This window comes from Colletotrichum jinshuiense, chromosome 10, assembly GCF_051148585.1.
Source record: "Colletotrichum jinshuiense chromosome 10, complete sequence".
In the NCBI taxonomy this organism is placed as follows: domain Eukaryota; kingdom Fungi; phylum Ascomycota; class Sordariomycetes; order Glomerellales; family Glomerellaceae; genus Colletotrichum; species Colletotrichum jinshuiense.
The window spans coordinates 1-139,273 of record NC_139303.1 but is presented as its reverse complement, the minus strand read 5'-3'; the positions used below and the strand labels follow the sequence as shown (position 1 = coordinate 139,273).

At 49.6% G+C, this 139,273-nt stretch overlaps 29 protein-coding genes across 29 annotated transcripts; 12 read left to right on the top strand and 17 right to left on the bottom strand.

Annotated features, from left to right (window-relative positions):
* Positions 1-6,710: 6,710 nt before the first annotated feature.
* EsH8_X_000029 (uncharacterized protein) lies at positions 6,711-8,870 on the top strand (the record flags this gene model as incomplete). Its single annotated transcript, XM_083274117.1, has 1 exon — positions 6,711-8,870. One exon carries the CDS (start codon positions 6,711-6,713, stop codon positions 8,868-8,870), a length of 2,160 nt encoding a protein of 719 aa, XP_083119509.1.
* Positions 8,871-19,094: 10,224 nt separating this feature from the next.
* On the top strand, positions 19,095-20,133 carry EsH8_X_000028 (uncharacterized protein; the record flags this gene model as incomplete). Its single annotated transcript, XM_083274116.1, has 2 exons — positions 19,095-19,513; positions 19,824-20,133. The coding sequence occupies 2 exons, from the start codon at positions 19,095-19,097 to the stop codon at positions 20,131-20,133; spliced, it is 729 nt and encodes a 242-aa protein (XP_083119508.1).
* A 3,152-nt stretch (positions 20,134-23,285) lies between these two features.
* Positions 23,286-24,712, bottom strand: EsH8_X_000027 (RTA1 domain-containing protein; the record flags this gene model as incomplete). Its single annotated transcript, XM_083274115.1, has 2 exons — positions 23,286-23,953; positions 24,679-24,712. 2 exons carry the CDS (start codon positions 24,710-24,712, stop codon positions 23,286-23,288), a joined length of 702 nt encoding a protein of 233 aa, XP_083119507.1.
* Positions 24,713-25,872: 1,160 nt separating this feature from the next.
* EsH8_X_000026 (glycoside hydrolase family 3 protein) lies at positions 25,873-26,514 on the bottom strand (the record flags this gene model as incomplete). Its single annotated transcript, XM_083274114.1, has 2 exons — positions 25,873-25,983; positions 26,026-26,514. 2 exons carry the CDS (start codon positions 26,512-26,514, stop codon positions 25,873-25,875), a joined length of 600 nt encoding a protein of 199 aa, XP_083119506.1.
* A 60-nt stretch (positions 26,515-26,574) lies between these two features.
* Positions 26,575-27,153, bottom strand: EsH8_X_000025 (uncharacterized protein; the record flags this gene model as incomplete). Its single annotated transcript, XM_083274113.1, has 1 exon — positions 26,575-27,153. One exon carries the CDS (start codon positions 27,151-27,153, stop codon positions 26,575-26,577), a length of 579 nt encoding a protein of 192 aa, XP_083119505.1.
* Positions 27,154-29,258: 2,105 nt separating this feature from the next.
* On the top strand, positions 29,259-32,103 carry EsH8_X_000024 (glycosyl hydrolase family 3 N terminal domain-containing protein; the record flags this gene model as incomplete). Its single annotated transcript, XM_083274112.1, has 6 exons — positions 29,259-29,517; positions 29,610-29,924; positions 29,989-30,053; positions 30,119-30,615; positions 30,682-31,300; positions 31,360-32,103. 6 exons carry the CDS (start codon positions 29,259-29,261, stop codon positions 32,101-32,103), a joined length of 2,499 nt encoding a protein of 832 aa, XP_083119504.1.
* An 886-nt stretch (positions 32,104-32,989) lies between these two features.
* EsH8_X_000023 (uncharacterized protein) lies at positions 32,990-40,102 on the bottom strand (the record flags this gene model as incomplete). Its single annotated transcript, XM_083274111.1, has 14 exons — positions 32,990-33,171; positions 33,225-33,363; positions 33,517-33,943; positions 34,044-34,424; positions 34,479-34,587; positions 34,646-34,903; positions 34,967-35,127; positions 35,183-35,541; positions 35,608-35,759; positions 35,828-36,040; positions 38,666-38,988; positions 39,041-39,157; positions 39,217-39,331; positions 39,409-40,102. The coding sequence occupies 14 exons, from the start codon at positions 40,100-40,102 to the stop codon at positions 32,990-32,992; spliced, it is 3,630 nt and encodes a 1,209-aa protein (XP_083119503.1).
* Positions 40,103-42,090: 1,988 nt separating this feature from the next.
* On the bottom strand, positions 42,091-43,632 carry EsH8_X_000022 (Zn(II)2Cys6 transcription factor domain-containing protein; the record flags this gene model as incomplete). Its single annotated transcript, XM_083274110.1, has 2 exons — positions 42,091-43,395; positions 43,483-43,632. 2 exons carry the CDS (start codon positions 43,630-43,632, stop codon positions 42,091-42,093), a joined length of 1,455 nt encoding a protein of 484 aa, XP_083119502.1.
* Positions 43,633-60,370: 16,738 nt separating this feature from the next.
* On the bottom strand, positions 60,371-61,276 carry EsH8_X_000021 (uncharacterized protein; the record flags this gene model as incomplete). Its single annotated transcript, XM_083274109.1, has 1 exon — positions 60,371-61,276. One exon carries the CDS (start codon positions 61,274-61,276, stop codon positions 60,371-60,373), a length of 906 nt encoding a protein of 301 aa, XP_083119501.1.
* A 1,021-nt stretch (positions 61,277-62,297) lies between these two features.
* EsH8_X_000020 (uncharacterized protein) lies at positions 62,298-63,076 on the bottom strand (the record flags this gene model as incomplete). The annotated part of the gene is made up of 3 exons (XM_083274108.1): positions 62,298-62,600; positions 62,660-62,983; positions 63,038-63,076. 3 exons carry the CDS (start codon positions 63,074-63,076, stop codon positions 62,298-62,300), a joined length of 666 nt encoding a protein of 221 aa, XP_083119500.1.
* Positions 63,077-65,858: 2,782 nt separating this feature from the next.
* EsH8_X_000019 (DUF3433 domain-containing protein) lies at positions 65,859-69,068 on the top strand (the record flags this gene model as incomplete). The annotated part of the gene is made up of 1 exon (XM_083274107.1): positions 65,859-69,068. One exon carries the CDS (start codon positions 65,859-65,861, stop codon positions 69,066-69,068), a length of 3,210 nt encoding a protein of 1,069 aa, XP_083119499.1.
* A 2,686-nt stretch (positions 69,069-71,754) lies between these two features.
* Positions 71,755-72,613, bottom strand: EsH8_X_000018 (uncharacterized protein; the record flags this gene model as incomplete). Its single annotated transcript, XM_083274106.1, has 2 exons — positions 71,755-72,091; positions 72,156-72,613. The coding sequence occupies 2 exons, from the start codon at positions 72,611-72,613 to the stop codon at positions 71,755-71,757; spliced, it is 795 nt and encodes a 264-aa protein (XP_083119498.1).
* A 2,835-nt stretch (positions 72,614-75,448) lies between these two features.
* Positions 75,449-80,426, bottom strand: EsH8_X_000017 (uncharacterized protein; the record flags this gene model as incomplete). The annotated part of the gene is made up of 4 exons (XM_083274105.1): positions 75,449-75,468; positions 75,520-78,884; positions 78,940-80,263; positions 80,312-80,426. The coding sequence occupies 4 exons, from the start codon at positions 80,424-80,426 to the stop codon at positions 75,449-75,451; spliced, it is 4,824 nt and encodes a 1,607-aa protein (XP_083119497.1).
* Positions 80,427-86,078: 5,652 nt separating this feature from the next.
* EsH8_X_000016 (uncharacterized protein) lies at positions 86,079-87,350 on the bottom strand (the record flags this gene model as incomplete). Its single annotated transcript, XM_083274104.1, has 1 exon — positions 86,079-87,350. One exon carries the CDS (start codon positions 87,348-87,350, stop codon positions 86,079-86,081), a length of 1,272 nt encoding a protein of 423 aa, XP_083119496.1.
* Positions 87,351-88,575: 1,225 nt separating this feature from the next.
* Positions 88,576-95,965, bottom strand: EsH8_X_000015 (uncharacterized protein; the record flags this gene model as incomplete). The annotated part of the gene is made up of 6 exons (XM_083274103.1): positions 88,576-89,067; positions 89,143-89,225; positions 89,292-89,660; positions 89,723-95,831; positions 95,887-95,897; positions 95,956-95,965. 6 exons carry the CDS (start codon positions 95,963-95,965, stop codon positions 88,576-88,578), a joined length of 7,074 nt encoding a protein of 2,357 aa, XP_083119495.1.
* A 2,289-nt stretch (positions 95,966-98,254) lies between these two features.
* EsH8_X_000014 (uncharacterized protein) lies at positions 98,255-99,816 on the top strand (the record flags this gene model as incomplete). Its single annotated transcript, XM_083274102.1, has 3 exons — positions 98,255-98,614; positions 98,674-98,952; positions 99,019-99,816. The coding sequence occupies 3 exons, from the start codon at positions 98,255-98,257 to the stop codon at positions 99,814-99,816; spliced, it is 1,437 nt and encodes a 478-aa protein (XP_083119494.1).
* Positions 99,817-103,227: 3,411 nt separating this feature from the next.
* On the top strand, positions 103,228-104,649 carry EsH8_X_000013 (uncharacterized protein; the record flags this gene model as incomplete). The annotated part of the gene is made up of 3 exons (XM_083274101.1): positions 103,228-103,625; positions 103,894-104,470; positions 104,530-104,649. The coding sequence occupies 3 exons, from the start codon at positions 103,228-103,230 to the stop codon at positions 104,647-104,649; spliced, it is 1,095 nt and encodes a 364-aa protein (XP_083119493.1).
* A 333-nt stretch (positions 104,650-104,982) lies between these two features.
* On the bottom strand, positions 104,983-105,987 carry EsH8_X_000012 (uncharacterized protein; the record flags this gene model as incomplete). Its single annotated transcript, XM_083274100.1, has 1 exon — positions 104,983-105,987. The coding sequence occupies one exon, from the start codon at positions 105,985-105,987 to the stop codon at positions 104,983-104,985; it is 1,005 nt and encodes a 334-aa protein (XP_083119492.1).
* Positions 105,988-107,424: 1,437 nt separating this feature from the next.
* EsH8_X_000011 (uncharacterized protein) lies at positions 107,425-109,100 on the top strand (the record flags this gene model as incomplete). Its single annotated transcript, XM_083274099.1, has 4 exons — positions 107,425-107,469; positions 107,525-107,930; positions 108,007-108,715; positions 109,094-109,100. The coding sequence occupies 4 exons, from the start codon at positions 107,425-107,427 to the stop codon at positions 109,098-109,100; spliced, it is 1,167 nt and encodes a 388-aa protein (XP_083119491.1).
* Positions 109,101-109,967: 867 nt separating this feature from the next.
* EsH8_X_000010 (uncharacterized protein) lies at positions 109,968-110,829 on the bottom strand (the record flags this gene model as incomplete). Its single annotated transcript, XM_083274098.1, has 2 exons — positions 109,968-110,611; positions 110,676-110,829. 2 exons carry the CDS (start codon positions 110,827-110,829, stop codon positions 109,968-109,970), a joined length of 798 nt encoding a protein of 265 aa, XP_083119490.1.
* Positions 110,830-111,753: 924 nt separating this feature from the next.
* On the top strand, positions 111,754-112,296 carry EsH8_X_000009 (uncharacterized protein; the record flags this gene model as incomplete). The annotated part of the gene is made up of 4 exons (XM_083274097.1): positions 111,754-111,797; positions 111,860-112,064; positions 112,131-112,178; positions 112,243-112,296. 4 exons carry the CDS (start codon positions 111,754-111,756, stop codon positions 112,294-112,296), a joined length of 351 nt encoding a protein of 116 aa, XP_083119489.1.
* A 2,809-nt stretch (positions 112,297-115,105) lies between these two features.
* On the bottom strand, positions 115,106-119,546 carry EsH8_X_000008 (uncharacterized protein; the record flags this gene model as incomplete). The annotated part of the gene is made up of 8 exons (XM_083274096.1): positions 115,106-116,459; positions 116,511-116,625; positions 116,677-118,028; positions 118,079-118,152; positions 118,209-118,444; positions 118,502-119,158; positions 119,210-119,431; positions 119,489-119,546. The coding sequence occupies 8 exons, from the start codon at positions 119,544-119,546 to the stop codon at positions 115,106-115,108; spliced, it is 4,068 nt and encodes a 1,355-aa protein (XP_083119488.1).
* A 766-nt stretch (positions 119,547-120,312) lies between these two features.
* Positions 120,313-122,088, top strand: EsH8_X_000007 (uncharacterized protein; the record flags this gene model as incomplete). Its single annotated transcript, XM_083274095.1, has 5 exons — positions 120,313-120,534; positions 120,595-120,726; positions 120,782-121,022; positions 121,078-121,689; positions 121,742-122,088. The coding sequence occupies 5 exons, from the start codon at positions 120,313-120,315 to the stop codon at positions 122,086-122,088; spliced, it is 1,554 nt and encodes a 517-aa protein (XP_083119487.1).
* Positions 122,089-122,232: 144 nt separating this feature from the next.
* Positions 122,233-123,674, bottom strand: EsH8_X_000006 (fungal specific transcription factor domain-containing protein; the record flags this gene model as incomplete). The annotated part of the gene is made up of 2 exons (XM_083274094.1): positions 122,233-123,093; positions 123,168-123,674. 2 exons carry the CDS (start codon positions 123,672-123,674, stop codon positions 122,233-122,235), a joined length of 1,368 nt encoding a protein of 455 aa, XP_083119486.1.
* A 927-nt stretch (positions 123,675-124,601) lies between these two features.
* On the top strand, positions 124,602-125,855 carry EsH8_X_000005 (NAD(P)/FAD-dependent oxidoreductase; the record flags this gene model as incomplete). The annotated part of the gene is made up of 1 exon (XM_083274093.1): positions 124,602-125,855. One exon carries the CDS (start codon positions 124,602-124,604, stop codon positions 125,853-125,855), a length of 1,254 nt encoding a protein of 417 aa, XP_083119485.1.
* A 561-nt stretch (positions 125,856-126,416) lies between these two features.
* EsH8_X_000004 (BTB/POZ protein) lies at positions 126,417-127,638 on the top strand (the record flags this gene model as incomplete). The annotated part of the gene is made up of 2 exons (XM_083274092.1): positions 126,417-126,713; positions 126,763-127,638. 2 exons carry the CDS (start codon positions 126,417-126,419, stop codon positions 127,636-127,638), a joined length of 1,173 nt encoding a protein of 390 aa, XP_083119484.1.
* Positions 127,639-130,677: 3,039 nt separating this feature from the next.
* On the bottom strand, positions 130,678-132,398 carry EsH8_X_000003 (uncharacterized protein; the record flags this gene model as incomplete). Its single annotated transcript, XM_083274091.1, has 3 exons — positions 130,678-130,688; positions 130,752-132,078; positions 132,159-132,398. The coding sequence occupies 3 exons, from the start codon at positions 132,396-132,398 to the stop codon at positions 130,678-130,680; spliced, it is 1,578 nt and encodes a 525-aa protein (XP_083119483.1).
* A 2,272-nt stretch (positions 132,399-134,670) lies between these two features.
* EsH8_X_000002 (uncharacterized protein) lies at positions 134,671-135,612 on the top strand (the record flags this gene model as incomplete). Its single annotated transcript, XM_083274090.1, has 1 exon — positions 134,671-135,612. The coding sequence occupies one exon, from the start codon at positions 134,671-134,673 to the stop codon at positions 135,610-135,612; it is 942 nt and encodes a 313-aa protein (XP_083119482.1).
* Positions 135,613-135,615: 3 nt separating this feature from the next.
* EsH8_X_000001 (uncharacterized protein) lies at positions 135,616-135,819 on the bottom strand (the record flags this gene model as incomplete). Its single annotated transcript, XM_083274089.1, has 1 exon — positions 135,616-135,819. The coding sequence occupies one exon, from the start codon at positions 135,817-135,819 to the stop codon at positions 135,616-135,618; it is 204 nt and encodes a 67-aa protein (XP_083119481.1).
* Between the last annotated feature and the right edge of the window lie 3,454 nt (positions 135,820-139,273).

Sequence of the window (139,273 nt, the reverse complement as noted above, 5' to 3'; positions counted from 1 at the left end):
ATCATGTGGCTTCCGCTGCCTGGCCCTGAACCAACACCGTTCTTCCTCGCCATGTCTCGCCTACCCCCATCTGCCACGAGAATAGGTATCCGTCGCGCCCGGCGCCAATCTGTCACTCCCCAGCTGAACACGTCACATCTGGCTCAATCAGTTCCGGAAAGAAATGTACATTCTGCCCTTCGACATAGATGTTATTCCCCTGTTTGTTGGCCTTCCGGGGGTTCTTAGTCGGCTGCTTTAGGCTAAAGTTGGAAATATGAACGTTTCGCTATCGGAGAGAGCATCAGAGACATGGGAGTTGCATCATTGACTTGGATGGGATCCATGGTCACTAAAGCATTGGGATTACTGACGTGGGCTTTCCTCATAAGTTCGATTTTGCCACCTTCTGCCACATTCTGTTACACCAAGGAGCAACACTCTATACCTTCTACACAAATCCCCGGTCTTCTGTAAGCTTACTATCACCTTAAGAAGGCCACATGTTCATTGTCGCTGCCTGACAGGTGGAATCCATCAAATCGCATCAATATCTTGCATCTGCTGTATCCTTTCTGAATGGTGCATCAAGGTAGCCTCCACTATGAGCATCAACTTTGGCTCGGGCCACCCTTTTCACTGCGCATAGAGAACTGCAGGTTTGGTCACAGAAGCACATTTGAAAAATTTGACTGAAGTATGGCGAATACAATCACTTGGCCGAAACCAACATCAAGCCCCACAGATGAATGAGTAGGGGAATAATACGCAGCCAAGTAGACGTAAGCAAGTGGTATAAAATCCAGGCTGTAATTATCGCCGCCGTTTGTGGATCTTGGATTACCGGTATATGAACACAGTGTAGAAGTGGCATCGGCTTTGATGTTGGTTCATGAATTTCTTAGTTAGGCTTGGTGGGATGTGGCTGCGTTCATGTCTGTGGCTATAGATGTAGATATACCGATAGTTGTGGCGGGTGGTCCGATCAGACCTCTTGCTAGCAGAGATGCGATGCGGTAGAGATGCAGGGAGGTAAATTGCAAGACAGTAACAATTCCCCTGTCCTCCTCATTATAGCAGCGATTTTTGCTTAACCAAAAATTTGACATGGACTGCATGCGGCACGTTTCTCCTCCAGTGGGTTTCAGTTTTGGTCCATGTTCTCGTCCTCGTCCTTCAGCCCCAACAGGCCATGGCTGCCCGCCGTTTGGAGATGATGCACTGTCTGTTGAAATGAAATGAACGACGCGACAACACTAATGTGGGCAATGCATTGTTGCGATAGATGCACGGCGCATTTAGCAATCAAGCAAATGACATGGCGCCCGCCTCCAGCCGCATCGCGCGGACGAGTGGTGGGTGTGGTGAATAGTGAGTCGCGCCCATGTCCGCAGCAACCCACCATAGTGGGTTGTTGCTGACATGTGGGTCGTCGTGTCTTACATAGTAGTGCCTTGTGGGCTGTCGCGGCCCACTGGTTTGTTGCCGAAATCTGTGCTAATGAATCAGAATTGTTGTGGGACCTACCAGTAATTAGTGTAGGTGCTGAATCCGCAGGGGCAGCGGGGCGGTAACCTTAACTCAACCCTCCCAAGTCTCTCCCAATGGGTGTGGCCCTTCCCGATTCACGCAGCCACGCCACGCGAGGTAGGAACCAGCTTCAACGGCCATTGTCATTCTTGCCCCGACTATAGTATTCAACATAATTACGTCAACCGCAGCTTACACTGCCCAACCCACCCATCCCCGTCTGTGTCCCCCGTCCTTTGAAGCTCCGCCAAATGTGCAAGTAACTGCCTCTTCTTATCTCCCCGTCCTCCATCCCCCTCCATCTTTGTAAACATCTTCAATCGTTTCCAACCTCGATCGCCTCCTGCGTACCGAATGGAGGAAAGCAATCGGGCACACGGACTGTATCCTCAGTTGGCATCGCGAGGTTTCCGAGTTCGTTAAGCACCGGGCAAGGGAGAGGGCCCCCGCGTGGGGCGAAACGCTACGTCACGTCGTGCGCACCCGCAAGCTTTTTGCCACACTGAAAGACCCTTCCGCTATAGCACCGGTACGCCTAGCTGCTGAGCACCAGCAACTTAAGTCCGAGGTCGGCAGGTATGCTTGTGCCGCCGAGGCCGGGGACGACTGTGTGTGCAACGATGAGGCTTAGGCGAGCGGACGACTCCGCCAGGTCAAGGAACAAGAGCACAGGCTACAGTCCGCAATGGTGGCTTAGGATCTACTGGTAGATGTGCTGGACGAGGCCGAGCAGACTCTGAGGGAGCGCCTTACGGTAGCCTCGGGAAATAGAGTAGGCAGCGAGCTTTCTCAGCCCCATAAGAAGAGGTGAGAAAGGGGCCAAGAGAGGATGCAAGGATTCACCGAGATGCTGGCATGATTAGTTGTGGCATCAGGAGAAAGTCTTGGGGAGATTTTGGCCCACGGGGCTTCGGATCGGGGAAAGCAGTTGGAGAAATGATTAGAGGATACAACAACTTTCAACGCAGTACTAAATACTCAAAAACAAAGTTCGACAGAGGCATGTGGACAGCACCGCGAGATGCACCAGGCTCTGATCGGCATGTGTGACCTATGACTGTCGCCCTCTAGTGTAATTCAATCATGGGCCCAAAGTCGACGCTCTTGGGGCTTCCTGGGTCGGTTGCTCGGGACATGTTGGAGCTAGGTGTCGCTAGGGATATCGACGTTGGAGCCATCATGAGAGATCTCGTCAAGAATCCTCACGAGCGATCATGCTGCTGGCACTACACCGCTTAGTGAGGTGGGCACGGATGGATACCTGGTCGGCTTGGAGGAGCGGTGGAGAGCCGTAACCTTGACAGCTGCAACGCGCAGCCCACCCTCACTTTACGCGCCTTGTCTGGCGCGTGTGAGTCTAGATATTAGGGTGGATTTTAAAGTGATGCCGATAGAGCCCCTCCAATGGCGCAGAGCAATCGCGTTGTAGGCGAGCTAGCAAGATGATGTGGTGTGATGTAGGCAGAGCCTGGGTCTGTTGGCCTCATCGTGTCCCTACACGTCTCTCCCCTGTGGTCTCGTGTATTAGGGGCGGCATGAAGTGGGCTTGCACGCTAGCGGTACGGCCCGACCCCTGGCGGGTACACTAGTTTAGGGCAGGCAGCGCACCGGGCTACGACGTTAAATATTCCACCTAGTACCATTTAACTCCATTCTCATCAAGGGAGGAGTGGTCTAATTAAACCCGTATCCTGGAACACATTAACTCAATTAAAAATTCAGGGAAAAAAAATTACATGCTTTGTAGACCAAGAATGGGTATTGGAATGGGCAAAGTTGGCTCATGCCAGAAATGGGGTGGTATTGGGACTCGATGGCTCAAAGCTGTACCGGAGCGATCCGCCGCATCCGCTCACACTGCATCTGCTGGGCGGCTCGCCATCACATGTGGTGTCCACGCAGGTATACCAGATGGAACGGTTAAGGCTGATCAGTAGTCGCCGACGGGTGGTCGACGACCTATCCGTTCTCGGGAGCTTAACCATGACGACTGCATGGGTGGGTACATCACCTTACCGTGTCTGCGATCCAGAGTCTCGTCCCCTACAGAGCCTTTCTCCTTAGAGCTGCTTTTCAGATTCTGAAACTTGCAATGGCCTGCGTCAATCGTCGTCATGGTGTGCTTCCGGGGTTTTCAGGTCCGTGTTACCTATGCACGGGTGACATTGGCCTGGTTTTCTTGTTTCTAGGAACGAGACCGGCTCCAAGTGTCAGTTAGCAGGGTGTTTGGTGGAATGCAGTCTTGGGAACACACGCAGACAATGTACACAAGACTAGAGATGGAGCCAGTCAGCACTCGTTGGGATAGTTCCTCGACAATTGGTAAATCCCCGTCACTAGTGGCACCAGCGTAGGCTGGCGGACCGGGAAGACGGCATTTTATTACCAGGGACGGGGTAAAGCCAATTGGCTTTATCTTAGAAGAATGCCTAGGGCAGGAGTATTTGCCTAATTAAATGTGTATATGTCTGCGTCTTTGGAGCAAAAATGGGGAATTCGGGCGTTGATGAAAATGGCGTCTTCCCACATTCAATAGGGTCATGATCGGTGTCTTGTGTTTCAAGGCGTGAGAGTATGCACGATATACCAAAGGCAGTATTAAATTGCTGCAATTCATGAATCAGACTCGGTGAGATTTGGTTTCGATCAAAGAGTGTGGTTTGTTTCCCGCATCAAGCCGCAATGCACCGTGGTGGTAGGGCCTGAGCGTTTTCAAACACATGGTTCTGGTCTTATTTTGATTCCCGTACTTCACCATCGCTTACCATGTTTCTTTTGGCCCAGAGTCATGTCGCTCAGCATCTGCTGTAGGTGATGACCGATGGGATTGGGGGTTTGTTGAGCGGAATTCCAACCAAGTCGGAGCCAAACAAAGTTACCCTCTGGCTTCCATTTTTGCCAGCTTCAGTCACAGACTGAGTACCAACAACAAATCCTCAGTCACCGGAACCGAAACGGCCCTGGAAGTAGAAGGAGGCACGCTCGGTGATACCGTTATCCACCACTTCCAAGTTGACGAAGCCGATCTGACAACATTGGGGTCATTCGCGAGAGCTGCGAGAGTACGTGTAGTTCTAGGGCTAAAGTTGGGACGGAAAGTGACACTGTCATGGGGACCAAGAATCTAATTACGGTAGAAATACACTAGACTGGAAGTTAAGTGTGATTAACAACTTTAGACTGAAACGAGCTGACTTACGCAGGCCTTCGATTCTCAGTTTTGCAACATTAACACCATGAGGGATTAGCTAGCTTTTGAGAAAGAATAAAGGCAGCGTTAAGAAACACAGTCTCTCTTGCTCGTTACAGAGGCACCTGCAGTCCTCGGAGTAATGGGTAGAGCAGATAGTTGAAAACTACTGTGGTCCTCGAAGATAGGCTTTGATCAAAAGGGCGGCAGAGGAGGCAGCCTAAAGAACAGTCGGGGCCTATTTGGAAATGAGTCTGCAAATGGAGCTTGTGACTTCCGGTCTGCCGTCGGGCTAAAACAGAGACACGCCCTCGGTCCCTCGTAGACGACACGACATGGGGCTAGCTGCGGCACGCGGACGAGCCTTTCCGAGCAGTTCCAGGGAAATCCAAGCGCGCTGAAGGCTGAGGGATTGCTGCCCTGCAATGTCCTCAATGCTTCGGGGACAAAGGTGGGATGGTGGGAAGTGCCGACTGCACGCTTGCATCGAGGGCGCCTCTTGGTTTAGACATGGCTGGCGAGCGATATTGAGCGACTTCAAGTTTTGGGGGGGTGGGGGAGGGGGGGTGTATCGGATCGTCTCCGCGGCGTTATTATTACGTAGATGACACCAGTACCCGATTGAATCCAACATATTTATTTTTACGATTCTGCCCTGGCTGCCTTTGGTTGACGACCATGCAAAAGCGAATACCATCCCGGCATATAATAGTCCCAGGCCACGACGGCGCGCGCCGTCTCCTGATTCATAGTGGTACAAGTTCTATTCGACAGCAAGCGACCAATTCCCTTGCAGACCTTCAAATGTGCTTGAGAGGTCGAGATGGGGAGGCACTTTTCCGCAGACGATATCAAGGTTCAAACGACTCATCTCCCGACCTCTTAAGTCCATATTCAAGTCGGTTTCATCACCGGAAAGGAAACGACCATGGCTGACGCAACAACACCAACAATGCCCTGGACCGCACCTTCGCTGTGATGCAGGTCGCAAGGACAAACTGGGGGCGCAGTGTTGGTGTTACCATCCACCCAGGTTGCCTCGTCTTCTCCACTATTCAATTAGGCAAATATTTTGAGGCACTGTTAGTAAATGAATCCAATTGGCTTTACCCCGCCCTTGGCAAAGATGCTGTTTACCCGCGCCTGATTTGGAGGCTTCAGCGAAAGTAATTTACAGGCTTTCGACTTTCCCATTTTCTCACCTCACAACGCCTCTGGCTACCTAATCTTGCTTGAAGAAGAAAAATGGCTTCTCCCAGATCGTGGTGTTCAAGTCAGGCATAGATATCTTAGTCTATTACTGCGCCACATCACAAAGGCACATGTCAAATATCAAATAGGATGAAATTCCATAATACTATTGGTGCCCGAACCCACCTTGGTGGGTGGGAGTTTTGCCAGTGCCAGTTAAAGTGGTTTCAAGTATAAGTACCGTCTCTTTGCTCCAGTTACTACACACTCGTTTACCCGCCACGAACGATGGCGACTCTCGGTGCAGCTCCAGCCTCCTTACATGATTGCTTGACGCTCTACGAGTGGGGGACACAAGCGTCGCCTATTACAGTGGCTGCATTAGATCGGAATGTTTGAGCGGTGGACGCCGAGGCAGAATACAATTTGAGCACAAAACGTCCCCCCTCCCAGCGTCTCTATAAGGCTGTGGCAGGGAACACTGACGGTGTGGCCTTCGCTCCTCATGCCAAGAACACGCGTAATTCTGTCTGTCTATATGATGCGACACACATGCATTTCAGATAGGCCGATCATCCTTATTGGCCATTACTAGCACAGCCTCGGCGTCCGTCAGACCACTTGTGCATCTTAGGCCGTATTATTTATTGTAGTGGGTTTTCTCTGACGCAATCATACATGTCTAACTACGTAAAGATGCCTTGTCGCTAATAAAAATTGTAAAAAAATGTCTAGACTTATCTGCCTTGCTCATAGCACCCTGCAGCTCAACTCTTACGTTGCCTAGGATCATACATTTCATTTCTATTCTATCGCTATTATGGATGTTGCAGGTCTTGCAGTCGGTATTGTAGGCCTCTACACAACATGTCGAGACTGTTACAACTTCTTTACCGCTGTGAGAGCAGCAGAGGCGGAATCTTCAGCTCACCGGCGCGAATTGGAGATTCAGCAGTCAATTCTGAAAGCCTGGGGGTTCCATTGGAAGATTCAAAATGAGAACGGCAACGAGCCAGAACATTCCGATCCCACTAGACGAAAGCGGACCAAACTTTACGAGTACCTCTTAAGCAACCGATTCAAGGCCGAAGGCGTCTTCAACACTCTTTCAGCCCTTGCCGATACACTTTCAAATCAGGAGAAACTCATCAAGCGCTATGGTATCCAGCTCCATCCGGCCCAGGGCATCCAGGATGTATCGCAGTCGGTCAATAACGTCCAATTGGCCATCCCAGGAACTACAATTGAGGATGTCAATCCGGTGATCAGTGAAGTCAGGCACCGTCTCTCAGGGCTTAACAAATTCAAATGGGCTTTGAAAGACAAGGAAAACTTTAAGAAACTTATCGTCGACTTGAGATCTCACAGCGAATCGCTCTATCGCCTTTGCCCTGAAAACGCATTCGAGTCAATGAACATCTACCTCACTATGGAATGCTTGGCAAGGCAGGAGTCGCCGACAGGTCTGAAGTGGACTTCAAGGCTCGCAACTCAGCATGCAGAAGTTGATGAACAGTCTTCAGTGCGAGAAGGCTACGAATTGCTCGCTTCGACGGCCAATTTGAAAGCATCGGTTAATGAACACAAAGACAGAGAGCACGCGGACGACAGCACTCTCACCAGCATCAATGAAGAGCAACACAAGATGCGGTATCTGGGAAAAGGCCTTGCCCTATTTGAAGATCAGGTAGTTTACGTGGAAATGCGAGACTACCGCGGACCGCCGCTAGAACTCACTCCGGACCAGAAGCAGCGATTGAAGCGTCGTCGAAACCGGGCACGATTCTTGGAATCATTGTCAATGCATACTACGATGAAACGTCATTACAGCATGGCTAGCACAGATCAGATCTACGAACAAAATAGCAGCGACGAGTCCGAAGGTGACGAACCCATCGAGGCGGTCAGGCCAGCCAATCCCAAGCTTCATGCTCTAATCAGGAACTTTGCCAACACCTTTCAAGGCGCGAACATGATGAAAAGAGTCTATGGTTTGGATATCGCCGGTATGATAGACCACACAGAAAGCGACCATAAAGGACATTGCAGTATTCTCTACAGGCTGCCCGGCACGATTGGCGTCCAGAGTCGTGAGCGGCCTGCAGAGAACCTGAAACTTCGCGCACCTGTGACGCTGCAGTCACTGCTTGGAACTAGGGAGAAACAAGGCATCCGATCTACACTCGGTGCGCGTTTTGAGTTGGCTAGAAAGCTTGTGCGTGCCGTTTGCCTGCTACACTCTAGCGGCTGGCTGCACAAGAACATACGCGCAGAATCAGTAATTTTCTTTCCTGAACATGTGAATGCACTCCAGGAGGATCGATACGAGATCAAAATCGAGATCGACGTCTCAAAACCTATTCTGATGGGTTACATCTTCTCACGGCCGGACGATATCATCATCCGAACGAATCCGTCAACGACAGAACAACCCACAGAAGATACAGAAAGCAGAACGAGGGCCAGCAATATTACTTATACGTGGGATGACCCGATGGACGAGAAAGCAAAGTGGAAACGTAGAAATGGAGCTCCTCGACCTAGCAGCATATACGGTCATGATATGCTACGAAAGGAAACCGTGAACGAGCAGACGAAAGAGCAAAACATCAGTGGTTTCGTGCTTGACTATTATCAGCATCCTGCGAAGCACGCGGATCCAAAGCGCCTGTATTGCCACGCATATGACGTGTACTCTCTCGGTATTCTTCTACTTGAAGTCGGGCTATGGGAGAAGTTGGAGAGCTACGAGGACACATGGCACAAGAATCCCGATTATGACGAAGAAGATCACTATGATCGAAGACGATGGGTTTGTCGAGAGTATCTTGACCGCCTCAGATGGGCATGTGGAGACACTTATGCGGATGTTGTGCTTAGTTGTCTTATGATTAACAGTAGTGACGACGAAGTAGCCAAGGCAAGTGAGAGGGAGCTTTGTGCTAGGATTGTAGCAGACCTAGAAGGATGCCAAGCTTAGTTTTTACTTGGAGATTATAGAGGTACTGTTCGGTTACCCAGCCAGAGTATGGGCAGGCGGTCAGCAGCAGCCGGCCGCGGCAGTGGAACCTGGAGATTCCACCTCTGGGGCACCATGAGACTACCAAGTGCCTCACAATATCCTTCCCATGGTTCGTGTTTCGTCCGTTTGCTTTGGGAGGCTCTGAGGGGAACCTGTCTGTTCTGTTGTCTTTGCTTCCATTTCTCTACTATTTCATTTCAATAAATGAGTTCAACACATAAGTTGTTATTTTTTCCATTTCGCTGCTCCTAGTTTTGGTTGTTCATGCAGCCGCCTCTGGTCATTTAGGGAAGTCTAGTTTCCCCGGCTTCATGATCGGCTGCTCAAACGCCTTGTCGGCTGTTTCGTTATCATGGTCGGTCGTTGGTGGGTTTCGAATGCCCTCACTCTGCTTTACTAGTCACTATCGCCATCGCTTGTTCCGTTTCAAATAAGGGAATGGAGTACGAGCCATACCAAGGCCTCTGGGATGAAGGTCAAGAAATATCGGAGGAGTCTATAGCATCCAAGGAAGCACTGGGGCGCACAGGGCTCTGATGCGGGCAAATACAGTCATGTGAAGATACATGGGAGTTTCTGGTTGATGTTATCAATGGGGCCCGCCAAACCACGAGGGAACGTTTGAGGATCGTACAATCTTGGTTAAATATTGTAGAGAATCCTACATTGCCTCTTGTGCTAACATGCACATTACTCCCACGGCCGTCACTGTGACTACCATATATAAATTCTTTCCCCCCTGCTCTGAAGGGTTTCAAAAGTCAATCGGAAGGATGAGTATTTTCCAGGCTACGGTTTCTGTCCCCTGGACATTTTCACTTGAGTGCTGGGAATGCAAGTGACAAGAACGCATCTGCGTTATGTCCCTAGCATAGTTCTTCCCTTTTGTCGCAGCTTATTTGGCCGATCATTCTGCTGGCTAGCGTCCACCTTAGAGTACCAGCACCGAGTCTGTGTCCATTCCAGCCGGAAATTCGGGGCCGCCGGTTCCAGGTAGACTCCGCAGTTCTTGTTCCACAAGTATCGATCGGCTCTCACCAGTCTGTAAACCAAGCCCCTCCCAGGTGGTGGACCCCAGCCAAGCCTTCCGTCCTCATTCTCTAATATCCAAAATGCCTTGATTCTTCCCATTTCTGTTGGGCTTTCGGGGTCAGCTCCAGCATCCACCTGTGGTCAGGGGCAAAGTGGAGTCGCCGCGACGGCTTCGGGGCACAAATGACGAATGAGATGCCCCCCGGCGTCGTGAGCACGATCTTGGGCAGGGCAACAGGCCAATTTGTCTCGGTGCTTGAAAGTCCATGGGCTTTCTGAGCATGGGGTGGGTGTCTCTGGGCGTCGACTGCGCATGCTTGCTGCTGCTGGTGTTGCTGGCGCCGCTCCGCCTCGGTCAACAAACGGATCTGGCCCGGGTCCGTTCTGAACAGGGGCTCGGCCGAGATTTTTCGTTTCCTTCCCGCTATCTGTGGAGAGGACGGGGAAGTGGTTGGGCGGGATATGTACAGAGAATTCAAGTGGCTGTGAGGGACTTGAATGGGGAAGCTGCTTGGATTGAGCAACGGCGGGTGAAACGTTGTCGACAACGACGACGACGATGACGACGACGACGATTTGGGTTTGGAGAAATGGCGTTCCACGTCGACGTCGAGTTGGCTGCCGCGGCTGCCTGTGAGAACAATGTCGTGGCTGGGAGCGGGTCTGGTATGTCCGCCGTCGCTGTCAGAGGAGGTCGCCCGAGAGGACGTCAAGCAGTACACAGCTTTTGGGACTGGTTCGCCATGCGAGGGCGCCAGGTGGGTGTTAGATGGCATTTTTGAATCAGAAGTTTCAAAAATGTTTTGGCCTTTCAGCATATCCTTTTTTATCTTGGTTGCCAAAGCTGGAGGGTCTCTTTTGATCTCGGTTGAAAACTGCGCGAAAGAACTTAGGCTGAATGATATACAGTTAGATAATGAACTGTTGCAGCAAGGCGAAGACCAAAGATGTGGCAGCACTTGGGAAGAGAAAGCAGCGTCGTCTTTGATGAAACCAGTAATCGTTTTCTTTCCATCATATTTCAACTAGGCTCTTCTCAAACCACGACGAATCAACCAATCAATGTATTAACGAAAGCACACACCTGCGCGGTGTATGCAATGGGCCGTGATAAATGATACCGTAGATGGACTGCAATCTTGATCTGGCTTATCTCCGTCTGGTCAACCTGCACACCTTCAACAAACGCCCATAAGGTGCTGAGGGAGACTGCATGCTGTGCAGTGCGTGCAGTAATCGCCTCTGAACTGTAGGATTGGGTTGCGCTGCAGGCCATGCGCAGATGATTCATGCTGGAATTAACCCACCAACCAATCTCACGGTCGTCAGATTCGGTGGAATTGATGGTTTGTGTAGTGGGATCGATGGGGGGAGGTTGGGTGGGTGATCAGTCCCACGGTCGGCTTCAATCGTGGCCCCTTGTAAACCGTTTGATCCAGTCGATTCGAGAGATGCGTCGATTGACAGAAATCGCCTGGTTCCTATGATAATGTGGAAGAATTGGTTGTGGGGGCGTTTTGGGTCGGGTCGTCGAATGTTCACAAAGCTGGGGAGGCTTTGGTGCTGAGAGAAGGCTGTCGAAAGAGAACAGAAGATAATCAGCCATTAAACCCATGCATGACAAGCCTGGGGCCTTGGCTTGTCTGCCCTGAATGATTGTTTGCCAAAAAAAAGAGGGAGCCCTCTTCCTGCATGATAATGCGGGTTCTGCCCGGTCCTATTCACGAAAACCCCGCCAACCGGCCGCCGCTTGGCCTGAAGCTGTGTCGTTGTTGGTTGGTTTCTCTCTCACATCCCAGTCAGGTCGAAGGCCGCAGAGTACCAATCGGGGGACCCCTCTCCTATTCTACGCCGACAATAATTGAGTTGGTTGGTCCAAGTTGCGAACTGTGCCCATGCCGGGCGGGTCTGTCGCAATGCAGAGGCGCATTCATCTCGGACGTATTGGTGTTCTCGGCTGTTGCAGCTTTGGGCAGCCTGCCGCCCGGTTCCTTTGCACGAATTCATGAGAAGCCACCTGCCACATGGCGATGAGCAAACACTGCCCTCGAAAGAAAGAAACCGCTGAAGATCAGCGTTGGTTGACGACGGATGCAGGGTTGGCGAAGTCCTAGCTGAGGACACAGAGCTGAACACGAGGACCGATGGCTCGGTGGGTTGCATGACATCACTATCCTTCTCATGCATCCAGCCCCTCCGTTGCTTCCCCTTGGATCATAGACTCCTACGTTGATCCACTTACAGATGTATGCCTTGCAGTGTTCTGGATTTGGCGGCAATGTACAGTCGCCCCAGACTCAGGTCCTTAGGTCACACGAGACATTAGTGACATTGTTTAACATGTCTTTGCAATGAAAAAGGGCAAGATGGGTATCTTATTTCCTCCAGTCTATGAAGCTGAACGCCGCCAATGCTCCCCGTCATTCATGTAAATAGTATCCATCGTTATCATCGTTATAATTAGTGTCCTGCTCTTGTATATTGTCGCCATCGCGAAGCGAAAGCGGAGTTAAATGCAGAGAAGAAGCACTGTCGGCACCGACAGCCGGCATGCAGTATCTAGAAGACGTGGCTTGTTCGTTGGATGATGCTCTCACTAATCGCCGTCAAAATGGCTGTCGGGGCTGATGCATTGGCTGGAGGCCACTGGCCTAGAGCCGGGGTGGTGATCTGACGGTCAACGGTCTGAGAGATGGATCGTCGCCAGGTGTGTTGGTCCTGGACGGGATATCGGCCCCATTGAGTGTGGGCGTTTGGGGTGGTGAAGATGACATGACCACGGATGGTGGTGGTTGACGACAGTTGTTGTTTTACTGAAGAGCGAGCGGTCAAGAAAGGTTACCGAAGCTGAGTGATAAGGCTGTGGCCAGGTGAGTCTAGCGAGTTAACCAGCGCGTCAATGTGCAAATCCTGCTGATGTACCAATAGAGGTAACGTTAAGATGCTGGAGAATATGCAGTTGATAGTGGCAAGGGATGCAAGATCGGCCACCGAGTGAGACCAAGACAACGGAACTCAGCGGTGGACGGGCGTGGAAAAGCGGGTTCTCCTTGCACGATTTCGACCGCACAACCCACTTTTCTCTGCGACATCAGCCACTAGCGTCGTCTCTGGCGCAGGCCACAGGTCCCAGAGTGCAGCAACGCCCATGTCAATTGCAAGCTGTTAACTTACACGCACACAGGCACTAAAACTCCTACATCGATATGAATTACTGCAACACCAAACTCGTCAAGAATCCTTCGTTCTCTCTAGACATTCACCATCCTGATCATAGCCAAGAGCTGAGAGCCTCGCTGTGAGAAAGCATAACAAGCAATTGTAGACCGGTGATCAAAAAGTTGATGAAGGGAGATTAGTTATCGGATGATGAGTATCACTGGCTGGAGAGAGAGTTTTGTTGCTTTCGACGCTTTCGGAGAGAAGCAAGCGAGTTGTGGGGACCGCAGCCGGCACATCTTCAAGCATCGTGTAACTGCCTACAATCCAGTAGGTTGCTGCTTCTTTGAATAAGGATGACGGACGAGGGAGACTGGTTATAAGTCCGATACCTAAATACATAAGTAGGTACGTAGATACGTAGATGCCCGGCAAGATGCTCCCTGGATGCCGGGCAAGTGCCATATGCTGGCAGACATAGGTGGAAAGAACCTACAACCAGGCAAGTACGGGCAACAATGAACAGCAGGCGCGTCTTCGGCAAATTTATGGGCCACACAGTATCTGGAATTAAGAAGAAAAGACGCATTTTGCTTATTGATAGTACGTATCTTATCTGCCTTACCCAGCAGGCGCAAGCCGCAACTGACTGGTCATCGGTTTTCCGTCTTTCACCTACATTTCATTCATTATCCAATGCGCCATCTATCAAATCTAGCCCTACTTCCTCTCCTCCCCTCTCCATCTACAGAAAGTCGACCGCAGCTACCGTTGGGCTAACAACGTCGAACGCAGCCGATTCCACTCCTCCATATCCCACCCCAAGCCGGCTTCACACCAAAGACTGTATTTTGAGCGACCAGGTAACAGCTTCAGATATCGGTCACAGAGCGTTTACATCTGACACCAAGTACGCAGTCGTCAAGAAGTCACCCCCCGCCCATTGTCATTCTACACCATGTAATCATTCTTTCTCTATGCCCCCTTTAGATACCCCTTCTTCAAACGCCCAAGAGAATTGTTCCGCGAGACATTCTTTCGGCATCCAACAGTAGAAAGAATACTTGAACTGACCATAATACTTTGCATCTCTTAAGCTTCAGCCTGAATCCTCCTCGATCTCGACCAATCTAACTCGCTTTAATCCCCCAATCGTTATAAATGTAGCTTTTTTCCTTCCTACAGCAACCCCATAACAAGGACGCGATTCTACATGCCTCCACCTGCCGCTTCATCGACGCCCCTCAGCCCGGATGCGGCTCGGATCGTTTCCCACTGCCGAAACATTGTCCGCGATGGCCAGTTGCGTAAGATAGCCATTTCCCGCAACACGACTTCTGGCAATGTCAACAATACAGACTCTCTCCTGGCCAACTTTGTCACGATGACCGAGACTGTCATCAACCAACTCGAACGAGATCATCCCGAGAGAAACTAGACAGCAATGCATGGCCAAAAAAGGGCCCCCGTTTCATTGGATATACAATGGTCACTGGTATGAATATCCAGAAGGGGAGAACTATAAGGGGAAGGGGGCTAGCTATTTGGCTGATGCCTATCAAGGTCTCTTAATGCAACCAGCGTGATGAATGCATTGCACAATAACATAGATCACCAAATAACGAGACAAATTGATAAAATCACCCAAGACGCCAGCTACTTTTGTTCTTTGGGGGCATTGATGAAGTCTCATGAATGGGGCCGGATGCGAATCTCTTATCCGTAAACGTGTTGTGAGTTATCGCCGGCTAGAACTTTGGAACCTTTTGCACTTCGCCGCGCCCCATCATCTCCATGTTCGCAGGGCCACTTGATGCGATAAATGTCACGTCATCCTCGCCTCAGAATCTTCTTCCCTACACAGGAAAGTACTGGCAACCTCTATCCTATATGGCGGGTTATCGGGAAGTCAGCAAAAGTCTATTGGCACCGGCCTGCCTGAACCCTTTCGACCGTTAGTAGACCCGGAAGCCCTTCACACAAGCTACTGTGAACTCACAGCTGACCACACATGACTCTCGGTTGAGAGCGAAGCCCCTCAAGTCGTACCCTCGTATTTGCCATCACCTCGCCGCGCTCTGATAGGATCCACTGTTCGTTTACCAGCATCATAAACCAGTCATCTTGATTGCCGCTATTCAGCCCTTGGCGCCTCTGGACCCCGCAGCCAGCCTCGGTCTCGGGTGGTGCATAGGCCTCGTCGCTGACGACTTCGACTCGGACATTGCATTCACCTATAATCAGGCCCGATTAAGGAAGCAACGGCATCTCACAACCTCTGATCCACCGGCTGGCTGTCAGAGATTCCTTCGTTCCCTGTCGACGCGGGCACCCCGTAGCTCACCATGTCCCCATGTCTTTCTACAAATTAGTTTCTACACAATGACTAAAAAACAACGACAACTGCATTGCAATTAGAGAACAAAAGTGATGATTGGAATCATGAGTAGAGCTCGTTATCTGGGATCAAAGAAAATTCCATACCGACGTGATCAGCAATGATGCAGCCTCATCTCCACATCGAACTTCACGTTTCCCTGCTTAAACTCATGCCGAGATATACTGATTATTGCCTAGCATCTATCACATACGACCATACCCACTGGAGAACTCGGGATCCCGTCCGCTCTCCCATAGATAAGCCAGTGAGGGCCGGATTAGTAGTTGGGTCGGTGACGACCAGCGAATACCTGGTGTTGTATGTTTTTTGTTTTTTCGGGAGGTTTCGGCTTGTGTAAGTAAGTAAGGGTTGTTATCCCGGTTTGTCCCCTGTGGTCATAGCTATAGCGGTCCTGGTTTCGGCTGTCCAATACAAGCAACGCTATCTCGCAACTCAACCACTTAAGATACCTGAAATCCTGTCCTTGCATCTCAAAGTATAAGGGTTACTAAACGATCTTGAACTAAGTGATGTCACTAAACTGAACGCACTAGCTGTAAATCTTTATACGCTACTTCTTTATATCCTGTTATCTAGAGCTGATTGATAATTCAGGAACATTTTTAATCTAATCACTCAACGAAAGGAGAGCACAGCGTTCAAGAAAAAAAAGGCTCAGCTGGGTAGACAGCCTAAAAAATGTCATTAACGTTGCTAATCTACAGGTGCAAATTCTAATAGGTGGCCATTGGGATTCTAATAATTATACCAAGCAGGTATACTGTGTACTCCATCGAATGGCCTCAATTACATCTGTACCAAAACTGAAAATGTACATTTTTACTCCAAAAACGCCGAAATGTAAGCATTTAATAGGGCAAATATTTCTCGGCATTTCCAAGCAATGGATCTAGATGGCCTTACCCCGCATTTAGCGAAAATGGGGCCCCTGCCGCACTCGATAGGGTACCGGTGGAGCATGACCATGGCTGTTTCACTTTACTCATGCACAACACACTCGCTTCGTTAATGTCGAGGACAGATTCCATTACCTATGATAGGTAAGTCTAGCGTGTGGGCCCGTGCCATTCTGGCAGACGAGTAAATCACAACGTAAGCTACTTCGGTAAGTTCGGATTGCGGGAAGGGCACTAAAGAAACTTCAAAGTTAGGCGCAGGAATGCAACAGACTTGGGCTTGAGCAATTTCTTGATACGTTAAACGTCTCATCGTGTAATCGACATTCGGTACACACAAACTGATATATTAGAGGCGGACAGAAATTTCAATTCACTAGATGAGTACCTCCGTAGACCAAAGCCAACAAATTTTATTTGTCGCAGATCCGCACCTCTCTGCTCTGTATGCTCTTTATTGCTGTCCTTCAATACCGTCTGTCTTGCTTTCAGCGCAGTATTGATTACATAACCCAGAAACTCGGGCTTAAGAACATATAGTACATTTTTAAACCGGAAGCGAAGCAACATGCTTAACACGACGATAGTTTTGACCCATGTCACTCCGGTCCCCGAGCACATGTCTCGTGAGGACGCCTTGTCGCGACTTCATGACGCCGAAAATCACATTAAAAGCGACCCAAATTTGACGCACTGGAACCTCCGAACACCCAAAGTTACCCCTACAGTACCCGAAGATGTAAACCCTATTGCTACAACTGAGTGCTATACAGTCACCGACACTGTGCCGACAAACCTACCGAAGGCGTTACCCAAAGGCATGCTGGAAAAGAAGAGTGTTAGCGAATACGAATTCACCTTTACACCGGATGGATCCTTTGTTCGCATCTACTGCCCACTCAACGTCTTGATGGAGACGCGTTGGAGGGTCCAGAACGCGAGTGGCGGTGGCCTTGAGTTGGAAGAGAAAGTCAACGCCCAGTGTTCTCGTTTCTTGTTGGGCATAGTCAAGGGAGAGTTGGAAAAGAATTGGAAAGAAGTCCATCAAAAAATTCTCACTGGAAAAGTGTAAAGAGGCCAAATGCAACAAGCTAGCCCGATAGATGTGGTATGATTTTATTTCTAGCGGCTTTCTTCTTTATGTGGAAAATGGCAGCCACTTGGCAATCAATAGGTGGACAATACATGCAATATTCACTCATTCTTCATTCTAAAGATCTCTCTGCGAATGATCTCATTCTCAAAATGGGGCTGGGAACGTGGAACAAGTGATCTGATGGATACTGCAACCAGGGACAAGACGAACGTGATGTAGCAAAGTATGTAGCCTGAAATCCATGAACCTATAAAGCGGGGGAGGGCATTACCATCATCATGCATCGTGGGAGATTTGAGCAGACCGAGAATGGGTGGTGAGCCAGCGAATGGGTTGTTGAACAGATTGTTAGTTAGTTCAGCACAATACACAAGACTTGGTAAAATCACAAGTGTACGTGTCACTTTTGTGGTCTAATTACATAATGCACGTTGAGCGATGCGTGCTGTGGTGCGGTCATGGTCAGGCGAGATTCTGGGCGGGCAAGATTGAGATTGAGGGCGGGCAAGATCTACCGTATGCCGGCCGCAGTCTAGGCCGGCCCCGCTCGCACTAACCGTTTGCACCGAAGAAGACCGTACTCTCGGATCGGGGTCGTTCCGCAACCCGGGGAGCCCAACAAGTCCAGCTTACATCAGACATACCTTACTTCTCTTGTCGTCTCTCGACGAACACGCTGACCTTGTGTCTGCAAACATTACGTGATATCCTCCTCTATGCGTACACACGTCTACCTCGGAACAGCCACAACTCTGGGACCATGTGAGCGATAATGCAACACGGACACTGGGGGAATGCTCACATTTAATGATGATGGGCTGTTGGGCCCGCTCCTGGCCTACATTTCTATCTGGGAAGGAGGTGTTAGGAAAATCCTCACACATCTAAATAGGAGGGCATATCTCAGCTCCCAGAGCACCTTGAAGATTCAGAAGGGGAGAGGTAGTCCTCCGGACGGGACATATACACCGGCCTGCGGGTGATACGCACAGAGTGATCTTGCCTCAATCCCATATCTCGCGTCCTAATTGACTTAAACAATCAGCCCTAATATTACGTAATTCCGCTAGACTGACCCTAGCACGTATTACGGTGGCACAAAGGACATTAATTATACCTACATTCCTCTTACTTGCAAAGGCTCAGAAACTTCTATACCCCTATCTATATGAACTCTTCCGTATGGAGAAAATCTGCTATGCATCGGAACGAAGTACCTCGACTTGGCCAATGAGATTTCAATACGTCAATACCAGCCATGAAATTGCCCTTGTTGATGCCTAGCATCTATTTAGGAACCATAGTCATGAGAGGCTTGGTGACAGTGCACAGAATCGCATGGAATGCAACCTCCCTTAACAAATTCCCGGCTACTATCCAGACATGAAAAACAGTCAAATTGCGTTTAGCGCCTATACCTCAAAATGTGTTGTCTCAAATAAGAAGATTTTGTTTACTATTTTACTACCAAGTTGTGTCAGTAAAAGTGGCGAGGATAAACTCTATAATAAGTATTTAAATAGATAGCAGGTACTATAAGCACTTGTGCCGGAAAAAAAAACCGGGACGACTTTTCCAATCAGTACCACCAGCATACGATGGAGGCCCGCATCTTGCGGCTTTACGCCGTGGCATCGGCAGTTCTTTTCGGGTCGACTGCCGGCGTCTCAGTTCTCGGCGGTCAGTCTTCGATGGCATTAGCAAACGCCGCAGTAAAAGACAGCCGGCTGACCATCCTCGGATCAAACTACAACGGAATCCCCCCGATACCTTTAGCAGCCTTTGGGATAATCAGCGATCTCGACGCTGATAAATTCTCAGGCGCAATCTTGACTAGTGGGACGGCAGTCGATGCAACAATTACGGGTTCCCAAAGCACAGGCTATGGCTACCGCATGCAACAGGTTTCATGTCCTGGGGGGCCTAGTCAAGAGTACGGCGCGATTTCAATCACCCTTAGTGTTCCCCCAGACGTGAGCAAACTCGTGATCAGGTACCAGTTTGCGACCGCGGAAGGGTAAGTAACCCTAAGCCACTGAACCAGATTGGCAGAGTAGACAGGCATTTACTGGTTCTTAGGGAACCCCTGCCGTCTCCGGACTCAGCCTTCATCGATGTGAATTTTGCGAATCTCGTCCGCGTTTCCTACAATGCACCGGACGTGATGTATAGACCAGGGTCTGACCTTAAATACCCAAGTGTGGGGTTGCGCCATGAAGTGATGGTAGATGCCCCAGAAGAACTTAATATCCTGGACTTCATCGTTTGCGATGCTATAGATGGCATCTATGACTCTGCACTGATATTTGATATTTCTGGCTTTCCAGCCCCGGTGCCACCTGTATACCCCTTGGCAACCACGACAACCTCCTCGTCTTCATCCACCGAGCCTCCGTCTACTGCATCTTCTACCAGCACGCTCTCGCCTTCTACGACTTCTTCAATAACTTCCACGCGATCATCAGCAACAACTACATCCACTGGAATTGTGCTCCAACTCACTACATCTTCGACCAGCACGCTTTCAAGTACCACTTCTTCGCCTTCTACAACACCTTCAAGAACTCCCCCTACACCCATAAGGGCCACCGAGTCTGTGGAGCAATCTACTGCTTCGTTGTTGTCTTCAGAAACTGAGGGCACCGTTTCGACTTCATCGTTTTCTAGTCCTACGGTTGTCTCTTTGGCGTCTTCTGAGCAAAGTTCACAAGCTCAGAGCTCGTCCTTACTGACTGTATCTCCTTTAGGCCAAGGTTCATCAGCGGCCAGCACTACATTGCCTATAGCCACTTCAACTTCTGTAGCACCATCAAGTGGTACTGATGTACCTACAATTGATGGCTTTGTCTTTTCTGGTTGCTTAGGTTCACAAGCTGGCTTCCCTGGCTTTATTGAGGTTGGGAGAAGTACGAATATGACTCCGCAGCTATGTATAACTTTGGCGGCTCGGGGTTACAAATTCATAGGCGTCTTCTTTGAGTAAACATGGGCTCTATACCTGCGTTAACAGGTGTACCGATACTAACCTTTGGTTTTAGTATCTGCTATGGATCTCAGTCCCTCGAGGCAACAAATTTTGTTCCTAGTGGGAGGTGTAGAGTGCGATGACCTGGAGATGACAAACAGATCTGTGGCGGCAATGTAGCGGCCAATTCACCTGGTCTCCCAAGGCATCTTAGGTCCAAGCGAGCTGTCTCCTCAAGCATCTTGCTTACAGTCTACAGCCTTGCTGTCAGCTTACCCAATACTACTGCAACCGGAGGTTTTATCGTCTCTGGGACAGCGCCTGTGCCCCTTCTAAGCCCATCGAATACCGAGACGAACAATAACGTAACGCGACCTACCAATATTCCTGGCCTGGGGGTTGTCACGGTTACTACCTCTGTTGTGACAACAGTGACTTACACAACTGTCAACCCTGTAGATCCTACAGCTTTCATTGCGGTGGAGCTCTGTACTACACTATTTTTCGAGGACTGTGGCTGCGATACGCAAACCACTCCCGAGGTCAGTCTAGCTACGATTGTCGTCAGCTGCGATAGGTGCGGCTATAATGGAGCAAATGTCGCCACACTTACTGTTTCAGCGTCTGCCAGAGTCATCCATGCGCTCTCGGCCGGAAATAAACCTGGATCCAACGGCTCACCGGATGCCATCAATCCAGAAGCAACCGGGGGTCCGGCCGGCGGCAGCTCTACGGAAGCCGGACCTGCCGCTGCACCTACACAGAGAGGCTCAGCTGGTCCCTCTCACCCCACTGCACCCGCTAGGACACAAGGTGATACCTCATCTTTGGACAACGATTCAACTTCTGCGCGCCCAAGAATTGTCACCGTTGCTTCTGCAAAAGGACTTCAGGATGGCCTGGGAAAGAATTGTCTCATGTCTGTGATAATCTGCCTGACCACTACAGCCTACCTTCTTGGCTTGTAAATATTGGGTTGTGCGTGTCTATTTTCCTTTTCTGGAGGCGCCTGCATCTTGGATGGTAGTGTGGATGCGTCGACTGGATGCGCCCTTCTTCGACACCTCCATGCCCAAGATCTGCACCTCGTATATCGTATTATATTAAGCTGCAGATTACGATTACGCACATGTATCTACATATAGCGTCTGGGGTGGATGCCACTGTTGACATCACAGGGTACCGGTATGGGTGGTACATTAACGTGGGAAAATTAAAGCTGCAATTTGTTCTGTCTTCGTCTGTGTAAAGGAATGACATGACCATGCCTGCCTCGTCCATCGACACTTGCGTCTATCGCTAGGTGTCCCCTCAATTAGGTAACTAATACCTGGTGTCCTCCTGCCTTTGGGTATCTCTTCTTTCCTCGCCTCACCTCGCCACGCTCGCACTGCTTTTACAGTTTGCATCCTTTCCTTCTTCCTATTCTTTTCCTAATCTCCTTCTCCTCTCTTCTTCTGATACAACTGAAGCCCCTCCCCTTTTCTTCCTTATCCCCGTAAGTATCTCAAATAGTGTTTCTCATCTCTTGTCTCTCATATCTTACACATTGTCGCCTCTCGCCTCTCGTCCGCCATGACGCGCCTGCATAAGAACATTTCCGACGCCCTCACCAGTACAGACAGGCTTCTCATCCAAGTGCACGGGAGACAGATGCCTCGGTCTAACAGACTGACTCTATTCGTGCCGACTCACTCCACCATACGCTACGCGGCCAACATTGACGGCGGCGGGGTACCCGTCGTCACGATAGCATCCGTACCATTAGCAGCGTCGGTACCAGCGACTTGACCCTGCCTTTGAGATTGAGCAGCCTGCACACGAACGACTCCGTACACCTCAAGCTACATCGAGACTTTCTTCCTCAATAACAAGGAAATCATAGACGACAACCAAACGCTTGCCAGCCAGCACCAACAACACCAACATTTAGCTGCATCGTCAGTCCCTTTCATCTCAGACCCTCCACAACCCAGCGAATGCCGTCCTCGCCAAACACGCTGGAGGCAGAAGACCAAATCAAACGTTCAAAGATGCGCCGTCGTGTTGCCCGGTATCATCAGTCAATAAATAACGCGGTGCGGCTTGGCGTCACTACCAACCACGACAAATCATTCGTCATGGCATCTTATGACGAGCTAATGAAGCAGTACGACACGGCGCTCGCCCGATATCATGCTCTAGCGCCTATGGCATTGGAGTGCCTCGAGCCGGAGGGACAGTTGCGCCGGTTTGGGTTGGGATGTATCGACTTTATGAGCAACAAGACGACCTGTGAGCGCGCATGTGTTCTACAACTAGACAAGAGACCTATCTAACGATTCAGTGTACATGCATACTATGATAGTATTGACTCCAGGAAGTCCCCGATGTTTCGTCGGGCCTGTTCCTGATTCCATTGCGGCCAAACAGATAACGTCACAGACGAAGAGGTCTGTCTCCAAGGGTTTCTGCCACCGCAATACATGGCTGTCACTAACGGCGTCGACTGCAACTCCCCAGATCACAGGGACCAGTAAGGTACACATCCGCTGAAGAAAAGGACATTGGTTCCGAGTCGGGAAGACCTCAAAACGTGAGCGTGGAAAGCATGTCATTCTTGCATCATCCCCAGTGCTTTAGGGGGGATGTCCTCCTCCCTTAGGCGTCGACAATTACATGTCGCCGCACGTGCGGATTGATGGCAAGCTTCTGCTTCTCTTCCACGGCCACGGCCACGGCGTCGAGTATGACATAAGGGCGAGGTGCGTACCGAGTGGCTGCGTTGACTTTGACACTAGCATCTGACTGACGGCCCGGCCCGCGCCGAAGCTGCAGGCTATCATCACTGCATCTCCATACCCCTAAGTCTCTCCATATCCCCCTTCCGGCCGCCTATGGCGAGGTCATCAACGTATTTCCAAAGAAAAACAGCCATGACAATAATCATTAACACCGCATCAAAGATGTAAAGAAAATACTCGTTCGATATGATGTAGCCCGCGTTCCCTTGAATGTACTCCATCACTCGAAACACACTCCTAACCATGATGATGAGACTGGTGCCGTATAGGACAAGAAGGTGGCGCTCCCAGGGAACGACGTTGGTTATCGATTCCCGGGTAGGTGACGATCGAATTCTCCAGTGGAAGTTGAGTGCCGAGACGATGAAGAAGCCGAAGATGATGATCTGGATGAAGAGACCTACGAGAATGATCTTCTCGCCTAGGTGAAGGAGTTCCAAGGAGCCTGCCGCCTGGATGCCCCCGCCGCCGCTCTGAATGAAGAAGGAGAGGCAGTCTCCGATAACAAAGACCTTCGTCAGCCACTGGATGCGGATAAGGGCAAGATGTGTTGCGCCGAGGACACGAATGATTCGGGCAAGGATCATGTAAATCGTAGCCGCATACAAGGCCGGGGCGATGAGAATGAAGAGGGATTGAATGATGAAGCCGCCAAGAGATTCCTTGTCGAAATGCGACCATACGCGGCCGCTGTAACCGAGAATTTCGACTGCACCAAGAAGCTGTCAGCAATCTGAGCCTTCCTCTTCTCCTCTACTTTCTTACCAAAACCTTTTTGGTGCTTTCTTCCCTCTCATCATCTACCCACCAGGGGAAATGGGTTACTTACATATTCCACCGACGCTGAACGGTACAAAATACCAAGTCCTATTCTGGAATAACTTTTTGAAATGCCATATCGAGAGGACTGCAAATGCTATCGCAACTATGAGAGCCGCAGGCAAAGATGGTGTATATCGGTATAGTTGATAAACGGGCTCGGCCGGCTCGGCAGCCGTAGTATTGGTGGCGTGGTCACTCATGATTCCTCACAGAGTGAATGGTATATGGTACCAGAGAATAAATTGACAGTAAAATCGAAAGGTAAATAAAGAATGCCGTCCCAAGACCGCAAAAACAACAACAAAGAATTGAGGCTGCTGACAGAGCAGAGAAATCAAGATGGGGCTGAGCGATCGAATACAAACAAGCGAATAAGCAGCAAGTGACAACGCAACATCTTCATTGTCTTTCCCTCATTTTGCCTGGACATCTCAGTGAATCTCGTTATGTGTCTCCGATGAGACCAGACAATCCACCAAAGCTAAGCCTCCGCCTAGCCCTCTGTGAAGAGCCCCATACAGGGGGACAGGTGGACCGGGGCTGACTAGTTTTGTCGCAGCCCGGGGCAGCTCGGATTTTCTCGCTCAACTCGGCTCCATAATTCGTATTTACCTCGCGTTGCGTCCGATGGCCGTCCAACAACCATGCAAAAGATTGCTTTCTCTGCATGATTGCTGCTCCCTGCGTACAGGAGGCCGCCAGTCGTTTCTCGGAATACTCGGAGACTAACCAGGAAGGTGACTCTGATCTCTTTCATGGCCAGATGAGGCATTGATACAATGGCCACAGCCACTTTAGTTGAACTAACCTCCCTGTCACCATTACCCACGATGCAGCTTACTTCCGAAGGCTTGGTTCCGCGTTTAGCTTCCATTCAGCCGAGTCGCGTACCCGTTTGAATCCATTTGTTTACTGCTGCTTATGGTTGAGCAGCTGCGCCTGCCATTGTTGGTCTCTTCAACATAGCCAGGCACTTTCACGTTGGGATTGGGTCTGAGAGTTTGATGTATTGTTACTAAGGTCATGATCAAACGGCGGAACGGATGAGGACACTTTTTGCTGTTGGGAAGCCCCCTGACGGCCTTGATTCGGGTCATGTCACGCTTCATCTAGGCAACGGGCCCAAGATTGGTTCCTCCTGAGAAAGGGATTGGTGCATCTGCAACATGACTTTTAGACAAGCCGCGGGGCCATTCACAGGATGGCTATTATCGTGTGGCATCAGCCACCTACAGCCCACATACAACCCACTTCATAGTCCACTTCGTGGCTGGGTCTGTGGCACAAGCTTACTCAATACGACTTCGCTCCAGATCCCTGTTACCAGAAAATCAACTCGTTGTCAACCCTCTTTCTGCGGCGTACCTCTGCGATAGCTATCAAAGCTGATTTACCTATCTATGATATTATATTTGATTGATGTACAATTTGACGGACCTAATCGCTCCATGCTTGTGACTGGAACAACAGAATCGCGCCCACTGCATCAAATGCTGAGCGGTGTGCTGATGTGGGAAGGACAATACGCGAGGGTGATAGGACACGAAAGGGGAGTCTCACATAGCGTTACAATGGGGAAAGGAATAGCATTCTGAAAAGTTAATTGAAGTACATAATCCTTGATGGTTGTGGCTGAATTTATAAACATGTTTTATGTAATGATCTGTTCAATATCCCTCTATCGTTTTTCTCTTTTGTAGGGCGTTAAGCAGAGGTCCTCACAATACTATGAATGAGCCTTAACTTCGGATATCGCGACAGCTAAAGCCAACGCAGAAGATAAATGCACCCGATGGTGTCACTTACTCATTGCTCGGACTCGACATCCCTGTAGCTCAGCTCTCTCCGCTGCAGAAGGAACTTTAAGCCATTAGACTCCCCAGCCTCGAGGTAGATACGCTTGAATTCCCGAAGCACCTGGGCAGGCGTGCAAGCAGGGGCAGTAGGCGGCAACTAAACGTACAGCCGAGCGACGGAGTGACCAGGGATGGATCCGGTGTTGATGACGTTCGCCTCAATGGAGACCAAATGTAACCATAAGTCAGAGTTACCGCCATGTTCGATCGGGCGGCTCGTGTTTCCATGTAGTGAAATGTTTGCTGCGAGGTGCGTCATGTGCATGGGCGTCGCTGGTATGTCAAAGGTTGTGTAGCTGATCCCGAAGCCGAAATCGTATAAGGGGGTGATATTCTTGGTATCGAAGTGGCGGTAGTCGATAAGTTGCCCCTCCGTGAAGTCAGCCTGCCAGACTGTGCTGTTGGTAACAGGCTCTGTCAAATTGAAAATGGGAGGCGTATAATCAGTTTCTTTGACCGGAATTGTGTAAGGCAAGCTCCCAGGCGGATTGACGTCTCCCCATAGGATATCGACAAGCGAGTTACCCGACTCCTGGCCAGGCAGGTTGGCCGCTATGATAGCCTTCACATTGGGATGGTTTGCCCAAGGCATGGTAACAGTACCAACCGAGTATGCAATCAAGACAGTGTTCTGGCAGTATGTTGAAACGTTCTACACGATGCCCGTCGAGTTTCCATCAGCCTCAAACGACCTTCGGTCGCTACCTTCTTCTGCGTAGCTTTTGAGAAACACCAGGCAGACCTCAAGAATATGAGAGATCGCCTTGATAATCTCGTCGGTCAGAAGAGAGTCGTTGGTGATATCTTGGACGGTGGTTCCAGTGTCTCGGGCTTTGGTCTTGATTGCCTCGAGGGGTGGGACGATGTTCGTGTAGCGCCCGCTTCCTCTACCGCCGCCGATAGAGAGTGTACCCGAGGCGCCGCCTGACGCTCCTATAGCACCGCCGTTCAGACCGTCACTGAAGTCTCTACCATTTTTTCCAAAGACCCCAATGAGGCGTGGTGTCGCGAGAGGGGGTGTCCCGTTGACGTTCTTCAAGAACACAGTCCCGGCGGCCTCAATCTCCCGCATGGGAGTGGAGTGGTTTCCCTGCACATCGCGGCCGGTCGGAAAATCTCCAGCTGGAAGAAAGCCCAGTTTCAGGGCCTCCTTGATGCCGAGATTCCGGGCCAGGAGCATTGGCATGCCCACAGGATCAGGACTAGGAAATTCGGGCGTGTCCTGTCCCATGTGGGAAATACGGCGTCAGGATTATACGGACCATATCACCCAGTCACTCTTTCGACACTGATCCGTTTTGCACGGCAGCAGCGGCATTCTCACCAAACCACAAAGATGTGTTCCTGGTTGGGTGTACGTCGTGTTGTGTCTAACCAACCAGGAATTTCCAAGTCCAAGCCGGCATTCATCGAATTGACAGTTGACTGTGTCGCGAACCAATCGGACACAATATATCCCTGAAAACCAAGTTCTCCCCAGAGGATGTCTTTGAGAAGACCAGAGTTCTCACACCCGTATACCTGGTTGATTCGGTTGTAGGAACACATTATAGGCAATGCACCAGCCTTGATACTGTGTGCAAAAGCCCAGAGGTAAGGCTCGTGCAGAGTCCTGTCGTCAACATTGGAGGAGATTGCTTCGATGGATTGACCGTCCGGTGACATTGAGTTTCTCCGCTGGGTTTCCTGCTCGTTGGCGATGTAATGCTTAACGGATACCTGCACACCCAAGCTCTAGATACCGTCGACTGTGAGGCCAGTGCCAATTCCGGCGAGGTAAGAGTCGGACGCAAAAGATTCCCAGCCGCACCCACCTAGAGCCTTTCATCCGGCAGGTCTGCACATGGCACTGTCCAAAAGTGTCAGCACCGAGTCTTTCTACCATGCATCAGGAGCGCCTGTAACTCACGCCATAGCCACGTTGGCCCCCTTTCCTTTAAAATCTTCGCCCATAGCAACACCGCGACGGTACATCAGGTCTTTATCCCAAGTAGCGCACGCAGTAAGGGCAGCTGGGAAAATGCTGACAAGGTCAGTTTGTACGACCGTTGTCGGACCGTCCGGCATGCATATGCCATTGAACCCCATCCTTGGAATCGCCTCCAAGTTCCCGGTACAAGCGCCGGCAGAGCCGTTGCCTTTGATGAGAGCTATCCTCTCTTCCATTGCCAGTTCGGTGACCCATTCATTCGCTTTTTAGACTGTGGCAGCCCAGCCATGATCACCTGGGCGGACAAACGTCAACGAGGAGCATGTTGAGTGATGGAGACAACCATCCATTTGTTGCGACTACATGTCCGAGTTGACGCGCCTGAAGTTTCAGTGGCTAGTGGCTGCAAAACCGCCCCGAAAGACGGCTGATAGTACGATGAGTTCTTGGAGATGCATCGGCACTGTCCTTAGTGCTAGAAGATAAAGAGCGGATAAGTCCATCTTACAGACAACGAAACCTTGTGCTCTTCTATAAACCTAAGTAAATTTGTCAGAATTGCAGTCAACGATCTACTTCAACGCAACTTTCATGATTCGCTCATACTCTACGAGTGAGCCACATTGCGGCGTGTACAAGACGTTTAGATAGTCCCCCAGCCACCCCAATTTTTCTAGGCATCCAAAAGAAAAAAATGAAAAAATGAAAAATTCGACGATACTATGACGACGCAGGTGGTGATTGTGTCGCTTCCGAATACCCGAAATCGTCCGAAGCTCGTTCTTCGCTCAGTTCGCTCTCTAAACGAGCAGACTCCACTCCGCGATGGCATGAATATGCCTAGTGTGTTGATGGAATTGTGGGCACTAACCTGACACGCAGCACCGCCAAAACGAACGCACGCCTAGAGACCAAACAATGCGAGTCGTCGTAATTCTCTACGTCCTTCTCTGTAAGCTCGTAACTCGGAAAGCCTAGGCATGCGCTCCTCATTCACTTCGTACTTCGGATAGCTCGCGAACACAACGCCATCAATAACAATAACTAGTCGGTTGCACAGAGAAGGCAGAGCGTTTCTAGTTCCAAACGCACCCATGCCCATGCTCACTCTTCTTTTCGGTAGGTAATTCGGCGATCGTAACTCTCCAACTACCCAGATGTTATAATCTCCGATGTGGAGAAATCGGTATTGTCAGATGGCTGTGATATTAGATGCCGCCTGCGTGGCGAGGCTCGCTGTCACAGTATTTTCTTCACCTTCAGCTGCATGGGTACGGAGAGGCAATGAAATACGGCGCAAACAACCCTCTGATAGAAACCAACTATCCATCCCTCTAGCTGTGACATTTCTCTTTGAATTGCCATCCCAGCTCTTCACCGTGCCTTCAACCTTCAACCTGGTCGAAATGTCTGTCTTGTCCATCACCTGTGTTCTCTCGGCCTTTTTATTGCTTCTCTCCGCAACGGTGGCCCAGATCCCCTCCGATTTGCCACTTGACGATGCGACCAAGCAGTATCTCGAAACTCTTCCTCCAGACAAGCTTGCAGCTATCTTGAAGATCTACGAACAAGCCATTGCAGGCCAGACACCAGCGCCGCCCGAGCTTGTTCAACAGCAAGAACTCCATTGGAGCTACGGAAGGAGCCCGCCTGTATATCCCACGCGTAAGTTCTCTCTAACTCACACTCTGCTCGTCGAAAAGAGGTATAAACATCGGGACCAAGAAGACCACCACTGACTCACCGACCAATCTTAGCTCGAGGTCAAGGTCTTGGAGACTGGTCCGATGCCTACAAAGAGGCAGAAGCTCTTGTCAAACAAATGACTGTCGAGGAAAAAGCATCTGTCGTATCAGGACAAACCTCAACCATCAATGGATGTTCTGGCATGATCACTGGGGTTCCGCGCCTTGGTTTTCCTGGTATTTGCGTCCAAGACGGCCCCAACGGTCTTCATGGGGTCGAAGCAGTGAACGGATACGCTTCTGCAATCACTGTTGGTGCGACTTGGAATAAAGAGCTGGCTCATGCGCGTGGTATCTCCATGGGCATAGAGGCCAAAACAAAGGGAGGTTAGTCAGCAGTGCCAGTCCTTGAACGTATCTAAAGCGCATCTGCTAAACTACAGTTCGACAGTCAACAACTTGATAGGGCCAACAATCGGGCCTCTTGGCCGCACGGTTTTGGGGGGTAGAAACTGGGTACGTACCATAAGACTTAATCATCTTCGTATGCACCTTGCTCCAAGGTTCTAACAGTGCTACAGGAATCATTCTCAGTCGATCCGTATCTCTGTGGAGTCATGGGCGCCCAAACAGTCCTCGGTCTACAAGAGAACGTCATCGCGACTGCAAAGCACTTCATCGTTAACGAACAAGAAACCAACCGCCAACCGAGCATGTTCGGCTTCGGTAACGCCTCTGTCTCTGCAATTGTAGACGACAAGACCATGCACGAACTGTACTTATGGCCGTTCCAGGATGCAGTCAAGGCAGGCGTGGGGTCCGTCATGTGCTCCTACAACCGTATCAACGGCTCCCACGGATGCCAAAACAGCTACACTCAAAACGGACTGCTCAAGACCCAGCTTGCCTTTCAGGGATATGTGATCAGCGACTACGGAGCATTGCACAGTGGCATTGCTAGTGCTAACGCCGGTATGGACGTCACCACCCCCTTCGCCCAAGTTTGGGGAGGGAACCTCACCGCGGCGATTGCGAACAGCACAATGAGGGAGGAAAGGCTCGACGACATGGTTACGCGGTAAGAATTTTTCTATTTCATAAAAAGCAATTTATAGGACTTCTTCCTGACAGCAGTGGTACACAGAATCGTCGCAAGTTGGTACAAGCTTGCGCGATTTCAACCCGGCACCGGACTTCCCATTGATGTATCCTCGCCACACAAGGTGGTAAGCTCAATCACCCAGGATCAGAGAGATATAGTGTTCCAAGGGGCTGTCGAGGGCATTGTGTTGGTGAAGAACGTCAATGAAACCCTTCCTCTGCGTAAGCCAGCAGTTCTGTCGCTGTTCGGTTACGACGCTCATGCCCCGACCAAAAACACCCCTGAGGGTCTGAACACAAAACACACGCTGGGATTCCAGAGCGTCAATGTTACCGATGAGGAGATGCAAGGCCTCTTTATTGGCTTCGGGGAGTTTCCAGGAGCTGCCCGACTTGGCACTCTTGTCAGCGGCGGCGGAAGCGCGTCTGTTGTTCCAGCCTATATGAATTCCCCTCATGAGGCATTTCAGCAGCGCGCAATGAAGGATGGGACTTTTTTGGTTTGGGACTTTGAATCCCAAGATCCTGTCTATGCAAATGCCGGATCTGACGCATGCATTGTGTTCATCAACGAGTTCGCTGCTGAAGGCTCGGATCGTTTGACTTTGGCTGACCCTTGGTCAGACCAGCTTGTTCTGAACGTCGCCTCAAAGTGTCCCAATGTTGGTTTTCACTGTTTCCTGCCACCTGATTGACTGACACTGACTTTTACTGTTTATAGACCATTGTGTCAATCCACAACTCTGGTACTAGGTTGGTGGAAAGATGGATTGACCACCCCAATGTGACTGCCGTTCTCCTAGCCCATCTACCTGGCCAGGATGCTGGCCGTTCATTAGTTGAGGTCATGTACGCTGTCCAAGCTCCGTCAGGCCGGCTGCCTTATACCATTGCTAAGAACGAATCCGACTATGGCGAGTTACTCCATCCTGTGACTGCCGATAACACATCCAACTATTATACGTCGGCCAACTTCACAGAGGGAGTTTACATCGACTACCGCCGCTTTGACGCTTTAAACATCACCCCTCGATATGAGTTCGGCTTTGGCCTAACTTACACCACCTTTGAATACTCGGATCTGAATCTCAGTCTGGCAACCAATGGCACAAACACCGGGCCGCTTCCACCACCCTCAGAAACCGCACAAGGTGGCGCACAGTCCTTGTGGGATGTTGTTGCAGTTGCAAGTGTAGAGGTCAGGAACACCGGCAATGCACCTGCTCCTGAGGTCCCCCAACTCTACGTTGGCATCCCTGGCGCTCCGGAGAAGCAGCTGCGCGGGTTTGAGAAGGTGCTCTTGAATCCTCAGGAGAGCAGAACGGTTAGCTTCTCGCTCACTCGGAGAGATATGAGTGTATGGGACGTGGCACAGAAGAATTGGGTTTTGCAGAAAGGGGATTACAAAGTGTATGTTGGCGCAAGTAGTCGTGATGTCCGTGTTACAGGCGTTCTAACTGTTTGATGGATCGGCGGCGCCTCGATTTCTGCTTTGCGCACTTTCCCACCAGCCAGTTTTACCGTCACGTTGCACCGTGTTCCGAAACTCTCGAGATCATTTTCGGTTCTTGTCTATTACTACTACTGTATTTTTCCTCACTCTTCTTTCTTTGAAAGTTGTTCACATTTGCAGGGGCCATATTAGAATTTGAGCCTTCAATCAACAGAATGTGTTAAATTGTTGCACTTGTTCCCTATTACTCGTTTAGTATCATGCCGAAGAAAGTCGTGTGATAGAAATGCCATGTGAACCTAAGTGAGTTGAACGCGAGCTTACAGCCACTTAATCTGGGCAAAACTGATCCTTGTTGATCTAACAACTTGAGGACTTTCGTGAGCAGGCCACGTAACTAAGGAGATCTAATGTCACAAACAATATCACTAGTATGGGAGCCCTTAAGAGTGACCGAAAAGAGCGAATATTATACTATCCAGCCTCCGTGTCAGGATATACTCTATAGCAGGGGCCGCACTTCCACTGTAGTGAGGGTTGCGTTACAGATTATCGTCATCACATAGCCTAAGAAAAAAAGGAACTGTTGAGAAGCCATATGAGATCCGGCAAGTTGGGGCTTAGTTGTGCAATTATGTATTGTGGGCCGCCGAGCTAAGGGACCCACCCACACTCACTTCAACTTCCGGCAGAAAGGGTGAGTTAGGAGTGTGTATGTAGTTCAATAGCACACATACATTCCGTGATGTACCTTTTCCAAAGAGAAATTTCATAGTCAGAGAACATGTATGCAAGTTCCAGAAAATACCACACGCAAACCATCGGCAAATACCAGTTCCGCATCTTTGAATGCTTCAGAATCCTGCCGACTCCTATACCTGATCGTACATACAGCAGCTTATTTTGCCTGCCACTGTCCAAGAACCGAATTCATCTCTTGATCTGTGATGGGTTCCAAGTTGGCAAAATACGCGTCGTGCGCCAGTCTAGCCTCCATAATCTGCTTTTCCGTCTTGGAGAGTGAACCAACAAGACTCTTATATATCCCCAGGGCAGGATATGCCAAGAGACCAAACATGGCTGTATCGTGTCAGCTTTCTGGAGAAAGAAAACTGGAAGAGTAAACAACGTACCACTACCAGGCTTAGCAATCAAACCCATTCCTGCCTTTCCTAGACCAGTTACTAGTCCTAGCGGGCCTCTTTTCATGGCACCCTCAACAGGTTGCTTGAAAAGACACCAAGACGCATCAAGGAAGCCATACGCAAAATTCTATAGTTTGCATGCGTTATTAACCAGATAGCTGTGAAGAAGGGAGATTCAGAAATAGCCAGTCTGCTTGTACAATTTTCTCGAATGAGAGATCGACACAGGCAACGTAAACTATCCGAACCTTTTTCAGAGGGATGGTTCACTATCACATACCTTGCCAGCTTCGGAAGCGCCGCTCTTCCAGTCGGTAATCTTGTCGTGCTTTCGAACCTTTTCTCCGTATAGTTCAGGAATGTTGTGCAGTCCCTCAGTGAGAGCACAAGGAACATCAACGAGGGTGCCCTTGATAAGACTCATGGCCACCTTAGATGAACCCTTTTTTGCCGACTTCCCGGCACCCGAGTGCTTCGACAGCAAACCATCACCAGCTGTTGTCGAACTTGTCACGTCTGTACCGCTTGAGGCTGCATCGCCTCCTCCAACCTTGTTACCTGTTCCATGTCTAATCTTTTTCATAGGCGCCGACATAAGGTCCCCCATACCCGTAGAGAATTCAACCAAGGACCCGACTAGCGCAGACGATGTGGCGGTCAATGGATCCCATCGCTTGTTCTCTATTTCTACTGGCTTCGGCTGATTTCTAAAGATGAGTCTCTTGTCAGTTCATGTCAACAACAATGTGATCGGGTAAGGCAGAAGGCATCGAACACCGCCCACTGGTAAACCCACACATAACGTACAGTTCAAGCTTTGTCAAATCGAGATTGTTGTTGTTGTTCAGAATTCGGACGGCCCTCGGAGAGATCTTCAGTCCTTTGGTATACATTTTTCTTTGCTTTTTCTTCAAAAGCTTTGACCTGTAAGTCCAAACGGCGTACTCTTCAGGCAAAAGGTCACAAGTCATTGTCTCGCGGGGGAGATTTCGATGGAACGACTGCACAGCGCGCTTGACGCCGCTCTCCATCTTCATCATGTCCGAAATCTTCTGGGAGGCTCTCTTCGTATTGGGTGATAGGAGAGTTTGGATGCCTGCTACCAGGGTAGCCTCATCCAGCGCTTTCTGCCCAATTGGTCGGGGGCCGGCACCAGCTGCCGCTACCATTTCACCCCAAAATGGTTGACTGCAAATTGTCTGTCAGCATCTCTACCACCCTTGTCAGAATTACAATCCATACTCGCCAAAGAATGGTACAATGAACGTAGGACACCCATTCAGCAGTCCGCAAGCGGTCGTTCCAGCACCTCCATGATGTATGACACCCGCAACATGCTTAAAGAGCCATTCTGCATTATGATGTTAATGTTTCGTTCAACAATCCAAGACGATCGAATGTACACTTGCCGTGGGGACAATCGCCAATAAAAATGGCATTCTCGTCCTGTTTGCCCTCGCCGAGATTGCTCCATCCCTTGGAGATGATGGCTCGTACACCGCATTTACGTATCGATGATAGAATGATATCAGTCATCGCCTCAGCATTCTCCATCACAATACTGCCAAAGCCGATGTAGATGGGTGGAGGCCCTCCCTGAAGAAACTCGGCAACGTCATGGGGAGGAGTATACTGAGGCTCCTCACGAAAGAAGAATCCACAGACATCTGTACCCTTCTTCGATTAGGAGTGCAAAAACATAGGCATGAAAGTATCCGGGGTCAGCTTACCGATATGACTTGGCCAGTCTGCTGGTTTCGCTACCAAGGCTGGTGACCAACAGTACGTGTAAGGGACTTTCTGACTTTCCAAGACGCTCGTGGCAACTATAGCCGGAAGAGGGTCCAGGTTCAAGGTCTTCCTCCTCCAATCGTTGATGATGTCCCCAAGACTATATGATATCAATAAAAGCCGTTGAATGAGGGGAATTTCAATCCAAAGCATACCCTTGCCAGGTCAGAAGTTCAACCATGCCGTAAGACAAATAGTTTGTAGTGGAGGGGTTCAGGTTGGATCGCTGAATATTCGCGAGAGGATGCGGAAAAGCTCTGGTCGGGCTATAGGGCATGGTGAAGATCAAATGCAGAGGTATCCCCATGGCTTGGGCGAGGTGAATGTGCGCAAAGCTGGGCGGGTTGGCAATGATGGCCTCGGCTATGAAAGGAACCTTGGAATCTGGGTCGGGTTCGACGCACGAGCGCCAGAACTTATCCAGCATTTCTTCTACCATGACTCGCTTCCTTCCTATGTCTCCAGCTTGTAGTGAAGATAGTGAGGGCATCAGGCCTGGGTTTTTGACCATGTACTGCGGTGCTGTTTGTTAGACGTATGTGGAGTGGCAGTGGAGATTGCCTCCGGGCCGCTAACTTACAGCCATGAGATCGGAGGGATCGCCTCCAACAGGAAAGAACTCCAAATTGGACTGGCGAACAAAATCCCCAAAAATGTCATGCGTAGCAATGCGTACGCGATGTCCGTGTGCCTGTAACTCGGTGCCCAGTGCAATAAAAGGTTGTACGTCGCCTGAGGTGGGACGTGGGCATCAGTGATTTGAGTTACTATCTGATATTTGGAACCAATGGTCGACATACCCCGGCTTCCGACTATCTGGACGACGATGTTCAAGGCACACGGAGGCGAGGAGGTAACTTTGCGCAGGTGTGGGCGCCGCAACCCCGGTTCGGTGATCTCTGCAGAAGCCTCCAGCTCGGCATGTGGAAATGCCGTGTCGATAGGAGGCGGAGGCGGAATGCATGCATCGAAGGAGGGCGCGGCGTCAAATGTAATGTCGACTCGTCCGTCTTCTGTAAGATAGTTGATTAGTGGACGGATCCCTTGCACGAGAAAATCCCAAGAGCGTCTGTGCCTTTGTTGGTTCCAGCTGTTGTTTCTAGCTTGTCACCAGACCCCTTGACGACAAAGTCACCCGAAGTGTAGGCCGGCGAAGCTGGTAGGGAACCATCATTAGGGTCATATAGGAACGACATAGAAGGAGGTGGCTTGGAGACTTAGGGAACGGTTAAGAGGAAGCCTCGAGATAGAAATGAGTTGAAATGTTAGGGAAAAACCTGTTTAGAGTATTGGAGGCTTTTGAGCATATGTATGGCAGTCATGGAATAGACAGCAACGATAAGGAAGGTTACTTGAACAATGAAAATCAGAGATCCCAGTTATCTAGGTTTGACGGACGGATACTAAGCTTTAGAAGAGGAACCACAATAAAGATCCGTCTGATCTAGAATGCGAGGTTTCCGAACTAGTCGGAAGCCCCAGTCTCATTCGGCCGGACCGGTCGCATCATTCGGTGACGTCGGGTCGTCCCTCTAGAGTGATGGCGTATTTCGTATGCAGACAGTCGGATGACAGAATTTCCGCACACTCTTAACCTAGAATAAGCCAGGGTTATCAGAGACCAAGATGTATAGCTAGCTTATTATAGTTTTAGCGCGAGAATACCTGGGGATAGCTGCGGCCAGCGGAGACTATGGATTAGGTATTTTGTCACCTGCTCGACAGAGTAGCTTTGCTACCTAGAGAACAATTTCCCCTACAGTCACATTCGCACGCTGCGGGAATGTCTATTGTAACTTCCCTCCGAATTCTTAAACTGCTGCATAAAAGTGTCATGGATACTAGGACTAAATATAAGCGAGGTACGAAGGTGCGTCTCAAAAGTCTGTGCTCAATGTGCTAAGCAAAAGAAGCAAAACCACCCCGTCAACAGTATCAGTACAAGGGGCTACATTGTACTGGAGATCATCACTATTTAACACCCTGTGCCTTCTCATTTACCAGCCTACACAGCGCCTACATGTACTTCCCTTAGTGATTAACCCCGTCTATGAGCCCCTTCAAATATAGTTGAGCTCTTGATGAGAACTTGTACCCAAGAGTATTTCCCGAGTTTGGCCCCATTTAATGCCTTGGCAGATTCGGCAAAGACTTTTGAGACGCACCTCCGTACCTCGTATCTAAACGAGCCGGCCGTGGCTTATCCCCACACATCGCTCCACCCATAAGCGGTGCAAGGGTCCGCCGTAGCAGACATGCTCATGGACAGGGTGAACCATGGCGCGCCGACGCCGCAAGTCAAAGGAATCCATTCAGCGTCGAGGGTGCAGGCGGTGCGACCATAGGCTTCAGACTCGCCACCGAGGGGAGCATCACGAGAAGAGCCAAACATGCTGAAAATGGCCTATCAAACACAGAACTCTATTTTAAGTCTCCCCAGCTTTTCTCTCATTACTCTTACATTGGATGTTTTTTTTTTAATTAAACTGCTTTGATAGTAAATCTGATTAGCATTCTCCGCACCTTGGCAATTATATCCTATCACTCGACACGATAGACGATGTTCAGAATAAAACAACCAAGAAGTGCATTGCTGCTGGCGTAGTCCTTTTCTATAATTATGCAGTTAATAACCTCCTACAACCGTATCAGGGCATCGCTGTGGTGGCAGGCGGAGTTGAGGCTTTGCACCCTAACATTAGTTACGTAGGCAAGGTGTGAGGTAGCAAGGCTCAGTATGCCGCGCAGATAATATACTAACAGTGGCAGAGTTTAGGCGAATTTATGGTCGTGCAACTCGTACATATCGTCTACTGATACAGAAAACCTGATCGCAGGTTGTATAAGGCCTTGTTAGACATGCCACAAGGACCACACAACGCGATACCTACAGGTTAACCCTGATCAGGCCCACCGCAGAACTCACGATGCCAACAACTCGATAGCCATTGCGGTGTAGCCCTGATGAGGCCAGCAGTACGGTGAAGTTTTATAATTTTCCCTTTTAATTCTCCTATCAAGATACTCCTAGTAGCCGCCATAGCTAGGCATTAGATCGTTACAATTACTTTTATAATCGATTCAGACTCAATCCGGAATCTTGGTCACTTATATACAGTATAAATTCCTATGCTAATCGCGAATTTAGTCCTCCCGACCTAGTACTCTAAGAAAAGGTAATTTCCTGGTCAACTAACCCCCCCCCCCCCCCCCCTATAGTCAGGTCAACGAAAGCCTTTAACTTTACATTGAAGGCAGCCAGACCTCACCTGCTTTTTACTTTTTTAAATGCAGAGTGAAGCTGAGTTTATGATAGATCATTAACTCCTGATGGTTATAGCCATGTTACCAGATGCCTGGGATCAGTCTCCACTTGACAATTGAGCAGTACTGCGTCCACTGGTCTCCATACTTGACACGGCAACGCTTCTCATCCCGATAGCAACGGTGGACCAGTATACAGGTCATGAAAATCGCGTAGGTCCAAGGCAGTAAGTGCTGCGTGCCACAAAGTGCGCACATGGCATAGGAAAGCAACAAATCGCCCACGTAGTTGCAATGCCGAACAATACCCCACCAGCCTAGTGTCTGGTTACCCACTGAATATTTAAGTTGATTTTCAGCTGCGAATGACTTACCAGAATGAAGGATGACGGTTTCATGAATGAGGCCATCAGCCGTTTGGAAACTGCATCGCAAGACTTTCGCTTTCTCTCCCCAGATGTTACACCTGCCGTGTGTGCGGCGGACCCTGTCTTTCTGCTCGTTCACAGAACGAAACAGAGCGTAGCCGGCAAGCCCCGTTGTCGCAATGGAAACTGTAGCAAAGCCTGAAAGTTCGACTGGATTACGAGCCAAATATTGCGCCTGTAGCGTGTACATTGTTGGAAGCCAGACGGCGGAACCCCACCCAAGATAAAATCCAAAATGGTCATGGCAGATATCGATAGTTCGAAGGTACCTGTATCTGCTGTTAGTCTCATTGATAGATGTGGCGTATCAGATAGGCGTACCAATCCTCGTTGATAAAGAAGTCAACGACATAGATGGCATGTAATAAATTTATCACAATCATCGAGTTGGTGATGTAACCGTGCGTCTGAATCTGAAGGGCGGAATAGGAAAGATCGCTGCCGTTTTACGTCAGTCAAGGGAATCGAATTTTACGTTAACCAAGGTCTCGGCTTACATTAATGTCCATCCGATAATGCCTGGTCTACCATTGTGGAAAAGCTTCCAGTCCCAGTCTTTACCAAAACGTGGGTTGAACTCAATGCCCATTAGGAAGTCGTACAGAGCAGAACCTATACACTATAGTCAGATATTATTCTAGAGATAGCGGCCAGAATTAATAGGTTTCAAGCTTTCTGGGGTCAATTACCGCTGAAGTTACGATCCTCAATATGAGACGGAGCAAAATATGCCTTTATGTACGCCACGACGGACAGCAAATACCCATAAATATTGAAGATGACTATAAGGCCACCCCAATGGCGCGCAATCGTCGAAGGATCAATGACTCTGAAGACAGTGGCAAAGGAGAAAGCCGAGATGCTGATTAGCCAACTCAGAAAACCATTGGTGCGGTATGCCAGCAAACGACCACTGGCGGTTAACTGCCCGGTGCTCCGCCCGGGTAGAACAGTGTAGAGAATAGCTTGGAAAAGCACCCAGCCAAAGTAGGCAATGGAAACCTTCATATCAGCCTCAGGGGCAAATCGTTTTAAAAAGAGGAAAAACCCCTGGTCTTGCAACTCGTTCATTGCACTGAGCAGTGAGCCATCGAAAAACTCAAGGGCAACCCAAGAAAAAACGGTAAGAAAAGGAGGGATAGTGATCATAAAGATACAAGCAACGCTGGAAAGCCACGACGTCCTGCGGTTCCTCCAGGACAAAGTAGATGTGCTATGGGTGGCCGCGGTGGCACACTGGCGGGCTCGGCGATGTGCCTGTTTCGACATTGAGTTTTGTCGGGATTTTGGGTTCGGGAGGTTGGAAACAACAGGGATGATGGGGATAGCGGACACAACATTGTCTCGCGTCTGCCATTGCTCAAAGGCCGTTCTCAAACCCATGTCGTCGTCGGTTAACAAAAAGATTGAAGAAAGTTGAGGGAGCATAAGTCGAGATAGAGTAGACTTGAGCCGCATTTTAAAGAGTAGAACATTTGTCCAAGTACCCGATGTAAGTAAGTGTGAGAGAGTAAGATAGGTAACTCTGCAAATACTATCCGGGATTATCCACCAAGGCCAATACGAACGGTTGCCAAATTTCGGTTTAATTGCGGAGGTCGCCTTGCAACCGAATGTCCAGTAATTCGACAAGGACCGCCCCGTCGTAGGTGGGGTTTCAATACCTTGAATAGTTAACTTAGTGAGCATGCTGGATTTGGGTTGAGCTAACTAAAGCACAGCCTGATGCCAACGACGGTGGCCAGTTTCAGCGAAGGTTAGGTTGCCTAGCTAAACTGAGTGATTGTAAATCTGAAACCACTGTATGGACCCCCCCTGTCGCATGCTTCATATTGTATTGTAAGAACGTATATAGATACCTTTGAAATAGCAAAAAGCCTTTCATAGAGCGCCTACATTGTCACTAGTTAAGGTGACTCTTAGGGCATCATTATAAATCAAAATTTGTTTTCCAGTTCGCTAATTCCCATGCAACTAGCACCTATGCTCTTTTAACTTTACCTGAAAATTAACCATGCTTCTATTCGCCGCTAACACACAAGGCAATAACACGGCTACCTAAGAATGTGCTACTTGTAAAGTCAACGTAGTCTCGCTGAGCCTTGTTTCTAATTGAGGCTGAGAGCAAGGCACGTTTACTTCGCCTCGATCCTCGCATCTTGCTCGTACTTCACTGGTGGGCCACCTGGTAGTCTTATCGGATCCGAGCTGCGTACACGCGTCGTATTTGGTCTGAGCGAGCTCCAGTCGGACTTTGATGTAGCAAAATCAGTGTAATGAGTCGGGCAGCTCAGTAGATAGAGGACACAGGCGATGCTACTCGATTCATGACAGCTATGCATCACAGCGATGGTTTTGTGTTGCTCTATTCTGTAGTAGAAGGGTGGCCATAATGCAGTGGAACCCTATGCACTGCTGATCGTATTCTCGGATTGTTCAGTTGTTTACCTACAATGTTTAAATACATCCTCAGCCTGCCAAAATACATCTAGTGCCTATGCTTATAATTATACCACGCTTTTCGTAAGCACAGCTCTGATTTCTACCACCCACTTCTAGTGAAGTGGAACAATTAGAGAAGGTAAGTGAATAAGCGGCAATGGGAAGGAAATTGAAACATGACGAACATTCACGTGTAAGCTACTCATCCGGCTTGATGAATTCTTCGTACGAGGGGTTAAATTACTAAACTTGGCCCTGTCCTGTGGGTGGCTTTAGGTGGTGCGCTCTCGGTCCGAGGTTCGTTCTCGTATCGCTAGGTAATCTGCGCCAAAATTTCAACCTCCCGAGACTGTACGGTCAAATAACGTTGTGGTTGTCAAAACCCTCCTTGCCACATCTTGACCTGATGCCAATGAACGACTTAAAACTATTCTCTCATTTGATTCTGTTACCCCGAATCTTTCCAAGTTACAAGGGCTTCAATAAATAAACATAACATGGCGTCTCCGTTCCTAAGGGGTGATGCAGATTTTTACTCACTAGAAAAAAGAAACTGAAGCTCCAGCATCTTCATCTCAAGTCCGAATGACCAATCTGAATACCCTTAATCACTACCTACCAGATCAGCATTCGAATCGCTCAACAAACCTACACTAGCGAAATAGTCTCTATCAGCGTGTCTCTATCAGTTACCTGGTAGATAATCTCTATATGGCGTAAAATCAGGAACATGTCATTAGACAGTAGTAGCATCGGCTGCGGCGCACAGCCTTCGGTAAATAAGTGTGTTTCTTAACGCTTCGTGTTTCAAGGCTCCAGCCATGCCGGCATGTCCGAATCAATACAGGAGTCATCTATGCCTCTTTACATAGCGCAGGGCTTACGTCTTTTCGCATGTTTGTCTGTAAGTCACAATCTTATACACCTGGCTAATGTAGTCCTACTACCTCTCTAGGCCATTTCATCCAAGGTTTCCAGTAGCTGCCTAATGTTTCGTCGACCACTTCAACAATATCCCGACCCCAACGCTGGAGAAACCAGTAATCGTCCAGGTTGTGTAATAGAGCGCCAAAATAAGAGTAAATAACCAGGGCCGGGGGCTGGCGTTGGTACACTCGTAGAAGGTATTCATCAGACGCTTCGTGTAGGAAAGCTATGGGCCCAGCCCACTGCCGATTGTACGTGTTTTCCCCCTCCTGTCCCGCCTCTCTCTCGCTTGGCAAGCCTTGCAACCCCTGGGCAGCAATGAAATCGTTCTCAAATTGCACAGTATAGAGGTGGCATCGACGGAGCATGCGCCATGCTTTATCATAAATGTCAACATCTGAGGCGCCGAGGGTAGACCATGTCTCGGGAACGCCGCAGAAACGCTCGTCTTGGATGGTAACGTCGCTGTCCGGGTCAAGCTGGTCCCAGCGATCTAGACTCAGGAGCGGAGCAAGCGGGCCAAGGCGGACACGCTCATTGACTGGGCGAACGACGGCCCCGATGCCGCGGATCATGGGAATCCATTCGCCGCTAAGGATACGGGCGGTACGTTCCCTGGGGTCGGATCTGCCTCCGTTGAGGACGTCTGTGTGACAGCCAGACATGCCGAAGATGTAGACGATATTGAGGATGGAGCAAGCAAACAGGGCATCACTACTACTGTAGTCCTCTTCTGACACCATACGCTCGATACCTTCGCGAAACCCTCCCAAGGCGGCGCTGTGGTGACGGGCTGCGTCGAGGCTCCGCTGTTTCCGGCTAGCGACGTCTGTGCATGCGAGGTGTAGGGCCGCCAGACTCAGTAACCCGTGCATAACGAAGGAGTGGCGGAAACCGATCTGTGGGAAAGTCAGTTGCCAACAGTGGTCGACATTAGGTGACTTGAAGATTGTGCGGCTGGTATACATGGTCCAGTGGTGCAGTAGAATCATGTCATCCATGCAGAACCAGTCTGGGGGTACGTCGCTGGCCCTGACCAAGCCGTCACTGCATGAGCTCGGCCCTGAACATGGAGGTGAAATATGGCAGTTCGGATCAGTCCCGTTTGCGAGTAGGCTCCGAGAGCCACCGACGGGTGTGACGAGATGCACCGGTAAGGTGCGACCGCTAGCGAGATCGGACCCGAGAGCCGTATTTGCTGCGCGATACGCCACCGGGCCTGAGGAAGTCGCTCGCGCAACGTCCGGGTACAGGCACGGGACATCACGTCGGTCGCATGCTGAGCAGCGAGGCCTCTCTTCGTTGCACTAAAATCCGTGCAATGCCGGCCGGGATTGATTAGTAAATGATCAACACAAGTGGTAGATTGTAGTCCAGTGCACAGGCAGATGTACCTTGACCTTCCGTCTTCGGCAGTCGGCACACCCCTGTCTAGATTTCCGATGCGGCCTGCGATGATTGATCGTGGTCATGTTCGAGGCTTCAGTCATCGGCAAGGGTGAAACCATGCGGTGTGTACTTGATAGTTGGTCAGACTGATGCATGTCGGGTAGAGACCAACGCATCAGATCGATCGGGTTAGAGGGATGAAAGACGAGGTAAGCGAGCGAGGTAAACGACGAAAGAAAATAGGAGAGGGGGGCGAAAATGAGGTACATACATATGTAAGATAAGTACTGGCAAAGACGACTGTGTAAACGAAATACGAAGACCGAGTCAGCAGGGTCCGAGGGCGCCAAGTCACCGGACCCATAGCGCACAGGAGCCAGCCATGTTGGTGGTAGGCTGATTATGCTCGGGTGTGTCACGGCGGATTATTAACCTCTTCCCAGATTTTGAATAGGCCCTGAATACCAGGATGTCTGGCTTCCGAGGGTAGCTCAATTCTCGTTCTTCAACGCGAGCCAATTCCTATATGATTCGTCCATCAGCCGGAATTAAGTCTTGTCTATTTGTCTCCTTCGCCGCAATTTTTATCTTTCTCATTTGTGTCGACTCAATGATGTCGTTTAAAAGGATATCAGCGGGACGGGACAGCCTATCAAGGCCACTCAAGAATAACAGCGATGGCGCCCGCCCCGGAAGCACTCCTTCAGCACAATACTCGGATCTAGTCTTGGGCCCGCGACAAGCTATAGGTGCTGCAAAATACCATCTCCGGCACATGGACTGTACTTCATCCTCGAGCACATTGCACTTTTGCATCATTATCAGATCATCATGTCAGCCTGCGATGCCAAAGACCTCTTTTCGACATTCTTGGCAGGACGAGGCTTGAAATCTGTCTTTCGATACCATTATCCCATGGATGTGCTCCTCGCTCTCCCTACTGCACACCGAGCTGAACTCGATCAACCCCGCACAGAATACTCTCCGTGCCAGGCCACACAACTCCAACCCCGCGGTCTGATTCTCTTCAACCAAACCAACACAGACATGTCTGAACAGACATGCGTTGAACTGCTAGGGCTAGCCTGACAAGGGGATTGATCACATGACAAAACGGAGAACCGAACTAGCAATCTCGCGGGGCTATTCTGACATTTAAGGGCAGTTTCTCCCAAAGACCGAATATCTTCTGCCGCTGAATCCACTGCTCGCTATCCGCTTGGAGGGAAAGGAAATCAAGCGACCACACCAATTTAGCCATAATCATACGCATTTCGCCCCACGCAAGACTGCCACATAAAAATTAGTTTTGTCTTTAATCAGGACGGCATTAGTGGGGACGAGAGCTTACTTCTTTCCAATACAGTCTCTTGGGCCAACGCTAAAGGGCTTGAAAACTTCTTTGTCGTCATTATGGAACTCTGGTGGTGCATTCTTCACCCAACGCTCGGGAATAAACTCGGTAGCCCTATGGAAGTTGGCAGGGTCTCTGTTGGCCGCCCAGAGATTGATCGTCAAGCTTGTGTGGGGAGGTACTATTCGTCCAGCCACGATAGCACTCTCCTTGGTCGTGGTCCGGAAAAGACCATCAGGGGCGGGCGGGTATAAGCGTAGACCCTCCTTGAGAACAGCATTCAGGTACTCATTCTGCTGTAGTTTGATGCTCGTAAGATCCGATCGCGAGGGAAAATCGGCTCGGATGATGGATGTTAATCTGGATAAAACACGGGGATAGCAAAGAAGGAGGTATATAGTCCCTGAGATCATAGTGGCAGCTACCAGAACATATTAGGGTTGTAGATACTCAAGGGTTGGCATCCGTCAGCCATCGGGTTCAACTCACTTGTTTCGCTTCCGGCAACGATGAACGTTATAGCCGTCATCTCGATCTCAGCTTGCGACATGCTGCCCAGATATCAGCAAAACCGACATGAATGAAAATACAGTTTGACAGAGCCACAATTACCCTTTTCCATCTTCTCCCGCGTGCTTTAAGATGTATGACATGAAATCGGGCTTGTCCGAACCTCGCGCAATCCGGCGTTTGGCAGCATCGGCACCAAAAGAGGTCGCCTCTCGCCGATGGGCTATCATATCCTTCGGAATGCAAGCCATCGCAGTATAAATCATGTAGGATGGAAATTGAAGAATCTCCCGCATGAATGCAAAAGTCTTCAACGTTGTGAATAACGTCTCTAGCCATGGATGAAGCTTTCCTGTAGCTAATCCGCCAAAGGGTTCCCCGAACGACAAGTCGCCGATCAGGTCCGTCGTAAGAAAATTGACCCATTTCACAATATCAACAACGCCATTCGCCTTGTCACATTCGCCGCAGAGGGATGAGATAAGCTGGTCGGTGTACTGCTGCAAGTAGGGCGCTTGCATCGCAAGTGCCCTTTCCGAGAAGGCGTGAGCTTGTAATCGACGGAGTCTCCGATGATCGACATCATTGGCCGTTGACTGGACAGAAATCAGTCAAAATATACGACCCTTAAGCTTCAGGAGCTTACTATGCTGTCGACGCTGTCAGGCAGTTTGACGTAAAATTTGGGATCCTTGGGAAGATTGCCCCTTTTGCTAGACGGTTGGAGCCCATAAATATCTGAGATGCGCATAAATTAGCAAATGGAGATTTTTGCTTGCCGCAGCTTTTCGACCCACGCACCTGTCCATGCTTGACTGCAAGTATAGGATAATGTGTCCGGAGCTATTCGCACGACTTGGCCATATTTGTCGTGGAGTTCCTTGACCCTGTGTGTGGCGTCGCCGCGGAAGATGGAGATTGTGTAAGGCCATCGACTGGCAGCCCGGTACCATGGGCCAGGGTACGCACGAAGTGGATGGAAACAAACATTGTAGAGGGCCCTAAAAACCACGTAGGATAACCACTTGATAATGATTAGTGAATGTACTTTTCATTAGGCGACGCAGATAGGGATAGATTGAAACTTTGGGAGCCGCGATGACCTACCGTTGCAGCTATGAGTGTGACCCCGAGAAACCAGGCTGGTTGCTGAATGATATCGGACGAGATGCCCATGGTAGATAGTTTGGGATTCCAAGTCACAGAGCGCCGTCTAGTTTGTTGGGCGGGTTAGGTAGGGGTTTTTGAAGGCTGAATTCCGTCCAGAGTGGACGAGGATCGCCGACCCATACAGCGACTATGGGCTCCGATGTTACTTACAAAAGAATACGAACGCGAACCCGAAGCCGAACGATACGAGCTAAGCTTCGTACTTCTCGGAACGACGAAGACGATGCATGGCTCCACTTAGGTGCGTCCATTGGCACGTTAGTCTCGGGTGATCGACACCAGCGAGCGAGATTCTTGTTGTTGCCTCACAGTCGATACGAGAAACCCGAAGGCCCCCCCTCTCCCCCAGATGCATCCAGACGTAGTTAAAGTACCTTCGTATTGCTTTCGTAGGAAGTACTCGCTTTGTTATACGAGTTTGTGAGTAGCCAACTGGAGATACCAAGTGCATTGCATAATCATTTTGGTGGCGCTGGAAGACCGACTTTCAAGATAGAGGCTGGTAACGCAACACGATGGATGAAGTAATGGAAGAGATCAAGAACCAGGCATTCTTACCTATACGCCTACAAAGGGCTGGCTGTCTTACAGATCATTGCCGAAGGGATCAACTTAGCATAAACGAGAGTCTGCCGAGTAATTGTTGGGCACCTCAGCCTCGGTTCTTGTCACAGACCCACTGGCGGCAACCAGTTAGACAGCGTAGTGGGCCCAGGTCGACTCGGGACCCTCATGAGACGTCAGGGGGAAGGATAGATTCGAATGATAGTCGCAACATACGCCTACCCACCACTAATCGCCCAACCGTTGACCCTATCACTCGTAGCACAACCCATCCCTGACATTTCTGATCACGGCCTAACCCAAGAGCGAATCACATGTCAATAACGAGGTGAGTATTGATACAAATAACTGTCGAGATAGGTAAGTATGAGCAAGAACTACTACTAAGTGGGGTGATACAAGACTCTTCCATAGATGTGGCCTGGTTCATTATACCCTGCCGGTCGGTTTCAACACAGTCACCGCGCAAACAAGCTTGACGGTAACGGGAATATGCTGAATTAAATATCTGATAATTTGCCCGCTTCCTGCAGCCTTGGCCTCTTTCTCGATGCGTCTCACTCCAACTTATAGCATCGGCACTCTGGGCCCTGTTTGGCGTATTCTCGAAAGCATAGGTATACTTCACTATATACTTGCTCGTCCTTCGTCGTGTATCGGTAGTTCCAACGCACAATTGATAGAGAAACTGGCCGTAGAAACCCAGCCCCAGCGGCCATTCCTGAATTTGAAACGCGCACTTTGCCTTCATCTTGAGTTTCTGGTCAGCCCGCACCAAGCTCGGCATTCTTGCTGCAGACGAACATCTGTCCAGATTGAGGACTCGAAACACTGGGCGGTAATTCCCGTTATCTTGCCAAGTGTGTCTCATTTGTCCTATTCGTGGCAAGCCTTTTCGATCGACTCGTTCGCCTCGATGGCGCATCGGGCGGCTTGAATAACCCTGACAAGGTTGCGATCCATCTTGAGCGAGTACTCTGCTGTCATATCAAAGCCGGCCGCTACGCTAAGCAGGGTCTTGCATCCTGCGATGAGTTCTCGTCGCTTCTGCGATTCGATAACGCCTTCCGTTGTGGTTCGGACAAGTTTTGACTCGTCTGGATTCTCTAGAGTAACGGACATCTCGTCATCAAGAATTGGACCCATGACATGGGAGACGGCCACATTATTCTCCAGATCCAGTTAGGACCACTGAATGTGACTGGGATCATCTGGCCAGCAGTACATGCCGGGCGACCCCAAGGCGAAGGTGTGGGTGGATGGGGTGGCAGGCTCAGTGCACTTGGAATCGACATTGGGCGGCGTCTTCCGGATCCGTGGCGACATGTTTGGAGTGTCTAGCGACATGGTGGACCGGTCGTCGGGATCATTGGTCTGCTAGATCATAAACCCTCCAAATTGCTGTCGACGGGGACCGACATGGCTGGATTGATGTATTCTTGCTGTTCCCGAGGAGCACACTATGCCGTCATGTCTAGGGGAGGCTGCGAAGGCTGGGAAGATACGGTGTGTATGCGGTAGGCAGCATTAGCTTGTTGAAGATGGGATGTTGGTCGAGAAGGGAGGCTCCTCGGCAAGAGCTAATACCGTGCTACGCAGCACCGTAGTAGGTGGTTTAACAATGGACGAGCCAGAAGAGAGTGAGATGCGGCGTGTGCTTGATTTGAAGGAGTGCTCAAAAGTGGAAGAAGTTAAGCGAGGCCTTTGGAGCAGAAAGCAGTAGTCACAAGCGGTTGCTTCCTCGCCTTCCTCACCCGATAGTGCCCACTCCAAGGAAAGCCCGTCGCTTCCCGCAAGACCAGGCCGGTAGGTAACTGTTATCTTGCTCAAGTAAGATATCTCGAGGTAGACAATGTGATGATGGTAACAACACTAGCTGGCAACAACTCCTTTTCGTGCATGCGTCTCGCTCGTCCTGGTAACCGTTGGCGGTCGACTTCAGAAACCGCCTCGGAGTGTTAGTCAGTTCTTCAAATAATCTCTAGACTATTTAGAGGACATGAGCCCAACCAAGCAGCTCTCCCAGCCCTTCCGCATCGCGTCGTCGCCGTTGTCAGAAGGGGCCATGATGACTTCGTTCCTGTAGGATGTAGTTCAGCGCCTCGAACATTGGCTCCCACCAATCATCAGTACTATGACCACTAATTTAATATGTGCTCCTCTCCAACAAGTCAATACCCATCGGTTGTACGACCCTAGACATGTGTGATGGGGCACTTGTCTTCACGAAGCACCTTCGCCAGGATGTTAGTCGCAAGATACCGACCGACACTGCCGCTGACCAGTCGGGACCAAGTCCCAATGTAAAACGTCTCCACCATCAAGTCCTTGGCCTTCCTCGGCCCACTACCGACCGATACAACGCCTCAATCTCTTAATCCCAACTCGGCGTCTTGCACACTGTACACCGACCAACCAACTTCCTCCATGTCACAGTTTGATGAAGAGTGATGATGCGCGGGTTGACGCTGGTGATGCGGTCGAGTCGAGGTCCACATGGTTTGTGCATGGTGACTGACACTGAAGCTGGAAAACATGTTTTTTAGATGACGTGCCTCGATTACATACGCTTGGGCTCGAGGTGCATACACATTAGGGGGGTTCCAAAGTGTCGATGATGTGTCATTGTCGCGATGCCACCATCCCTAAGACCAGTTGTCTCTGCGCAGTCGCAATTGGCGAGCTGCTCCCCTGAAGAAATTTGTAGGTTTTAATTCTGTCGCTACTTACAAACTCCGCCAGTGGACCGACCGTACTACAAGGTAAGGGAGGTTCACTCAACCATCAGTCACAACCTTCCACAACCAAAGCCCAAACCCATCCAATGACGAAGATGCGCATCACCAAATGCAGCTCTGCCTGAACACTTTCTGCACAAATTACCCACTTCTCTCCCGTCGTCGTTTTCTGCTCCCTGCCCTAGAAACCCTGAAGCAGACCAGATTGGCGAAACTGATTGCGGACAAGGAGAGGCCACCACGGACGGCGACGCCGACAAAATGCCTTGCGACCATACCCCAAACGCTGATAGTGACTGGAAACTCAAAGGCGGGACTCTGAGCCCTGCTAGCATACCTACACACTTGAGAGGGAGGCTCGCAGGATCATTTCCATAAATCGGGGAATCCTCGACAGGCCATCGTCCGAGGACATGCCTGTCCTACCCAGATTCATTCAGTCATTGGAGAGACCACGACCGTGGCATCACGCACTGCTCCCAAAAGTGGTTGTCAATCACACGAAGCTCATGATGTCGGACGGGGGCTAGAAGAAGCGTCAACTGCATCGGCTCGGGAAACTCCAACAACCTACGAGATGTTCTCGTAGGCGAGAATCGTCGAGCCTAGAACGAGAATACCTCGTCCAACGCATCGTCATCGAGTCAGATGCTCCCCAAACCAGTTTTCGGCGCTTTTGCAACCAACTTGATGACGATCAATCAGTCCTTGTGTGCCCTCCAACTGCCCTCAAACCATTCTGCGAGGATTTCAATCTTAGTTTGTTTCCGGTTGTCGTGGCGGCTCGTGACTACCTTGCAGTGTCTTGTTTGAACGGCGAATTAGCAGGCACAAGTTGCGTCAATCATCCCACCTTCCCCTCCTCCGGACCCTTCAGATTACTGGAGCAACAGTGACTAACAGTGAAGCCACGACTTGTGAAGCGTCCCGGAAATGGCGCAAACGTGCTTCCTCGGCGACGCGTCACTTTGGATGAAGGAAGACTTGGCACATATTTACGGGCAGAATCAATCGATAAACAGAGCTGGTTATGACAACGGGCTACCAGTTCACCATCGCCCCGGATCGCATCACTTTCAGATGCCCCTCCACCATCCTCCTCTCCCTTGGGCTTCTCGTCCGTCTCTTTCCTCATGTCTGGCCACCAAACTACCACGAATCGTCAATCAGACGGAGAATAGTAGAACGCACCGGGATCTGGCTTTTCCCTTTTCATTGCAAAGACGTCTCTTTATTATTCTGCCTGCTATCTTGCTTGTGGATGTATTTGGATTCTGAATGGTACCTGCGACCTTGTCGATGAAATCTTTTGGCTTCGATCGAGGGAAGTTGTGTGGTGCAATGTTGACTTGGCCATCAAGCCCACCCATCTTAGGCAGCGCTGGGAGGTAGAAATGCCAGTGACATGCGCTCCTGGGCGATAGCGTCAAACCCTCCCAGCGTGTCGAGGGAAGAGGTGCGTAACAATCTTGCAAGGTCGTCAAGCAAAATTGAGAGCTGGTTGGGAGTCTCCGCGCTAGAGTCTTGGTTCTTTTTTTCCATCCCTGTGTCTGCTTGATGTGTTCGGCTTCCTCCTGCGACAAGGTCCTGAAGATACCTTCACGGGCGTAAAGAGAGTGCCCCGTTGCTCCTCCCCAGGCATTTTGGGGACCGCGGGGGGTTAGCCTATACGTTTGGGTACTTGGCAGGGTCGAACCGTCAGGGTTGCTTTGTATTCCCTCCATGGAAGCCGCCAACGTAGGACGATGTGGTGTTGCGACTGATATCACTCTCTGCGGACGCGACCAGAGCTAGGAGTTGAGGCTTTTTGGTTCAAGTGGTCGACGAGATGAAGGTTGCCGTTACTGGAGGGTTCCTTGGGTAAAGCTGCAGAGCTCCCGGAGCCTTGTGCATGCTGCCGAAAGACTCGGAAGAGTGCCGGAGTCGGTGTTGGAGCCGGCGGCGACGAGTGCAAACTCTGTTTTTCCAAAGATCTGCCAATTAGGCGTGGGGTCCGAGGTTTTGTGCTGTGTGATGTTTGCCCAAGTGATGAATCGACGAAGCGACGGAGTCAAAATGAAGGATTTGTCGGTATGGCGGCAGTGGGCAAAATCAATGACCGGTTGGGTCATATCTTGACTTTGAGTTCAAGACAAGACGATGGATTATCCTGACCAAGATGCAGGTTTTGATTGTCGGGACCCATGTCGTCGTCATGGCTGCGCCTTGGCTGGGTCCCAGGTGGGCGACCTTGATTTCCAGTGATTGAACGACTGGCGCAGGGGATTTTGTGCTGCCTGGAAAGATTTCTTCAGGTCCAAGTCAGCCCGGGTTGAAAGAAACAGAAACCGCTGCCACGGCAGACATACCTGATCGCGGCGGGCCAAGTGACGGCGGCAATGCTGGCCCATGGAGCGGTAGACGGTGATGCAACTAGCTCTTCTGTCAACAACTTTGCGTCGGTTTTCGGAGCAGGAGAACATCTTACCACGTCTCAGAAAAATTATTCTTCTTGATAGACAGCCATAAGCGGAAACCGCCATGTCACGCTCATCTCCTTCTCCCAACAAGGCTTCTGTTGCTAGGTGCCAAGGAACCCCAAGAGCGGTTCGGGGCAGACTCTTATTTTGGTGTCGGAAACCAGATAGTCCACGATCATGCCGAATGAGGCAGCAAAGTATGTCGCGTAGGAGAGGCAGGTAACGGTTAGAAGTTGTTGATACTGATGTTGCGGGAAAGATGGTGTTTGGCAAGGAAGTCAGTGCTGAGGTCTGGCCGAGCAAGGACAAATGATGACATAGTAGAAGTGGTAGGTCGTATTTTTGTGATGCGACGCAATGGGAGGTAATTCCGACAAAGTATAGTGAGTGTCGTAAAAGAAAGAGAAAAATTCTTGGAGAGAAAAGGCAGTTGTCTGCGGGAGAACAAGTGGTGTTGTGGCGGCGGGTGAGCAGCAGGAGTGAAATGATGTAAGTGAAGAGAAGGTGGCAGTGAATGGGGTGGTGGAGGTGGATCACGTAACCAAAACAAGCTGCCACAATGAGAAAGAGCAAGGCTTCATACTCTTGCCAAATTCGGATGTCCGTCCTCACATTGGATAGGTTGGCCACGGAAAAACTCTTGTTGCCGGACCAGACGTACCAACACCGCCTGCCTGCCCGCCTTTTACCAGCCAGCCGCGCCTGCAATCTGACAAGACGACTTGCCCAAGTATCTAGGTATAGAGGTATCACGTCATCCGGGGTTTGTTCGGATCGAATCGAATTTAGGTAAACATGATCGAGGTCTGATGCCGAGCATCTCAGCCTGTCTGTCTTGTCTGTCTGGCTTGTTGCGCCCAGTCAGTCCCTCCAAGGGTCGCCTTCAACATTCATCCGACCTTCCTGCGCTGTGAGACGGGCGACAGCCTCTGACTACCAACTAACCATGCAGTGGGCGCAACAAGTTCCACTTGAAACTGCCACCGCCCTCCCTATTCTTCCAGATTCAGCGCATCACCAGCACCTCAGTCCCGATGTGGGGTTTGAAAAAATCAGTCAAGGTCCATCTACAAGCGATGATAAAAGTGCTCTCCGAGTCGGCTGAGCACTCGCTAGATGTTAGGAAGTGGAGCGTTTTGCTGCTTAGATAAGTCTGGGGACCGCGCGTTTTGCCTCTTTGGGGTCCCGCAGATATTGCGATTGGATGTCGGATTGGACCGTGTCCTTGACATGGACGGCAACCGATGATTGATTCATGGGCCGCACCAACCACACAACAACAGCCCACAACATGGTAGAAGATCAACGATACAAAGCCCAAAAAAACATACAACACCAGGTATTCGCTGGTCGTCACCGACCCAACTACTAATCCGGCCCTCATTGGCTTATCTATGGGAGAGCGGACGGGATCCCGAGTTTTCCAATGGGTATGGTCGTATGTGATAGAGTAAGAGGATTGTCTAACTTTTATCGGGTCGGATACGGATTTGGCGTTGGTGGGCAATTACATCTCTCCGTCAACCCCCCCCCACGGTCAGAAGACGGATCAACTTCCCATTATCTGCATTAACTGCTGTCGTTAGGCCCTCCGTCCTAATTCTGCTGCAGCTGCATCGCGCATGACAACAAAAGCAATGGGATGTATGCAAAGATTAAGCATCAAAAGAGAATCCCCTTATCTCTTGGCTGCCACTTCGGATCTCACGTGCATGATATATAGTTCGACTTGATTTTCATGATGAGTTGTCAACGTAGAAGATGATTTCAAGTAGTCAAAGACACAACTTCGTTTTGTTCGTAAGCTTTGTGTGTTTATGAAGGCTGGCGGATCAACTTGGACGACGCAATCCCTGGCTCTGAACATCTTCTTCCAGCCACTATGAAACTTAGGTCGCCAACAAAGACTGGGCCATCATTTTAATTCCCGGAAAACTCGCCGACGCTCAGTAAATGCAGATCAATAAGTTGCAATCAAAAGTCCAATCCCAGATGAACAACACGTCAAATAAAGAACCGCCGTGAACGAGCCAGCCAAAGTTTCTTCAAAAAAAACATCCATGAAGACATAAACTGAATAGTTTCAAGTGCTGTGTCCACCAATGATTAGCATAGCTAGCGTTAGGTGCCGTGAAGTCGCCGGTCAAAAAGGGGTTATGCTGCCATGATCGGGTTCGGGGATTGGAATCGGTGCACACGGAGCACAGTGTTGGCTGTGTTTGGACGTCTCCAAGTCTAATCTTCCGCGTCCAATGGAACCAAAGTGTGAGATGGTAACCATGCATGAAGCGATGTGATGAAAGTCCACCCGGGGGGGGGGGAGGGTTGGAGTAGATGGCGTCGACGTAACCATGAATGACCCGTACGCAACCTCTGGTGAAGACAATGGTCTTCACCTGGATTCAAGTCTAGTGTGGCTCTAAAACATCTGGAAGCGAATGGGTGGAATGGCATACGTCGATGTACCAGTCTTTCAGCGAGGCCGATCTGCCCGGGTTGAGTTGGCAGAGCTCTCAGCAAGCCAGGGCGACTACGAGCTCGGTGTAGAGATGCATTGTCTCCTCGGATGGTGTCTGCTGAGTCAGCCAAAACACATCAGAGTGAGCATAAGTTTTCGGCCGAGCTGATCGCCGCCCGGCTGGTGTGGTGTCGCGCAGTCTCAGACTTGTGACCTCAGTAGTGCAGTAGGGGCTTTTCTGTGTTTTGGCTGCCGTGTATGGGTCAAACAGGAGGGCCCTTTCGAAGCTGGTTCGTGACAAGGAAACAAGCTGGGGGCTGGAGGCTTTTGCAAGCTGATGATGGTCGGGGATTGTGGGCAGCCGCTTTGGTGGGGGGTTGTCGGCTGGGTGTGGATTGAGGCCGTCGAGACAATCCTTGGTGAGGGAGCAGATGCCGGTGGGGTGTGATTTTGTAGCCTTTCAGTGCCGATGAGATGGCCCTGGCAAAGTGTACGGGAACCTTCTTGTGAGCGTGGATGCCGTATTCACCAATGTCTTGCTGAACATCGCGTATGTGAGTGTGTATGTTGACTGGCTGCGTCTGATTGGTGTCGTTGGTCTCACAATGGGCAACTTCCGGCTGCCCGCGTGGACTTCGTCGTGCATTAATTGGCCGTAGCCGAGATCAAGATCGTCGGAATCCCCCTCGACAAAGCCACGGCCAACTGCAAAACCCCAAATCAACGAGTCTACTGGGTCTGATTTTGGGAGCTTGTCCAAGGCTACACCTCATAGGTAGTCATTGTACGCACACGCAAGTTATGGCTTGCGGGGGTGGCCGGAAGTTCAACAGAGGTCGAGGAATCTTAAGTTCTCTGCTATTCTTACGAAATTTAGAAGCTAAAGTCCTCACCTTGCCGTATACTTGAATGGCTGTGGGGGAATCAATCAGGGAGCAGTTGCCATGCCCCTGATATGATGGTCATATTCCACAAACTGAGACACGTCGGACTCAGCTTGCCCTTTGCTGTGTCAATACTGACTAGTCGGCCCATTAGAACCAGTCATAATGCTCGGGCAACATGCCCTTCAACTCTGCTGCTTGCCTCGGCTTTGTGACTGCCATCCCGCCATCCTCGATATTTGCCAAGAATAATATTACTGAATCTTTGGAATTATCTAGCCTCCCGATCAAAGTGGGATCATACAACGCCAAGGATTGCTTCCAGAAACAATCACGCCGGAAATCCGCGGCACTGGGGGCTGCACACATCGTAACTTGGTGATGTCGGTAATAGAGAAGCGGCGGTGGTGGCACCACCAGGTTTGAAGGGAAATAGTGCAAACGCCGGAGTATCTGTGCCACCATGTCCTAGGTTGGGTTAACCCTTGGTGATGTTGGGGATTCGGGTCGCTGCAGCCGTTGTTGACGAATCCAAGGCAGCGTCAGCGTTGGAGCGTCTGAGGAATATTGATGATTTCCATGATCCCCCCGCTATTCGGTCCACGTCGGGAAGCCAAGAGGCACATTGGGTAGCATTTGTGTTTACGGGGTACAATTGAACTGATAACCATGCTTGCGCCAGTGAGATGTTGTTGATGCCCCTGAACACCACCACAGTAGCAATTGGCTGATCTTGAGGCTGACCAGCGGGGCAGCCATGAAGCTCTCTGCTTATTGTTCTGATTGCCAAGATGTTTCCGCACTCTCAAAGTTCAGAGCTGACACCCCTTCTTCGGCTAAGCCACAAAGCCAGTCAACGATTCTTGGGAGCATAGCTTCAGCATTCACTAGACAGCAGCAATATGTGCAAGTGACATGGCTCATGACGTGGCTCGCATCAGTCCACACCCCTTCGAGTTGTAACATATTTGTGGCTGTTTGTTTTCTCTTCCGCAACGGCCGTATCAGAGTCACACATGCGAGACTTGCATGAGTGCGGCCTTGGCTGCGGCACAGAATCGGACGCGCCAACCCCGCAGCGGCTCGACTCCCGCAGATGGCTCGGTGACCTCGTCACACAACCGGGTATGAACCAATAAGTAGACGCACCCGACAGCTCAGTACGTACCCCGGTTGGGCGCAAGTATCCGGATCTGGTTGCATGCGCCGGGTACAAGTTGACCAGTTAAGTGTCGACAAACAACGGATCGGGAGTGCCCAAAGGGGGACGGTGACCAGAGATTATCTTCAGAGATAAATGAGAAGCAGGCTCGTGGCGGTGGTTGAATAAATAGGCTAGGGTATCTGCATATAAAGTCTCGATGTTCAACCCAGCATGCATGGCCTCACCTCGTCCAATTGTACGTGCAGCCCTGTCTGGTGGCGCCACCCTCGGACTCGGACTCTCTCCCTTTCCCCTTCTCCCTTTTCCCGTGGGCCTTGAATCCTCTGTCATCTGACATACAGCTCGGAATGCCAAGGCAACACCAAGGGTTTCGGGGCGGCTTGGAGGTGACGGGCGGTTGGTCACTGTCGTTGCCACGCAGAGGGCCATCTCGCCTTCTTTCCATGGCATTGGCCGCTGTCGCTGTTTTCTCTATCGGGTCATGGGTCCCTCGAAACAGAGAACGGGAGGCGTTTGGGCCTACCTTTGGAAAAGTCGTTGGCTGGACAGTTAGTCGACTTGGCAAGGAGACATGGGCACCTGTAACGTGCCGTGCATATGACTGCTATGCAATCTTTTCTTCAGCGGGGCCCGAGGGCTGACGAACGGCGAGATATTGGTGTTTTCTTCAAAGGACAACTTGGGCTTGCCTCGCTGCACTGTATCGTCGCGACCGGCGAGGAAGAGATCAACGGGGAAGGTCGAAGCGGTATACAAGCCTTACCTACTCCCGTCTACTTGTGTCTCCTCTTTCCCCCCCTCCGTCATTTACTTTCTCTCTCCCTCTCCCTCTCCCTCTCTCTCTAACTCTCTCTGAATGTGTCTTTTTGTGGGTGTGTGCCTATATTCCTTCACTTCCATGACGCCCAAGTGCCCCTCACGTCACCTAAAACCAATCTTCTCAGCCGTCTATTGCCCCACCGCCTTAGCTGTCAGTAAAGTCGAGCAAAATCTGATGTCGTTCCGTGTCCAAGAACCATGGCAACTCTTGGTAGAGTTTGACGCGTCATTCTCGGAGTACTTCATCGCCAACAGCCAGCCACAAGGCCACTCTCTAGAAAATCAAGCCATCTTGTCTGAGCCATGCCAACCACCGCTGCATGTACAAGATGTTATGATTACCACGGTTCCGCTCTCGTCCCATCCGGATCCTGCAGTAAGCGTCGGGCTCGAGTGGTCTCAAGACCTCGTTGCTGGTGATGGTAGTGTCGCAGCAGCCCACAGCGCTAGCGGCGATGGCTGCCTTGTCACCCCTTGGAACACGGGTCATCTACAACTGGACAGATCTTTCTACCAAGATCATGCGACCTCCTGGACATCGAAGCAGGTGCCTCCGTGTGAAAAGACAACGCGCAAGGAACCACACCAACCCATTGTACAGCCAGTACGAAATCGGAAGAGGAACGCGTCCGGTGCGGTTGTCAAATCGCCCCAGGCCATGCCAGTTGCCGACGCCGTCGACCTGACGACTGTACTGCAGCCTCCCACAAACGCTCACCCCAGCCGAGAAATTATAGGAGTAAACGAAGCACAGCCGCAGCAATGCACAGAGAAGCGTTTGCGCTCTCCCGCCCAGGTCGATCGGTATCAGCAGCATGTGATGGAGTTGATTGAATTGGATGGAGCGTACGCGGAGTGGAAAAGAAATGCTTGTTTGCAGGTACTGCAGGGGTCTCCAATCGTCCTCGAATAAATGAGAACGAGCCAGAAACACACTCGTCGAATTCCATTGTTTCTGTTGATGATTTGAGAATTGTGTGACAAGGCTTCCTGAACCCATACAAAGTCGTGCTTCCAATTGCTGGCATTTGGCCGAAGCATGAGATGTATGTAACATGAGCAGCCCTACATCACGTTCACCAGTAGAGAGGCATGATGCTGGTTGTTCGTTGTTGTGAGTCGCAGGTTGGAGGCTGTTAGTTGAAGAGTTATCCGAAGGGTCGGTGCGTACCCCAGGCTCAGAAGGCTGAAGACGATGTACCGATAGCAGCAGAGCAGTGTGAAAGTGGTGTATCCGTAAATCGCTCGACTCCTCTGAGTCTAAAATGCATGTAGTTGCGCTCGTTATCTCCGACCGATGGCTTATGTAACAAGCCGTCGTTCCATCCCGCCTTGGTTGTTAAGTGTGGCCATGCTGGGCCAGTGTCGGCCAGTGTCGCTCGCGTGGCTGACGGCTCCAGCCATACCGCTCTTTCTTCTCAGCCACTCTCAATCATCTCAAGCCACACTTTTGCTTCTCAACGCCACACGACACACCACTCACAAGGAGCGAAAGAGTTGACCACGCTGTTTGTAACCTCTTCCTTTGGCTGGACGAGGTTTTCCATGATCCCGAAATACCCCTTACTCATTAATGAAGTTAGGCCAAATTGAATTCTCATAATCAGCTCCCTACTATGTGCAGTGCAGATTAGCGTTTTTGCTGCGTGTTGCTTGATTACCGTACGAGAGCCATTAATTGCTTCGGGGAAGGGGTCACACGAGTTGCTGGGATTGTACGTCCCTTCACAATGATTAGGTAATTAAACCCAACTTTCTCCGAGCCGAACTCGGCCGGCAGGTGGGTCTTCAAAGGAGCTGAAGCCGGGTAGAGTCGAAGCGAGCAGGTGCAGACTCTGTGGACCAGCCAGTTCATCGGCTCAACAACCAAAGTCCTCGGGGTCTACCAGATCGTGTGCGTCCTGCAATACCTCAAGAAGTGGATGTAAGAGAAGTACTGGCCGTGATATTAGAGAGGCCGTTCTTCAGCTCCCGGCGGATGCCGTAGGCCACGACGGGTCATGAAGCGCGTAGTCCGTTGCATTGCGAACTGAAAAAATGCTCATCGCTGCCGCGCGATGCCGCGAGATGCCGTGCAACCCGAACATCATCACCGGAGCCTACGCCTCGAAAAGTGAGATTAACGAGGTGTAGTGGCTCAACATGCACCAAGATGCACCAAGAGCCCAAGGTCATATAGGTGGCCTTGAGAAATCTCACCAAGCCTTGCCTTCGGCCTTTCTCTGGGTGCTGTTGGGCCTCGGCGTAGCGATGAGAGCCGAGTTTTGCCAGGTTTGTAACTCTTTTACGGGCCCAAGCTCCATCCATCTTTAATACATCCCACGGATCAGAAGAAAGGCAACCTACCACGAGCGCCTGTCATTCTTGGGTAGTGACCGCTTCCAATATGTCTGCAACACTCCCAAAACAAGGCTCAAATACTCACAAACACTATTCATAGGCGAAAGATGATTCAAATAACAACACTTAGTCTACATGCCGAAACAGAAACCCGAATGTGCCCATCAATCTTTCATCAACGGAGTTGCCAATGGAGCGTCTCGATACCTGAAGTAAAATACGTGCAAGTTCCTCCCCGGGAATGTGGCCTTCCCTTCCTCACCGACTCGCTCTTATGAAGACATCGTGTCGTGAAATGTGCCATGGCCTCCCAAGTAAAGTCCATCATTCTTAGAAACCCTCCAAAATGAAGTCATTGGTGCAGGGCACAATGCAAAGTACCTTGGGATATGCTGTTGCCTCATGGAATGCATTTTCCTCAACAAGGCCGCGTCAGTAGAGTGTGTATGTGTCACAGCAGGTGCAGTTGGCGTCAATGACTCTGGCCCGAACTCCCTTCTTGGTGTTGAGAATTTCCAGATACGGCTGACCGATCTCCCTGAGGCCTGCGTAGAGCTTGATGCCTCTCTTCTCCAGGGCATGATACACGGAGGCGAAATCCGGGCCATGGGCCTGAGCCCATGCAGCCAGATCGGGGAACACCCTGGGGTCGATCGCGCGGAGTCCACCATGGCAGACGGGTTCGTTCAAGTCGGGGTAAAAGGATCCAAACCACAGAGTGATCTCTCTCAGGTTCGGAAGAGCCGCGAGGGCGGCGACAGAGTCGGCGTTGGTCTTGGAGAGGTAGGATGCGATGGGGATGAAGATGCGCTTGATGGATCGAGTCAATACATCGCCCTGCGGGGTGGGAAGCATGATGGCCTGTCTGAACCGAAGCTCTTGCTCGCGAAGCATTAGGCTGCTGGTGCCGCAGACGGGGATAAATCGATCAATGTCCGGGCGAATCCACGCGTCGCAGGCCAGTCTCTTTCCATCCTTGCCCATCATTGGAGCCCTAGGTAGTGCTCTATTGACGGCGGCGCGGGTCCGGCGGTTGAGCTGCGAGGGAATGAGGGTACGAGTGTAGCGGGTCATCTGGGACATCGACTGCTTGGGCTTGAAAATGGTGACCACTTCCTCCGTGACGACGAGCTTGAGCGATACGCCGTGATTGTAGTCGATTTTCCAGGTGGTGGACGTCTCCCAGCCCGTGGCGTCTGCGATGATAAAGTCGATGATATTGAGGAAGACATCGTGGGGGATCGAGGCTGGGCCCGCCTTTCCTTTAGGCGTTTCACGAAGGGGCATGGGGGCCGGCACCTTCTTTGGGGTGAAGGAATAGATCTTGATGTCGTCCATGGCTTCTCGATGGACTCAGAATAGAACCCTTAACGGTTGAATGAGGTGGTAGAGTAAGAGCTGATGAACTGCTGGATCCAAAGAAAAGTCAGGGCGAGAGGAGATGAGAAAGAGAAAAAGGCGTATTGATCAGGTTGAGCCTTGAAAGAGATGAAGAAATAAGAGAGGGAGCTGCATTGAATATTGCGGTTAGATTCTGTAATCAGAGAGGTTGAAAGTGGGGTCGAGTTGAAGGTGAAGTCGAGTTGAAGGTGAGGTTGAGCGATTGTAAACAACAAAGCCCCCCAGGTTGAGTCATGTGTAAGGTGTGAACAAGGTGAATCTGTAAATATTGTCGATGTGTCCTGTCTTTTCTTCAGTTGGTAAACCTGTTCTTTTTTTCGTTTTCTAACACAGGGTTTACCATAGTCTTGATCTGGGAATCGATTGGAAAGACGATGAAAGACTTTCAGCGGAAAAGCTAGAAATTTCATGCAATTCATGCAAACAGAGGCCAGTACCAATTCTAGCTTCATCTGTCGTAAAATCATAGCTTATCATTACTTTCAATTCTTCCAACAAGCAGCAGATAGTCGAAACCTATTGCACACGCCAACATTGGCCTTCACGACACAAACTTCCCTCAGGGCCATCGGACTCCATCAACCAACACTATCTACTCCACGTTCGCTTAACCACTTGACAGCCATCCAGTCATCTAGCCGTCTTCGGAGTCGCCACTGTCCGTTTTCAGTCGGGAATCGTAGACAAGGCTTGTCCCACAGCCTTGCTCAAATGTTCGGTTCCCATCATCACGGCACTAGTAAAAATATTGCTTAAATGGTTTGCAGCGGCGCCCGCAACATGAGTCTTCACACTTACCCACAATGGTCAATCTCTCATGGGAAGTCAGTAAGAAGATACATCGCTATTCTCGTTTTCAAATAATCTCTGCCTCCTCTGCACCATGCTTCTCGTCGTCCGTGGCGTCCTCTTGATGAATAGTCTATAAAGAGACAGAAGGAAGCCAAACTAATTGGCATCAGCCCTGGTTGGGGAGTTTCAGGGCCGCTGTCCGGCCCCCTAGCTGATTCCAATACACTTTGAGAATGACCGGGCTGTTGGTCTCGACGTAGGCTTCCGTGACATCAGAATCCTCCCTAGACCCGACCCAGGAAACGTTGAGGGTAACGGTCTTCCCTTTCTTTCCGGTGGACCTGTGTGAATTGATGCCGAGGATATGCCACTGGTCCTGGAGACCAGGGCCGAGGACGGCTCGGTGGTTTGTGCGCGCAGTATAGCGCTCCCAAAGAAGAGGAGCGTCAGTTTGAATGACGCACTCGGGCTACCAGGTCACACTGAATTTGGAAGCGTCCACATTCCAAATACATTGGAAAAAGATACGGGTAGGTTCCTCGGTGTCAAAATCATGGTCGACGATGTTGATAATCTCCATGATTGCTTCGTGAGGCACTCCATGTTGTTGTCGACTTCGACTTCTTCGTCATCGGCTTCTCGTGCTTCTCTGGTAGATGAGCCGATGTCATCCTCGGTGTCGCGAATTCGAAATCGGCAAAAAATGGAAATGGCAGCATCTATGAATTTGGATGACACCTCTTCACGGGGAGTATGGCCGTTGGACACGTCCTCCAGCTGCGTCTGCTCGGGTGGCGTGATGGCCCCATGCGAGGTGTTGTCGAATGCGATGTCGTCAGATCCGGTATCTTTCTAGGCCACGTCGTCTTGTACGGGTTCCAAACGGAGGTCGTCATATTGGGTGACGTCGGGCCCCGCATCCTCGTTGGGTTCGAGGACAGGCATATCTGCGAATAGCTCTCCGAGCTCGGTGCCATCGATAGTCCCGGCCACAGGTTCTTCGTCCGAAGATGTGGCATGACCGGAATTGTCGAGATTGTTGTCTGAAGATCTGGCTGCAAAAGAGGACCCAAAAGATTAGTAGGACGGTCCAGAGCCCTTAGTTTTAGAGAAGGGAAGAATACTCGATATGGCGGCAGCCCTCGACGAAGGAGCTCATGGGCTCTCGAAACTGCACTGATCCGTCGCGCACAGAAGATTTTGTCAGGAAGTGATGACTGCGTTTACGATTTGACGGAAGAAGAGTTGCGAGGCATTGTTTGAGATTCGCCGGGGCGGCAGCAGCGTCTTGTCTGGTGTTAGCCGTCTGTGAGCGCAATCCGGCGGCAGGAAGGTGGAGGCGGGACCGGGGCCGGGGCTGGGACCGTTGGTGCAATAAGCGCTCCCGATAAGAGATTGATTACCTAAACCGTGGATAACACTGCCGAAATGTGTACGTACGATGAAGACAACGGGATTTTTTCTTTCTTTTCCTTTCTTTTTTTGACAGCGGACATTGGATCCTCAATGCCAATAATTTTGAGTTTTTCAATATTCACTTGAGCGTTAATTAATGAATTCAAAGGTTACGGGCTGAATGATCTCAGGCCCTACAACCTCAGTCCTCCACTCATACGCCGAGGTCAACCAGCTGCACTGAGCTTCGTTTGCCCTTCGGAGGATGCTTCATCTACCGCGATCCTCGCAAGCAAAACTCAGCCACAAATTGCCAGAAACTGTGACCAGGAAATATTTCTCACCGTCATCTCCGTGTGACTTGTCGAGGGTATTTTTGACAACCGGGGGGGGGGGGGGGGGGGGGGGGAGACCGCTGAAGCCGTCCTCGTCAAGCAGTATACGTACGAGTTGGTTCATTTTCTCGAGATTTCAACGCCTTGAAACGTCTTGACCAATTCGAGAAGTTCCCAGCTTGGTCACTAAAGAAGTATGAGTTGGCGTAGCTCCGGCGTGGTCTATTCAAGGTCCATGAATTTGGCGGCGGCCCCCCGCCCATGCGTCTTTTCGGCTGCGAGGCAACCCACTCAGCATTTGTGTCATTATATTGAAGCATGCAGTCACCAGAATCAGTCCTGATGCAGGCCGCGAGGAGCATGATGGCCGACTTCGACATCATCTTGAGCGCAGCTTCCACCATGGTTACCTACCTAACGATTTTCGCTCTGCATCCTTTCACCTTTGGACCGATGCCGGCCGTAGCCGTTCCATCGCACATTGCAAATGTCTGGTTGTGAATTCGTGCTCCCGCAGTATGGAGCGTTTCCATATTGTACATTCGTAACCCGTACTGCGTAACCTGTGATGCTATCCGACATGCCCAACCCAGCAAGATCCGACTCCTCACTTATTTGGGTTGGACCAAATCGTTGTCATTTCATTGAAATCCTGTTACACCGACTAGGTAGAATGTTCGGGATCGTTAGCCTTCTTAACAGTTAACAAGGCCCACCAAATCACCAAACGGCACAAAAAAACTCCGAGGAGTTTGACCGCGAAAAGTTCTTAGATATTAATTCTTCGTTGAATGGAGATATCGCAGCAGAGTTGAACTATGCATATGGGCATTGCGGCGTTAGAACAAACTGAAGTGGTGATGAAACTCGGGTAACGAATTCTACACTGTTGCCTGGCAGCCTGCTGGTAGCTGTCCATTGAGTGGCATTTATTCAAAGGCCCTGTTATTATCGCTAGCTCTGGTAGGCCAGCCGTTGGCCTTAAAATCTGACATGCATGGCCAAGCGCCAGCTGAAGGGCTATCCGGCTCTAATGCAAGGCTCCTAGGGTTTGAAACTTGTCTTAGTTTAGGAATGCCATTCATTGGTCAGTTAATCTATGAGCCACATAATTATTCTATTTAGGTTGACAGAGAGGAAAGTATTTCCTCGGCTGTGACCACAAGTCGGCGCCCTGCAGACTTGCGTTTAGAGACCATCTATTTTTTACGAGTTTTCAAGGATCGGGCCCCCCTTTTTTATTTATTTTTATTTTTTATTTTTTCTAGCCATCACTAGCCGGATGACTCATTCTGCTCGAACTTGCTACCTAAGATTCTGATCATTACTATTCAAACAAAGCCTTGCGGCGACTGAGGGGGATAAGCCTCTAGGGAACCGGAACAGGCCTCAACCACCCTCACTGAAATGGCGCCGCATAACACAGACCCGCGAAGGGGGGCGACCAGAGCGAATGACTACTTCATGGGAACATATGGCCAACCGCCGAGTCCGGAGTACGCATCAGATGATGGAAACTATATGGACCCTGCCGAAACTCCTATGGACGTCCGTCCGACCCCGGACAGCCACCGCGGGCTCTTGAGCGACCCCGCTGTCGGCCCCGAAAAGAGCAGTATTCAATTGAGAGATGCGAGATGGCGTCCCACTTGGCTCCGGCCCATCATCCTGTTGACCTTCCTCGGTTTATTTGTTTTCCTTGCTACTGTTCTTCCCGTGATGCTTTGGTACTCTCGGAAACATGACGGGCTTTTCCGAACTCAGCAGAGTCTTGTCTACTTATGGCGGTTTGGTCCAACAGCGAGTAAGTCGACCGCTCCCAACTGTGGATGAAAGTTGCGCTCTGACGACGATCGTATTTCCCAGTTCTGACCATCGTATTGTCTTTATGGGCCAGAGTCGATTTCCAAGTTACCAGATATATGCCTTGGATTGTCGAAAATCGCTCACGTAAGCTTGGGAAGGACGTGGACATATACGATCTCGATTACACTGCCATGCTGTCGCCCGTAGTTATTTTCCAGTCATTGAAAAGGGGACATTACTTTGTCTTCTTGGCTGCCATCGCAACCTTAGTCTTGAAGATCCAGATAATTCTTGCGCCGTCTCTCTACAGCTTAGCCGTCATTAGGATCGCAGAGCCAGTCCAAGTCCAACTTCTCGACTCATTCAATAGGACTGCTCCGCCGCAACAGTACACAGACGGCAGTGCGTATTACATGGCGAAAGCCCTTGACAACTTCGACATGCGTTTTCCCTTTGGCGTTACTGAAAACTTGTCGTATCAGACCTTCAAGTTTGGTAATGGCACTGCGCGAGGGACGATCAGTAACCCGTTGATGGTTGTTGTCGACGGTTACTTCTCCAAGATGGAATGCTTAAAGATGGAGGATTACACTGCTTCCGAGCCAACTGTCACTAATATCAACTACCACACCTTCGACGTTGATCTCACGTTTCCTGGCTGCGGTACGCGCGTACCAGTCAAAAGCGACCGGATCTTGTGGAACAAGAACAGAACAGAGCGCGGAGACATCACTGGCAACTGGGTGGTTAACACGACTTCCGCAAAGCCTTGCCCCAACCTGCCCCAGCAGAACAACCAGTCATTGTATTATGCGGCCAGATTTGGCCCCTCTGCCAAGAACTCGTCCCAACCAGCTTTTATCGACGTGGCGGCCGTGCTTTGCACATCAACTGACTGGGTTTCCAAGGTCCAAGTGGTTGATGACGGTATCAATCCGATTGTCACAGTCCTGCATGACCAAGCCAAGACACCAGTCAACTCGGATCTCTGGACAATGCTCAACTGGGCCATGCCCGAATCAGGCGGCCTCTGGGGCAATACGGCCACTGGCCAGGTTGCAGGGCCGGTCGCTGCCCTTGCACAGTTCAAGGGCGAATCTTTGGGAACGGGATTGAACGTTTCGAACCCCGAGCTATACACCAACGAGATGCTAGAACACGCAGTCGTAGCTATATCTCAAGCTTTTGGTCCTTTGCTAGGGCATTATCGCCTCCGGGTAGATGACAAGTCTCAACCGGCGACCACAGGCTCCAGAACCGATAATATCCACAGACTCGTCGTTAACAAATGGGTTTGTTTGTCAATGGCAGCTCTTTTTGCGCTTGTTAGCATCATGGTTGGTTTTATCCTACTTCGATATACCGCCCGAACTGCCATTTGGCATAGGGATCCAGCGACCATCCTGGGCAACATGATTTTCTTCAAGGAACATCCGGACGTCTCGAATCGCGTCGCTTACCGCACTCTCTCCTCCAAGGATGATTCGACAGATTGGAGTAGTTGCGAGTTCACACCTTTGGTCTTGAGAAGCTGGGCACGGGGTTTATCAGCGATTCTTACGCTCGCCGTAATTGCTGGGCTTCTATATACGCTCAAAGTCTCAGAAACATCAGACGGCCTCGCAACAGTGAGCGACGAAGGCTACCTCCACCTATTATGGACTTCATGTCCAGCGATAGTCATGCTGGGCGTCGCGTTGTATACCAGCTGTTGCGCATCCGCTTACAAAGGCTTGGCAACCCTCTCTTGCCTCTCCTCGCGCTCGTGTAACGCAAAAGATCTGGACGTGTCGCTGTTGGATATGCTTGGATTCCGGGCTCTCTACCATTCCCTCGGAAAACGGGTATGGGCAGTCACACTATCTCAACTTCTCGCGATCATCTGTGCCGTCTTGACAACACTTATATCCGTCATTTTCACGGTCGACACTATTCCCGAGTCAAAGACGATTCAGCTCCAACAGGAAACTTGGTTCGGCTCAACAGAAATTGGAAGAGGTCTGGAGGGATTGGCTGTTTCCCGGAGCAATCGACAAATCGTCGGCAGCCTTGTCTCTCGTCAGGGCGAAGCTTTTCTGGCCTACCCGAAAAACACGTACGATGACCTTGTGTTCCCTGTTCTCGGAGGGGTCGAAGATGCTGCTGCCCCGCAGAACACGACGATTACAGTCACAGTTCCAACTGCGAAGCTTCATCCCGTCACCTGCGCCAGAGTACCTGCGACTGACTACAATATTAACATCACCAACTGGACAGAGGAGACTACCTACTACAAGGCCGACATCACCCAACTCTTCAGCTGCCCAAACGGATCTCGGGCACAGATATTTGGCAGTCTAGACATGGGCACTGCGACGCATCGTTTGGGTCGTTCATACGTTGCGGAGATTTTACCATCCCCGCAAAACATCAATGCCATCAATGGGGCTTGTAAACTAGGCGTCAACACAAGCACTTACGAGTATGCGTCATGGAGATTCCAGACCTATGCTTGGGGAGAGTACTCAAAGGAAAAGAACGACTTTACACATTTTTCGATATGGAACTGCAACTACACGTGGGTCGAAACAGCGACTGAGGTCCATCTCACCGCCAATCAAGGAGGCTACATACTAGACCCGGAAAGACCTCCTCAGCCCGAATTGTCGACGATAAAGTCTTGGAGCCCTACCTTGGATGTACCGCATGTGACCGACGAGTTCATCAATCGCGGAATCTACGATGCTTTCCCCAGGCTCACCATCGCCGACTCCCTTGCCGGAGGCATTGATGACCAGTTCAAGGTGCTGATTGAGCCATTCGGACAACTTCCGCTGGAAGCGATAGGCGACTCGACCCAAGACGACAAGGTCTTACAGGGTCTGCAGCACAACTATGGCCTCGTTGCAGCTCAGCTTGTAAACATTGAAAATCGCTACAGGCTGAACGAGAGTTCGAGGAACAGGCCGCCCCCGGCCGGTGGCCTTCCAGCATTGAATGCGATCATCAGTGACAACGGTCGACGCAGACTGGTCCAGAACCCGCAAATCACTTACATCTTAGTCGGAGTTCTGGGAGTCGTGACTTTGGCAAACATCTGGGCGCTGTTTTCGGCTGCAACTCACCGTAGAAGCTGGCTGTTTGACATGGATGTCAAGGGCCTGGCCCCTGATGGGTTTCACAGTATGGCTAACATGGGCACTCTACTCCGAGGCTCGAATGCGTCAGATTACTTACCCGAGAACACTGAGCTGTTGTCTTCGAAGGAGCTCCACGGCCAGATATCGGATCTGAGATTTCGACTGGGATGGTTCCAAAGAGCACCTAGTCAAGACAGACTGTTTACCATTGGGGTAGCAGAAACCAGTGACTTCCAGTACTTGGGCAGTAGGTCGCGAAGTGTTAAGATTGTGGAGATTTAAGAATGAATGTAATTTACTTCCCATCAGGCGAATTAATTACAGCAGATCTTGTCAAACTGGCACTCGCACGGATGAGGTCGTGAAAAATCATGAATGGCTGCTGCTTTTGAAATAGATTTTACAGTCTGGGCTTGTTTAAGGGCTTTGAGTAATCATTAGCCTCATGTGTATGTCCCGGAATAATGAGACTCACGACAGCTCAGGTTCCACATCCAAAGTATCGCCACCGGCAGGCAACTTGTGCCATTCTGCTGCTTTCGTTGTCGTCTTTTTTCGCTATGCTGTTGAGTTACCTCGGTACAGTTTTTAAAGGTCTTGTCAAATATTTGGTGCGCGCCGCTAGATCGCATCCTCTTGCTAATGGTTACACCCATGAACACGAATCGCTGCATGAACTGAAAACTAGCTCAGCCATATATATCAAAGACAGCCTGCGTTGGGGATTTGTGCTCTCCTGCAGCTAACAACGGCCACCACTTTCGGCAAATACCACCATGCACCCGGAAAGTCTTCCCGCCACTAATAAGAACCGTGCAATTCATTCCCTGGTCGTTTTCGTGTGACATACGTACTGGTTGGCCCACGTTACAACGTAAAAGCGCGCTACTTGCAAGCTATAATGCGTGGCTTGTCACATCACGCAAACTTATTGGGCGTACGACATCACTGATCAGGCTACTTTCAAAAACAGTGACAATCTTTGGGTCCTTATTCGATGGCAAACCTGCGCCGAAATGCATACTGCAAACCTAACATCACATTTGACACTTCCTGATTCATTTCGCTGTCGTCTGAAGGCGGCACTGGTCCGCTAGCGGCTGGTCAAAAGTTGGGTCGTCGGCCTCCTGCATCAACGAGATGCCTCCAACCAAACATGCCCGTTAGGCGACTGCATGTTCCATCAAATTCCACCAAACACACGGCTTTGTCAAGCATGCAGTGTGGCTCCCTCTCCTATTGTATGTTTCACCTGGGGTTGAACACTGACATCACGCAGTGGGCCGAGGCCTATCTGCTATATTTCATTCGATATTTACACTCTCAAGTTAGCACCCTCCTACGCTGGCCCGTGTCACAGGCCTGAAGTAGCCCCGCAGCCTCACTGCTTATTTCCTCGAAGATGACCTTGTTCAGGATCTATTTAACACGCCCTTGGCGAGGAAGCAAAGCGCTGCAAAGCCTGCAAAAATCAGATAGTGCAACAACAACTACGGTCAGATATGCCTGGTACCGTTCAATTTTTGTAATGCAGTGTATGCTATATCAACCCCACAAGAGACATTGTTTGAATCTCGTAGCTAACGCAGATCAATAGCCCACGACCGTGATACATCAATCAGCTTCCTCAGCCTCGCTGGTGAACTCCGGAACAGGATATATGAGCTGGTATTATTGCAGCAAGAGCCAATTGATCCTTGGTTTGATATCACCCAAGAACAAAAGCTTACATCTGGTTTGCTCCGGGCGAACAAGACCGTCTATAGCGAAGCCTGCTCCGTATTTTACGGCCAGAATCGCTTCGATTTCACCAATGCCACGCCCGAAAGTGTAGCTTTGTTTTTTAAACAAATCGGGAGCAACAATGCAAGCTACATTCGACATATCTTGATCGAATTTCCAGCTTTCTCTGTGGAACCTGATGATATCACACTTGAGGACGGCAGTATTAGCATCCTCGCGGGCATTCGAAGTAGCTGCGTCAACTTACAGGCGCTTACGACATCCCTACATAGCACAAATTCCATGGAATTACGGCTTGACAGCCTAGACAACCTTAAGGTTGCTGCTAAGGCGCTAGCGCGGATCGATACTCGCTTTAAAGCTATTTTATCTGTAAAAGAGATTAGTGTCGAGTTATTTGAGGACGGCCCAGGCAATCATATCAGGAGCATAATGGAGAGTTACGGATGGACAATTCACACAACAGAATACGTGGAAGAGGAGGACTGGGAAAGAAGTTTTAGTGATTTTGACGCTGATGAGCATGAGTATGACTATGGCAGTGCTGGCGATGATTATGACATTGACAATGATAGTGACTTCTGGAGAAGAGCGGCGGACTGAGTTCATAGGATCTACCCGACTGGTCGGTGAAGGCCTTACTCTGCGATGTCCTTGTTCAAGAAATGGTCTCCAGACAGCTTCTGGTAATCAATCAATCTCCTGAGAGTGATGTTTGCCATCTTGTGATTGAATAGGGCCTCATTGATGGCCTAAGGACTAGCTACCCTGCCCTTTCTACCTGGGCATCACGAGACTTTCCATGTATACAATGACATCGATCATGCTTTCGCAGTTAGCAGCTTTGGTTACGTAACACCTGGCTCCGGAGTGTGACAGGGGCCAAAATGTGCTGCGTCGTTAACAATACAGCAAGAAAGGAGTCTCGCTATAGCCGAAGCAGAGGATATTTGGTCACAAAGGGAGTCAACAGCGTAGGTTCACGAGGAAACGCGTCGAAGTAGTGGACGTAAATCGAGGGCCCACTCGCTTATTAACCTTATTTACTAAGTTGTAGTGAGAAAGCTTTACCTAATGCAACTAGAGGTTCTAATCTACTACGCAACATGGGGGTGGGCCGGCCTTACAGCTGATATGACCAATCCCTAACGAGCGTTTGATTCTACAAATGTACTGGAAATGCCCAGAAACAGGAAACCGCAGCGTCCTCGTCTTGGTATTTGGGCTAGACAAGAACCCACTTTCCATCTTTTTCATGCAGCATACCTCCCACACCTGCAGGCATCAGCTGGCGGTTGTCTTTTTCCAAAAGAGGTTCGCCGTTCGCAACGCGGCACTCCAACGTAGCCTTCTCCTCAGAATTGATGGCAAAGAGTAACGGCAATGTAGAACTCTTGACGATATCAATATCAGCCGTTGCCGTGTCAATGATGATAGTGATTAGGAGGAGGATGGATAAAAACACCTGCCCGCCTAGCAGTGCTAGCCATGGCCAGCGAACTTGTAAATATACCTCGCTCCGTGAAGTTGTGCCGTTGACATTGGAGTCATCGCTGAGAAGTCTGTAGGTCGGAACGTTAGGCATCTAAAGGCCGGTACTAGCCTGATGAGAGATAAGCCACTCACGAGTTCGTAAGACCATTGGCAGTATTGCCTGCTATCCCGTTTACGGCTACCCACCACGGCATCTGGGCCTCTTCTGCCGATATCGTTCTATTCTCTTTGGAGGCCTGTTTGGAATTTGTTTCTTTGATCTCTATGGTTGCCTGGAGGTGCATTTCACTACCCGACATCCCCCGGAAAGGTTCGGCGTTTTGTCTCTTGGTGTAGCCAGTCATGATAGTGTTTAAAATCTTTGGCAGTGTGTATTCGTCCTTCACAAAGTTGTACACATCGTTGCCATCAAGTGAAGATATGGCATGGTATGCTGGACCGAACTTGCTGTCAATTATCTCAGTGCGTGGAGACGCTCGTTTCACAGCAATTACGTTGTCTACCACCGTTGCGTTGTACGTTTTGATGCACCAGTAGAAAGAAACCTCTATCGCCTGCGGAGCATCAGTGTTGGAACCGGTCCAATACATGGCGAAATAAGTCCAGATGCTGGCGTTTCCCAGCTGTGTGTGAGATATGCTAGCCCCCTCACTGATCATGGCAGTTTCGGCGCCATTACCAAAGTATCTACCGCCAGCGAGTCTCATTGAAACACCATTTGGCAGCGTTACATTGCTAAGTGCGAGAGTTCGCCGTTCAGATTCGAATGGCGCTGAATTGTTGAGGAGATGGGTTACATCTGCCAAAAGTGTCAACGCACTAATCGAGGGATGGAACATAGATAGTTTTCCATGCATGGAGAGTTGCTTCACCTACTGCTTATCTCATGACAAATAGCAAGTGTACTATACGGAGGAAACGTGCAATTTGATGAACGGCATTGAGGTTGCCGAAACGGTAGAAATTCAGTCGCTCGCATATTGAGGCCTTGTGCAACACCTCTGGCAACGGCTGGCTCATGGTCTGCTTAGTTGTCAGTACGAACTTGATCAGAGCCGCCTACTTCGAAGCAACGGAAACCCTGGATATGGCTGAATAGATGACGACTTACACATAGCCCACTCAGGATTATCGAGAGCCCAGCTTTCATTTAGTCTCCAAGCAACTGCATTGCCATCCCCTGTAGTTACTTTGTCTTTCGATGGGTATGTGACTGCAGACTGTGTAAAAGGTGATGTCAGGATTGTCGAACTGAGTAAAACAGCTGCCAAGATTCCGACCAGCCTGTATTGATGTTAATAACACTCGTAAATACAATGGAACACACAACATACCATCCCTTTGTCCGGGTAAGAAGGTTGAGACTTCCCCAAGGTCCTTTTGAAGCTTGGTTGAAAATCTCAAAATCGTTTAAGGGACGTGGCCTTTTAAACCAAATCCACTTAGCCTGCGCCAGGCCCTCTGTAACTGGGACGATGAAAGCAATCCGAGAGATAGTCGACAGGAAGGCGATAACAGTATTGAGAGTAATACCAGAAGGCCAGTTTGATAGAGGCTTTCCGTCGGACTTGCGCAGTATTACCACTAAGGTGATAAAAGCTACTATGCCGAGTGCACAAGAGAGGAACTCCTGCCACCAACCATCAACTATGCGCCATGTAGATTCTTGCCACCCGCCTCGTCTCGCGTTACCCCTGCGCTTCTCTGTCATCGCCTCTTCGGAACGCGTTTCCGCGCCTGAACCTTGACGCCGAGGATCCGGATGGCGAAAGGCCATTTCATCTACCCCAGGCGCACTGCCACTCTCCTTTGTGTGGTTCGTTGGTACCACTACATTGTCTGAGTATTGATCTCGGTCAACTAGCAGGGGCTCTCTTGCTGGCTCGAATGGAAGACAAGGTTCGTTATCTGGAGTTCCTTGACTCGGGTGGATAGGCTTCCGCTTGACTTGATGCATAACGACATTATCGAATTGTTCGGCGTCCATAGTACATCGACGAGACCTTCCGCAAAAAGAAAAAAATTGTCGTGCAAATCAGTCATAGACCGAGGGAATCGGGAACACGAGTGTTTGTATTCTCCCGGAATTGGTATGTCTACTGGGATTAATTTGTATTTGCTAGGTATTCTTGTGTGGCTCAGGGGTCCCGAAGCGCAACAGCGCCACCGCCCGACAGCTTGGCAATGTACGTTGATGGATCGTTTGTTGGTCCGTTGTGTCAGCTCTTGGGTTGGGGGCTGGGTCCATTGACAGTACAAGGGCCGAGAAATGATGCAATAATGCAGCAAGCCGAAAACATCACAGAGCTTGCTATTTATAGCACGACAACCTAACAAGTATGACCACGTCGGGCGATACATTCGTTCCTGCGCTTACAAGGATGGAGGGTCGTCAGATGTCTGCCTGCTGACCAGCCGCCGAGTTTCGCAGAGATTACAAACCGGCCTTCACACCATTTATTGTGCGTAGCTAGAACTCACAATGGGAATGGCCAATGAAGGACTCGGGCATTATGCACAAGCTGACCAATAATTTCTCCCAGCATATGGCGACTGCCTGGGAAGCCATGAAGAGGAGAATTCCAGCCTTATCGCCAGTCGAAAGTTAGCAAGGCCGTACAGATGACAAATACAAGTCCGCAAATGAAGTTGCGTCACTGCGAATCATGATTCGCGAGGTCCGACTTGTTGTGCAGCCTCAAGCCTACTGTGCCAGGCCCTGCTTCTGCATCCAAAAACAGCTAAGATGATCGTTTACTGACGGATAATCCACCGGTTCTTGATATCTCTTTTATTGACGGACAAGAGCTCATCTGCCCAGGTACCGTGCACAGAAAAGGCTTATCTTCCACTGAGCTGTTCGGCCAATCGCGGGAATCCGAATTCCTATGCTAGAGCGCGTTCCCTGTCTTCCATTCCGTGGCCATGTTGCACATGGCACTCTGTGTCAATACAATCATCGCGATTCCGTAACAAATTCAACACAGGTAGAAAAGAAATTCATCTATCCATGCGGGAAAATGACCCATCCAATATTGGTAACGGCTTGCCGTTGCAACTCTCCAAGTCCATTCAGCAGCTGGGACCGATTAGCCATTGACAATGATCAAGGACCCAATGCCCGTTTGAGGCTGGAGAGGAGTGTAGCATGGTTGTCATGGAACAGCCTTAACTATTAACTTATGTTTTGCCTTAAGTCGTGTTGTAGTGTTTTTCACTATCACCGTAACTCCTCTGGAGTCATCACCCTACCCCCCTGACCACTTGTGCTATCAACATCCGCCTACTATTTTCTTGACTACTGTCATTTTCCATCCTGTTTCTCCACACTTTTACGGTATTTTGATATCCGTAGCTTCTTCATAGGATATGTAAGCCAGTCCAAGTCATTCCCAATGTCTTGCTCGCTGCCCAGATCTAGCCATTTAAAATACCCTGTTAACCACTCTTGGTGCTATTAGCATTAGGACATATAATAAAGGTAGGTGATGCTTACCCCAAGTAATCTGAAACAAGTCAACAAGGTTATAAAGCAGCAGTTGCAACAAAAATGTGATGATGTATACGGGAAGGATAAACACGCCGACGACAACGTGGACGTATCTTGCCCATTTCTCGCCCTCAGTTCTTCCGGCATCGTCTTTCTTGACATCGTCTCCATCTTTGCTATTGACATAATTGCGGGGTTTCAAAACGTGTATTGCTAGAGAGACCCTCCGGGCAGGGACTTCAACAAACACATATGCCAGCCAGAACCAAAAATGCCATGAATGGTCTTTGGTGGGGGCTATCGCTCCTAGCGCTGCTTGCGCGGCATCGCTCCCGATATGGGGTTTAGACTTGTCCTTGACAGCTTTCTCGCCGTCATATGCGTCACTTGCTTGCTGGTATGTTTTCATCTTTCCAGGCCTGTGAGACAAGGGACTGTTTCTCTTTCTCGCCCGCGCGTGATGATCAATAACCTCCGTAATTTCCCCCATAATGGCGTTCAGCTGCTTTGCGTTGGCCAGGGCCACGAATGTGAGAGCCAGCGCAATGACCGAGCAAACCACCATTGGTTGCAGCACAGCACCCGGCGGTGCTTCGCTCATGCTGAATATGCTGGCTGCGAAGCCGAGTGGGAGAAATACAACGGTCACATACGTGAAAAACCTGATGTTTTCTGAGCCGCGAAGGTCCAGGTCATCGCGAATCTGTTGCTTGCTGTTGTTTGATGTATCTCTCAATGATCGGATGTCGTTGTAATACTTTTGCAGGTCTTTGATCCGGCGGCTGGCCACTCTTTCCAGCTTCCCTATGAAAGGGCGGTATTTGCGCTCGTCGTTGCTCGTCCACCGTGGTCTCTCGTGTCCTCGGTCTTTCTCGCGCGTTTCCCATTTAGAAACCACTGAGAGCACATGAGAGAGATCTTCTTCCAACACTTGTAGAATATGCTGTACTCTTTGCCACTTATCGCTGGATGAGAAGTAATCGTCACTAGTCAACACGGAGATGGTGACCACGCCATGCTTGACGCCAAGCTCACCCTTGACCATGTTATAAACTTTTTGGGTGCTCTGGACAAGCTCTCTTAAGATTCGGTCGAAAAGATGGAGTTCGAGCACTTTCCTCTGTCGCCAGCATTGCTGTTCCTGCACAAGGTCCTTTGCATTGCCCCATGGAATCTTTCTGTACTCTGGAGTATACATAAACGACCAAGTTGGCATCACCTCTCCTTGTGGGATGTATTCAATGAAGTGACAAGTCCAGTACCGGTCGAAAAAGTCTCCAAAAAACCGGAATCCAACTGAAGCTCGTGCCAGGCTGTTCTTCCTGTTAATTGGGAGAATTTCCAGACTTGAGTCGGAGACTCCTGAAGAGTGCTTGTAGTTTTCATCCACCAGTCGGTAGAAGCTCAGGTGCAATTCGCTCTCCCATGTGTTGAGGGCTCTTGTCGTTTCGTCAGAAAAGTGTTTTTCGAAACGATAATGTCGATCAAAGAAGATTGACAATCTGGGCCTCTCCTGCTCGGGGCTTGTGACGTAGCAAGCGAGAGCCCTCTCTTTACCAGCGTTTGGTAACCAAATGAATCGCTTTTTGGCATTAGCAGGTGTACGAGGCTCCATTAGGATTCTCCAGAGTTCGGGGGCATCTTCTGCTCTCCTTGGATTAAAGCTCTCTTCTCTTTGCTTTTTTTTGAGACGTCCCATTTTTCTCACGTCCACGACCCACACAACTTCGTTCCAAACTGCCTCTCCATCCTCAGATTCGACACCTGTATCGCTTTTGTTTTCCTTGTCCCTGTTTACTCTATTGATGTATGTTTGGGTCGCGTCGGTAATGACAGCGCTAACTTCGGATTCAGTGTAGGTTTCCTTTGCCAAGTCGGCTACTTCCTTCGCGACGATATGGTGAGTCAGCCTAGTGGCTGTAAAGAAATGCGGATAGTTGTAGAGCCACTCGTCTCCCAGTTCAACTATACTGCTTTGGTCAATGAAGCTATTAAATGGTATTCTCTTCTTCATAGCCCCGTCTTTTGTTGTTGTTGTTGTCAAACTGGCCACTTTTAGGTTCTGGAGCTCAATTGTTCTGATAGCGGCCATTTGACGTATGGACGCAGGTAGTCCATTGTTCGCCACATCTGAGGGATTGTGGAGGGATGCCTCTACCGCCTCCGATGTTTTGAATGCTGGCGGTGCTGATGGCGCCTTGTCGTTTTCTCCCACGGCTGGCCCGATTAGATAGTCGATCTGCCGGAAACGTGTAAGAAGAATGTAGGGAATCTCAAAGCTGGCGTCAAAGTAGAATGCCCGATCCCTGTAATCTTCAAACAGCGTCGGCTCCTTGGTAGTAATGTCCAGTTGCCCGAAAAAGAGCCCGTTCGGGCCGACTGTCCGAAATAGAACGTCAAACGAAGACTTGACGAGCTCTTGCGGTGACCGCTGGTTGATCTTCTTGTTCCAGGTTCCAGCCATGATTGCGAGCGCGTAGCGAACTGAGTTATCCCATCCAGTCTCCGAGTTTTCACTGTATTGCGCCTGCGCGTCAATTGTATCCTCCCACACTTCATTAAACGAAGTTTCTTTCAGGAAGAAATCCTGCTCAATGGCATAAAACAAAGCAGTATCACTGGCATGGAACAGAAAGCGCGTTTCTTGGGTGGATCTGGTCGTTGCTAGTAGGCGTTTTTTGATTGAATGACCGCTCTCGGCTGTGAAGTGCCGTAAAATACTGCGTTGAACTTCGCGCGGGTCAAAATATTTGTCGAGTGCTTTGTTTGCCGTATATCGGTTCGAGTTATTGTCTCTTTGACCTTCGCTACTGTTCTCAACGTTATTGGTAGCATTTCCATTTGTTGGAATGCGTGCACCTAGATGCCTTCCTCGATCGTTCTCGATCAGGAGTAAGGCCCTCCAGATCCATACGTGGTCGTTGAGCCTGTACTTGTTGCACCCTTCGACCTGTGTATGTGGCCAAGCGTGAGAGCCACGCTCGTCAAGCTTTTTAAGCAGCACCTCCCAGTTTGCGGCAATACCTAGAGCAGTTGCCCGTGCAGATTCTTTGCTGGCATTGTCCTTAATCGTCTTCTGAGCCGCGAATTCCAACGCTTTGATGATATGCAATGATGTGTCAGCGACAGAGTTGGGTGCTCTGTCCAAAGACTTCTCGGAATCTGTGATCTTCCCCGTTGGCCAGTAGTTGACCGCAAAACTTTTCGACTTTGTTTTTTCCGCTTGTGACAGCCATAGTAAGTGACCTCGGCAAACTGCATGGATTCTCTGCCGCAACAACTTGTAGGGATGCTCAGCGTTGGCCTCATCGACATCTTCTAGACACTTTTCTATCTCTCCAAGTATCTTTAGCAAGAACTTGAAGGCGAAGCTGGACAGGCATCAGTAAATTCACAACCAATCAGCGTGGGTTTGTCATAACTAACAAACTCGATGAGGATGAGACAAGATGACCTGAAATGTCGCCACATGTCAAAGCGATCGCTGTTTCCCCACCTTCGACGATCTTTGTAGGAATAGCACAGACGGATAGAATGTGCTCAAGCTTCCGGCGAACGACAAAGCTGATACTTCCGACTACGCTGTTCATTGGTTGCGCTGTTTCCGATATTGAAGTTGAATCCAGGTCCTGGTGTTCTATTCCCTGGGAGTATATATCCATGACGCTTTCAGCTGACCTGTCGGATTGTATGAGCCAGATTGGCTTGAATGTTACCGATGACAGAAAACCGCTAACATCCGCCTCATGTGGCGGAATTAAGAAGTCATGCCAGCTGGTCTGGGGATTTGACAACAATACCATTCTGTAGGCAGTGACAACCTCGACTGTGCCTTCTGCAGGTATCGTAATACGCAGTGGATCGATGGTCTTCCACTGAACGGCAGAACCGTTCACGAACACCGATACCACTACGGAAATAGTGTGTGGCCCAAGCGGTGGGCTCTTTGGACCGTCCGATTGCTTTATTGAAGCCCTGGAATCACTCCCGTCGTGTTCTGTCGCCAACTTTGTTGAGCTCCGAGAAGAAGAACTGTCCGTTGCCGCACTTTCTTCCTCCCTGTCCCTATTCTGACTCTCATTTCGCTCATGCTTCTCTTCCGGTTCCGTTTCAATGGGATGAGAGAAAACCAAGCCGTAATCGTTTGGACCATGTGTATGAACGTCCTGGTGTCGAGACCTGAAGTAATGATAGTCTTTGATGTAGGAATCGGTGTTCACGTAATCCAAGTCTCGGATGCGCATGCCGTTCTTGAAATGAATTTGAATGTCGGTATTCTCCTTCGCGTTATTTGACACAACACATTGCTGCAAAACGGTCTTCTCGTGCACCATCCATTGCATGCTCATCTGGAGTTTGTCACCGACATCGCCATATTCATATCGTGGCCATCGATCGTGGACGTAACCCGTATGGCGACACGTTTCAAGACTCACTTCCGGAATTTTCAGGCCGTATGTAATTTCCTCTTGACTGTGATCCTGACTGAGGTTCATGAGATCGTCGCATCTCATCAATTCACCATACGGATGATCCGTGCCTGTATGATCTGCGCAAAACAGTCCAGATCGGCCCACATCCAGATAGCTACTGAATTGCATCAGGTCTCCGTATGCATTGACGCTGGCTGTCACCCCGCTGTCCCCGAAGGAAGCGAAGCTGTTCTTGATTGTGAGATCCGACCAGGAGCTCATTTCCTGATCATTGGGTGAGAATGCAGTCGGCTTTCCACCTGCATCAAAGGGAGAGCCTGGGGACAATTAGAACGCTGCTATGGAGCAAAGTCAAGCCACCTTACGATTGATGAACTTTTGGAAATCATCACTTTCCACGGGCGGGACGTAACCCCAAGGAGGTGGCGTCGATGTCGACGTAGCCGGCCCAGAGTTCTCGTCATCTCCAGCGGTCGACATTTTCGCGTAATGAAGTTACTAGTATCAGCTAGGATCAGGAGTCTGATTGCATCTATAAGGAATTTGAGTCTCCGATCGAGCGGGGTTATGCCACATGTATTTGCTGGAAACATGGGGTATACGAGCAAGGCAGCGCTACGCCAGCCTGTTGACAACCTAGGGAGGTAGGCTGTAAACATAACAGTTGGATACCACTGTCTGACCATCAAACCGCTAGAAAACAAATATTGAGACCAGGCTGGACATTGAATTTCTCAATTAGTCTAATACAATGAGAATTGATTGGCTTGGCTAGAATTGATTGGCTGTATCCCATGCGAGTTGTGCTGATGCCTGCATAAGCGGTACCACCCCTCACTTATTTCCGCTCTGGATCCAGACCTTTTTCTTATCTCTCATGTAGGCCTTAAGCGACTGGCGGGCTACCCTGGATACAGTGATGAGGGTTGCAGGAGAGTGTCAAAGATATTCCGCTGTACCATGTACACACAAAAGTGAAGATCTCCACACTTGCATGTGTGGTACTTTGGGCTATATCTGATGTCTGACAGAGAGCTGGCCCATAGTTGCTGGGAGTGAACGGCAAGGCTACGGAGGTCTCGACTTGAGCATGTATTTAAGCGCATGCGATAGATTAGGTGTTACAGCTGCACAGTTGGTACCTCTTGCAGGGAAGTACTTACAGCGAAGTATGAGGGAAATAATGAGACAAGGCTCTCCAATGGAACACGAGAGATGCTGCCATAACACTGCACCGCAACTCGATGCCTGATGCGCGAAACTCCCAAACGCGAATTGCCAGCAGGCTACGCAATTTCGTTGCTTATTACAGAATCGGGTTTGGGCGAGCTCAAGGTTGGCATGGGTGAGAGTGAGGGAGGCCTGCACCGTGATGTTATTGGTCGCAAGATATCCAGCTGATGCATGTCACGTCATCCATGCAAATAAGCTCATAGAGCCACTTATGCTGTGCTTTGGCGTATTCTCCGAGGTTCATTGCCCTGCAATAATTGGTCGACGATGAGGAAACTGGATTCGTATTGGTAAGCGGGAAATGGAATGGGAATGGGTGTATTGAATGTGTCGGCTTTGTCGAGCGCCCTTACACCAAGCCGAATTCTTTAACTTCTTCCTTGACATGATTGGACTGGGCCGCGCCGGCCTCGAACAAAGGCTAACCAAGGCATATTTGTGAACATACCGCTCTCTAACTGATGCCAGACCTGGTTCATCCCGTGTCTGCCGCCAGAAGAGCGTCCTTTTGGGGAGTTGGAGGAGACTGTCTCCTCACCTATCACAGAATATTGCTTCGTCGAGTCCCAAAAGGTAAGGGGGCTCTGGGGCCGTGAGGGAGAAGGTATGAGTAACTGGAAATTCTATCTTGGGGCAGGGAAGCAATCAAAGCCTGAATAACAGACTTAAGCACAGAGTGAGTTGCGGCGGTGGGGGATCCGAGAGTCGTTGTGTGGAAGTCATTGTCACCTCTACGAGAGAATCCGTCGCGGCTTTCTTCCATCGTCGCGACGGCTAAAGTTGCTGGTCTTCTTCTTATGGGGCGTAAGGCAGGTGGAATTAGGAAGGAAGCCCATAATTGGCGTCAGATATGTGATGCCATTCATGGGCGGGAGTCGAAGAAGCTCTCGTTGGGTGACGTCGGCGTATGGGCGGCGGCTGTGGATGTACTGCGCGGGATTCAATGATCGAGGCTTGTTCACGCCCACTACTCTACCACATCACCACCGCCGCCGAGGACATTGAGTCTGGATAACGAACCATAAACGGCCAGTCTCCGTTGGCAACTCTAACCCTATACAGCCCTAAGCAGCCATACAGGCCATCCAACTTGCCTACGTAATCATCGTATCGGACTTTGCATGTGTATATTCTGCTATTCAACAACACTTGCAAGCTGATGAAATTATCACCAACTAAGACGAGGACGAGGCTTATCTAGCCTCGTTCGACCATAGGCGCCTATCGGTCTTTGTGGCGATCACGGCTGCAGCGGAGCAGATGGAATGTGTGGTTGACTATAGAAAGTCTAGATATAATAGATCGGTGGATATATATACCCCTGACAGGTGGATACAACGCGAAGCCGGCCGGGGCGTAGTCGGCCCGCACGAAGTCGTCCCGTACGAAGCCGGCCCCGGCGCCGTCGGCTCGCGACAGTCTTCATGTCAGACTGCTGAGGCAGCCAAGATTGTAAGCTAGTAAAAAGACAACGCTAACCATCCAGGCCGAAGGCATCAGACACGAGACGTATATTCACATGTTGTGATATTAGGTGCGGAAGCGGACGCGTTCGACCTGCCCGGCAATGTGAGACCTGGATTCAACGGCTGCGGTTCGAGGTAACACATTTGCTAAGAGATACTTCTAGTGCGGCGCCCTTGACTTGGAAAGTTACCTCCTAAAGAACAGGTGAAAAATGGAAAAAACGAACGACGTTGATGATATACTATCCTGGAACAAGGGAAGTCGTGTTGTCACCATGATAACCAAGGGGGTCGTTAAGCCAGAAAGTCGTCTGCAGATGGCCAATCATGACGGAAAGGTTACATTCACCGTGCTCCCTGCTCCATTCTCATCATTCTCTCACTCTAAGTGATCGGAATCTTGAAACTTGAGAGGGTTGTATGCGTATTACATATTCTCCCGGCAAGAAAATAGTAAAAACCTCTAGGCCTTATATTAATTCATAAATTAGGCAAAGATGACATAGAAACATTTCTATTGTTTCTTTCCGGTATCTGGTCCCTATGCTTGCCGTTGGAGGCTGGCAACTCTTTTGCAGGGATCTCGTTGGCGCTCAGCTCGGGGATCTCGTTGGTATTCATCTCCGGTACACCTTTTGGATACGAACCCTCAAGTTCTGTGGCAGGCTGGCGTGGAACACAATCCGAATGGAGCTGTGCCTTCATGTACTCCCCCTTCCCATCGTCATTATTACCGACAGCAGACCGACCGAGTCTCTGTTTCCTACGCCGTCTGAGCAGCAACAGCCCGGCAAGCACGAGCAGGATGGCGACCAAGACACCGATCACGGGGCCGGTTATCCATGCTTTGCTTGTTTTCCCAGGAGCCCCCTGTGTGTTGGTTATTGTGGCACCTGTTGTCCCGCTCGATAACGTCGTCTGTAAGAGGTGGCATTTGAAGAGGAGGCCACCAGGCGTGTGGCGTCTACTTTCAACTCTGTCACGTCCTAGTCTGCAGCACACCAGATTGTATTTCCCCATTCAACGCAGTTAGATCGGCGAACTGAGTCACCGTCCTAACCGTCATGAGGGAAGAGGCATAGCTTGGTCGTGATATCTGTGTTGCGCAGTATTCTATGAACTGCAGGAACTTCGGTTTGAGGTACGTATCGACAGCTGCCTTTCCATCATTGGCGTTGGTCTCGACGCAGGAAACACACTCTCGGTACCCCCGCGAAACATTCGAGTTTGCGTTGCATATTGCGGGGTCTTTGCCGGCTTGTTGGACTTCTATGTAAGCATTGTCTATGTGACATGTTTGGTTAGAACTCTCCCCCAAGCTAACGTATATATGCCGCAGATGCCAGGAGATGTAGTGCGCACCGCAAACATTGTAGCATATATCGGATATTGTTGTCGCATCTCCATTGGAACTGATCGCTGTTGTTATTGTCGGAGTGTCCTCAGTCGTCCTTGTAGGTGAGGCAGAATATAGGCTTAATATCACCAACGAGGTCATGTCTGACATCGTGAGTCTGCCGGAGCAATCAAGGACTGCTCCGAGATGCTGTTCCCGACAAAATGACGGAACACCCTCCTTCTCGGCCTGAGCAGGGAGGTCTTAGTTTAAGGCTGCATTGAATGAAGGATAGGAGGATGAGCGGCAAGCCCAACAGACATGGAAAACACGTCGTGCATGAGGGTGCAGCCAGAGCTTGCTTATCTTCTTGACGACGCATACAGAGGTCGAGAATGCATTTTTTTTTCAGTCAGTTTGGCCAATAACGCGGAAATTTATATCTTGGCTGCCAAGGAGCGAACATCCGAAATGGAAGGCATTGCTTCGGTTAGCCAGTGATCACGCGGTTGGCCCCTTGTCCGTCAGCACTCCTGCATGAAGGTCGGTTCTCGCGCCAGCCTTGTCTAGCTTCATGATTTATAAAGACTGCATGTTGAATTTGTCTGCCAAAGAGCCTGGATCCTTTCAAGTGGCTAAAATCACTTACCCCGTCGCAGTAACGGCAAATCAGATTACCAACCTGTCTCCGCCAAGTGACATCCCACGTCGCAAGCTGCAACCTAGTCAATAAAATAATCCCAACCGACGTGGATATGCATCCTTCCTTTGTAAAAATTGTCTCGGCGCATGCTGGCGTCTTAGACGGATTTACCAACAGGCTCTTCTCTGATCTCGCTCCGACAGTTTCGTTTCCACAGTCTCTCTGAGGATCTACCGAGTCGGTCTAGCGTCCTGGCGCTCTTTGATGAACACGCGACAATATCATCCATACTCTAATCGCCGGATTAGGAAGATCGTATTATGCTGGCTATCCCATTGGTGTCCATTTGCCTACAGGTATAAGGCTGTGATGGGTAGCGGTCACTCGCACCTGTCGGCAAAAGTCTGGCCCACCAGTCATATTCAATTGCGCAGAACGGTTTCTCGTTCTCCAAGCTGTGCCAAATTCACACCCTGGCATTTAGATGACTGGGGCGCGTGCCTTATCGCTATACCATAAGGCGCCGTTGTTTGCGACCCGAATTTTCTACAGAACGAGCCAGATACCAAGGCGGCCTGGCATGTTGACTCGGTTCGTGCTGAGAGTACACTGCTGATGACAGCTGGAGGTGAGAAACTTCATAAAATCTGAGCCACCGGACACTGGCGTTGTGGTCCCTTCCCGTAGTTGCTTGGGTGACACTGGACCTGTCCTGCTGGGTAACCACATCTTAACTGCACCATCATTTCTTGCATAGAGTTGAGGGTTCGCTCTGATAATGGAACAAGCAACCAAAGTCTACACTGACTGGCTTCTCGGACTCGAGCCAGCTCAGGTTAAGGTCCAACGCGTCTCGCTCTGCCACAACATGGCTTAGTCAGCGAAGAACACAAACAGGAGCTGATGATTGGCTCAATCCGAGGAACTCCACCTGTATAGGTAACAAGGGCCACCACCAGCCTCACAGCTTCAGCCGCGTTGCCCCGCGCAACTCCACAGCCAATCAACACCAACTCCATCAACTCCATCAACTCGACCTTCAACATCGCAACACGGCAACATCAATCGCCAGTTGCGATCATGCCGTTGTAAGGCATTTGTAACATAATTTGGGGGTGCAGTGGGCCCGCTGGCCTCGGGCCAAGTGCCATCACCTTCAAGTCATCAGTCCGGCAGCCTGTGAATCACCAAAAACGTTGACGGTAGAACTGGCGATGGGCATTGTGGCGTATCGTTTCCGTTGGCCTCGGGAGATGAACCAGTAATGATTCCACTCACGATTCTACAAGTGTGACAGCTACAAGTGCATAATTTTCGAACCATGTGAAAACCTTATTTGGGGGTAAGTTTATTTTGGTTGTGTAACTATCTGTTAATTCACAGGAAGTTCTGGACACCCAAGACCTTATTGCATCAGCCGCGCTTACAATCTGACAGTAACAGCCGCCCGAAGCTCAGTTCTGTTGAATTTCCTGTCCGGTGAGCCCAAAGTTGTGAATCTTCTTGTCGTCAACTCCAACCGCGATGAACTGGCTGCCGAGTTTGAAAATGTAGAACGGCTGATTAATATCCGGGCCAAGGGGTTGGCGCAACGTGAGCGTGCTGACCGGGCCTTCGTAGCCTCCCTTTCGAAGGATGGTAAAGGCTTCGTGGATTGTAAGCGACACAGGCCAGGGGATGACGACATCGCCAAGAAAGGGGGATTGGACGACCTCGACTGGACCGAAATCACCCCAGCCCTGCGACTGAATAATAGCAGTCTTGTTGTCGTCCAGACGGGCGACAATGCGGATGTCCGAGAGACCCCATTCATTTGACACGGGCTTAGTAGTAGCAGGTGAAGCATCGACCTCATAAAGCTTGGAATCAGGGTGCTGCTTCTTGATGAGGTCGACGCCAATGTTAACGACGCCGTCCCAGGACAGAGGGATGGAGGTGTTATCGCCGGTTCTGTAATTACCATAGGAACTTTCGTTGGTTGCGTGGGCTGGATTCTCGGTTACTGAGAATAGACCCAAAGGCTTGAGAGTAGCGTTGGCGTTGGGAGGCGCAATGGAGATACTGTAGGGGACACGGTACACGAAAGGAGGGCTGGTCTGTCCAACGAACACGACGACCTCGGTGTTACCGGTCTGGTGGGAGGTAAAGGTCCACTCAATCTGGCTGCCGTCCTTGATTCCCGCGTTGGTCAAGGTGACAAAGTCGCTATTGAACGAGATGTCTACACTGCCACCTTTGCCGGTGAACTTATCCGACTGCTGGATGGTGAACGACTGCCCAAGTCCAGTGATGATTGGCTCCCGGGCAGGAACAAAATTGACCTCAGGAACGTCGAACTCCGCGGTGGCATTGGTTGCAGTCTGCGGCTTTTGGGTGCCTTTCTTTAGGAGAGGCTCAATCTTGATAACCCATTGGTTGTTGTTTGCAGTTTTGATAACTACAGTGCCAGACGGGAAAACGCGGCTTGGAAGGTCGATGTTGAATGAGTTGGTAACAGAGTAGGGTTCGTCTCCCAGGGTGACGGGACCCACCCAGCCCTGAAGCTCGTACAGGAGCCCCCCGAGGAAAGGCAGACGCTGGAAGTGAATGTCAGTGGTTATGTTCACAGCATTTCCAGAAGCCTCAAGGATAAGCGTCTTCTTGTCATTGTCGTACAGCGCGGAGATGCTGTCAGCGGGGACGGGCTGGAGGTGGGACAGTGGTCTGGGTGGCTGTTGATTCGACATTGTGGAAAGGAGAGATTTAAAGCTAAGTGATTGCTAAGGGGAGAGAATAAGTGGTAAATCTGTTTGGTGTCAGCTTGTTGAGTTGACGATGATGAAGGCAAAATATGGACGTGCTCGGGATCAAAGGCCCTTCTTATATAGATGCTGTCGTCTATCTAATGCAAAGGCAGGTAACAGTTCGAACATCTCTGTAGCCTTTTGGTGAGGAATGATGTGGTTAACTCGTGCTTGAGGATTCCTGGACACGGAAACTGAACTACTAAGCAAAACACGAATGCAGCTTGTCGGTATATGCGCCTGGAGAGCCTCATACGACTTTGAGTTTGCTACTCTGTCTTACTGTTTGCTGTCACAAAAGAGCTACCTACATCTGCTGAAAACGCGTTCCTAGAGAAGCCTTCGAAAGGCAAGTGGAGCAACGTTGAGTTGTTTACAAGCCTTCCCGATTGCAGCCTAGCCCCAAGTGGGACGTTACTGTTGCCTTATTTCCGTCGCTAGCTGCATGTCATTAAATGTCTAAGGTATCTTTCAGCCGTACAGTACTAGCCTTCTTTCACCTGCAGGTAAACCTTTGGTTGGGACCTAAATGTGGCTTTATTCGTGATTTTAAAGCCAAAGCACGATAAAATCGTTCCTAGGGGAGCTTCGTGGCGTACTAGTTTCCAGCTGAAGTGCTTTATGCATTATGCTTGCGTAATTTCTACGGCGGTCCAACTGAATCTGAGAGAAAAAAAAGGCACCGGAAAGGTTTGAAAACAGTCGCACTTGTATCCCAGAACGGGCGAAACAGCCTGATTCATCCAGGGCTTTTGCGACCCAGTCCAGCCCGCCTAGCACACATGCACAGCGCCGCGAGGGATGCATCATCGGTATAGAGACACGTGGAAAGGAATTAGTTGATCGAGCAAGAGTGGGTCAGTATTAATTTCAACGTCTTTAGACACCATGTTGTGTCACATGCCGGCTCCTTTTTGATGACTAGTGTTGTTCGGCTGCGTACCCATGAGGCTTGTCAGAGTTTTACCACGTGTCTTGGAGCCAGTCTACGGAATGATGGCAAGATTAAACAGCCGAAAACCCAGCGTCGGGCATCGAGCAATGTTTAACTTGACGCCTTTACGGGTGATGCAATGAAACAGACGCCTGTCGACTTTCGAAAAGTTAAACATCTTCCACTGAATCTTGGGTCGTAAAATACTTCATGTGTGTCGCTAACTGTATATGTTTACTTCCTAACATTGCGAGAGAAAGCGTGCTCCCCAAGCCACCGATAGGCTTGGAGCACTGCTTGCCACCCGGCTGACTCCGAATCACGGCTTGAGTCACAAACATGCGGGCCGTCTTGGACCAAGACTAAATGAGCATCGATGTTCCGACTTTTCATCTCCTTGATCGTGCGAAGAGATTGTTGCCACGGGATGAGGTCGTCAGCCGTGCCATGGACCAAAAACGTGGGTGTCGCGTAGTTGCCGCTTTTAACCTGGGCCAAAGGACTGCACCGGCGGATCTCCTCAATTGGGGGCAGTGGCAACGCATTCCAATCCTTAACCTCAGGTCTCTTCAAAGCAGCTAAACCTCTGCTGAATAGACCGTTGATGACAACCGGCAGTGTCTGGGCTTTCCAGTTCATGTGGAGGACAATACGGGCGCGAGGATCATTGCGAATTCTGGGGTCAGAGAGAGGCTCCCAGGCGCCGATGATGCCGTAGTTGGTGATCTGCGTTTGATTTTTAAAAGTCAGCCAGCACGTCCGTCGAGATACGAATAAATCTGCACATGTCGCGAGACTCACCGCCTCATCTTGCACCGCTTCCAACACATCGTAATCCTCTCCCCAGTCCTCTGCTCCGATAGGTTGGATGGGATGTCGCCACCCTGTCCCCCTCGAGATCAGCATAAACGCACACTTAAGTCGACTTTGTAGGTGCAACGAAAACTTACAATCGTCTTCGTAGTCGGTAGGGCAGTAGAAGGCCAAGATGGCATTGGGAGGCTCCAGTCCCCTTTCTGGTGCCGTCCACCCAGTAGACATCGCTAGCTGCCCCCCCGAGGACCACCCTACGAGAACGATGTTATCCGAATCAGGCCTGACATTGGGGTTTGCTAGCTCGATGTTTGGCAGGTTCAACCTCGCCCACTGAAGTGCATCACAAACATCAACCATCGGTCCTTCGATCAGTCGTGTTTCTGGGCAGAGTCGATGGTCCAGACTTATTGGAAGAAGCCCCAAGTCTAGCATGATGCGTGTCTGCGGAGGTCTGATGTCTTTTCGGGAAAATATGATATGGCTCCCGCCATGTATCATCAAAGCTAGCGTGGGTGAATGAGCAGCTTGTAATGCACGAGAATTAATCATCTCGCACTTCACCTACCGATTGGCATCTTCTTGGCTGTGCTGGCACTCATGGGACAGTAAATGTCTGCATGGACCTCTTGGGATCCTACCACCTTGTAGATAACCTTTTGTATACTCACGTCGTTCTGGCTGTAGTTGCACTTCTTTTCCATCTCCGGTTGCCTCTGTAAAGTGACTGGCTTCCGAAACCCACAAATTACGCGGACGGTCCTGGCCTCGAGCGACACGCCATCAGACCAAAGCACCTCCAGGAAGCCCGCATTGATAAAGGCCTGCTCCCAGCGCTCTATGTCTGCCAGGGCGTGCGTCCGGACGTCTTTGAAGAGCCACCACCCTTCAAGGAGACCGACAATCAAATCAAACACGTATAGTGGGCGCGATGGCGTCATCTCGATCAGAGCAAGCACGCCATCCTCACGGAGCATTTTACGCAAGTTAGCGAGGCTGTAAGTTATGTCCTTGGTCGCATGAATGCAGTTCGATGATATGATGACGTGGAATGCCTCGGTGAACTCGATCGCGGGTTCGTTCTCAACATCCAGCACTCCAAAACTCATGCCGTCGATATCTGCGAATGACGCCCGGGCCTTTTTGACAAGGGATGCGGATATGTCGGTGAAATGATATTTAAATGAGATACCGTGCCTTGCCAGGAGGTTCACAATATGCCGCGTTGTGCCCCCTGTTCCCGCTCCCACCTCTAGGATGCGAAGGGGTTCTGGCCCGCTGTTTCCCATGAATGCTCGGCACAAGAAGTCTCCTAGAAGCTGAATGGCAGTAACAAGCATCGGCCAGTCTGTATACAGCTCTTCCAACCATTTCTTATTCGATCGGCTGCCAAACAGAATCTGAAGCACGTCTTGATTCCCCACGAGGCAGGCTGAAAGATGCGGTCCCACAGCTCGTAGAAGATGACGGATCATGGCGTTTAGAGGATTCTTGGACACTATCTGGTGAAATATCTCTTCGCCAGGCATTGAATCAATCGCCTTATTTGTCCTAGCGAAGCTGTTGTGCTCTGACGGCTCGATGATGCCTTCTTCTTCTAGTAAATTGTACAATCGACGTACGAGTTTTCGATGTCGAGGCAGAGTACCCGTCATTTCAGATAAGATCTCCCCTGGTCTCATTGTCTGCAAATCGCAGCCCAGTCTTTTGAACGCTTCTGTGGTATATGCCAGGACCAGACGAAGATCATCGGGGTAAACGTCAGACCAGTAGTCCAGAGCATTTGTTGCTAGTCCGAGTTGGTCAAAACTGAGCCGTATGTCTTCGAAAGACTTGATAATAGACGTAGTTATCAGAAGCGGCAAGCTATGTGCCTTCGAAACATCATTATTTGTAGGCAGGTTGCCGTTTATTCCTTCTCGTGCGTCTTCTGAAGACCTTGAGACTGACCTAATTGCCAGGTCTTGTGGCTTTCTCGGAACTTTCGCTGCTTCGGCTAAGTCTGTAGCTATGGTGCAATCCTTGGACCCAGCTTGCATCCCCAGTCGGCTGTCGACATGGGCGACGACGGCGTCGATGTCGGGGAAGACCAAGAACGTAGCCAAGTCGATTGCTACATTCAGTGTCGAAGATATATCGCTGATCATCTCCGTTGCCCCCAGAGAGTCTAACCCAATATCAGCAAGGCATGTATCGCCAGATAATTCGTTTTCGGCCACATCGGCGACGCTAGCGGCGATCTGAAGGATATCTGCACGTTTACTCAGAACACCACAACTTGCTTTTTTAGCAGCCTCAGTGATAGCCTCGTTTTTTGCCACCTGCTTTACATCATTGCCCTTTATAACTGGCGAGAGTTCCGGATCACTAACAGGTCCACTGAGTAACCGCTTAAGTGAAGCACGAGACTTCCTTGTATACGACATACCTAGTGCGGCGAAGACCGTCTTCCGGCACCGTGTCTCAGACACGTACACGTCGACTGATATGTTGTTTTCGTCGGTTGAAGTCATGTTTGACAAGACGAACCACTCATTACCGTCTGGGGAAAACGTGGGTCCAACCTGAACGCGCTGGATATGATGGCATACGAATAGGCTGTCCGGGGACTCTGTCTCGTTGAAATAGTTTACCAAGAACCCCCCAAATTGTAGGAAGCTATCAATCATGGGTGTGTCGGTGAGGCGTTGGTCCGGTGGGTCTTTGATTGCAGGCGTGATACTGACTACACCCGCGGTTTCGTTTCCTAGGCAGGCAATGCTCTTAATCCCCCTAAATGCTCTTGAATATTTGACCACCAGGCCAAACGCCCGGTAAATGTGATTTCCGTGCATTCCTTCTGTTCTTGGGTCGTTCATGATCTGTTCCCAGCGGTTACATCCGATTAGAGCGTCAAACCGCCTAAATTCTTGCGATAATTGTAAATCAGTGCGCTTGTGCAAGTGAACTGATCCAGTCGTGGTCTCGTGAGCCTTGAAAAAACCCTTGCTATCCGTTGAGCACTGTTCCACCTTGATAGAGAAAGACCACGATGGCCATGAATTATCTAAGCGCCGCATTATCATGGCGATATTGGGCAACTCCAGGCCCTGGCCTAGTCCTATAGGGGCCCACATTGCCAGGTCTTCAACAGAAGGAGCCCATTCATTTGCTTGTAGGTCCCCTTGAAGCATCAGGGCAGCCCTTGACGCGAGCTCTATGTATGCCGAAGCGGGCATGAGAGCATTGTCGCACATGGTATGTCCCATAACTAGATCCTGAAAACGCTTGCTCTCGGGCCAAATGCGAAAGCGTGCTTCGGTTGAATTATCGTATTTGATAAGACTGATGATCTTGTCATATTTTAGTTCATCTTCATGCTCGATAGTAAAATCCTTCCGATGAACAGCTGATCTGATACAAGGAAGCCAGTGTCGAACTTTTAGGAACTGGTATGGCGGTAGAATCAGATGCTGGTACTGCCAACGTTGGCTCCGATGGAATGGCCAGTGTTGCACACTATGGCCCTCTTTCCAGAGTTCGACTATAACGTCGACGAGCGAATTCTGCGCATTTGAAGTAGTAAGCCTAGGGGCCAGGAATGAGTGGCGGTCGGGGTGCTCAACACATGCTCGAACTAATTGAGTGTATGAAAACCCGCGACCTGCCTCAATCCAGGTAGCTTGAGGATATTTTTTCGTCAACCTCTCAACGGCTTGTTGGAAATAAACTGCATGCCTTGTATGCTCAACGACAAGGCGACTATCAGGCATCTGGTTGCTCTCTGTCTCGCTGCAAACCTCGAGATGCACTGTCGGGCTCTTCCACTCCAAGCCATCCGCAAGATTTGCAAGATGCGGCAAAAGGACTTCTGTGAATCTCGAGTGGAAACCGTGAGTAATGTCCAACCTTTGGCTTCGAACCAAACCTCGCAGTCTCTCGTCATTAACAACGTAGGCTTCAATACCTCTAATTGTCTCCAAAGAGCCAACAACAACATGACTTCTGGGGCCATTGAAACATGCTATCTCGGCATAGCTGTTGTACCGGTTCGATCGATCAAGTATCTCGGCAACTTGCTGATAATCAGCTTGCAAAGCAATCATTGAGCCGTGCTCAGGGCCCCAGTGCTTCTCTACAAGTGCCGCCCTGCCAGCAACGAGCTTGAGCGCGTCAGAAAGAGACAGCACCTCGGAAATACAGAAAGCGGTAAACTGGCCTAAGCTATGCCCTATGACTGCCGTTACCTTGAGTCCGCAGTCCATCCATGCCCTTGCGGAAGAATACTGGACAGCAAACAGAGCAAGATGCAGAGTGACGAGATCTGATAGTGGTTCGTCTTGGAATATGGCAGGATACAAATCGCCAAATCCAAGTCTCTGCAACAACCGAGAGCAGCTGTCGAGATGATGGCGGAATACTTGTGACGATTTGTACACAGCCTCTGACAGTCCAATAAACCGGCTCTCTTGGCCTCCGAACACAAGTACAACAGGCTTCGGCGATGGCTTCGTTGTCATGGGGAAGGTTCCATCGGCAACCGCACAGACTACTGACTCGAGATCGAAAAAATCTGACACCGGAGTTGATATGAATTTGTCTAGCGCAGGATTGGCCCTATGAGCAAGATTAAAAAGGACATCTGGGATGTGCGCATCGGTTGGTCTCGCGGATCTCGCATGTCGCAGCCAGTCCAGCAGCTTTCGGGCGTTTGATGACAAAGAAGTACTGCTTGAAGCAGAAAGAATCAAGGGCCATCTCGAAGGCAAATTCGCATCCAATGTTGCAGTTTTCATGTTAAGTTCAAGGACAGGCGCCTCGCGAATCATAACGACGGAGTTGTTCCCGGCCGCACCATAGTTGCTGACACAAGCAATGCGCTCCGGTGGGTTCCAAGGCATCAGTTCCTGAGGGATGGCCATCCCGTCAGGTTCCAGCGCCGGAATATCTGGGTTCAAAAGTCGATAACTAGCTTGCGGGGGAATCTGCCCATGTCTCATCATGAGAATCGTTTTGATCAGGCCGGCAGCGCCGGACGCTGCTTCAGCATGACCGATATTTCCTTTGATGGAGGAAAAATGTAGCATCGAAGTTTTTGACTGCCCACCAAAAACTTTTCGAAGACTGCTGACCTCGATTGGGTCACCGACAATGGTACCGGTACCATGAGCCTCGACATATGTGACGTCGCAGGGGAGGATATTAGACATGTCCAAGACCTTTCCCAAGATATCGGCCTGGGCTTTTGCATCTGGTACCACAATTGACCCTCCTTTATTGTTTTGGTTGGTTGCTGACCCAACGATGACTCCAAGTATATGGTCGTTCTCCTCTATCGCTGCAGAGAGCGACTTTAGAACTACCACACACACGGCTTCACCGCGACAGTAACCATCAGCGCCCGCATCAAATGGTTTACACTGGCCCGTGGGACTGAGGAACCCTGCGGCTTTCAGATCTCGGTAGTCGTAGGGGCATGTGATGATGTTGGTACCGCCAGCAATGGCACGGCTGCACTCACCAGCTGCAATGGCGCGGCAAGCCGTGTGGATGGCCACGAGCGAGGATGAACAGGCAGTGTCGATCGTCATGGCCGGTCCTGTCCAGCCGAAGTGGTGGCTGACGGCACCGCTAAGGAAAGCTCGCCCTGTTCCTGTCGTAGCATAGGCCGTTGGGGGATGACAGCCGACGTTGGTCGTATAGTTGTTCATGACGGCGCCGATGTAGCAGCCGTAATCGGTTGGATCTGAACGAGCCCCAACGCCAAGATGTCCTGAGAACTCCAGAGCCTCATAGACGACTTCAAGCAACTTTCTTTGCTGTGGATCGCAAGCCGTAGCCTCCCGGGCCGTTTTGCCGAAGAATTTGTGATCAAAAACATCATATTCATCGAGAAAATTGCCCCACCATCTATCTTGTGAGACGTCATCAGTAAGACAATCCAGTCCAATCCTTTCTGGAGCGGTGTCCACCATGGATTTTCCAGCTGATATAAGCTCCCAGAGCTCATCAACCGAGTTTGCGCCAGGAAACCTTCCTGCTATACCGACAATAGCAACCGAGTGAGGCGGGAATTCGGACAGCGAAGATTTTCTTCGCGTGCTTGAGTTTCCGGCGCAACCATTCTCCAAGCCCAAGACGCCACATTCGCCTGGAGGTCCCGGAGGCGTATGCGGAGGCGTTTGATGACCGCTAAGCCCATCGATATGAAGTTCCTGGACCATTTGGGACTGTGATTTTGCTAAGCCGCAAAGTCCCAGAAGAGAGACATGCAAGTTTGCTGATAATGACGGGGGAATATGGTATGAGATACCTGCAAGCGCAACACGTCTTTCCTTTGGCGGCAATGAATCTACGGCGAGTTTGAGCGTGCTGTACCACTCAACAGGTTTGAGCAAGGTATTCTCCAAGATGTGTCGGACAAGATCGCCTTGGCTGATGACTTTCCCATCTGTGGCGGACCTGACGGCGACACGTAGCTGGTCCGTTCCAGGAAACTGCAGGTCGGGAGTCTTTTTGAAAAGGTCGACAAGCTTGTCTACCTCATAGACATAGACAGAGCAATGAAATCTTCCGTCAACTGGAACATCATGAACGAGGAATCCAGCACCAGTAAACGCATCCGTCAGCTTGGAAAGTTTGCTACGAAAGGTAGTGATTGTAATGGATGTTTTATCAGTAACAGCGGAAACATATGCCTAGATTTGTTAGCCTGGCGTGCTCCCTTGTTCAGCTAAGACTAAAAACACATACCTCGGGGAAATCTTGAAGGATTTCTAGGACATCTTCTCGATTTTCTGCCTCTTGCCGTCTTCCACGCACACCTATACATTTTGGATTGGTACGAATCGCATCATTATCGACATATGCACCAATGCAAACCGCCAGACGGAGAGCGCGTATTGCATTCTCAATAAGTTCTCCTTCATTGTAAGAAGAAGCGACAGTAATAGCGCAAAGGAACCCTACGCAGAATCCTTGAACTCCTTGATGTTCTAGTCTTTCGACCATCAACCTCTGTACATCACCTCCGCTCATCGATTGGGCGAGGCAGCAATATTGTGCAATCTGAAACAAGAAGTTGATAGGAAAAGAGAGAGTGACCGGCAGTTCTGAAGGGAAATACGGAAACGGACCCGCGTGCGCCAGCCACGCTGCAAAATCACGCAAAATGCATTCTCCAGGCACTCGTTGCAGCTCTGCATCAAATCTAACCAGCCTAGACCAAAAGTTTTGCAGATCCTGAGCAGCATTTAGAAGCTTAGATAACAGCGAATTTGAAATGAGACGACTGCGCAACTCGGTAAGATGTTCGGGTGATAGGGACGCCTGAGGTCCAAAGACAAGCAAAGATGGCATGAATTCGCACCGTAATTTCCGTGAAGACTTCATAACTTGGTGTCAAAGTGTGAATGTCAACAATATCCATAAATTGAATATCGAGCTGGCAGGATAGACTTGAATTCACCATGATACGGGCTGATGAAATATGAAGTACCCAGTACGGAAGTCCTTGCCAGGACCAGAGGTCTATAAACTTTACAACACTGGGATTTGATTTACCCTGGCTTCTTCGCCTGCCGCACCAACATTATTGGTTATCATTAATTTTGGGATTGTTAGTCAACTTTAACACGAACGTTGACCCTAAGTGAACTTTGTCTGTATGTATCGTACCTGTAATCAGTTCAATTTAGACTTTCCTGGCCCACGTGGCGTGACAAAGGAACGTAAGTTTCTGGCCTGATACGTAATTGGGTTACCTGAAACCCTTCATGGCTTGAATTGACTGTAGGTGATATAGATAGCTTTTCAGGGCATGCCTGCTGTTCGTTGTGGACTTCAAGTGTTGCGGAGAAATGGATTCGTCTAAATTAGCTTCTTGCCATACTAATCAAGGTATTTCTGACTGCAGTGAGCAACTCTGTCGTGAGTGTTTCTATTGGTCAGCTTTTCATGCAAACCTGATAATATTGAAACTCTAATTTATCAAGACATATCAAAGTTTGTCGCGAATTCTTTACGTACTAACAGAGTAAAATGTTTAATTTGTGATCACAGTTATTACAATGAAAACAGACTTTTGTTTAATCTCGGTCGTGTGGCAGCGCGGATATAGAATTTCAGTCCACCTTCATAGTCAGTGTGGGAGACTGAGAACTGAAGCTGATCAATTGGCTTTACAGGTAGTCACGGTCCATGCCATAGTTCTTCTACGGCTGGTTGATACATTTGTGTAATGTCCGTGGGTTATGATGCAGCGGGACTTTCATTCTTTCTCCATCTTGTTGACGTCTTTTCGCTCTACACGAATCTATTTGATTCCCTCATCTTGTGCCATTCGAAATCTGCTATGCAGCTTCCTGCAGAATATGAGAAGGACCGTGAATTCCTTCTCCATGCCGTTGAGGAGCGGAATAAGACCCATACGAAATTTCGGTTTCGTCCCACGAGCACTACTCCATGTCAAAGTAGTTGGTCAATTTTTGGATTGGTTGCTACCTGCTTTTTACTGGGCGGGTGGCTTCACTACTCTTTGACGCGTGGAGCTTCGACCCACTTGGGCACAGGAGGCGGCCAAAATGACCTGGTTTTTAACCAAGTTGTTCGACGATACAATCTCACCGTAGGAGCCCGATGGATGAACTTGGGTATGTCCACATGAGAATAAGAAACATGTGAGTGATTGATGCTCAATTATTACACACAGATGGGGGCTTTTGGAGAGGCATTTACGTTTGTAACGGCGAGACGCCGTGTCCGACTTTGTTTGCGGAAGAAGGAGATATTGTTGAACTAAACGTTCACAATGATCTGTTCGGCCAGGTATCAATCCATTGGTCGGGCATGAATCATCGAAGGTGAGATGGCATCAAGACATGTGATGGTCTCACGACACACCGACCGAGCTGACATCTTGGCATGAATAGATTCGGATTTTGGAACGACGGCACGGGAGGCTTGAATCAAGCACGTAGCTCTTTGCCCAGTTTCTCTGACGTTTCCCCCACTAACTAGGTGAAAGTATGGAATCCTTCAACGGGGAAATTTCACGACCCTATATGATACCACAGGGCACTGGGGGCTGAACTGGTACGCCGATCACACTGGTGTGGGCATTATGGATGGCGCTCACGGTGTATCCTACGTCGCACCCTCGCTCTCGCGTCCACGGCCATACCGTTACATTACCTCTTCCTCCACCGAATTAACGTTAATTCGCGAAGCAGAACGCAATGTCCAGCACATGTTGGTATGGAACTACTATCGTCGCGACGTCGGCTGGCGGGTCCTTGAGATGAAGGGTGAGGGAACCAACCTCAATTGCTACGACTCCATCCTCGTCAATTCGAAAGGGCGACGTCACTGCCGCCATCCAGACTATCCGACCTTGAATGGCCAGACTCTAGATGAATCAGGATGTGTTCTAGAAAAAGGGAACGATGGTGTCTCGTGCACCGCATCCGAAGCTGATTATGAGGTATCGTGATATCTTTGTCTCCGACGGTATTGCAGCTTCAGTACTAAACTGTAACGCAGGTCATTGAAACACACGGAAGGCCGTGGATTATGCTCAATATTCTGAACATTGGCTTTGAGCACGCCATACGGTTCAGCATTGATGACCACAAGATGTGGATTGTTGCCAACGACGGGGGTTTCGTCAAGCCGCAGCTAATTGATGTCCTGTACATTACCAACGGCGCCCGCTACACTGTTTTGATTAAGCTCGATCAGGAGGGCGCTGACTACACAATGCGCCTGGCGTCTACGAGCAATCATCAAAACCTCTATGGATACTCTATCTTGAGATATCCCGTACGTCCTTCTGACTTTTCACTTCTGTGGCGTTTTTCTTGCACTAACCAGACTGACACGATACAGGCTTTGCACTATCCTTTACATGGAGCTCCTATGGTAGTCCCTGACCCCCCGACCGGCTCACGTCCTTGCGTAAACCCCGATGGCTCCATCCATCACTTGTGCAACACAACGGCGCCGGCATTTTTGGCACCCTATCCCCCATTGACTCCTCCGATGGCAAACAGGACACTGCATTTCCGGATCGGCCAGCAGCCTTCGCGGTATGAGAAGCACGTCACCGAATACTTTCTCAATCAGAAACCCTGGCAGCTCTACCACGCACAAATGAGTCCGCTTCTGTTTGTCGATAACGTCTCGGCGGTCGAGGCTCCGGTTGTGGGTGATCTACCTTGGGGCACAACTGTAGACGTGATTGTACAGAATACAGTCGATGATGTAATGCCGCTCTATAAGCATGGAGGGCCCATGTTCCTTCTCGGCTCCAAGCCCAACGCGACGTGGAAATGGGAAACGGTCGAAGATGCCATCGCGGCCGGCACGGATGAGCTCAACATGCAAACTCCCGCCTTACAACTAGTCCACGATGTGCCGCCCCTCGGCTGGGCGGTGCTCCGATGGCAAATCCTTATCCACGGCGCAACAATGCTACATTCCAATAAATTCAAGTACTACGCAGTGAGTATATCCTCTCTTATCTGGCTCTACAATGGTGGCTCATGTTGCGCCCTTCTTCAGATGGGAATGGCAGCGCCCTTACTCGAAGGCATGGATAACAGTATGCGGAGAGAAGTGCCGGATCATGCCAAGAACATGCCGCATGTTGAATTCACACCCAAGAATGATGGTGTCTTTGGGTGATCTATGCAGGTATGCGACAAATGGCAAGGATGACAATTGCTTGGGCATACCAAGAGCGGATGAATTTTCTCTTGCATGTCGTCCGATCATGGAATACCCTCAGTCTAGGTTATATTCGGCATGCCCGTATAACGGTACTTTCCAACAAAGTATGCTGCGACTTTGTCTTGTATGTTTTGAGATGGGACGGATATATACCAATTCAACCGACCACCAATGTTATCCAAAGCGAAACCGAATGCGTTAACGAAGCTTGTGTTTGGACACATATATTTTCGACTGCGTGGAGAGTGACGCGGCAGTGCAGCACTGCTACACGAACCTAAAGTTGAAAGTAACACTGTGCAGTTGTGCGTCAGGATGCCAATTCAGAGTAAGGGGATGCGCCGCGAGGCCGGAAGATTCTCATCTATTTGAAGATGATTGGAGGTCAAGGGAATGAGAAAACTTGGAAAGTCGCTGGTGCATCGTTGTGCTGTTGAAGCTAACGCTACTGCCGGAAGTTTGTTTTATTAGTTAGCTGAATATGGGTAGATATTTGCTTTAGTTATAATATGTGGGAGCTTTCTTTGAGCAGTATTTCATAGGACCCCGCATCAAGTTGACAGACTTTAAAATTCTGTTTCAAGTCATATGCCACGATGCCTAAGAACTTTGCTCTCCAATCAACCCGTCCTAACTAGGCTGAGCTTTTTTTTTAGAGGAATAGCGCCATCCTTGCCCAAATTTTACAGTGAAACAGGCGCTTAGCATGTATCACAAGAGTCAAATTAGACGACGAGCACGCTTCTTCCTTTTATACTGAGAGAAATGCTCAAGCCGGCCAGATGCACTCTTTCATTTTGTTGACGTTTTCATCTTTTACTCTGCTACCTTTACTCTGCCACCAATACCCTGCGAAGATGAGCCCAATTTATATCCCAGCAAGGAAGGTTGTCGCTGCAAATGGCATTGTCTATGCCTACCGCCGGTTAGGTCCTGCCAAGGGGATCCCTCTTGTGCTGCACATGCATGTGAGTTACTCCGCCCTAGCTTTTGACCACAGGATTCAGACTATTCATAGGTGCGAGCCTCTATGGGCTACTGGGATCCTGCATTCATAGGTCCGCTTGTAGTGGAGCGGCCGGTCGTCATGTTCGACCCGCCCGCTGTTGGACAGAGCAGTGGTGACAACCGGCGTACCCCATCTGACAGTACGAGTACCCTCTCTCCGTTGTAAATTAAGCCACCACCAGCTTACCTCCGCATTAAAGTAAACGTTATGGGAGATGACCTAAACGCTTTTCTCGACGCTCTCTCGCTTGAGCTTGTTGATCTACTGGGATTCTCCATGGGGAGCATGGCTTGTCAAATGGCGACGCTCATGAGGCCTGAGCGAGTGAGACGTTTGATCCTGATCGGAGCTGACCCGTCAGGACCAATACCTGGAGAGCATTTCTGGCCTCGCACCGACCCCAATCTGGATCGCTTCCTGACCTTGCAGCAGAGCGCCACCGAAGCGGATTGGCAAAACGCCTATACATTAACATTCTTCCGCAACGATGACCAAGGCAGGGCTGCTGCCGAAGCTTACTTTCAGCGCTTGAGAAGTAGCGAATTCAATGAAAATGCTTCAGAAGGTCGGCTGCCAGCATTTAATGATGTGGAAAGCTTCATGGTACAGTTAAATTGCATCAAGAAATGGTGTGCGCCTGGCGACAAGTCCAAGCATTCCTTTTACAGGATGCACGAGTTTACCATGCCAGTTCTTGTCATGACTGGTGACGACGACTATCTGGTCCCAACGCCTAGAAGCTACGAACTTCTACATGGGATGCCGAATTGTTTGTTGGTCATCTGGCCCCGTGCTGGGCATGCTTCCATCTGGCAGTACGCGGAAAATAATGCTGCAAGGGTGAATGAGTTTTTGAACTGCCACCTGAATAACTACTCGGAGCCAAGATTGTAATCAATGATGGATGGAGGAGGTTGGGAATGGAATGATACAAGAAAGACAAATCATGCATGTGCAACTCTTGTCCATGTATCTAAGTAGTCGTCACACGTGCCTGTAATGAAATTTGATTACTTTCAGTGTCGTATGTTCCTAACTAATTTAGAACTGGTGTTTCCCGCACAACCCCTGAGCCTTGCAACGCAGCATGAAATCTTGAATTGAAAAACAGTAGTCTAAATCTCAGAGAAGTCAAGTTGTGCGGAGTTGCGGATTCCGAGTCAGTGAAGCGCATAATCCTGCTTCATCACCACAGATCTCACCACCACTACCAATCTGGTCACCCACATCAACCAATGACTCGTACGTTAACCTAGAATCAGGTCTTAATCGCAAAGTTTGAAATAACTTCATTGATAAATCCTTAGAACGGTCTGGGTTCTCATTTGCAGGCAATATCAAAGTAATTAGCACTAAGCACTTCCGATTTGGGACGACGCAAGCCAACTGCATCTGCACGCATGATTGGAAAGGTACGTGACTTCGTTGCGAGGAGCTAATGGTTTCATGATAGTACTGTGCGCCTTTGCATCATATATACTGCAGGGGAAGGGGGAAACAAATGGCTCAAGTGGCATGGTGACTAAATATTTCCCTCCAAGTTAAGCCTGCCGTCCAGCGTACTGCGCATTAGGCTCCCATTTTAATCATGTATGTCAAAAACACCTGTGTAACGGCTCTGGCCACTCTCTGCGTATTTGGTGAAGGAGTACAGAGATATAATCTCACTTTGACCTATGCGTGGGATAAACAAGGTGCGGCATGAGCAGTGAAACTCTGGCATTTTCTATCTGACTTTCAATCAGATGGACATGGCCGTCCAACATATCTCATAAATGGTGACACTCCGGGACCTGTCCTAACTGTCGACGAGGGTGAGACTCTGGAAGCATTTGTTGATAATCAACTTGCAATTGAAACCACACTTCACTGGTAGGATCATATCCAACTGACTGTATAATCGGTGTTCTAAATTGCAAAGGCACGGGATCTATCAGATTACGGAGCCATGGAATGACGGCGTGCCAGGTGTAACTCAGGTACGAATTTCCCAAATATAACATTTTTTTTGGTATTTATGGCGTGCTGATCGATTGCAGTGGGCTACCGAGCCGAGAGACAACTATACATATCGTTTTACCCCTCAGGGCCAGTATGGAAGCTATTTCTACCACGGGCACTTTGGCCCTGCATTCTCAGATGTCAGTTGTCTCGAACTGTATCCGCATACAATGCGCTATACTTTGACTAAATGGGATGATTTCTAGGGTCAACGAGGTCCGATATGGATTCGCCCAGCTGACTGGCGCCCTCGGCCATATCAACTCATATCCGATAAGGAACATGATATCAGCGCCATGATTTTAGCAGAGAAGAATCCACGCCATATCATCGTTGCCGATTGGAATGACCACCCAATGGACATGTATCTAATTCGCTTCCGCGACACCGGATATATTCCAATTTGTGCAAATAGTCTCACTCTCAACGCCCGAGGAGGAACTAGGTGCGAATCTTCCCAGGATCTTGAAGATGCCGGTGGGCCTGGACGCAACGAACGAGGTTGTCTTTACCAGATTCCAGGTCACGAGTACACCAACGCAGAATACTGCACCGAGACACACCCAGAACTTGAGGTCATTCAAGCCAAAGATGGTGAAGAATGGATGTGGATAAACTTCATTCATTCCGGAGCTCACCACGCCCTTGCCATCAGCATCGATGAGCACGACATCTGGGTTATTGCTGCTGATGGCGAGTTTGTTCATCCACAAAATGTGGTGAGGACGCACGTGAACCTGGGAGAGAGGACAAGGTAAGATCTATACTTTCAATCTATATCTAACCTGCAAATGCCAGGGTCATAACTTTCACAGTATTCTTGTCAAGCTTGACAAGCCCCCAGGTGATTACGCCGTGAGGTTACATTCGCTTCGAACAGAGCAGATAATTCAAGGCGCTGGCATTCTTCGGTATTCAACAACCAAGGTATGACCCGAGGGATCCCACAAGCCTTTCGTCAAGATGATAATCACTCTGACTCATTGAGATCACACGCAGAATCTATCTAAACAATCCAATAGGACTGTTCCTGACTCAAAATCATGGCTGCACCTGAATGGCACTATTATTGACCCCGCTGGCAGGGCTATGATTGAAGCCAAGCTGGATCCATATCCTCCTCGGCCACCACCTGAGAAGGCCGACTTCACTCTCAAGTTCATGGTCAACAAGACGGGCCCGTCGACTTGGGTACTGAACGCTGCACCGCATGAATTCTTCCGTCAGAACATCCCACCGATCATGTGGAATGAGAAATCACGCGGCAAGACGTCATGGGGAAATTCAAACGGATTTCTCAAGAACGGATCGGTTGTCGACTTGATCATTGAGAATGGCGCCAATGTCCACGGGAGTCATCCTTTCCACAAGCATAACCACAAAGTCTGGATAATCGGCCAGGGCGAAGGTGGATTCCCTTGGGATGATGTGGAAATGGCCCTGAAGAACGGAGGTGCGAAGTTTTTAAATCTTGACAACCCACCCTATCGTGATGGGTTCACTCTCTATGGTGGAGAAGGGAAGTTTGTTGTAGTTCGCTATGAGATCTATTTTCCAGCCGTCAGCATGCTGCACTGCCACATGATCCACCATTTCGCGGTAGGTCATTGCCTCTTACCAATGCTGTTTATCCTTTTACTAATGCTTTCATGATACAGAGCGGACAACAGGTAATCTTGCTGGAAGGAATGGAGGTTATGCCGTCAGTCCCGCAGGAGCTGAAAGAAAAGCCTCATGTTGAATTTGAATTTCCTCTACGATACGGACCCCTGGACTGAAAGAAGATTTTTCAATCGTCTTATTGGCACCATTGGTCCTACTTTGTTGTTTTTGTGTGTACATGCTATGGGCCTGATCTTCTTGATGTTTATCGCCAATTACCAACAGTGCAGATCGTACCATTAACTATACCATTTAACTTGAAATTTCAAACTTTAAGACGCACTTTTGTTCCCCTTGACAAGATACATGAGTTTTTCAACGGATGAATGGGCACTCCTTTAGTGACTCAAGAAAAAGCAGCTATAATGGGCGTTTTGGATAGACTACGTGCAAATGGTTTGCAAATTTAAACGCATTGCTAATCAACTTCAACCCGAGATAGTTACTTTTCACCATATACACCAGACCCTTAACTCGCAGCTCCTCCGAACGGGTGCATTATCCATTCCTGCGATCTGGAAGGCACTGTGTGGGCACATCAATTGAACTTGATCCTGCCCCTTGCCCTTCCGCACAAAGGCCTCGCTGTCGTAAAATTTGAGGAAGTAGACCTCATCAGGCGTCTGCCGGCTGAGGTAACACCATGCATGCCCACAATCTTCCTTGCTGTCATCTTCCATTTCAATCCCAGAGTCTCTTCTCCCCCAATTGAGGGGTCGTACTAGCGCGTTTTCGCTATAATAGAACGGCACACACCCCGGGCGGTCCCGGTAGGTCCGTGTCAACGGGGCGTACGCGGTATGTTGGGATATGTGACGGCTCATGTCCATGACGGCTAACGGACTTCGATGTACCGTCTCCCACGCGCGCCAGATGCTGAAGAAGGCATACCGGGGACCGTCGTAATTGGCCCCATCCCATTCCCAGTGACCGCCCCTCGGGCGTGTTCTTTCCCCATACACCACCGGGCCGATTCCGGCCTTGGCAATCGCGCGATCCTCAGCGTCAATAATCTCCCGCCGCAGCCGGAAGAACTCTTCTCGCTCCACAGCTGTCGTGCACCCGTCTTCCATGTCGTTCTCAACGAACCAGTCGGGCTCCTTTATAGCGCGAAAGTGCCCGCGCGCCCCCGCCGGGGTGTAGTCTGAGTGGGCGATGCTGAACGGGGCCAGGGATTCGATTTCAAACCCGATTTCCGAATTAATCCCCACTGGCGTCCAGTCGGGTATATCACGAAGGGAATGCTTGCGCACAATGGAGCAACGCGCACCGAGGGTTTTTTTCAAAAGGGCCGTCATGGAAGGGTAGTATTTGGTGGTCATGACCTTGTGATCGTGGACCGAGTCCGACGAGGGAGAGATGGGGAGAGGTTGATGCACGATCTGGAAGCCATGCTTTTCGTGAGTGTAGCTAGACAAGGGGGCGGGTAGGGATCGTAGATCGGTTACCGGCATTTGGTACGTCTTGTTGGCTGGTGAAGTTCCTTCAATAATTGTAAGGTCGTTAAGTGCGGGAGTACCCGAACCAGCATAATAATTAAAGGTACCTAGTACTTGTCGCCGATGCTGAGAAGCAACCGGGTTTGAGTTTTCCAAATAACTAATAGAACCGATCTCTGACATCATTGGTATAGTTAAGTTATCAATAATGCCTGTAGGGGTTATCAAAGAAAGGTGGTAATTTCATGAAGTGTCTGGGAGGCTGCTCTTTCTGGTATCAAAGCCCGATGGTAGAGATAGTGTCAAGTATTTACTGCTGGCTTTTATAGCTGCGCAAGATAAGATTTATAACTGAAGGCCGGTTCCGATATACTTCAACGCTAATCGACATATGAACTGATACCACTCTACGAGCTCACCTGGTTCCATAATGAATATGAACCAGTCAGCGTTTATCGTTAGACATGTTAAGACCTCTAGGGGGTCTTATTGAGCAGTGATTTGGACTTCCTCTTTGTTTAAATACATCAACGGCTCTCTGCATCTGCTAAAGGAGCTTTTGAAGATCGCACAAGGTTGATGGATATTGCTCGGTGTTCTGTAACCACCTCTACTAATGAGAGGTTGGGAACTTGCTGGCCTCGATGACACCATTCTCGGCTTCGGAGAACAGGCGGAGTTTACATTGGATTTGTGCGGGGTGCAGCGCCAGACGGACTGGGGCCAGTAGGTTTTCTACCACTGAAGCTTTTGCTGTGCAGCGCAGCTGGTTGTTATTAGCCGCTTATGAGCCGCCACCCCCCCAAAGCGCCAATTGGTTTCGTCCACCAGAGTTCAAACCTAAACGAAGCGCATCAAGTCGTGTCACTTTAAGTTTTTCCCGCCACAGGACTTTTTGAGTAACGAAGCATATGTTTTTCGCAGAGCTGCCTTAAGCTTGATGTCTAGAAATTTATAATTCACAGCACTTGGAGCCGAAATACACAAAACATACAATAGAGAGAAGTACCCAAAACCCAGTTAACTACTATTTGACTGTAACTTTCTCAAGCCCTCATTAGCTTTACCCCGCTTTTAGTAAAAGTAGTGTCTCGCACCACTCGGATGGAAATTTCAAGAGTCACTCTCCGTATTATGCTTGAGTCTCATCGCTAATCATTGTTTGTTAACCTCTCTAAAAGTTTCTCTTAGAGTTGGCTCTTAACCTTCTATTTCTGAGAGTAGATTTTATTTAAGTGGTAACCTTGTCAATGATTCAATATTTGTTGTACTCATTGTGGTCTTGTCTTGATGTAAAAATTGGTGCCTTACATGCACACACGGCGATACATTCCATACAAGAGGTATCACAAGTACCAGCCTGATTCGTTGGCGAAAAAATAGTCCATTCATCTAGCTTGATTATCAAATACTTTGGAACCCGCCATAGCCGCGAAGCTCGTCATATTTCACATGATGGAGTCAACCACTTCGGACTATTTGCCCTGGCTGGACTCGGTGAGATGCACCATTCAAACGATTTCATTGCGCAAGTATTAAACGCATAGAACAGTCCTTTGGAAGGAAAGCCAAACCATCTTTGGTCGATGGAACCAATGTCATGAATTCCAAGTTGGAGTCGCCAAGGGCAACGCCAGTTTTTCCATTAGTATCAAAGTGGCTCCCGCCTAGTGACGAGCACAGCGACTACTGGTGGAAGATGGTTGGGCCCCACTTTGCGGTACTCTTACGCAATGCCGGCTACAGCCTAGAGGCCCAGGTCGAAGCCTTACTCTTCGTCTACCACCAGGTCGTCCCTAGGCTGGGTATATCCCCCGGCTTCAGCAACCCAGCATTGGAGAGCGGGGACAGCGGGCTATCTCTTGACGGCACTCACATCGAATATAGCTGGAGATGGAACCAGCCCGATACCAAACCTGAGATTCGCATGGTGATGGAGCCCTTCAGTCGGTTCGCGGGTACGTATGGATCCCCTGAATATGAAACCTGCCACCGAGATGCTCTACAACATGATGCCGCAAGTTCCATCCTTAGACCTTAGCCTGTTCAATCACTTTATTGCCAAATTCTATGACACGCCCCAGCACAAGTATCTGGAGACAAAGGAAAGGTCTGTGATGACGAACATCTGTCTTGGTTTCGAGTTCTTGGGTCGCGACATTCTTCCCAAGGCCTATTTCTTCCCGCGAAAGCTTGGTCAAATCGGTTTGACTCCGTTGGCGACGTGGGAAGAGGCGATCGCTACGGCAATTCCTCAAAGTTCTAGCATGAGTTCTGTCTTCGCTTTCCTCAAGGACGACACGCTGAAACTTGGCTTGACCTTGACACCCCTGTGGCTGGGTATTGATGTTATCAGTTCATCTGACGCGCGCGTCAAAGTCTACTGCATCGAGTCTCGAACCTCATTTGAGAGCGTCAAGTCGGTCTTGAGTATGGGAGACACGATCAATATTGAACCGGATATGCTGGAAAATGTTTGGGAGCTCATGAAGGCTGTCTGCAACCTTCCCGCAGATTTTCCTCGAGACAAGGACCTACCCAGAGCGCCTCAGTACAACGCATCGATCGACGGTATTGACACCGCTGGCCTTTGGGGTACTTTCGTCTACTATTTCGACATTGGGCCCTCCCGGGAGGAGCGACCTGATATCAAATTTTACATTCCCGTTTGTCACTACGGTGCTGATGACGAGGCAATTGCCTCTGCAATGACGAAGTGGATGGAATACAAAGGCCGCGGCCAGTATGTAGACGCCTACTGGGATGCTTTGCACGAGATCGTGACTCATAGGAGATTGAAAGAGTCTCGGGGTGCACATATGTGGCTCTCGATGATGATTAAAGGAGGCAATTTGCAAGTGACTTCATACATTGCTCCTGAAGGCCATCATCCTAAACGGCAGGAAAGAAAACATGGATCTCACCGTGGAATAGCTGAGCTTGTAACAGGTAAATCATGTTAGCCTTAATCCAATATGTCTATTATAACTATAAAGTTGTATTAATCTACACTCTCTATGTAATACTCCCTAGGTGTCATCCGCTAGCGATTGAAATCTAACATGACATCGACAATGGTTTCTTCGCGAAGCTGTTGAAATCATCACTAACGAATAAATAGGGCCTAACATACAGTCTGTAACGAACTGTATTAGAGTTTGTTAAAACTTCCTAACATAATATAGTCAATACCGAATAGATAAAGGGTAGAGTTCCTTAAATTTTGGATAAGTAAATTTAGTCAATAAAACGTGTATAGAAAGCCTGGATTAAGGGGAGTATTTTAATTTTTTTATTTATATAGTTAGAAATAAACAGTAAGGGAGTTAAATAGGTAAGTGAAGATAGATGTACATTTTGGTGATGTAGTTGGCGACCTGTTCGCCATTGGTCGCGGTATTCTGCTAGTATGCTAGGGTTATGGTCTGGTGTTGCGTGGGAAAACAACGTGGTCACTCGTGAGCCTGTATAATGGTTTTCTCCGCTAATGACCTGTCACGAGAAAGTCAAGGCAACCAACTGCGCCACAAAACAAAGCGTCAGTAGTGATGCACCGGCACCATTATCCCTTGTTCTACACTATATAGTCACACCGGCCAGCACACCAACTAGTCGGATCATAACAGGTAGATAAGGTGAATTAAACTAGCATAAAGAAAAAGCTCTAGAAAGTTGAATAACCACTGATCTAACCCTAAGTATAAAGACTAAACTCTTTCTGCCTGTATTCACATGCTTTTAAGATTAGAAATTAAACTACATTTAGCTTCACATAAGATTTCAAATGGTAATGTCAATAAAGAGTTCCCATCCACTAACTTCTATTGCTTGGTTATCATATAACATCTATACTAAATACTAAATACATAATTATGTCGATATTAGTAGATAGGCATTAGATTCCATCTATCCCCAGTCTGTCTAAAAGCGGGTCCTGGAGATGGGACACTGGATCACAGGACTGCTAGACCACGATGATCATTATAGGAAACCCTCTATCGAAAGTTGCCGCTTCCGTTGCAGCGGGAGAGAGGGATGGAACGCTGATTCTTGATGCAAGCAGTGATGGCACCACCAACCCAGTTGACGTTCTCGTAGGTGCCCTCTTCATGGGAGTCGGCCATATATGTGCCAGTCTGGCGAAGGCTGCCAACACATCCCTGGAAGGTGCGTCCGTAAACGCGGTTCGTCCAGGGTCGGGTGATGACGACTCCAGTCTCACCGTTGTCAATGGTTCCGCGGATGAGAAAACCCTGTTGGGTTGTCCAGGATTGGCTGTAGTTGACGCCGAGGCTAGATTTGAGGCGGTCCTTAATAAGAGTGAGGTCGATGCCAGCGCTGACCGTGACTGAGTTGCTGATGGACCAGGACTTGGAGATAGTGATGTCGATGCCCTTGCTGCCGGCACCAATCACAACGGGGGACATTTGCACGTCCCAGTCAACGAAGCGCTCCTTTCTGTCAACAACCGTCTGGTAGTTGCTGTCGCAGTCCCGCTTGTCGAGAGCTGCGTCGGTATTGTTTGCCAGGGAGAAAGCATCACCGGCCTTGATCCACTCGTAGTCGATAGCAGGGGGCTCGGGAAGGATGTTCATAGTCTTAAGAAGGAGCTTGTACGTGTCCTCGGTGATGATTTGAGCTATTAAAGGGGAATTATGTCAGAAAGCTTACATGTGACCATGCTTGAGATGGATTGTACTTACAGCGACCCTCTCCGAAGAGCAGGAGTTCACCTCTGCGCAGGTCGCGGTCGACGGCCTCGGTGGTGTTTGCAGCAGCATCCCGGTCGGCAAGCGGAGCGGCGCTCACGAGGGCGGCCGCAGCCGAGAGGACAGTGATGAGGCGAATGGAGACCATTTTAAAACGAAGGAAGTGAGGATGTTTTGAACGAGAGGATATGGCGGTGAGAGTGATGAAGGGTGAAGAAAAATGACCAAGTGGTGGGAGTTTGGGGAGACTTTATACGTGATGTCGTCCTCGAGGCTGCCGTGTTGTCACATTTCGAGTGTATGATGGTTGCGCTGATTTTCGATAACGCTCATCTCCCGAAAATCTGCTCACTGTGTCTTTGCTTTTTCCGTCATGTTCACCCAAACGATTGAAAACATCTCAAGAGTAACCATGCACGTGGGCCAGACATCTCCTTTGCGAGTCATGCTGGGATACAGGGCAAGGGGTATATTTGGAGAGGGTGGGAAGGGGGTGCCGGTTCAAAATCAAGGGTGGATCTTCTTCGGGCCCTTGAGCCGACTCTTTTTCCACCTGTTTGGTTACTTCACTGCCTAACAAGGTAATAATTCAGGGTTGTAATCGTTGAATGTCAAATTAGCACCTTCTTCATGGAATATAGCATACCCTGTACATCATGACTCAACAATCGCGTATTCTGGAGCCGAATGAAATTCAGTAGCCGTAGATATCTTCTCTCAGCTTGGAACCTGGGAACAAGCGGCACATTTCTTCCACTGGATGTAAGTCTAGATCACGTTGTCACGAAAATGGCAATTTGGCCTTGCCGTGACCGAGTAATGATGCCGATAGTTGCCGTGAATTATATTATTCACAATTAAAGAAGTGAAAGCTGGCAGATAAAGGATTACGAGATGTGATTACCCTCCATTGTCTAGAACTTCTTTTGAAACTTCTTTCTGATTTCTTCTTTTGTATTTAGCCCTAGCTGGTCTACCTTTTGATCCCATCTGTTTTTTTAAAAACTCAGTTAACTATCAACTCCCAGCGTTATTTCCCCATCTTCCACTTCAAACGGAAAACCTAGCCAAAATGCAGATCATCTCGCTCATCACCTTCGCGGCCTTGGCTTCCGTGTAAGCTCTCCATCTAAAATCTTACCCCATTGATCCCCAGGATTCTGACGAGCTCTTCCCAGCGCCGCTGCCAAGTTGCACAGCGCTGCAGTCTGTGTCACGGCCAGGCAGTACGGTTCTACCGGCAACGGAACGCCTTACGGTCTCACCTACGGCTCCTACAAGGACTACGAGATCGTGACAGATGCCACAAAGTGCGCTTGCAACAAGTACAAGGCTCGCAATACCGGCAATAATCAGTGGGACAAATGCCCTGACTGCAACTTTGTATGCGGAATGCCTCGTTCGCTTACTCCCGCGAAGGACTTTGACGCTAACTAGAAAACAACACAGAACGGTCTTGAGTGCCGCTCTGACGCGTGGCACATTGGGGGAGATGAGGTGAGGCAATCACATCACAACACTCGCACGTCGCGACGCAATGCTGACAAAAATCAACTCCCAGTTCACCTACTACTGCGAAAACCTTTGCGGTGCCCAGGGCGCCGAGGCCAACTAAATTGGGGGATCCGAGGCGGATGGATTTGCTTGCTAGCTTGAGAAAGTTCAGGTATTCGAGGCTTTGTGTTTGAAATGTGGATGGTTATTGGCAAAGTCATAGTCGCATCACCCTCTTTATCATTCGCTACGTTTTATTGCCAAGTATGATTTATTGCTACACTCTGCTACGCAAAGACACACAGGTTTGACTCGAATTAGTGGCACGAGCCACAGCCTACTTTAATACAACAGCAATCATCGGAAATAAGCTTTGACCGACATTGGGGCCAAGAGTAAAAGAAGGCTACGATGGTGCTTAACTTTATCTGAAGTCTTATCCAAACTTTACTTGTGCTCTTCTGGTGTTCATCCACATTTTGATGGCGTTTCTATGGACATTAATCGAAATACTGTCAAGGAGCCTACAGCCCTTTGGGTCGCATTCACACACAAATACCAAGACCTCTCACTGCTAGATGTGGAGTAATTACAGAATTTATGGCGTCAATACCCTTATGTTAGGAACCTTTGGCGATAAATCGAATACTGCTCTACGCGCCTTGGCCAATTAGCCGGCGAGCGCTCTGCCACCGTGCCTAGTGATGCATTTGGCTTCGCGGCACCAAGCGTTAGGGTCTGCCCGAAAAACGTTAACTCATCTTTGCACTGCGAGTCAAGTTAATTATCCACCTCCCTCAACTAGGTGTTGCCAGGTACACGACTCAGGGATATCTTCAGCACGGTTATTCTGAACAACTACTCAGTACTTTAACTGCGCAAGCGGTTCAACATCAACCTCTAATATTAAGGTACGTATCCACACATTGAGGCGACACTTGCCAAGACTGGCAACACACGGGCAATTTTCCATCCAATCGGGTGCGACTGGTTTAATTGTAAAAATGGTTCCACTCATAAATCCACCGTGACTCCACACTTTTAATAGATGTACCGACTAGTGGCCACAACCCCGCAGTGGCACCTACCGGCATGGCTCTCGTATAACTCGTACAGCACGTTCTCCTTAAACTTTATTTCCTAGCCCTCAGCTGATTATCTATCTGCCTATCAAGGGATCGGGATCGATCCCGAGGTGGTCGTATGTGTCGCAAACGAAGGACTAATGAAAACCAAGTAAACAGTGCAGAAATGAATAAACACGTGAGCAACAAGGTGAAAGCTAGGTGTGAAGAAAGGAATATCGTCAAGGTTGATCCCTCCCCAGATGTTCCGCCGTGCACCCGTCTACATACACAGCGGTCGCGTGTTACATCACGTGTCCTATGTCAATCCTGGTTCACTAAGACGAAAAGACATTAACACTCTGGTTATGTTGCCACCAGCCATTATTGTTAACCTTATCTATTTAGCCCACTCCTACAGTTCCACCTTGGATGACGTAACTTGATAACTGCAAGCCATGACTATGTCGCGAGCTGCAAAGGTTGGGGTTATTCCCAACATCCTCTTAAATCTGGATTATAGCAAGATGTGTAAGGGTTAGGGTCATCCTCCTAAGCTACTATGCTTTACAATCTGGCCTTCACAGACGCATTCCGCTGCCACAAAAGCGCAACTGCGGTAGGTCTTCAGACTTAGTTCAGCTAGTCAAACTTAGGGCAGATTAGGGGTCTCGGTGAGCGTAAATATTTCAAGCCTAGAAACTGTGGTCACTTTCATGACAAGAGTATGCCTTCCATCTAAAGCTTGAAGGCATCAAGCCGGGGTGACTTCACTAAATTCTCGCATCCATTCGCGACATCAAGCCCCCAAACTGAGACGCGTTGGATTCCTTTCTCATGTCCGAGTTTGCCAAGGATCCACTGCCGAGGCCTACAAGCCAAAAGTCATCACCAGACACATGCCGACAGGGACCGAGAATGGTAACGAATGCATGCCTGATAGCCTGACGACAGCTTTTGGAATTTATTTTCGTCGAAATGCCCCAAAATCGAAGAAATTGCGAAGAGCAAACCTCTTGGTTCCACCATTTTTGCTCTGAGGCTACGGTACCCTAGGCTTGCAGGAGGAAAATCGTTGAGATTACGTTTAGTCCCGTATGTGGCACATCGCCGTTGTACGGTAGCAAGGAAGATGAATACAAATAAACAGAACTCGTGGTTATTCTCCACGGGGCTGTCTACCACTTTAACCATAACTGCTTCTGCCAACTGATTTCAACCATTACCTCAAACTTAAAAATTAAAAGTCTTCAGAGAAAAAATGGGTTATAATAGTAGTAACTCTAAGCCAAGCCTCTAAGACTTTGAGGGATCTCAAGTCTATGGTGAACGTCGAGGCAGTTCCTATTCCCGAACTTCCCGACGACAACACTCATGAGTCTGAGCAGGTCAAGGAGAATGTAAGTCGTGGGCTCACAGCCCCCGCTCCAAAAGACGCCTACTTATGAAACATCCCGTGTAGTCGCTAGAAACAATCCAACTAATTAAAGATATGGTTTGGTAGATCCTAAAAGAGCATGAAAATGCCAAGAAGAGTATTCCGAAGTAGGACTGCTAGAATGCTAATTTTACAACTATCCAAGATCCCAGCCAGAGCTTCCAGGATGCCACTCTGAACAACTTGAAGAATGTTGCCCAACCTGTAAGTACAATACCCGGCTCTATTAGGATATCATGAACAAATTCAATTCTATCTTGAGTTTTGCTGGCACTAAGAAAATCCCCACTACATTGGAGTCCATTCCGGCGGTCGGCACCCTCAATATCACGGCCCAATACATGGAGAGCGAGACGATTGATAAAATGAATACTGTTGTCATCTCGCAAAAGTCTCCATCTATTGTTGTGACTGCATCGATGAATCTTCTACGATGAAGCTTCTTGAGCAGCGGAAAAGGCATGAAGGCTGCCAGTTGCTCGTGGGTACTTGACGTTCGCCTCCCAAGGACCGTCGATGCCGTTGAACTCGTTAGTCTGCTTTTGGCCGCCGTCGTCCTCGTCCTCTTCCGGAACACCCCAACCGCCACCTCCTGGGGTATGAATCACGCACCGATCTCCGGTCTTCATATCGACTTGGCCCCGGGGTCCGATGTTGATCCACCTTTCTCCGCCATCCTCCGTCTTTTGGACCCAATAATTCGCCCCCGACTGACCATTTTCGCCGCCCATCATGCCGTAGGGCTGGTGCACCCGGCGCTCCGAGATGATGCCATAAGTCAACGGTGCGCGGCACTCAAAGTCACGTACAATACCGCACCCACCCCTGAACTTGCCTCGTCCGCCACTGCCCTGTCGAATCGAGAACTCACGGATCAACACGGGGTACCTCTTCTCAATGATCTCCATATCTGTGGTCCGGGTGTTGGTCATATGTATTTGGACGGCTGACGCACCATTCCAAGTCGGACCAGCTCCTTCGCCGCCACAGATAGTCTCTCCGTAACCGAAGCCAAAGCCCTGACTGTTGTTGGTGATAGAGTCCAGCGAAGCTGCAGGATCGACGGAGTTGCCAAAGAAGCCGAAGCAGTTCATGCACCCTTGCGATCCGGAGGCTGCTCTAAACGCCTTGAGGAGGAGGTCTACTAGACGTTGTGAAGTAAGGGTGTTGCCGCAGCAGACTGCCGATGTTGGACCAGGGTTTAAGAAGGTGTTCTTGGGGATGATGACCTTTGTCGGAGTGAGACATCCCTGGTTAAGAGGTATGTCGGACCCAATCAGGAGTCGAAGAGTGTAAATTAGGGCCGAGTAGGTGATTGCCGGTGGTGCGTTCATATTCGACAGCATCTCGCATGATGTTCCGGTGAAATCGAACGTGCCAAACCCTGACTCGTCAATGGTGATAGACACTTTCATGCACGAGCCGTTGTCGAGATAATCCACAGCTTTCAGTGGCTTGGATCCGAATCTCTTGTATGCAGAGAGGAGGTATTTCCTGACGGATACTTCGGCATTCTCTTGGATCTTCGCCATGTAGAAGTGTACAATAGGCTTCCCGAACTCTTCCATGAGGGCTTTGATGAGACTGCTGCCTTTGGTGTTGGCTGCAACCTGAGCCTTCAGGTCGGAAAGATTGTCTGGGAGACGGCGAGAGCCGCTGCAACCGGGATAATTTCCTGGGGCGAGGAGAATGGAAATGATGCCATCCTCATCAAAAGTGCCATCTCTGATGAGGAAGAATGACTTGATTGCAGCCCCCTCTTGCCAAAGCTCCGTTGAATCACTGCTTCATGTCAGTACGAGGACACGATTGGACGCCTTAAGATGTTCTTACGGTGGCATAGAGTTGCCCTTCGATCCGCCGATGTCGAGGTGATGACCCCTCGAAGCAGTGTAGAAGCAGATCGTCTTTCCATCTTCGTCGAATACTGGGGTGATGACCGTGATGTCTACTAAAGTTAGCATATTGGCTCACTAGGTACAGGGATCAAGCGACTGACCAGGGAGATGAGTACCGCCAGCTTCGGGGTGATTCGAAAGCAACACATCTCCAGGGCGCAACTTTCCATGGTGCAGCTCATGCTGGTACTTGACAGCATAACTCATGCTTCCCAGATGAACGGGAACATGCGGCGCATTAGCGACCAAGTCTCCGTCGGGACTAAAGATGGCACAGGAAAAGTCGAGACGCTCTTTGATGTTGAGGGAAAGACTCGTCTTTTGAAGTGTTCGGCCCATCTGTTCGGCAATACTCATGAAACGATGGCCGAAGATGCTAAGTTTCACGGGGTCAACTACCAGCTCCCCGTCATCTTCAAGCTTGTTCTTGTTCACTTTGTCGACGACATCGATGACCAAGTGAGAAGTCAGAATCTTGGCCTGCGACCCAGGAACAACCACAACGGTTTGCGTGCTGTCAATGATGATCGCTGGGCCGGCGACAATTTCTCCCGGCTGCAATGTGTTGAGGCGAAAAACCTTGGTGGGTTGAAGACCGCCTCGAATAAAGTATGCGTTGGTCTGGAACTGAGTAAGTAAAGGCTTAAGTACATAAAAAGGCGGGTTGCCTACGGTGGTGTCCTCGCCCTTGGTGACAGCGCTAAATGATATCGTCTTCAGTTCCTTCACGAGTCGATCATTGTCCGTGCTAGACTCTTCAGCCTTACCAACTCCGCGCACGCGGATGTCATCGACATGAACCTTCCTTGATCTGGGGAAGGTGAAAGACAATTCTCGTAGATGCTCTCTCTCCAGAGCCGAGAGCCAATCGCCGTCCTCAGGCCGAAGAATCATAAAGTTAGTGTCGGTTCCATTGTATCTGAGGTTGAGATACGGTTCGTATTGAATAGAGGCTTCCTTGATGCCCTGGGAGAGTAGTCCATCTGCTGCATTTTTCTTGAGGTAGTCGATTCTTTTACCGAGTCTGGGAAGGGTCTCATCGGACAGCATCTCGGAGCTAGGCTCTTGAGCCTCTTGGACCACTTCCGCCAGCGCCATTCCATACGCCGAGAGAATGCTGGAATATTTGTGAATGACGATGCGGTCGATTCCCAGCTTCTCCGCGATTTCACATGCATGCTGACCCCCGGCACCGCCAAAGGTTGCGAGGTTGTGGTCAGCGGTGACGAAACCGCGGGCCTCGGTAAGGGCTCTGATGGGCCGACTCATGGACTCGTTGGCAACGTCGATGAAGCCGACTGCGACTTCATAAGGCGACATCGAGCGTCCCGTATCAGCGTTGATTGTCTTGGTGAGTTCTTCAAACTTGGTAGCGACAATCTCTGAATCTAACGGCAAGTTCTCGTCGGGGCCGAAGATGGCAGGGAAGTAAGTCGGGATCAGTCGACCAAGACTTGTTGATATTAGCGCATCATCACCCCCCAATTTTGAGCAGCGACTTACAAAAGGTTAGCGTCAGTCACAGTGAGCGGACCACCTTTCCTGTATGAAGCTGGGCCGGGGTGGGCTCCAGCACTCTGGAGCATAGTCAGCTGCCAGCGCCAATGACTACAATTGAAGCAGGAGGACATACCTCAGGCCCGACCTTGAAGAGCCCGTCACGCCAAAACAACATGCTGCCACCGCCTGCAGCGACAGTGTTGATGCCCAATTGAGGACTTTGGATTGAAACGCCGGCGGTGGTCGACTCGAAGACATGCTCCAAGGATCCTCCATAACGGCTCACATCGGTAGATGTTCCACCCATATCAAAACCAACAATGGGGGACTTGCCATCATATGAAGTGCGAGCGTGACCAATGACTCCTCCTGAAGACATATTAGCCACATTTTGTAGAACACTAAGGACATAAAGGGGAAATTTACCGGCAGGGCCGCTAAGAATGCCGCGTAATCCACTGAAGGCCTTGTGGTTGACAAGGCCGCCATCGCTTTGCATAAACTCACATGAGATGTCGTCAAGGTTGCCGCCTTGAAACTGTTTCGCAAATCCGTTGACGTAGCGGACGATTTCGGGAGTGAGGTAGGCATCCGCCGAGGCCGAGCTTCCTCTTGAAATCATTTTGATCATGTTGGCACCTACACTCGATGATGTCGAGACATGCTGGAAACCAAGATCCCGCGCGATATCAGCAACTCGATTTTCGTGATCAGGGTACATATAGGAGTGGGCGAGACAAATTGCCAGGGTCTCGATGCCTTTAGATCTGATTTCCAAGAGCTTCTGACGGACTTCGTCTTCATTCAAGGGCCGGATGACTCGCAAAATATCTCCAGTGATGCCTTTGACAAATAACCCGGGCGACTCTTTCGGCTGAGTACGGGCAGTTTTGTAGGTATCTTCATCGTACGCCTCCACCGTGAGACGTTCTGAAATCTCGACAACTTCGTCGTAAAGAAGCTCTGGCTTGCGGATACCAAGGTCAAAAAGTTTAGGTCTGGATTGATAGCCGATGTCGAGGAGATCGCAAAAGCCTTGGGTGACTACAAAGGCATGTCGGGTTCCTTTTCGCTCAAGGAGTGCTGATTACAGGATCAGCCGAAACCGTATAGTATATAAGATAAAGCGCTCACCATTTGTTGCGACGGTAGTTCCCATGCGTATTGAGTGGATTGAATCTTTGGGAATGGGCGACCGGCGTGGGATGGTTGTGCCAGACACCATCTCCAAAATCCGCCTGATGCCTTCAGCCGGCGCATCATCGTAGTTGCCGGGGTCCACAGACAATAGCTTCAACACCACATCGGGTTGACTTGGAATGGAAGCCCAAACATCTGTGAAGGTACCACCGCGATCTAGTCGTGCAATATTTAGCTAACAGCTCTCGCAGCGAAGAACAACGACTGCCTTACCGATCGCGAAGTTGATACTCTTAGGCTCAATTTGGGAAGCAGCTGTTCCAACAGCCATTTCAGTGTCTAACAAATGGTGATAACTACCCAGTCAACAAGAGATCAAGATTAGGACGCAAAGGCTTCACAAGAGCATGATCATGTTATATGATGTACTACTTCTGCATGCATCATCGCCAATCCTGCAGAAATAGCGAAATAGCGAAATGCCGATGTCGCAGATTCAATCGGCGAATGCTCAGGCAACCATTACCCCAAGACGCACGAGGATAACGAACACAGCCAACGCCCGTCGATTCGAACTGCCACAAACTCATGCGCTTATCAGTCAGTCATGCACTATGACAGGTGATCTGCATCCGGTGCAGCTTCGTCGATAGCAGGGTTTGTGAAACCAGAGAGGAAGATACGGCCAAAAGCCTGTACTCCAACTTCGTCGTTTAGACCTTCCAATCAAAAGAGTCCTATCACAGCTCTCGGCTCAAAGCTGCGCGTCGCCGGGTGGATCCATGCATGGCGAATTCATATTGCGAGTGATAAGAACCCGGGGTTGATGCAGTCGACGATAAAGCCCTGAATTTACCCCATGCCGGTCAACAACGCTGGCTTTTATCCGATCGGAGATATGCTGGTGATATGAAAATGCTAGTTCCAGCAGGCGCGTCATCGAGCCTACAAAACCTCATGCCTAGCTAAATAGAAACGATCGTCCCCATTTTACTATCTGTGTTCTCTCGGTCCCAGTGCGTATAATTTGACTTGCTTCAAGCGAAGGCTACCCGCTGTGATAACAACATTTTGATCAAAAGGGGCCCGGCGGCATCATGAACGGCATGAAAGAGAGTCCGGCAGAACAGCCGGATATAAATGTCATTCATCCGAGCTCCTCGAATATCCAGGGACAGTCTGAAATAACCAAAGCACCGCAAGATGGCACCCTTGACGAGGCCGCGGAGTTCTTGGCGAACGCGAACAATTATCCACCAATGACTCCTGAAATGGAGAAGAAGATTGTGAAGAAGATTGACGCTTGGATGATCCCACTGGTGAGTGATATGTGTTTGTGCATTAGGTGTGTGCTATCAAGCTGAAATCCACGCGCACAGCTATTGTTCACAGCTACCCTCGGAGCAGTCGACAAAGTCCAAATGGGAACTGCATCACTATATGGCTTCCAAACGGACAACGGGTTTGTTGGACAACAATACAGTTGGCTCGGAAGTGTTCTCCCTCTGGGAGTAAGTTGGCCAGTATTCGCAATTGAATATGCAACAGCTAACGTTGACTATCTAGCAACTGATCGGATATGTCATTGCATCCTACCTTGTCCTCCGATTTCCACCCGCAAAGTTTCTCTGCGCTGCATCCTTACTCTGGTCTGTCTTGACCCTTTTGCATGCACCTTGCCGGAGCTGGTCCGGCTTCATGGCCCTTCGATTCTTCATGGGCTTTATTGAGTCTGCCATTTCTCCATCATTGACGATTCTCGTATCGAGCTTTTACACGAAGAAAGAACAACCCCCAAGAAATGCCAGTAAGAGAAATGTATATTCCACTGGCAGAAGCATCCACCGACTAACTATATGCAGTCATTTTTGCGTATTTCTCCTCGGTCTTTAATGGTTTCTTCGCATGGTTAGTTGGTAGGATTCCAGACTCAGCCCCTCTTCTCAAATGGCAGTACCTGTACCTCCTGACTGGTACCATCAACGTTCTTTACTCTATCTTCATCTGGTTCACCCTTCCGGACAGCCCCATGAATGCCCACTTTTTGACTGAAGAGCAAAAATACTATGCGACGAAACGTCTTGCTGCTAATCGCACTGGTATTGCCAACAAAGTCTGGAAGTGGGATCAAGTTTGGGAAGCGTTACTAGATATCAAAATTTGGATCATTTTCGTATTCAACATATTTATCAACATCCCAAACGGAGGCCTCGTCAACTTTGGCAGCATTATTATCAACAACCTTGGTTTTACTTCGCTGGAAGCTAGCCTCTTGACCATGCCATTCGGCGTTCTGGCTACATCAAGCGCCTGGGCATTTTGCTATCTGGCAGCTCGATGGCATAATAGGAGAACGCTCGTTGCCTGCATCGCGCTTTTGCTCCCCATTCTTGGAACGGCACTGGTTCATGGGCTTCCCAGAACGAATATTGCAGCACAGTTGGTCGGGCTATATTTCATGTACTTCTACTGGCGTAAGTGCAGTCAACCTGATGATTTGATGGTACTTTCTAATATTTATCACAGCACCGTACGTGGTGGGGATCTCCCTCCCGCAAGCCAACACGGCAGGCCAGACAAAAAAAGCTGTCTGCTTCAGTTTGGTTCAAGTTGGCTATGCTGCTGGCAACTTGATTGGACCTCAGACATTCATCTCTACCCAGGCACCGAAGTACAACGGGGCAGTCATTGCGATGCTAACGAGCTATGTCGTTAGCATGGTATTAATGTTGGTTTACTGGTTTGTGGCAGTCTTGGAGAACAAGAGACGTGACAAGAAATACGGCAAGTCAGAGGCGGTTCATGAAGGAACGGTTGATGGATTCGTAGATATCACGGACAAGAAGCAGAAGGACTTTAGATACACCACTTAGCATGGTCCCTCCTTCCACCAGAAGCTACGAGCAACAATTGAGTCGAGCACACAAGACCATGATTCAATAATCGAAAGTGAAGGTCGGGTTAAAATCAATTTGATCAGTGAATAGGATATTGTGAGATAGTAATGGCATAACTGTTCACGCTAAACTAATCGTGTCGTACCGACCTTCAAGTATTGACCAACCTTTATCCGCATTGCTCACCTCTAGGTCTCGTGCTTTCCAAACATTTTCTATAATACGCCTCGCCTTTCTCACATTGCCTAATTGCCTTGTTTGCTGCAATGATTGAAGCTTCCTCAGAATCATACGTCGGTCATTGTCCGAGTCAGACCGGATACCGAGGGTCGCAACAGTAAACAATGGCCAAAGAAGAGTATTTGTACGAAGAGAAATCTTCGGGATGATCTCGAGGATTTGGACCGTGAGTCTGAACATGTGTGGATGAGAAGGGCTACACCCATCGATGCGGGCGTACAAGTACATGAGGCTCGTTAGGCGCTTCAGCTCACATATCCATTCTGACTCGTGGGGCTCGATAGCGCGATCTTCTGATTGCTTGTGTCGAATTGAAAGGGTTTGCATTTGGTGCAACTCTCGTTCAATTGAATTGCGCTTGCCATTATTAGTGGCGACACCTCCAAAAAGTGAAACTTGGTCCGGACCCGCAGAGTTTTGTGTTGGGAAACCGGTAGACAGGCTCGTGATTTGAGCGAGTAGTTCGATAAGACGTATCGAGCAGCCAGTCAAGGTCATGAAGATGGAGTCGTCGTATCCGTCTATGGGGGTCGACAGCCGGCCTGCTGCGTATGACACAGCTGTCGCTTCCGGGCCAGCTGTGAAGGCAAGGGCATCGTGGTAGGCAAAATATGTGGAGGCGAATGCATACAGGCTCGAGGAAAGATAGTCATCCTTGAGCTCATGCCAAATTTTAGACGTCAAGAAGGATCTAGCAAATGTTGCATGAACTCGCCATGAGCCAGAGCAGTCGTGCAGAATCTGTAACGACATAGTCAGTCGCCTGTCTAGAGATAGTGCGAGTAATCTAGATAAAGTAGTATGAAAAGTCATACTTCGAAAAAACACATCATTAGTGTAGACGCCATGATTTGCTGGGCCATCTCAATTCTCAGGGATCGACCAATTGTGGCTGAAGAATATTCAGATATTGTCTTTCTCAAAGAAACTGAGGCGTGATCTCGATAGGACCAAACATTTCTCGGCTGCCCCGAATGCCCAAGAACTTGCATTTGGTGAGATGATACAGCGAGGATACTCCGGTAAACAGGGCCACCTGGTGATGCTGCAGCTATCCGGAGGATGATCTGGCGGTAGGGGTTGATGCCATCCTTTAGGACACAGCGTGGAGCAACGAATTCATCGAAGTATTTCCACAAGAAAGCATCTCCCGTTGCCAAGTTCAGTGGAGAAAGATACCTCGAAATTGTTAGATCCGACGAGTTTGTGTTCGGTACAAGCGAGCTACAAGTTGTGTCAGCTGGTCCGGAGTTGTTGACCCTCGTCTCATTAGGAATCGTTGGAATCTCTTCAAAGTCTCGCCAAGTTGTGTTGAGAAACATCCACCCTTCTATCAAGCTATTGTAAGAACAGGATCGCAAGCGGTTTTCCAGTCGGTCCCCATATTCCGGGAACGGTTGCCAGGAAAGTCGCATTTCATAACGGCAGCTGAACCCTAGTCTTCGGCAGTGACTGCAGATGGGTCGCTGCTCTAGGGATTCTTGTTAGCCTCAGCAACGAAGTATAGTCTTGTTCGTGTGTGTACCGGGGCATTTGACCCGTCGTTCTAAATTGAAATGCTGGTTAGTTCACGTCTGGCAGTCTTTTGAACGTGAACAGTGCGACATCAACACACCTCGACACCTCCAGCATCCACTTCTCACGCGAAGATCCCCATTACGGCGTCTTCGGGCGGTTTGTTGTGATGAAAACATGGATGAGTTTGCGGGTGAAAAACTGTCAATGTTTTTGGTAACGAGATGCAACTCCACTGCATGCAAAGAGCACCAACAAATGTCCAAAAGATTCTGGACTGCATCAGCCAAAGGTGCTTGTTACGTCAACGCAACGGATAGGACGAGATGATAACGGAAATAAGAGATGGCAGGTCGAATCGACGGCATCATCCCAGTTGGCCAATCAGTACCCCGCAGATACCGGTACGGATGCCGCCCACGGTGGAGATAGGGACCGATTGGAGGGCGTCTGTGTCGGTGTCGGTGTGCCTGGGCCGATTGCAACACAGGGTCCAAATTAAAATCGAGTGCATCGAGTCGTGGGTTCCACTTCTCCGCCTCAACCGCAGTAGTTTTGCTTGGGGATCGCATGACTCCGACGCAACCCGCAGTCGGGTGGTATCCGACGTCGGAGGTGTTGCCCTCAGAAATGGGTATTCTCACAACTCAAAATAGGTAACCCATCTGTCAATACCGCCAAGTCTGGCCAATCCTTTTATTCCATGATCGCCTCGATTCCCGAGTATTCTGAAAATGTCGAGTCAGAAGCCATCAGTATTGATTATTGGTGCCGGTACATTTGGGCTGTCGACAGCCTACCACCTTACCCGCGCCGGCTACAAGTCCATCACAATACTCGAGAAAGGCACAACAGTACCGCCTGAGCTCTCAGCAGGAAACGATGTCAACAAGATTATTCGTGCAGAGTATGAAGACCCGTTTTACACCGAACTAGCCCTCCAGGCCATGGAAGAATGGACGAACAACCCGACGTTTTCCCCGCACTACCACCAGACCGGATATCTGCTGGCGAACTCGGCAGCGGCCCCCGAAAAGACTAGAAAGACGTTGGCAAAGTCTCTGCAGAGCATCAAGGCGCACCCGGCATGGGCGGACAAGATTGATGACATTGAAAGCCGCAGAGATATCTCCAAAGCTGCCCCCGCCTTTGATGGCCCGATGGAAGGATGGAAGGGTTATTTCAATCGCTTCGCTGGATATGCACACGCTGCAAATGCACTTAAAGCGACTTACGATTATGTAAAGAGTCAAGGCGTGGAAATTCATGCAGGCGATGAGGTTGTCGCCTTGGAATACGACGGCGTATGGTGTGTTGGTGCTCGGACGGCATCGGGAAAGTGTTTCACCGCGGACAAGACAATCCTGACGGTTGGTGCGTCGCTTGGAAATATCCTACCATCTGTTGGACGGCAAGTTACCGCCAAGGCTTGGAGCGTGCTTCATATTCAGCTTCGGCCAGATGAGGCCGAGAAGTTGAAAGGCATCCCGGTCACATACGCGCGCGACCTGGGTTTCTTTTTCGAGCCGGAGCCAGGCACCGGTATCCTAAAGTTTTCGCCCAGTGGCGGAGGGTATACCAATTACTCCCCTACGACTGGTCTTTCTGTACCTCCCGTCGACAACAACTTCGTGAGTGCATCAGACGAGCAAAAGATTCGCCAGCTCCTTCGAGAAACTCTCCCAGGTCTGGCAGAAAGGCCATTTATCAACAAGCATATCTGCTGGTGCGCCGATACTGCGGACTCTGATTATGTCATTGATGCAGTTTCTGGGAAGAAGGGGCTCTTCCTTGCGACTGGAGACTCAGGGCATGGATTCAAGATGTTGCCTGTGGTTGGGGAGTGGATCAAGACGCTAATCGAGGAGGGAGATCAGAGCATCCCGCGCTGGAGATGGAAGGAAGGGAGCGATGCCGGCAACAATGTCAGCTGGAGGGCAGGTGAAGTCTTGGATTTAAAGGATATCGGCTACAAATCTAAGTTGTAAACCATCCTCGTACTTCCGTTGGTCCCCCATTGGCACTGGCTGCTGAGATAGCATCAGGGATGCTGGCGAGTGTCGCCTTGAAGTCCTGAATCTTTCCTCCATCCTAAGGCCTCGCCGTAGCGTATTGGCTGTATTAAAGTAGGACATAGCCCCCTTGCATTCCTAGAACTCATTCGGCCTCCGCAATGGCGCGATGCTCGGATTTAAGAAGTTCACGGCGCAGGCATAAGAACTCGTCAGTTTCTTTCAAAGAGGGGACAGAGTCAACTTAGCCAGGCGGTGGTTCAGTTCAACACGCTAAAATGGATTTCCAGCGTATTTAGAGGGACATGTCAGCGGCTCTTGTTGACTACCACTTGAAAAATGGCGTTTTGACAATCTTCTTCCTGCAGACTACTGTAAAACCGGCCCGTCAAACTACGCTGACGGTCCGGCAACCTACTGAGGAAGAGTCTCCACTAACCCTTTTAAACCCCCGGTAGACTTCGCTGATTGCATCTCCTTTCATTTCCTTTTTCAAAGTTCACACCGACGCTCAGAAAACCGCGTCGAATTTTTAAGATGGCATCTGAAGCTCCCCCAGCTGAAGCTCCCTCGGCCGATGAATCATCCGCAGCTAGCGGCAGCAAAGGTCTGCCAGACCCCCTGGGGGAAGACAAATACCCCCCATGTGCGCCCTTCGATGCTGTCGACGATGTTCGCACGACTTCTATCTTCTCTGCGCTTTCTGGACTCTTTCTCTCTGAGAAGTATGCCGATATGAAAATCACCTGCAGTGGGCGCACTTTCAAAGCGCATCGAGCCATTGTTTGCTCCCAGTCTTCCTTCTTTGACAAGGCCTTTTCTTGCCCTTTCAAGGTACCAGTCCAATTCACTCATCGGAAATAGTCACCAACACAGAAAACAGGAAGCCGCCTCGGGAATTATCGACCTGCCAGACGATGATCCCGCCATCCTTCAGTTCCTGCTCCAATTTCTCTACACAGGAAACTACAATGATGGAGTCACGCCCACATTCGGAACACCGTCTGAAATATCGCTGTTGCGGCCTGATGAGGTTACTGACGAACTCAACGCAGCGACTGGGGTTGAGATACCCCACAGGCGACACAAAGTACCCAGACAGCTGGAAACCGGCTCAAGAAGACCTGGCCAATCGGCCGAGAATCAGGATAGCAGCGGCGACGAGACAACTAGTGTCCCCAATGATGGAAGTTACGTTCCCGATTCGGAGTATGACTCGGAATACAGCGAGAGACCACCGCCCACAGTTGAGCCAGAAGAGGAGTACAACGAGTTCTCTGGTGAGAACGTGGCCGACGAACATACGGAATCTCTAGATGATGTTCTCCACAAGAAGCTTTGGCCACCCGACTATAACGAGCACATGTGGGAGAAAAACGACGACATTATCGATCCAGTCAAGAAAGAACTTTCCAAGGCTCGGAAAGACTTGTTCCTCCATCTCCGTCTTTACATCATGGCCGACAAGTACGATGTACCCGCACTCAAGCTCCTGGCGCGAGAGCGCTTCTACCGATCGGCGGAGCAGACTTGGGAGGTTGCAGAGGAGTTCCCCGCCGTCGTGGATGAGTTGTACAGCAACACAAACGAAACCGAGTTCGCGATGCGCGAGATTGTATGCCGTTTGGTCGGAAATAGAGTGTTGGAGGGCCGCACGAGAGAGAGAATGGACTGGGTAATGAAGAAGCATGGCGAGTTCGCAGTCGGCGTTATGAACTATTACATCTTGTCGAGGGAGTGGAAGTTTACCTGGTCTTGACAGGGGTTGGCTCGTATTGCAAAATAAGATAACCCTAAAGAGTGTTTGAAAGCCAACCCATAACATTGGAAATGGCCATGGTAGCATAGTGATAACTATACAAGCTCTTAAAACCTTGAAAATATGCCTTGGAACGGATTCAAGATTCTTTATTCAAGGCCCGAGCACTAGAGATTGAGTTGGATCGAGAGCAACGAGTAGTTCGCAATATGTATGCTTGGGACATATGCGCCTAGATTACGGAACAACTCTCCCGTGCTGACATAACACTGCGCCGTAGCAGCACTGCCCATTGCTGAGAGCACCCGGCAGCCCCAGGGGTATGATTTGAAGTTTGTCTTATTGTGATCGCCACTGGCACGGCCTAATTAAGCAATAAGCTTTTTGATCTTGTCTTTCAGCCTCTTTCCTCGTTTTGACTAAGAGACAAGAGTGTGTTTCTCTTCGACCCCAGCAGATGATTGTTGCTTTCAACAACCGCCCGCACCAGGCAATGCCGGCAAGCTGCGTTGTGAACTCGGCCGCTTGAAGCCAACCAACCGCCTGTACCCCTGCAGCGTCAGGCAGCAGCCGTTGCCCCACATGTTGTGCCATGATGGAGCCAGAATAGGTTAGCTGATACGTACCTAGTGGGAAACGGTCGTGATCACCCCTTCTGTCCAGCCTCGTCCGTCCGCAAGGCACCTTGCTTCAACCTCACTTCAATCAAAAGAGACCAAATCGACACAACCTCTGACCATGGACACACTCGTCAGCAGCATGGCGGGAATCTTGACAATCTCGAACGGAACATATAACGTTGTAATGCCATCAGTAGCCAGCAAACGACTCTTTTGGACGCTCAACGGCCCTCTCGAGAGCGCAATTGTGACGACTACTTTAGCTACAGCTAGAAGCAGCCACACTAGCAGCCTAACGCCATAGTAGACCCACAAAATCAGAACCTTCCAGGTTTACAGTGTAAAAGCTACACAGGTACAGCCACGGTCGTTGGCCAGTCTCATCATGTGACCTAGCGAATCTAGAAATCTAGAGCGGATCCCCCTCAACGCGTCAGGTCGCATCCAACCTGGACGCGCGGGGTACCGGTAGGTCCGCTCTAGCGGAACACGGGCGCAACCACCCAGTACGTACTGCTAAGGCGTACTGCACCGAAAGTATAGGGAAGTGACGTTCGTGTGTAGAGATATTAAAGGTCGATGTCTCTAGATCACAAGTGCGGAAGATGATGTGCCGCACCTTTAGATACTCGCTGCAAGCCTTTCGGAGTACGTATACCTTCTTCGCTGTCACTATTCAGGAGGGTCACCTCATCCCTAAGACCGTCGTCGTCGCCGAAGCTTTAGTATCCTTAGGCATCCAGATGGTTGTAGGAGCATTATCTACAGGCTATTAGGCTTAGGAGTGATTTTAGGTGGCAACAAACTCCTGCTTTTACACAGCCTTAAAGCTGCTAATCACCAAGCAAGCGCCGATCGGAATAATACCAAGGCTGCAGCTATAACCGCCTTAATAATAGCTTCTAACGGCGAATTAAACCTAGGAATTAAGTCCGCAGCAGAGGTTGGCAAAGTCTTTAGGGGATACATCAAGCGCCATAAGGCTTTTAGTCATCCTTACAGCTTTATTAAGTCTATCCTGATAGAGAGCAAGGGTTTTATAAAAAAATGGTGGATTCTTTACAGCGATAGTGACTTTACCTGTAATATTTATAGCCCTTCCGGCCACCATCTAATGCTGATGGTGTGTTCTAATCTGGTAGAGACGGGCGGGTTGGCATGTAGAAACAAAAGCACCGGCAGTCGATTTAGCAACTTTGGTATTATGACCGAAACTGCTAAACACTAGAGCGGCAGTTGTAAAGGCCGCTTCCACAAGTATTACGCATAGCCAGGAGCCGACAGCGCACGAAACGGCGACTATAAGATGACCAAGACCGTGAATAGCGAGGCCAACTCCGTTGCAGACAAGCTCTAGTTCGTCAATTTCAACCGCAACATCTTCCGCAGCATCTTGCAGCCTGTGCTTAAAGCCTTAAAGAGTTACCCGTTAATACCCGTTAACTACAAGCCACCATCACGATGACCCAGCCAGCCCTCTATGCACCTATTTGACGCCCTAAGGCCCCACCACTGGGTTTTCTGCCCCAGGTTAGAAATCTAGATGTCCGACTGGGCTTATACAACAAGCTTTACAGTTTCAGCACGCTTTTATATCTTAATCTTCCCTATGATACACCATTACTAGTATAATTATATTCTAAAAGTGTAGCAGTATAGCCTTATAGCCGCGTTAATTAGCTCTTACTATTGCAGTCTTATACATGTTACTTGTGCTTTAGCGAGCACTATCAGGCTAGACTAGGCTAACAGAGCTTCCTAAGAAAACCAAGCCCAAGCAGCAGAGTACTTACCACACTTTTCATTTGGTGCGCTAGGAAGAAAAGCCTCTAGTTTAGAGAGCAACCATCAACCCTCAACCCTAACCCTAGTATTCTTCCACAATACCGGGTCTAATGGCGGCTAGGGATGGATAGATGCAAAAAACACCACAATACACCCAGCGACTGCCATGCACCCTAGGTTCCGCCTACTATAGAGTGACTTCCCATCTGCAGGGCAACAGAAGTGTTAATTTGCCTCCTAGAGATAGACCTAATCAGGCCTATTCTGAATAAACAATTGCACTTTCTAGGCCTTATGCGAAGGGTCGAGAGTTTGCCTTGTTGCTTAGTGGTCACCTCCACTACAGTCGCATGCATATACAAGTGAATTGGTAGAAGATCTCCAGGTTGCATAAAGAAAGGAGTATTGGTGTGATGGTGTCTAGTGATGTCTGATCAGGCTTATTCCGCTCTAATTAGACCTAAGTACACGCTGATAACTAAAGAAAAGACAAGATGGTTATGCAGTTAGGGGTAAAAGTAGCCCTGCTGTCTACATGCCCGCTGAGCCGCGTGGGTTGAACCCCGCCCCATTGTAATAGCTTTTAGACTTTGAATGTAAAATAGGTTTCCTTTTCAATGTTTATCTATATAGATTAAAGGCGCTCTAAAATATTTTAGTTGGTATTAAATCTACCTAAAAAGCTGTTAAGTAAGGATCTTAACGTACCCTGAATAATTTTCCAAGCGGCGGTGAATATCAACCTAGCAGGGGGTGTCCACATGAGAACTGCAGCAACCTGCCCAAAACCCCATCGATTCTCGTCGTCCTCAGGCATGCCTGAAAGCTGGTGTGCTTTTATTAGATCGTTGCGTGTAGACCATACATCAGAAATAGACCGAAACGTAACACTAATGTGAAGTGCAACTAGTGCCGCAATGTGGGAATACTTCGCTGTCTCTGTCATGTCAAGTCTCGCTAGAGCCATGCTTATACTTAACATCCTCTCTTTAGTCGAGCTTTTTGCAAAGATCCACACATAGAGTATCCAAAATACTAAAGGGAAGAGGATAAACTCTAGGAGCGCAGCATAAGAGTTGTCGGAAAAGATGTGGTTTAGAGGTGTGGTCGAATGAGGAGAGGATTGAAGAAACTCGAATACTGTTGATATACTCGGGAAGCCACGCATCTCCACACATGTAGAGCTTAGCTCGTTTAGAATACTAGCATGGAGCGTTGTTTCTTGTTGCAACCGTCCAACCGCTGCACATGTTATTGCTAAAAGCATAGCCCATGCGCAGAGCATCTGGGCAGATGGAAGGAGGAGCCGTAAACGCCAACCAGGGGATGTGTCTGGGTAGATGAGGAAGAAATGCAGGCTGAAGAAGCTGATGTAAAGCTGGTATCTCGATAGGCCAACCAAGATAGTTAACTCAGCATATAGAACATCCTCTTGATATATTCGTACTAGTGTTGCGACCATGATGGTTAAAGAAAGTGAAATACTGATTTGGTGTATTGATTCGCAAATTTGTAATAGTGACCGGATTATCAAGCTTGGAGGACAATATGAGGATAGTTGTCGAGCTTTATTAACCGACTCGTTTACATATTTTTCCAGTTCCTTGCGGCGTAGGCTTAAGGATCTTAATTCAGCTGCGTATTGAGGTTGAGCCTCTAAGTCGAAAGTTATGATTTGATTTGTAGCGTCGATAAAGTTGGTATAGATTTTGTCCAAGTTACCAACTATCCGATCTGTGTCGAGAGGCTGAGCTTCATCAAGGGCATTGCCTGTAATTTTGATTGTTTCCGACATGAGTAGGGTTAAGGGGTGGAGTCTATCCGCATTTTGGATTTTAGCCTTTAAAGGTAAGTTTTTGATGTCGGTTATTGACTGCTCAACGAGGGATTCAATCTGAGTCAACTTTGTTGAAATATAAGCTTTATCAGACGGTTTAGCCGTCCTCAAGTTTAGGTCAAGGTACAACCGAATAGCTTGGACGACAGCACTGGCTAAGATCACGCTTACTCCTTGTATAGCGTAGGATATCATAGCCTATAGTTGATAAGCATAGGTAATTTTCTAAAATGTCTAGAAAGGAAATTAATAAGTATGAAAGTGGTTAGGTTACTTACTCCAACTCCTGATACATCTGGGTTGCCAACGCCAAAGATGAGGGGGCATATTGACCCGCAGGTCTCAACTAGTTCAGATACATTGAAGTCGCCTTTGTTGTCGACAATGTGATTAACATATTTCTGATAATCTGAGAACTGGCACTGTGTTGAGTCAACTGTGCCTTTTGAATCGAGCTCTGCAATAACTAGTGCCGCGAAAAATGTAGCGTTAAGTAATAAAAAAGAAACGAAGTCCATTCTAAAGCGTAGGAATTACTAATCCTAAAGAAGAAGACGGACTCAAGCAAGGGTCCTAGTGGAGGAGCGACTTTTTTATGACCTGGTTGATTAGTCACAAGTCATGCCATTAAGCTAATGGTTGAGGCTATGGTGTGAAGGTCTTGTCTTTATAGCGGATCAGCTAGGAGGCCTCATATATACACCTTATCTGCTACAGCGCTAGTTAACCAATCAAGAAGCGGCCTCAGATACTATTAATAGATTTCCTATCTTATTGTTGTAATTAGTGCTATGATTTATTTTCTTTTGGTGCTCTAGCTTATCTCGCTACTGCATCCTGACGCCTGAAACAGCAAGTTGGCGGTTATCGGTCCTACCTTATAGGACCGCTTATCGTTTGTCGGTCCTTTTTATTATCACGAGACTTCCTGTAGTTCTTTCGTACCGATTGGGCAAAACCTAATCCCCCTATTCCTTTGCATACAGATACTTGTGTCGCCCGTGTCCTTGCCGCCGGGTGGGGCATCATGCTTGTTAACTTGTTAGGTCGTCACACGGTAATAGTGAAGATATAGCTGTTGGCAGCCCGGAGGTGGAATCTCCGGGCTCTGCTGCCGGCTTCTGCCCCTGACAACCCCGAGACCAACAACGAACCCCGGAGCCAGGCTTGCCGACAATTGAGCTCGCTTGATCGACCTGCCAGGAGACGTCAGTCATACTCTGATCCTCGACAAACGCCTCCGACCGACCTCTCCTCGCCAACTCCGGCGATCCAGTTTCCTTGCGAGCGCCCGACACCAGGCGACGGGTTCGTCATAGCCACGTGCTTCACATCGAACGAGCGAACAAGCATGGGTGTCAAGGTTGATCTGCAGGGCTGGGATCCGTCACAGCCACGTCCTTAATCAGCGAACGATTTCAAACGAACACGGGGGTCGGATGGATTGGTCTGCAGTGTGTTGGGACTGCGCTGCGCTGCGAGTTTCTTCGGCAGCCCTGCGCCTGAACATTGAAGACGAAAAGATGGATATCTACCCTTCCGGCTTGGGTCAGGAGGCCGAGAAGCTCGTGCACGAGGAGATGAATCTGTCAAGAATCAGATGGCGACGAACGAAGATAGATGGCGTCTAGCTGAGGTGACCTAAATCAACGGCTGCCTTCAACAGACTCGCCCTCTCAATTGTTAGACATGTCGTTTGCCTCGCTTCTCCTCTGTCCTCTGTCCAGCTACGCCCTCTGTCCAGCTACGCCCTCTGTCCAGCTAGGCCATCTGTCCGTCTCCTTCCTCCCAAAACCTCACCGACACTCTTCTCACCACGACCGACCGAGACAGATCAACCAGCTCATCCCCCGGCGATTCGTCACCTCTCCGCCTCTTTGAACCAACCTGCAGTCTGGTGGGGTCCGCTCTACAAGTGCCTGCTCTGCTGGACCAAGCAAACGCTTGGCCTGCATGAACCTGCGTCAATGCAGCCTTCTGTGCCGCTCCACATCTCACGAACCGCTCTCCTCCGGTCTGGCCAACGCTCTCCCTTCGTTTGCCAACGTGCCCCAACTCTCGTCTTCTGCCATCCACACCTTCTCTCGCCTAGCGGCCGCAGCCTGCTGGATCACAGCTTCGACATACCTTCACTACGAGTCAACCACAGCGACCCACTGGGGAGTACTGCCTTCCTCACAGGCGGCGCTCCTCTCGCACCCTTCTTGAAGAAGCCGTGAGGTTGAAGTGCTACAACCCTGCGCGGGAGTTACTATTCTCTTTCTCTCATTCTGTCCTGCCATCATGTGTCAAGGCAACACCGCCACGGTGATATTGCGCCCTGCTTGTGCTCTTGACTACTTTTTCGTTTGACCTGACTGGATAATCCCAGGTTATTGAGAACGTGAATCTCGCCCATCATCGAGTTGGCAACATAGGGCAGATCAAGTGGTGCCCTCAGGCAACCCACCAGCTCGACACCCGCCGCACCTGGCACTACGTCGAGTTTAACAGCTTGTTCACGAAGCTTAACTGCGTCCATGACAACAGCCACTACCAAGCTCTCGTGGACCCTCGCATCCAGCGCAAACTGCACAGCCTTATTGAAGAGTTGGTGCGGAACAACACCCTCCAGCAAGGCGCCATACGCACTGTCGTCTGGCCCCTGTGGACACATGCTTGGACGCTGCCGTCATGGACTGAAGACATTACACCGCCGTCACTCGTCGTCATAGGAGAAGCACACCAACAGTCAGAGGTTCCGAGGCACCAGTCGCGGCTTGAGATGATACGGCTGATGTGGCGTCTCTAATGCCAATGGAGACTTCGTTTTGGGGTCCCCAGTATCAAAGAGCTTCTTCTCCCTTGCAGTTGTCGGGTGGCTTGTCCACGTCCACCTTCGCCCCAACTTTCCAAGCCCCTGCTCTACCCCAGTCTTCGAGGGGAACAAATCGACCATCAAGCGGCTTCTCAACATCGACCTATAAGCCAACACTTCGCGTTCCATCAACACCTCCACCAGCTCGGCCGAGCAAATCCGCAAAGAGGACGAGTTCGCCGTCAAGCAGCCTGTCTGCATCGACCTTTGTGCCGATGCTGCATCTCCCAGCCCCCAAGCATCATCCCCCCTCAAGCGGCTTGTCGACGTCTACCTTCTGGCCAACGCTGCAACTCCCGTCTCCCAAGCGTGGTATTGCCGCCTCGCGCTTCAACTCTCACCCGGCACCCGAGCTTTATGATGGGCGGGCGTCTATCCATCCGTCAGAGTCTGCAAGCGTCGTTCACCTCTCTCGGCGACGTCTGGCACACAGCACTGGCGGTTCCAGCGGAGTACGTCAGTGGTTAGTCAAAAACTCCCCTCTGGTTCCTACAAGATCGCCGCCGCCGCTGCCGCCGCCACCGCCGCCATCAACCCGGCCTGATTCGCCGCCGTCTCGTACTACTTCTCAGGCTGCCCCGGTTGGCGCGCTGCCTTGTCCACCAGAATCACCACTGCCTAGGGAGCTGCCCCCTAGGTATAATGGCAATACAGCCCATTTTGACCAGCTTGAAGCAAGCCGCGATCGTCTTGACGGACTCATCGCCAGCATCATAGAAATCCAGTTAGCCATCATTTCTAAGCGCGAGCTTAGCATGATCAATGTTTTAGGATCAATCCAACGCGCCATCGTGACAGGCCAGCGGATGAACAGCGTACAACCACTTGTACAGGAGCTAGACTCGCTCTACAGGGTACAAGCATGTGAGATGTAGCAGCTAGGCTAGGCCATATCTAATAACCAGGGCTTTCGGGGCAGACGGGAGCTGTTGGACCGGCTTAGAGAGGCTCGGCTGGGCGTCGTCGAGTTGCAGGACGCCCTCGCCGTTAGTGATGACGATGTAGTAGCCAGGGCTGAGGTTGTGGGTGACGGCAAGGGCGGCACTGGAGATGTGCACATGTTGACGCAGCAATTGGACCATCTCGTCATGAATGGCTCTTAGGCAGCTGCCAAACCTTGATAACCAGCTAGCAGACTTTTTATCCTTGGAGCGTAGGAGAAGTGTTGGGTTGGTCATGTTCAATTCACACAAAATTACGACATGAACCTTGTACGTATCAAGAATTTAACCCCAAGATTGGAATCCGTGTTGAGTGTTTTCATAGAGCAGGCATTCTTATGGCATATGTGAACGGAGGAAGAGAACCTACTCCGTCATGCAGGTACCCGTCTCTAGCAATATGCCAAACCCTGGTCTCGTGGCACTTTTCCATCCTCATAGCACTCACCTCCTTCCTGCTACTACCTAAATATAGTATCTTTTTTATACTAAAGTTAGTTATTTTTCAAATCATACAAGGGGATAAGCGGAAGAATTCCTTTGCGTACGTGGTGTTACAGTCAGATATCCGACAGCAGTGTTTCTGCTAACAGGTAGCTGAGGTCGATACTCGATAATAGTAAGGTAAGTCTTGTCGGTAATCTTGCTGGTCTGTTGAGGTCTGGTGATCAGTTAGGCGTCTCAAGGTGCAGGTAGCTTTACAATAGAAAAGTAATCTAAGAGTCACTTATGATAGAGTGAATAACGAATTTGATTGCTGGAGAGCTATGGAGTCTGTCTTGGAGCCTGTCCAAGCCCATCCTATATACAAGTCCGGTTGTTCCTTTAAGGTGCTCATGATCGGCCCTTTTGGTGGTGAGCGCTTATTTTCTTATCTTATCTACACGTGACCTGTTCTATAGCTCTTCCGTTCCGGGTGATCTAACGTGTTCCCCGTGTGTCCTGCATATATCCTGTCTTGTAGCCGCCAGGCGCTAGTAGGTCAGCCCTGGTTGTGTTATGCTTCTTGTTGGGTCGTAACACGTGGCATGTAACCAGTCAAAAAAAGCCCTTGGTGAGGCCACAGGAAACTCGCGATCTTATAAGGAAAAGACGAGGTCAGGGTGCCAGCAGCGTGGGGTAGCGCTTTATAACACGGGTGGGTGTTGGTACTTCTTTCATGGTCAGATTCAACAGAAGTACCAATAATTCAGGCTATTTGATTAGCTAGACGAAGCATTGGATGTCTCCTGAGTGGTTGGTTCCCCTCATGGGTATACACCTGTTGTCAACTGAGTATGAGACATTATATCCATTGCAGATGCTTTTGTTTTATTGCGTTAAATAACCATCTAGTGAGGCTATGCCATGATGGACCCGCTGTCTCTATAGACTGGACTCAAGGCATTAACACGTTGATTACTATACTCCACTTGCCATTTTTGTCTTAAACGGGTAAACTTTGCCGTTGCAATTAAGGAAACACTTTGAAATAGTAGCACCTTCTTTCTAAATCGTAGTCGTCTTCAGGTAGTAGAATACGCATCGACCGACCTAATCTAAAAGCTGATTCGGTTGAATAGCAGACGTTAGAGCCATCGTCTAAGGGCGTCTTATTTAGGCTTCTGTGATTCTCTACGATAAGAACTATCGAAATGGCTTATATAAGTACCGTTGACCTTAATGTACTACCTGTGTTCTGTCTATAGATGTATCTCGAATTACCGCGCCACTGCATAGTTGTGAAGTCGATGACCCCGGCCATCTCACTAACTAGTCAATAGGGGTAAAGTAGGCTAAGTCTTACCCGGCCACAGATGTAGCTCGATGTGTCCCTATTATCCACTAAGTGTGCTTCACTGCGTATGCCATTTCTAAAGTTATCTAGCCGCGCGTTTACCGTTCAACCTCTTTAAGCCATTAATTTAATTTAGAGATGCAACGGTTTAATTCATCAGGGCAGACACTAAGGGTTAGGGTTAGATTAGGGTTTGATTAACTATCTAGAGCTTATTCGCTAGGCTAATTTAATCCTCCTTATATAGGTTTATAGTGTAGTAATGTATTTCAACAAGATGTAGGTGTTTACAATTTAGGTAAAAGGGGTAGTAGTAAGGTTAGGTTGGTAGGTATAGTAGGTTGGTTAGTTACTTATAGCCCTATAGGGTCTAATTTTACTAATAGAGGCTGCTGATGCTGTTCTTGCTTTTAGGAGAGCCCTACTGATAGAGTAGTCCATCTAAGAGGCAGCTATCAGCCCTACTAGCTTCTATATGGCCTTGTAGGCGACTGCTGTATCCTTCTCTATTAGCCCTCCAGCTGAAAAGATAAATAGCGTAAAGAAGTCCCTTAGGACCCTGTATTTACGCCGCTTCTCTTATACTACTTCCGATAGGGTTAAAAAAGGGTCTTCCTTAGCTGAGTCCTTATTAACAGCTACTATCTGTATGTTGTAAAATCTCTTTCCGCCGCCTACGTTACACGTAAAGTCGGCCTTTAGGTGGGTCGTTGTAGTAGTAGCTACCTAGACGGATGGTTCTAACTCTACACCTAGTAGACCCTTACTAGAAGTTGCTTTATATAAGGCTTAAGTTACTAGGTTGTAGCGTTAGATCCACCCCTATTAGGCTCTATAACAGACGTCTTAGTGCCCTAGCTTTAGTAGGGCCTTGTAAAAGGAGTATAGGTGCTGTATAGGCTGTATAGGCAGTAGTAGGCGGTTTCTTATAGCTTCTACTATTTCTTAATCTAATAGTTTAAACTGCTATTAGGTTAGAAGTATTAAAATCTACTTTCTACCTAAGTAGCTAGCGTTCTCTAGTCTAGTAGACTCTTCTACTTAACTAAGTCTTGCTTGTAGCTGCTATAGGTTTTTTATATAGGCTGCCTGTAGGACCCCTTTTGCTATAAGGGTTGTAGCGTTAGCTAGAGGCTTTAGGCTTAGTAAGATCTTACTAATCTATTTTCTAGCTGCCTCTTTTGCTGTTATATATAGCTCCCTAGCTAGGCTGGCGTAGTGGGGTAGGCCTAAGCTGCCTATCCGTATAAGTAGGCTTATTATAGCTGCTGTGTGTAGTAATGGCGTCTAGTTAGGCCCTCTAGAGGCTATTCTAGTAACTGCCGCCTGGATTCTAGCGTCTGCTAGCTGCTATAAGTTAGATAAGCCGTCTAGCTGTAGCTGGTGTAGTAGGTAGCGTAGTAGTAGGTGTATACTACCTTATAGTAGTAGAAGGGCGTATTATCTTAGGAGGTCTATTAGGCTGTCTAGAGCTTCTAGCAGCCTAGTTAACTTCCGTTATAGAAAGGCCCTTCTACTATCTAGTAGGTCTATAAAGGTGCCTAATATAGCATCGATAATAAACTATAATAGAGTTTATTAAAACGACTAGCTAAATTAAAGTAGAGACCCTGGGTCTTATTTGCTGACAATTAGGACCTAATTACGTAGGGTTTTAGCAGGGGGCGCTTGGACCAGGCGGTGATTTTTAGGACAGGGTTAGGGTTAGGGTTAGGGTTAGGGTTAGGGTTAGGGTTAGGGTTAGGGTTAGGGTTAGGGTTAGGGTTAGGGTTAGGGTTAGGGTTAGGGTTAGGGTTAGGGTTAGGGTTAGGGTTAGGG